The sequence below is a fragment of the Falco cherrug genome, chromosome 8 (genome assembly GCF_023634085.1).
Source record: "Falco cherrug isolate bFalChe1 chromosome 8, bFalChe1.pri, whole genome shotgun sequence".
Classification (NCBI taxonomy): domain Eukaryota; kingdom Metazoa; phylum Chordata; class Aves; order Falconiformes; family Falconidae; genus Falco; species Falco cherrug.
In genome coordinates, this window is record NC_073704.1 from 8,167,488 (window position 1) to 8,283,941 (window position 116,454).

Here is a 116,454-nt window from a genome sequence, read left to right on the forward strand (position 1 = left end):
CCTTGCCCCCACAAGTGATGATTTATGAACGGACAAGATTGATTGCCTGTTACCTGAATGCTATCAAATGCTGCCGTGGACTGTTCCCTGTGCTATTTGGACATTAAGTCTAATGCACTCGCTGCATCAAAGCACAAGACCAGCGAATCTCTGCTTCCAAGTGTCTTGGGTCCTTGTGGGCAGAAGGCATTCCTGCTACAGAGCTTCGCACTTTGCTGCTCAAGCACACAGAAAGAGCTGCTGTGTCCCCACAGGCTCCATCTGTACCCTGCTTGATGTGTGGGGTCTGAATGGGATGGGGCAGGCGTTCACCAGTGGGCTGCTTGAACGGAGCTTGAAGGACTGGCTTTAGCAGAAGCTAAAGCAGGTCTAGGTAGACTGGGTTTAACGCAGCATGAAACAACCTTTTAGAAAGCTCAGCAGGCCTAATCCAGATTGTCATTGCAGCTGCTGTTCTGTCATACATGTTTTCTTAAGTAACGGATAACGCTGCTGTTTGTGCAAACAAGGTAACTTGGCATTGTTTTCTATAGCAAAATAGGTTCTCAGGGCATCCACTGACATGAGCACCACCTGACTGCTTTACTTTTGCTTTTGTTCTGCTTATTGTTTTCTTCAAACATCACATATAAAATTTGTCCATGATAAAGCATCAAAAGGTAAAACGGTGCTGATCCTCATGCAGCTATGTAAATATTCAGCTTGTGGTTGATTGCATTAAGTGTCTTATAATCCATCCCAATTAAAAAGCAGTCTTTATAGCTGTAATAGTTTTATTGAGAACTGTAACACATTAGACCTACAGATATATAAAGCAGTTAGTTTTATAAAGCATATAGGATATTAAAGTAATGAAAGACATTAATGTGACATCAATTTTTAAGGAGAGTTACTTGCTGAAATAAATGAGTATAGCCTAAAAGTTGATGGCATGTTACAGTCCTGAGTAATGAACCCTTCTGCCCCCTAAAATCTCTTCGAATAAATAATACTTGAGCAAGTCAGTGGTCGTTAACTCTTTATCCTGTGAGAGCTACATGTCACATTGATGTCTCATCTGATTGTTTTTTTTTTTTACTTTTTAAAAATTCATTCAGAAAGGAATTCTCTTTCCTGGAATACTTAAACTTGGGGTGTGTTATTCTGATGTGTCTGCTTTCCTGATGTCTTCCCCTCTTCAGTAAAGTAGAGCTGTGACTGGTATTGCCAGATGCAAAATTCTTGAGCAAGTTACTTTTTTCCTTTTCCTTTATTTGTTTTTCCTTTTGGTACTTTCTCCTTGTCTGCAAGTGCTCTGATTCGTGCTTTACCCAGTGGTGTCTTGGCATACCAAGCCTGGAGAATCAAAAAGGATATGTACGTTTTATTAAAACTTAAAGAAAAAAAACCTTAAACTTTTTACTAGTACAATGGAGCATTCCTTAAAAACCAAACCAACAACAACAAAAAACCAACAACAAAACCCCTCCAAATCTCTTAAAATCCTGACTGGCTTGTGGAGAAGGAGAAATGAAATCCTCAGATCTCTTGAGTACATTATTATAACAAGAAGTGTAGCAATTGCTTGCTTGAACTGTGTCTCATTAACAGGGATTCTTAACTGGGCCATTTGTGTTGCTATAGTTATGGAAACGTTAGAACTTCTATGATCAACCCTATTTCCAGGGTATATAGCTCTTGTCAAAACTCCCTGTGGTCTGAAACTTGGCAATAGACAAAGCATCTACTTCTCATGGCTCTGCAAATCAATCCAGACAGTTTTTATTTCAATGAGAGAGCTTAAGAAGCAAAACAAACCCTGAACATTAAAAACCTGTTTATTGCTTTCAGATGCCTGTTCACAGTCCTGTGACTTGTAAATGATTTTGGTATAGTTGCTCTGCAAACCTGCCAAGCTCCTGGACTGTAATGTCAACAAGGCAGTTCTAGGCCATGTGAAAATAATGTAAAGTGAAGAAGGCAGTGCCTTAAAGTTAGTAGTTATGTAGGAATTAGTCTTTCCCAAGCTGTACGTACAGGAACCTTTATTAACAAAGTCCTGCCTACATCAGAGAATAAAATGCTACATGGCTGGTAAAATGCCTGCCGCCTTGACCATATTCATCCATGCGCTGACCCAGGAATGAATGTCTTTCCTCTGGCTACAGACCACTATTTCATGCCCCAGCTGTGTCTCATCTGCCCTTTGATGGGGCCCCTGTCGTCTTTAACCTTCCTACCAATGCAGCATCCCGTGAAGGTCTGCTGTTGCCATGTGATCCACCCAAAACGCTGCTTGCAGCCTGAGCCTGGAAGGGCTGCCTCTAGGAATCTGCCTCGTCCAGTTTCCCAGTATGTGTTGCAGACAGGCAGCAGCAAGAGAACTAGTTGGGAGAAGAGGTATTGGAAGTGTATAGGGGAGAAAACGCCTTCACATTCCTCTCCTGGCACCCAATGGTCCTCCTTGGTGTCATGCTTCTTACAGGCTGCTTCTGGGTTGCAGAAAGGGGCTGATGACAGGCACCCTATTTGGTTCTCTTGTCTTACAGATTAAATACTGTCAGCAGGTAAATGAAGTCTGACAGCTGTCAAATGTCCAGCTGGCTTCTGGGCAGCCCCAACACAGTGATCTCTGCTCTAATTGCCTGACTGAGCTGAGCACTCCCCATCCAAGAACCCTGACTCCACTGATTAAAACATCATGCAGCCTCTCGCGGATCCACATCTGGATGGTGACATGGGAGGTGTTTGGGAGGCTCTCGGTGCAGTGGCCTGGGCAATTGAATTTTGCTGTCTTGGGCCAAACTATTCCTGTGTCGGGGAGAACAGTCCCAAATGGGATGGGATGGGGCAGGGAGAGGTCTGGAGATGGCTGCTTCTGGCCCTTCACGTGAGGGGGATAAGAAAGACAAGGTGGTGGTTGTGACTATTGACTTGGGGAGGTCTTGACTTCCCCAGCAGTAACTAGCAACCAAGCGATGTCTCTAGCCTTCCATGAGCCACAGACCATGAGGCCATGGAAATCCTATTTTTCTCCCTGCGGTCTCCTCCTCCAGGTTTGTTGTCCTGGGTATAATGTTCCCCAGACCTTAAGTGGGAGGTGAAAAGAACAACAAACCCCTGCCAACAGCTTTCTGGGAGGTTGGTGGGGTGTAAAGCACTGTTTGGTGGGGGCGGGCTGTGGAGGTCATCCCACTGCCTGCTCAGAGTCACTGATAAAAGGACTCCGCTGCATGTGGCGGGAGGAGCTGATTGACTTGTGATGTCCCCTCTTGTTCTCCTCCTGTTTCTTCATGCATATATTTCAATGCACAAAATTAACCTGCCTGTTGGCTTGCAGTAATGGCTGCTTTTGCCTCGTTAGCTAGTGGAACTGCGATGTGTGATTAATGAAGCCAGCTCCTCAGTTACGGCTACAAGTAGATTTATCGTTAGCGCACTAGCATCTGAACTGGGGATGTTCCTGATAGTGAGCGATGGATCAAAGTTATGATGGTTGCTTGTTGGAGGAAGCAATGGATGTCCATAGCCTGTAGTAGGGGTTTTCTTGCATGTAAGTATTTTGTACCAGTCACTGCCAGGCAGAACTTGGTGTGCTAGCTGGACTGCAGTCCTTTGCTCCTCTAGGATTACTGTTATTTTTGTGCAAGGATTTGTATCAATCACACTGGTGCAATAATTTGTAATTTCAAAAATGAGGATGTATAATTGGGGCAGAAATTTGAGTAAATTGGATGAAGAAATCACATTATTACAAATTTTGCATTATTTATATTCATTTTGGAACACTGGCAGAATATAAATGTCAAACAGGGAGATTCATGTTTCCAGTGAATAGAAATCAAAGATTCATCACAGCGCTAATATTCACTTTGAATGCTGCGTTTTAGCCGCCCCACTTCAAAAAGGACAAAGCAAAGCAACAGAAAAGGTCCAACGGTGGCAATGATTAGAGGCTCAGGAAGGGGAGACTTCTGTGCGAGACGAGATGAAGACACTGGAGTTTAATTAATGCATGAGGCCATTTTGACAATCCTCTTCCCCTGTGCCGTATTACAGGTGCTGGGGCAAGGTTCCATGACATTTAAGGGAAAAAAATTTAAAACGGATAAAAGGAAATACTTTAAGGGCTGTAATTAATGCAAAGAAATGATTGCTGCGGGACGCCGAGGACAGTATCATTTTAGCAGTGTTCAAAATGAAGCGCTGCCTGCACGCTTCGTGCTGTACAAAACAGGCACATTCATAGCAAGCAGAATAATATTTTCAAGTAAAACTTGCACTAAATACTAGCTCTCATGTTTCAGGGTACAAATGGATTACTACTTGGAGCTGGGAATGATAGGTTGTTTTTTTCTTTGCTGCAACACTGAACCATTAGCCTTTCCCTGAGGAAAGATACTGGTTTAGATAGGAAGCATGAGGATAAAAAGAGTAATTTGCCAAATATCACAAATGCTGCCTGCGTTGAGTGAGCCAAATGGCTCTAGATGGAAATTGGAAAGTGTTCAACAGGGCTGGGAGAAATATGCACTATCATTAGGTTAGCAGTGGAAGAAGACTTGGACAAAGTTGTTAGAAACTGCATCCTGTTTATTTTGTGAGGTGCTGTGGGGATTCAGAGCCAGAGGGGATTCAAAGAGCAGAAGGAGAAGGAAACCTTTCAGCCAGGACAACTGGATGGTTTAAAAGTGGGTCTGGGTAGAAGCTGGGGTGGGGATAGGACTGAGAAAGTGCTTTTTGGGGTCTCTTGGCTTCAGTACAGAAGCCCTATCCCATCTGGAGCCCCAGGTGTGGGCTGCCTGCAGCATCTTGGTACACAACAGGGTTTTCTGTTCTGTGGCCAAGGCTTTCACTAGTGTTTAGTAGGCTTGGAGTGCCTCGGTCAAGTGTTGCACCATTTTTCTGGAGTGTCAGTGTTGCTAAGTTGCAGTGTTGTGCTTGACTAGCTAGTTCAAGTCCGGTTCAGCCGTCCCTAGGCTACAGTGAAGTCACTACAGTAAATACATTGTAGACCTATACTTAAGCCTGATAAACTGTTCCCATCAATAGGAAACCTAAGTGATACAGTGAAAGCAGAATTAACTGCTACATAAAGATAATCCTAGTCTAGGGAAACAAAGGCTAATTATTACTGAGCTACATCTGGAAAAAGTAGTTGTTTGCAGGGTGATCCATGTGCATTTGAGGTATGTGCAATGTGCCAGGTTTTGCCTTCAGGATTTTACAGCCCTGAGGGTGGGGAGAGGGAGGGAGCTTGAGGCAGAAACTAATTCTTATTTTAAACCAGTATTTTAAATCAAAACTCTTAGAAGAAAATTCTTGTTTGAAATGATTTAAAATAAGGACTTTAGAAATTGAGCCCTATGTGGAACACCTGCATGTCCAGGTTTTTTGTGTTCTCAACATAGCCAGGCGGGCTGAACACATCAGCTCAAAAAAACCCCCAAACAAACGATGCATTGTACTAATGACACTTGCATGATTTATCCACGCATGTGAAAGCCACTCTGTTCAGCAGGAGCAGGGTGAGGGCAGTAGGTTCAGCAAAGCTGTGTGCCAGGTGTGCTGCCCGTGTGGAGCTGCTGCCTGTAGTAATGACAGTTTGCCTGGCACGTCCAGCTGCCCAGCAGCCCGGGCTGCCAAACATCCCAAAATGGGAAGAGGTGGGTGTTTGGTGCTGTTCAGCCATACATCATCATTCAAATAGTGATGTGCCAACCCATCAGCAGAATTAGCGGGTCTCTAGATCAAATGTGCCCGGACAAGGATGTGGCAGGGGATGATGAAAGACAGCTGGTTAACATAGCTCTTAATGTCACCTTAAATGTTTCTTCCTCCTCTATGTACACTGGATCCTGCCTGGCCAGAGAAGTCACGAACTCGGCAGTCGTCAGTGGCTTCCTGGTCATCTGCAGAAGGCGTAGCTCGCTCAGGACAGCTTGTACTGCCTGGATGATGTGTCCCGGGGTGAAACCATCAGACACTTTTGCTAGGCAGCTTATGTTCAGCGAGCTGGTGATCACTCCACCGTTCTGCAGAATAATGTGCTTCCATAGCACTGTTCATCAGGATCCAGAAAAAGAGAATGGCAAAGACATGCGTTAAGGAAAGCAGGAGAAATATTTTTGCATTCTGAAACAGGAAAATAAGGGATATCAGTCAGAAAAGCCAGGATTCACATTTTTCATGTTTGCTGTTTCTTTCATCCACAGATTTGTAGCATAGAGGCCTTCAGGCACATCTGTTTTCGAACCATTAGTGATCGTTTGTTGGCTATCAGTCAGTACTTTTCCGAAAGTCATTAAGGCCACATAATGTGAGGTGGATAGGTGTGTAAAAATGGAAAGAACTACTTAAATGTGCTTAAGTACGCACAGAAAGAGAACCTGTCCAGCATGTTCCAGTCTGGGTGTGTAGACTTACGCACCTATATTAACAGCCTGCTTTTATCTCCATGACCCTGGTCACCAGTGACTCCTGCTGGGCTGAGGGCTGCTATGGGGACTCGATCCTTGGTTTGGAAGCCTTTGGCTTCCAGCTCTGCAGGCATGTGTTGCAAAGGCCAGGTATACATTTCTGTGATTGGCACTTTGCTGCTTATTTGAATGGTGAATCTGTTTGTATCTTTTAGCTGTGAACCTCTGTGATATGAAGGTTTTCTTAATTGTTTGTGAAGTGCCTGAGATTTTGCTTCCAAAGATAAATTTATAGGAGTAATAACATCTTTTGTTTTATCCTATATAAAGTAATGGTCTGTCTCAGAGAAACTTATTAAAACTTTCATGCAATCTCACCATGCTTTCCTTTAAAGTCTTATATAAAAACACTTGGGAAAAACAACAAGTATTATGTATAGAGATTAAAAAGGTTTGTGAATGAGACAGACAACTTGTGATTTGGGTGTTGTGTGTTTGAATGCTCATATGCAGTATGAAAATGTGGTTGGGGAGTTAACGGTACTGGATGTTGGGGCAGCTGTGTAATGGAGCAAACCTGCCCCATCCTTCCTTCGACTGCCGCGTCAATACTATGGACTCATGCCCATAACTATTGACAACTTTGTATTACATTTTTCACTCGGGCAAATTGCGGTCTTCCACTTGAATTATATCTATGCTCGATAATTATTGGCTGAATCACTAATTCATAAAAGAGGAATTGATGCACACAACAGTGAGCACTGCTTCTGTGCAGCCATAGACTGTGTGCCGCAGCTTCTGGTGCAGGCAGGACCTGTGTGTAATACAAGTTACCGACTTGCTGGGTGATTAATAGCAAGAAACCAGTATAGGATCGTGAATCTTCAAGTTTAATGATTTCCATTGTGTGTTTACTATTTCCATTGTGCATAGATTGGAATATTCTGGTTTGTAATGAGAGAGGGTTGTAGCAGACAGGTAACGTGCACTGTGGCTGTGAGTGTTTGTTCTGTTATGGCTTTCCTGTCAAAACAAGTTTCTCTAGTTCTCGGACTGGGTGTCAGGCATTGGAAGGTGAGGGCTCTCTGTGGTAAAGATCATATTTCCATTGAACTTCAGGGAAGGCTGGAGCTAAAGAACAAGCCAGGCAGGGTCTTAAATGGGACAATGTCAAAGAAGTAAAATTGCAAGTTTAATCTGCTTTAAAATGTCAAGAGTTAACTTTTTGGGGCATTCTTAAGTTTGCAGTTGAAATCCCTTCAGCTGGCCCTTTTGGACTCCAAATTAGTGGTGAGAATCCCAGAATGTGACAGCTCAATCTCCAGAAGTGAACACAGCTAAATTCAGCTGCTATCACCTCCTTTCTCTAGGTCTTATTCATGTCCCTTATCTGTTAGCAATTTATCAGAGCTGTAACGTAACATGAAACACATGTTAGCTTGCTTAGAGACCGTTTCCCATCCACGCTATGAAAATTATTGAACTTGGGAGAGATTTATAATGTGCTAGACAGTCAAAACCTGTCCTGAGCTTGCCCAAACGTGCATCATCTCAGTACCTTGGCTGCCTCTGTGAAAGGCAGTTAAGAAACTGGACTTTTGTGAAGTCATGCGACTGTACTGTGAGAAGGTGACTATGTGGAGCGATATTGTAGTCGGGGTACAACTGTGTAGCCAGGTCCCTGAACTGAATGTGGTTTCCTTTACTACTGTATTCTGGGATGTGATCTATCAGAAATCAGTGGCATGAAGGGAGTCTGTTGTCTTTGATGTGGTGATCAACAGGGATTTCCATGGTAGGAGTGCACCATTGAGAGTCCTAAGCTGAAGTGTTTGGTGACATTCTGAATAGCCTCAAACCTTTTTTCAATATTATCTTTAGACTGGACCTAAACAGCCCTTCTGCTTGTGAGTCACCACGTCGAGACCCCTTAGTGCCCAGAAAACTGTTCAACCACGTATCCATGATTAAACCACAGGAAAAAATTATGTATTTCTGGGAACAAAAGCCCTTCTACCAGCCACTTCTGAAGGATGCGGACAAACTTCCATTTTTCTTGTAGTAATTGATTCCCATTATTAAGCTTAATTTGGAGTGTTTCTTCCTAGCCAATGCTGAGCTATTGCAGGCTTCAAGATGATTCAAATCTGAAAACAAACTTGTATTCCTGGAAGTTTGTCTCTTTCTAGCCATGTAAATTGGTCTAATAAAATACACTGTTTTCCCGACAAGCTTTAAATCCCAATGTATGGGGTACTCGGGGAACTTGTCGGGCTTTGGGAGAGCCTGTCTGTCACTGCAGACATTTGATAGACTAGGCTTGCAAAATTGTGGATGCCTTTAAGATTTCCCTAATGATCTGTAGGTACAAAAATGGAATTTGCTAGTGACAAAACTCAGTCCTCCAGACACAGTTCTGTTTATGGAGGGACTTTGAAGTATATTGTTTAGAGTACGGAAACTGGATAGGAATAACAGAAACTTAGAATCCCTGTGTGAAAACAAACCAACCAAACAAAAAAACCCCAACAAAACAAACCCGAAAAAACCGAACAAAAACCCATCACCAAACCTAAAAGCTTGGATTAGAAAATTTGCACTGAAATAGGGTCTTACCCTTCAAACAGGGGAAAAACCAGCTTGGGCTGAACTTGCTGTGCACTAAACTAATGAAAAATTAGTAACTGCCAAACAGTATTTTAAACTCTTCTCCCAACTTCCACTTTTATTGTTTGCTCTCTGGGGTAGCCTGTACCTGTACTGCCTACACTTTCAGGAACTGAGATGTACCCGGGGTGTGAATTTAAAGTCAGTTCTGAGGATAACCAGACAATAAGCATGGATTTTAAACAGTAGGAATCAACAGGATGATTTAAATACTTGCCAAATCTTGAAGCGTAGTCAGGCCTAGGAATAAGAATGATTTTTTGGTAAACTTTGCAGAAAGGTTTAAGATTAGCATCGAAGGGACGGTTGGTAGTTCCCACCAGCAGCACTCTGTCCTGCGCTTTCAAAGCCTTAAGGAATTTGGGGAGGATCTTTTCCAGGTGTTTCAGGTTCATCTTCAGGGTGTACATGTAAATACAAGAGGAAAGAGTTGTTACTGATGCTGACAGTTTAGAGTTAACGAGGTGAAGTTGTAGATGTGCTATATACAACAGGTTTTTGTGCTTTTTTTTAGTAGTCTAGTTGCATTTAGTATGCTCATCCCAAGTAGAATGCCTCTGTCTTCTGAAAGTCAGGCAAACACTCAATTTCTGCTTATCTATTTGTGGGTTTGTGCTACTGCCTTTCTATATTGAATTTGCTGGTACTGTTATTGAAAAGCAGGAAGGAAACAACTCATGTAAAGAAGGAAATCCCGATTTCCAGTTCAAGGAGAAATATTGCTTGGACCTGTGCACCTGATGAACCTTAACAGACAGAAAAATTGCCAGGGTATGTAACCTGGTCTGGAATCCTCCCAGCTCTTGGAGGTTATGGTCTACCAACTCCTACCCATGTGAATGTGTAAATGTGAAACATATACTCCCTAATTTTTGCTATGATTTCTAGCTTGTTGAGGCTTTAACCTGAGAACGCAAGCTCTTTGAACTCAAGGTTCACTTCTTTGCAGTGATTTACCATTTGACTTTTAACAACCACTAGTTACAAAACGGATGAGTATTGAGCAAAGCCTGTTATTGTATAGCTATATTTGATAATGTTCAAGTGAATATTGGTTGGAGAAGCTTAATCAAATTGCTGTAGTGTCACTCTACTGTTAATAAAGCTATAAGTGAACAGCTAGGTTAGGATAGCATATTGGAGAAGTCCGACGACTTGAAAGCCTCTTTTCAGAAATGATTGAAGCTTAACGTTCAAGTCGCTGACACCCACTCACTTGAAAACTTTACTCTCCAGATCAACTCGTGATTTATTTTTTTTACTACACAGTAAGCAGCTCCCTGAAACTTGAGCTTTGATTTCAGATTGGCTTTCCTTAATGTCAATAAAAAAGAAACTGCCCCACAGACCTTCTCAGCTAAAAAGGTTTATTATTATAAACACCTGTGAATCTACATTGCAGGTACAATCTTTGTGATCCAATCTCTGTTGTCTGCAGTAGCAGGCAGCTGGCAGAAAGGCGACAAAGCTCTGCTTTTTGGAGGGAAAGCTACAGAGGAGGGAAAATTGGGAAATCGATAAGAAATCCCTAAAGTCTCTGGGTAGAGTCACACAGTTATTCTTCTAGCTGAACTTGTCTTAATTGTGATATGTTTGCTTTCTTATTCTTCTCATGGTCATACTATGCATCTTCCTAAGTTTGCCAGTTGCTTAATGATAATGAGCTGAGCATGTCTTAGCATTAGGGCATAGGTCCCACTTTGGAGCATGGGCATGTTGCCTGCCAGGATGATAACCCCAGCTCATTTTGTTGCTCTTGTATGAACTATTTCTATGGCCATGACACAATGCCAGCTGCCATCTTTTCATCTCCTCCTTGTTGTGCCGATGCACCCAATGCTCCCAGGAGAGCAGGATGCCTGTACTTGCTCCCAAAGAATGTGCCTTGTGAGTATAGTAGGTACACCCTGGAACAAAGGAGAAGCCTTGGCTTTTTTCTTGCTCAGAAAGAAAGGATATTGCTCTGTCAACGCCCAAACGCTGCAGTCTGAGGGCACAACCTCAAATGACAAGCTCTTATCCAAACTTTGCTATTCCGTTGCTGGGAAGCTTTTGGTAATGAGCTTTGCTTCTCTGATTAAACAAGTCGCTGTTACATAGCTGCTTTGAAAGGTTTAGCCAATCTTGCCACCTTTGCTCTGCCAGGGAGATCTGATCACAGCAATGACAGAGATATGGATTTACTTTAACATTTTATGCTGGCTGAATTACTCTGTGATTCATGTATCTGTTGCTTCTCATAGGCTTCATGCTTTCCTTCTCTTCATGTATGTTGGAAGGAAGTATAAATGCTCTCCAATGTTTTGAGACTTCAATACTGCTAGAAAAGTGAGAACTATCAAATTATTTTAGGTTTGGGGGAATGTAGAGGAATCCCATCTCACTGAAATGACTGATAGAAGATATAATTGCTTCAGGTGAGACATGGTGTTTTCTGGGCCTGTGGTATGTTTTTTGCTGGAAAAACTGACTATCAGGAGATGCAGAGAGCTGTTAAAACAATTGTTTCACCTTTTACTTGTGAAAGTAAGTCCTAATTTATCCCTAGCATTTAGAACATTTTTTTTTTTGAGTGACAAATTATATTCATGGATTCCCACTGATCCACTTGTTGGTTCCAACAAGTGTTCGTTGCTCAGCTTGTAGGAATCTTAATTTCAAAATTTTAAATGACTGAACTAGTATCAGAGACGACCTAAACACTCCACTCATGGTAAGCCTACTAAACCAGACTGGCATTTACATGTAGCAGCTCCTGTTATGCTTGTGAAACTAATGTGTGTCCATAGTGTGCGCATTTCAGGGATGTGTCCTGAAAGCTAATAATCTCTTCCACTTGGAAAGAAATGTGCCAGTAGCAAGAAGGGCTGCTGAAGAGGCAGCCTAGGATTTCGGCCATCGTGTGGACTTGGGCTGGAGAGAAGCAGAGTGAATGGTGAAGGTGACCTCGACTTCTTTAACGAGGAGGAGCTGAACTGCTCATGCGTCGTCCTTGGCAACTAGGTTTATACCACAATGTATTTGCTATTTGACTGCTTTGCATCCTTTGGGGAGGACTGGAGAAAGACTACTTTTCTAGTGGGTATTTGAAGAAGTTAAGGCTTATTTTGCACCAGGTTCTCAGTTACAGTGCTGGAAATGTTGCATTGGGATGAGCAGAGTGATTTCCCCTTGCTTCTGAGCGTAGCTCATCTCCAAAATTCTAGTGCTCCCAAGAAAGGCTCCCCAGACTGCTTCCAGTTACCACTGCCTGTCCTGCCTGTTTCATGCTCTCTGGCTCAAAATACTGGCTATGCTGTGAACTATCTTGGATGTGTGTGATGTCAAGCCTGGGGCCATCCGCTCCCACCAAGAACACGAGACCTTTTGTTAATACCTGCAGGTCTTGGGATGCAATAATGGGGGCAGAGCTGATAGCTCTGACTTTGCTGTGGGAAGGATAAGAATTTTTTCCACACTGGTGGTCATCAAAGCAAAGATTGTCAGTACTCCAGGCAGTCTTTGGCCCCTAGTCTTAATTTTAATCCCAATCTGCACTCGCTGTCAAGGTTTGAGCCCAAGAGAAAGGTTCCCTGTTGGTGTGGAGGCTACTGGAGCTCACCAGTCACTGCACACCCATGAGCTCACACTGCCCTCGCAGAGGTAACAGCCTCCTCCAAGGTGATGTTTCCTGAACCTTCCAAAACACAGGCTTGTGGCCACCCCACAGTCTAAATGCACAGGACTTGCCTTAAGAAAAAAGGTTTACTTTTTCACATGGAGCTCTAAAAGTAAAACATTTTGCAAGCAACATGAATCTAATCAGGATTTCGGGTGAGCTCTGCTCTGCTGCAGCGGTTGAGTTTCTGTGTCTGTTGGGCAGTGTTTTAATTTTCTTTCTAGTAGGGAAGCTACATGAGAGAGGCAGGAATGGAAGCAATGGCAATAGGGCTCCTGGGAGCCCAAAGAAAATAATCAGTAAACATAACTATTTAACATAGGCTCTTTGTTTTCACAGTGGAAATTTATCCTTGTTACTTTATTGTTCACTTTGGCTCCATCCAATTTCTCAAATTAATAGAGCTGAACAATTTAAGCTCATCTTAACTTTTAGTTTCTTGTCTCCTATTTTGAAATTCTCCTTTTTTCTCTTCTACTTTTCAGTGCACTGATGAGCAGTGACTGGACTATTTTTAAATAAAGCAAGTATAGGTGTAGGAGAGAAACGTGAGCTCTTGGGGGCTCTTAAGAAGTCACAAGACTCCCTTAAAAGAAAAAAATGTTAGTGAGACAAGCTATTATCAAGCAAGCTTTGGCAGGTCTGGTCATACTGGTATGTGCTAAGCTAAGAAATACACTTGTTCCTTTGTGTCTGTTGTAATGCAACAGGAGAAATTACCCGCATGGAAATAAAAAGAGAAGCTACTCACCTCTTCTTCAGCCTTCGGCACTGCTTTAGAAAATATTTTTTCTGTGTCTCCAATCCACACAACTGAAGGCTGCAATTGCTTAGCCACCTAAGAGAAAATGGAGGAGAGAAGGCAAGTAGTTGATTAAAATGGCTATAATTTCATACCTGGGAGCCTGTAATTATGCTTTTGAATCCACATTTCAGCATTTAAAATTAGCCTGGCTGCTTTTTTTTTTCCCCAGAACTGTTCAGCACTCGTAGATAGCACTGGCTTTTTTCAGCAGCCTTGGCAAATCAAACTGTTTCTAGTCAGCAATCTAACGTTAAGAACCCAACCCAAATGGGATCGTTTTGACTGCTATGCTTATCTTTCCTTTCTCAACCCTAATTCAGCGGCAGTTCTGCAGAAGGAAGCCTGGACTTGGAGCTCTGTGGCAATGGACAGACCACCGGCAGCTTGGGACTGGCTGCCCTTGCCTGTGGGATCCCTCGCTGGTTTTTCTGAGGGCGACACAGATGGGGAGACAGGCAAGACACGGCTGGTGCATGAGAAGTGAGGGTGCTAATGGTGAAGCAAAACAGGCTGATATGCATTCAGGCTTGCAAAATAGCATTTAATTTGCAGTTAGCCCAAGAATTAAAACAGAACCTGTTAATTTGAAGAGGGGTGGGTGTGTGTGTGACTGTACAAATGGGCTTTCCGGCTCCAAAGTCAGAGGCACTATACCTCAGGTTCACAGCAGGATGGCAGCAATGCTACAGGCTTTTTCACATCTTGCTCTCTCCCTATTGCTATAGAAACGCCAGTGGTTTAGACATTCCGCTGCCAAATTTTGATCACTTTCCAGTGGCTCTTGGAGCCGTGCTAGTTTGCTCAGCAACAAAAGTGATGGCTCGAGGAGTCAATGGGTAACGAGAGGGAGAGACGGCGTTCTTCTGTCCTGTTTGGTTTTTTTCCCCCAAGTTGAAACTGCAGCTTCCGGAAAGGAAGCTTATAAAATTGATAGGTTCTATATATCACAAGCCCAGTGTCTGATTGACAGCCAGTGCAGGAATAATTAAGTCATGAACATCTTTCTTCAAAGCGCTGCAGTTCATTTTAATGGACACGTTTCAAAAGCACTAAGCGTGTGTGTCTGTACAGTAAAAATGGATTGAATATAGGGGAAAAGAATAGTAGATGGCGGCTGTTACACTCGTTTGCTCTGCTGCTGATGGGGTGAAGTGGAAACAATGCCATCTTTGGCATGTGACGCTTTATTTGTGGTAACTCGTCAGTCCTATAATATGTCAAGTGGTACCTCCAAGTTCAGAACAGTTTCATTGAAGAAAGCAGAGAGCTTTTTCCCTTTGGAAGGCAGGGACTCGAATATTTAGGGTGAATAATTAAGACTGAAAAAATAAAAACATATTGTGAAAGAGAATGCATAAGTTCTGTAGAAACTGATGTGTGGACCTAGCAGTTATGTGAATGTTTATCTGCACATACAACTTAAGGGGAACTTGAGTCCAGCAGTGTATTGAGTACACAACGTGGAATGAAAGAACAGATTAAAATTGTACAGCAATAACTTCTGCCATTATAAGACCAGATGCTTTTTTAAATCTATCCTCCTATTTATCTGTGTTCATAGGTATGTTTGGCATATTCCTAAGCCTGCACGTGCTCTGCAAGGTATGTTAGAGAGGGTAAGCTTGGGGCTTTCATTGGACTGAGCTGTGCAGCAGCCTCGAACTCTGGCATTTTCTGCTGAGTAATGTGCTAGCCAAGGGCTCGGGCACCTGCAGAAAATGCAAGTCAGGCCTAGTGATTTGCACTTGCAGGTGAATTCAGTAAGCTCTTCGATGCTTGTAAACAGGCTTGGAGGCAAATAGTGAAAGAAGTGTAATGTGGTAGCATGGTCACATAGCAGAGATGGGATAACTGACGTTCTTTGTAAAATTAAGACTTTAAGAAAAACATAGGTCTAGTTTATGTTGCTAAAAAACCTACAGCTTGTTAAAGAACTGCATTTGCATTTCATGCACCTGTCACAATCTACTATGCCGTGTGGAAGCTCTGACTCGGAGAGCCTTACAGAACTCGGCACTGCTAACGAATGGGTTATTGGCTGGGGCTTTCTGATGGTGCCTTTACCTTCTGAAACATAAGAACCATTTTTTCTTTTTTGCTCCTGCTCTGTGTGCCTGGAGAGGCTATCAGGAGGGAGATGAGGCAGTGGGAGACGGTTCCCCTTGAAGCCTGCATTTCCTCCCCTTCCCCAGTGAAGTTTGGGCTGGTGGCATGCTCTCTGCTCAAGTTTACAGACTGTGCACACATGTTACCCCCCAGTAGGCTCTATCACTGTGCAATCTGCTGTTATTGTGGTGCTTTCTCCCCACTTTGCTTGTGTTTATGACCCTGTTAATGTCTCGGCTGCTGACATCCTCTAATGCGCGTGCTAATGTTAATGTAAAGAGGTGCTGTGCCTTTGCTTCCCAAGGAGAGCAGTCTCCTCCTGGTATTTTTGCTCTGTGCACGTAGTGCAGCTGTGTGATGTCTGGGGAGCTGCGTAGCTGTTCTGCAATGTGTTCTCCATACCTGTGTCTGATGCCGTGGTGTGATGTGACAGGGGAATAAGGGTGGGGGAGGTTACAGAGGCTGTAAAAGCTGTTGGCAATGGTTGAACTCTGCTTGTGTACTTCAAAGCGAGCCATGTTGTCCTTTCAGTGGGGCCGCCGCAGTCGGGGAGGTGCAGATCTTCCCCGTTTGGCTCGGAGATGACTGCTGTGGTTAGCAGCCCTCTGAAATGCAGCCTTAAGTTTTAAATTGGACTATACTTTCATTTTAACTCTTAAGGAAGAATTCTCGCTGTTGTCACACCTCTCATCTTTTTTTGTCCCCATTCTTTCCCCCACTGAGTAAGTGGAAATAACAATGAATAACCTCACTCCTGGCTCCCTCTTAAAGAGAGACTTTGCTTTCTGGTTTGAGGCAAACATCTAAATGTATAAAGTGACCTGCATATCTTTTTCTGATGTTGATACACATGAATATGACCAAATTCAACACACTTTGTTTGGGCTTGGCGGTTCCTTTTTTTTTTGAGATGGATCAGACACCCAGAATCCATTGGCATCTAATTTAAATTGTTGGCAGATACGTAGCAGACTGTATATCCCCCGTGAAAGTGCTTCATTTGAATTATCCATGGACAGTTTGAATCCATGGATAATTAAATGCACTGTACATAATTAATTTGTAATTGAAATTTTATTAGCTTTGCTGCATTTAACAATTTGTTGGAGCTGCCAGCAGATGGCTCCTTAACCCTTCTAATACCGCACCCAGACAGCAGCCGCCTACACTGGAAACTGCTCTGATCATAGAAGCAATAGTTGAGGTTGGAAAGGACCTTCAAGACCATCCAGTTCCACCCCCCTGCCACGGGCAGGGCCACCTTCCACCAGCCCAGGCTGCTCACAGCCCCATCCAGCCTGGCCTTGAACACTGCCAGGGATGGGGCAGCCTGGGCCAGCGTCTTGCAGCTAGTAAAGCAAAACGATGGGTCACAGAGGCTTGATTTGCTCTTCAGGAAAATCATTATTAAAAAAACCCCCACCTTCTCGTCCTGCTGTCTGTCAACATTCATCAAAGATCAAACAGAGCTTCTGAAAGCCTTGGGTTAAACTCTGGCTCTGGAGTTTGGAAAGTGTGACAGTTAAATTGCTGCACTTGAGAGACTCGATTCTTGCAGGGCACGTGCACAAGGCTCCTCCAGACTCAAAGGCTTTGGTGGATTTTTTTTTTTTTTTTTAAAGGCCCAAGATTAAGATTTTCTGGAAGCTTGAGTTGTTGCTGAAAACTGCTCGGTACTCTGTAGTTTAGCTGCTTTGAAGCATTTCTGCAAATATAAAGGAGCAAGATGCTGAATAGGCCTTATCTGTGGGAGCCTCACCAGGCAAATATTCCAGTGGCACGGCGATCGTGTATTTTGGCTTGTTAGACACAAAACTGATATAAAACTATATATATGTATAACTATAAATACTGTATTCCAACAGGATGCATTTAATTTTTTGACACTAGAGGAACACAAGGTAAAGCTGCCTTGTCACAGAAGTAACCCTGTATATTTGAGCATTGATGGTATTTAGCACTTCAAAGGTCTAGGCTTCTAGCAGGCTGAACTGTACCAAGAGAAAAATTATTGCTCTGGGATGCCTGGGAGAAAGGCTGTCTGTACTGTTCCCCAAACTTTCAACTGTAATGAAGAGTTTTGTGTGGCAGGGAGATGCTAAATACACAGAGTTCTGTCAATGTGCTAGGGTAAGCTGTACCTGGTTCTTCAGACTGCCAGAGAAATGACTTTTCTGAAGGGACAGTGCAGCAGTGGGTGTGAATATCATGAACCTGATTCGGTGGAAAAAACCTGGCAGGCTTCAAAATCACGTTGTCTCTAAACACCGGGTTTATATACATCCTATTCCTTTTTTGGCATAATGCTTTTATGGTTACCTCTGACTTGCTAAACAGCGTAACCAAACAGCCTGATAGCAGTCCCCTAACAGTGAGGTGTTGAAATATTTCTGCAGCTTGCAGCTCTTGCTCGGTACAGATGGCTGCACAGCAGCACACTGAGCTGTTCATACCCGTACGTGACTCCTCTGCTGGTATTTCCTCCTGGCCACCTCTCTCCCAACCTTTTAGCCTGGTCAGTGTTGCACTAATAACATTCTCCCACGTGTGGCTTTTTGTACAATGTGCTTTCTGTGTGCTGCTGCGGCCCTGGTAAAGGACCCAACAGGGGCTGTCTCACTCTGGTAGTGATTAACTTGATGGCTGCCTTATGGTTGCTAATGGAAGGCCAGTGCTTGTCATTTTTATTGCCTTGGAGTTAAGCCCTGTGAGCTACCTGCATTTTTACACTTCTGCTTCGCAGAGTCATGAATTCTACCCTCTCTCCTCAATCCTTTCTGGATATGTTTGGTTTTTTTCCTGTGCATTCTTTGCATCTTTTCTGCAGTGCAACAGCTTGTATCAGTGTTTTGTGCCTTGATGGGAATGTTAGAGAGCCAAGCCATCGGTTGGTACGAGCTGGCAGAGAGCTCCACTGAGTTCAGGCTGGCTCTGTACATGGAAAATGTGGCTTAGACAAAACATTACAGCATGTTCTAGTTCATGCTTGAAGGATGAGTTTGGTTTTGGGGACTGCTGGGAAATGCTTCTATATTGGAGACAGATCCTCTTTTTTTTTCATTCCAAAGTGCAGCTGACCTGGCAGGCTTTGCTGTGCCTTTATGGAGAACACAAGTACTTGAGCTTTTGGTGTTTGCAGCTTCTTTCAATGGCTTTCCTATTTGGTATTAATCTGTCATACATTTCCTTTGAATAGCAGATTGAAATGTTGGTGTTTTCATGTTCTGGTATGAGAAGTCATTTCCTCCACATGATATGTAAAATGCCTGCTTTGAGGAATACGCAAGCCTCACGTTAGATCAGGGCTGGTATGTCTCTCACAAGTCTCCTCCCCAAAATAAAAGAACTTGGCTTTTCCATCTGAAATAAATTAGGGTTTCATTTTTCCCAGTGCTATTCACTTGTTTAGGGTGTCTCCCATGAAACAACTGCCAGCAGCCATAACTACAACTGAGTGTAGTTATGGATCGAAAGTTTCCTGACGGTCATTTTATGCTCTCCAGTGTTTCCTTTCATTACAGAAACTCTGTTGTTTGCAGATGTGATAGATAATCAAAAGTGCAAGGTTACTTCACCTTTATCACAGAGCACCATTAATTCATATTTAGTAAATCTTGGTGTTGAACAATGGTTACATGGATTGTAAGATAAAAGAAAAAGAAATGTCATGCTTCCTGTCATTCACTTAAAACTATAAGTGGTAGGTCTGTATTCTGCTTGGCTAACTCTATAGAAAGACACTTCTGAAAAGCTGGAGTAGAAAGCTTGCTTGACAACAGTCACAGCTGCTGTTTGGAAAAAAAAAAAAAAACCAAACCCAAAAAACCCCAAAACCCCCCAAACAAAAAATTAAAAAAAAAAATCAACAGAAGTGTCTGATTATGGAGAGGAGGCAAACTTTTTCCCCTGCATGCAAGATGCTTTACCAAGGTGGACTATGTCTCAGTAGATTGAGAGCTGTGAATACAAGATACCACTTGCTTTCATGGCTTGTCTGCTATATGTACCACCATATATTGTAGTCTTAAAATAATCCAAATATGTTTACACCAGACTTTTTTTTTTACCATGGTGAAAAATAAGCTGTTTTGGGGGGTGCAAATACCAATACTCAGCTTCCTCTTGTCAAGGAATTTTTCAGTATGTGTTGCTCTTGTGTTTTGCTTCAGCTTGGGTAACAGTAGATTCCCGCAAACGGGGCTGTAAAAGATTCCTTACCCTTTGATTCCTTGTGAAACTTGTTCCTGAACATATAAACAATTTCCCTTGCTGCAATTTGTGTCCGTTGCTGTGCACGTCTGGGAAAAGTCTGACTCGTTTCTCTGCATTATCCCACGAAGCCCATGAAAACAGTAGTTGGACCTCCTCTTACTCCAGCCTTCCCTTAGGCTGGAACAACTGGGTTTGCTCAGCTTACCTCACACACTCTAGCCCCCTTACCTTCCCGGCTCTCCACTGGACCTGCTGGTTTGTCAGTGCCTGTCTTGTAACAGGCTAGCCCAACAGTGGACGCAGTTGTGGTCTCTTAATTATCCCCTGCTATTTGGCACTTAATTGCTTTGAGAAGTTGGCTATACTCTTGATGATATAGGCCAGAATTTGTCTGACTTTTTGCTCTATGGACACCCTGTTAAATTGTGTTCAGCTTGCTGTCGTTGAGAACACCCAGTCCTCCCCTGCAAAGCTGCTGCCTACTTGGTGGGCTACACCTTGGACCTCCTTGTGCTGTTGGATGGAGTTACTCCATCCCAGGTGTGTGTGTGGGACCGCTGGGTGTTGTAAAGAAATAGCAACTGATGGCAGGACAAATGGAGCAGACAGCTGTGGCAGGGACTTGAGAGTTCCCAGAGACAGGGAAATCCAGACACATTTGGCATTGTCGAGGAAACAAAAAAAAAAAAAGAGGGATTCTAACAGCAGAGGTGAGAGCCTATGTAGATGGAGGACTGCTTCCAGCCTGGCTCTGAGAACCTACAGAATCTGAGTCGAAGTATTCAGCAGATTGACAAATTAGTGACTCTGCCACAGGGACAGAAGGTGGCAGGGAGAGGTGAAACAACTGAAGGGATTAGGGATGGAAACTGAACATAATTGATTTGAATGATGCTAAGACGTAGCTGGTGCTATGTCGATATAAGTCTGCACAGAAATGAGCATGCAGATGATACGTTCCTTTAGAGATACTCTGTGGTATTTGCTCGGTGGTGAAAGGAGGAGAGTTTGAAGCAGTACTGCTGTTGCAGTTGGAACAAGTCACCTTTTGATAAGCAAGTGCCTGGACAGTCCTTATTTCATGTGATTGACTGCAAGCTACTTCGATCCTGGTAACTCATGAAGGTTCACCCAAGTGTTGTTGCTTCTTCTGTGACAGCTATGGTAGAGAAGTAAGCTTGGACTGCTCACTGTAATTTTGGGGGAGGTGTTGGCTAATGTTCCCGTTTGGTCTTGATGTGGAAAAAGGTAAATTTTTCTATACCTATATTTAGACTTTACCTAATGTATGTATATATACTTGCATATATAATGTATACAGATATGCAAACAATTTTATGTATGTGCCAGTTAGTGTACATATTATATGGATGCATGTATACAAAAAAAAAATATCTTAATATCTTCAGCTGGAACCTTCTATAGGAGTGAAAAGGCTGCCTTTCTCCTGTGTTTTTAAAGGCCTTGTGCTCTAGCAGAGTCTAAATGATGGCAAGGGTGGTCTGTGCTGTGCCTGCAGCCAGCCGTGTGCTTTGCAATTGATGAGGGCAGAGAAACCCAGAAGGGTGAAATGTGCAGAGCGGAAGCAGGAGAGGGAGGGTTAGCTCAGCCTAACGGCACTAGCTTGTGTCGGGGGGGGGGTGCCAGACCCAGTGTTAGTGTTATGGCATCAAGGGTGCGTGGTCCCAGCACCAGTTGCTTTTCCTTAGGCGCTGCTCTGACCAGCAAGGAGTGGGGTCCTTGGGGATTGCTTTAGTTTTAACGGTGAAACCAGTCCTTTCTGGGGTTGGTGGCACCTGTCACAAAGCCTGCTATAATACTGGATTTAATAACATACATCTGATAAATCCTAGGGAAAGCCAATTTGAATTCAGTCCTTTAGTAGGCCTCTGGCACTGGAAAAATATTGTATTTGGCTTTTTCTAGTGTACACGGTGTGCTTTTTCTTTCTATGAGTATTTCGTCTGGAAATGTTTACCGGCTTCCTTCCTTAGCAGAAATGCTGAGGACTTAGAATGTGGAAGAAATTCTGCCAGGATAGTCTTTCTTTTTTTTTTTTTTTTTCTGAAGAGGATTTGGGAAATGTTCTTCACAGCTCATATGCCTTCTTTAATTTCCAGACTTCTCATACATTTCTGTTAATGTAATCCTGAACCAGGATCCCCTCTTTTGAAAAGCTTGCTGATAGGTAAACAGAGAGCAGTAGAGGGGAGAGCTGTTTTAGAACAGCCCCAGAGAGGAAATTTTTGACCACCCCCAGCCTAGCATCTGATTAAATGCTGCGTGGCAAACATTCCTGACTGATGTGCATATAAACAAAGAACAGAATTTTCTTTATCTATGATGCTTTTAACATTCAAGGTAATGCAAAGCTTGCACAAATGTTAATGTGAAAAATATGGCTACTATGAGTGATTTCTCAAGGGGCATTAAATCCTCTGCAGTGGTGCACACACTGGCTGTCAGCAAGTGGTTTTGAAAACTCAAAAGCAGGGAGGGAGTTTCAAATTAGGCTGGCCATCCTTTGGACCTTGGGCAGCTTTGGTCTCGCATGATTAGTGTGTATGTTCCTTGGTATGGAGGAACTACAAGTCCCTATTTGTTCCACCAAAGATATGATTAACTGAACCAGCTTTGTAGAGAAGTACACGAAGCACAGTACCTTGAGAACCTTGTGAAGCATCATTTGCAAGCCACTCTTGCCTGGATACTTCCTGGCAATGTTGGAAGCAGATAAGTTGAAGAGGTTGGCTCCTGTTTCAGTGCAGATGGCATGGACCAACATTTTCTTTCCAACCCCAGCGGGTCCAGCTAGTAATAAGGCTTTCACCAAAGGAGCCTTCTCGTGGACTGTCTGGGAACCTGTAAAAAGTCATGTGGCACTATTATTGCTTTCATTTAAGTCTGCTATAAAGGTTACAGAATGATTCTTCCTTCTTTTTTCTTCACTGTAAATAATATATGTGAATTAATCGTTTCCTTAATATGACACAAGTGCTCTTGAGTTCCATACTGTAAAACCAGAGGTATGCCCCTGGCACGTTTGAGTTAACATCCCTGTCTGCAGCAAAACTCAGCCACCTTTATTTGTACCTTCTGCTGGGCAAACTTCAACTCCACACCTAGGTGAGCTGAAAGAATGGTAATTCCTTGGTAAATCTTTGAGGACTGATACGAGCTAAGCATCTCGAAGTAGAACTGCTGCTGGTGGCTGTGTGCACGGCTGAGCCTGGTGCCCTGCACAAGGACGCTTGCCTTCAGTCACGCAGCAGCTGTCAGCTCCCCCAGCTGTCAGTTACAGATGTACCTGTGGCTTCAGGTTTGGCATTAGTTGTCGGAGCAGGCTGTCACTTTCCGCCACTGGACAAGGGCATAGGCTCCTGCTGCATGTAAGGCTAGCAGAATGCCTTCCTCCTGCTGTCTGAAATGACAACTTCCAGCTTCCCCATCTTTAAAGAAAACAAACTAATGGGACTATCTGTTGGAGCTGTTTGTCAGTGATTTTGAAAGCAGATGTTACCAGATGTGGTGTTTTCTCTCCTTTAACCTCTGCCTACCCTTCCCTTCTTGGGGTAATTTTTCCTCTTAAATGTTATTGTTTTTCAGTGAGCAGTGAAGACTCTGGCTGTCTGTCACTCAGGCTAGCTGTACACCAAAATCCTCCGCTGCTGATATTCCCTCCAAGCCCAGCTGCCAAGTGTGGTTTTAGCTCATCTGCGGAGGAGCTGGTGTCGTTCCCCAGTCCTGAACATGGCAGCTGCACGTTGCAGAGCAGGTATGAGATATCTGCTAGCAGGAGGAGGATCCTATTCTGTTCGCTTCATTTTATTCAGGTGAGCAAATGCCAGGGTTGCTATGCTTCACTTGCTCTGCCAGCAGCAATGACTGCTCAGCATTTCTAAATCTGTCTCGATGGCTGCTCCAGGTAAATTCATTCTGGGCTGCAAGAAATATGATCCATCACCTGGGAAAGCCTAGCAGAAACGCCTGCGTTGTGAAAACAGAACCACACACAGATTCAGGTGGTTGATGGTGATAGAACTTGTCTTCCCTGCAGCTCTGTCACTGTATGAATTAGGTACAGGTGAAGCTCCAGAGGTGGAAGTAGCAGGAAATGTCAAACGCTTTATCCGTATCCGCTGCTAAGTGCAGTAACATCACTGCCTCAATGCCTGAAAATGTCTTGTGTCAGTAGTGGTAGCTGTTAGGAAGCCAGACTTGAAAATCTGTGAGAGCATCCTGTTACTTCTGACGGTCTCAGAGACCAGTGTCTACCAGCCTATGGGACCAGCTGGGGGAAACTGGCCCTGAAGGTGACAGGCTGCCGAGGTGCCTGTGGCTTAGCCTGGAAAAGTTCTCTTATTTAAGGGGACAGCTAGGTAAGAATGGTATTTAAAAACAAATCTAATCAGGCTGCCTACCTGTGTCCTAATGGTTTAATGTCCCAAATAAATGACAATGAACCGAGTGTGAAGATGAATGCCATTATTTCAGCACTGTGCAGGATGTAGTGAAGTTGTCAGCCACCCAGGCTTTATTAATATTTGGTCGTTCCATACCAATTTATTACTATTACACATAGATTTATTATGAGGGGAGCAGCAGACTCCTCTGTGGTTAAAGATGAAGTATATCTTCTACTATTATTTCTCCTTTCAGCTGCTTATAATTTCCTCGATGCCATTTAAGCTGGAGCTTTCCTTACCATCAGGTGACTATTTTGAGAAAAACTTTCACTCCTATGCATACACAATAACATAATGATTAACTGTTTTGAGACCAATTAAGTAAAATAAGTAAATTAAGTAAACCAATTAAGTAAAAATAATGTATTACCCAAAAGGTGAAACTGTTCCTGTGCCTTTTTTGTGGTTCGTGTAATATTTCTTTTTTTACTCAAAGGCATTTTTCAAACTGCTACTGCAAATGCTTTTTGTTTGTTCAGCTAGTCAAGGGTCTCTTCTCCCTAGAATTTTTGCCAATTGTATAAATGGCAGAAAATTTATGGGTCCTCTTTCCCCCTGCCTTGGGGGTGTGTCTTGGGGCTCAATTTCACTGGATTAGGTGGTGTTAAAACATAACTTTGGAGGAGCTATCCAATATGTGAAATATCCCTGCCTGCACTGACTGCAACATGGTAACTGCTGAGCTTTCTCAGGTGATTGCGGGCAGACTTGCAATCCTCCGGTGAGGGTTTATCCAAAACTACCTTGAGCGTGGTTTAGATGGGAAGAGCCCCATCTAGGCTGAAGGCAGGGGTGCTGCTAGCATCCTCTTTGTTAACCTGACTGCAGACTGAGCTATAGGGCAGCAGGAGCACTCTTCTCCACCCAAAACCTGAACGCAGCAGACTTGTGCATGAGCACACTGAGCTCTCTACAGTGTATCGAGCCTGCTTTGGGGACAGAGGAGGCAGGAGGTGCACGGAGACAGCCACAGAGTGTGTACGTACAGAGCAGCCTGAGCACCGGTCTTTCTGGAAGGCTCGCAAAGGGGAGGAAAAAGCAGCAGCTCTGTGTCAGCTTTGCTCCATTTGCCAGAGAGGGAGGCTGGGAGCTGTCAGCTATTTTGCCCTGTAAAGGGGATCAGCAGACAACGACAGAGCCTGGGGGAGCATGTGCCTAGTTAAAATCTCCCCCAAATCCAATCAGGAATGGAAAAGGATGCAAGCGAAGTATGAGTAGAGGCCCTCGAGACAGGCATTTCTTGCAATCACCACAGTTTGGCTCAATGCCATTCCCAAGTAAAATATGGGATAGATTTTTACATTAAAAGCAAACAACCCGACCCAGCACAGCCTTGTTAGATATTGGTTAAGTCTGGCATTAAAGCTGCAAGGGCGTTTAAAAATGTTCTCTCTGATGTACAAAATGTATTCAGACTAATTCCTTAAACGATTGCATTGTTTAGTACTGAGTAACATTAGCCAGCTTGTAAAAGGTAAATTGCAACCTTAGCCCTTCCCTTAACTTGATTAATTTTGATCACTGGAGCTTGTTTTAGCTATTATCTTTCCCAAGTGATTTCCTTTTATGTGCTGCCATTCACAAACTGTTAACATGCAAACAGAGATGGTATGGAAACGCAATACCTGACAATAGTATGTGCAAGCTCCTTTATGCACTATTAAAATGATATGGTCTTCACTCAGAAGACTTAATTGAAAAACAATTATACTGCAAAATGCTTTAGATTACGATTAATCAAGCCCTGTCAAAGCCAGTAAAAGCGCATGTTACTGACAGGAAGCAAAGCAGTCGTATTCTGCCCTCTAGTAATTTTTGCTGTGCTCTTACCTAATGGCAATATTCCATACAGCGCTATTAGCTGTCTGACATCTGCGAGAGAGGGCATTGGCTCTATATCTACCTGACGAAGTGTGGTCCCCAGGTAGCTGTACTCGCCTGTAGGGAGGAAGCGTAGGCTTAATAAATGTGACACGGCATTGTTATAAAATGCATAACTCAAATACTGAAAAACTACCATAGAATACCAATATTACATGCTCTCCGCAAACCCAGTACTGTCGAGGGACAGGGACTCAAGCGGGGCAATATTGTTGTGGAATGTGGCCCTGAGAAATCTGAAAGGTGAACTGCAAAGGAAAATGAAGTTAAACACGTTGTGGGCTTTCCCCTCCAGACGGCAGAAGGCGTTCAGCAGAGCAGTCTGTCTCCAGTAACCTTTTAAAGAAACTTTGTGGAGAAGAATCATTAGTAGCACCATAAATCACGCTGCTGGCAAAGGATTTCTAGATTTGGGATTTTGCAGGGCTGGAATCCCAGTGAACGATGCTCTATCAGAAGAATTTCAAAAAGGGGGGAAAAGAGATTTTAACAACCTTTCCCCTGGCTGCATCACATCTCAGCTTCTTGCTATGTTAAGACGTTTGCGTCAGCTAATTTTGGGGGGGGTCTTTGCTTTGCAGTTTGCTCTTTCGTGCAAAAAGCTTCCACGAAACAACTCAAGAAAACAAAAAATCCCTGACACGAACTGACACAATCTAATCTTGTCTTAGCTCTTGTTGCAGAGCCATAATCACATTGCCTGCCCTGTCGAAGTCCGTGCACTAGGCGTGCTGGAGAAGAAAGAACCAGAAGGATGGGCCACAAGCTGGAAAACTAGTTGTGATGATGTAGTCAACGATTATTTTTTAGCATAAACTACATGCTGTTATGGTGAATACTATTGAAAAATAATAGTATATTATGTTTTATTGGAGAGAAAAAAAGGGAAAGCAGTAAAGATCTCTGGAGCAGAGGTAAATTAGCAATGGTTAAGAGAGAAAGTGGTGTTGTGATGTGGGGGCAAAAAGACAGACAAGCTCTCATGCAACTGCCCCCTCCCCTCTGAAGGATAAAATTCATTTCAGGTTTTATCTTTTATTTAAGGAGAAATCAAAAGAACTGGATAGGAATTAATCTTCACAGATTTAATTAGAAGGCATCAAAGGGTTTAATTGCAACTGAACATAAATCACAGTGGATATTCTCTGACTAATTTAGATAAGGTCACCAAGAAAATTAGTTCAGTGATGTCGGTTTGTCATAGAGGGGGGACGTTTCAGTGCCTTTACTCGCTGTGTAGCACAATTCCACTCTTTGTCCTTTTCCCAGGAACTGGGAGTAAGTGACCTTCCTCAGGCTTCAGCCCTGTAAGAGCTGAGCAGATGAGCACTTGTTTTTCTGCAGGCTTTGACTGTGTCCTTGGACCCTTGAAGGGAATTTTTGTGGATTAAAAAAAAAAACCCAAAACCCAACAAAAGGTTAGGTCCAGATCCTAGGCCATCTTTAAATACCTACTGTATCTTGTTTGGCAGCCCAAGAAGCATGATGGTTCTGAGTGGGAAAGAGCTGGCCTTGACAGTCTGGGCCACTGCCTGGTCTGTATGGGCCAGCAATCCGTGCTGGGACCTGCCGGTGACCTGGCAGGGGTGTAGGCAGCCAGGTGTGTATTGCCAGGCTCTGCATTTCTGTGCCCAGCATCTTCTGCTGCTGGGAAGTGAGTATTGCTGGTGCAGCTTGGAGCAGCCCTGGCGTGGCTCTGTGCTGCAGAGGAGTCAAGGCTTCAAACCTTGGGTCAAGGGAAGATGGCCCAAAGCCATCTCAGCCTGTTTCCAAGTTTGATGTTACCAGCTGTTAACTATTAGCCACTGGCTAATGTGTGCTTTAAAAGCATCTGTGCTGTGGAATGTCTGTGGGACAAAAGTGACCTTGATGGTACTGGCTGGGTAAATGAAGGAATAATGAAAATCTTCCATTACCTCATGATTTTTTTGAGCATAAAATTAGTGGAATACTTGTTAATTCAGTCTTCAACAGAGTGGGAAGAGACTCTGAAGGCAGTAACTGGTGCACCTAAGAGTTTATATAAACGTGGCATTTAGAGGTCATGTACAAGAATCCAGCTTTTCTGGCTTGGATACATACTGCACCAACAGTCGGTGGCATTGTGGCCTCTGGATGTCTGCAAATTCAAACGGTGGAGGCCTTTGAAACAACTGAATCTTGAGGGTTTTGCTGCTAAGGTTGCTGGGGTTTTACTGTATGTCACCAAATGCTTTTGGAGGTGGTGGCAGACCCCTGTGGAGCCTGCAAGTGGGGTGAGTTTGGGGTTTTTTAATGTGTAGAGCATGGGCAAGCGTGTCTGACTGCAGCTGCAGGCTAACAGGAACTAGGCGAGAGGACTGCCAAATGCAGAACTAGACAGACACATCCTACTCAAACCAAGGGCTGGCTATGCCTCAAAGCACTGCTCAAGTTCACGGGCGGTCAGGGAGGTGGAGGTAAGGGGGTGAGTCTTCTCTGCTGAATAAACAAATGCTAAAGGCATGACTTTTACTGTTCTCTGGGAAATATTCTAGGCTGATTATGACCCAGTGTCTGATAGACTTGCACTGCCTGGTCAGTGCTCCTTAAAGGATGTCCTGGTCCCACCTCAGGCTGACTTGTGATGTCCAGAAACATTCAAGGCTTCCAGGTGTTAGCGCTTGGAGCTAAGCGCCAGCTTTACAAACAGGCCCTGGTTTCGGTACCAGAAGTGGAAAGTACTAAGCACGCTGCAGAAACAGACTTTATTTGCATGTGTGGCTCTAGATATTCAATTTTGAAAGTCCTGAACGTGTAATTACTCTTGAACTTGCTCTTGACTGGAAATAGGGGTCAGCGAACACTGAATGGCTGGAGGTTTGGTTAGATTAAACACCATAGTAGCTGTAAAACATGTACTTTACCAACATAATCGGAGAGATTCACGGACTTGGCTTTTATTAGTAATCCTTCTTCCACTAGTTCCCTGTACAGAGAATCGATGGTCCTATGGACGAGAGAAATCATTCAGAAATTCTAGGGCATTTTAAGCAAAAGCTCAGTCCTTCAGTAACTGAACTAGCTTGAGTGTTATTTATGTCTTCTCAGCTTTATAAATGTATTTTGCAGCTCAGAGGTAAAGGTGATTAGTGCCATCAATATGAAATCAATAAGTACAGCTTTCTGCGTTACAGCAAGGAATGTCTTTCACTGCCTCACACGGTGCGTGGCTCCCTCTCACACGGATTCCATTACCCATTGCCAGGTGATGCAAGATCAGTTATGACTTGTGTAATAGACTCATTCATTAATATCAATTACTGGGAAATTATTTTTAAATTATACAATAATAGCAATCCTAACACTACTATACCTATTCATTTAGCTCTCCAATTAGTAGTAATTAATTAATTCTTCTTGGAATTTATTCTGTTTGCAATAGACAGCCTCATCTCATCAGGAACATACTGGGAATGACTTGATCAGAGCAACCAGTGGCCTGCCTCCTGCAGTGCTAGGGTCGTGCTGGCCAAAGGACTGGGATAAAAATGTACAGTGGAAATGGGTGTAATTTCTCCAGTGGAATGTTTTCTTCCTATCTCCATTAGTGGCTGGAAATAGTCCCCAGTAACTGAGGATTTAACATGCTTACACTTCTACTGGGCTTTCTATCGGTGTGGATGTTCTCCACACTCTCTCTTTTGGAGTTCTATCCAAGTATTACTTTTAATGACATTTTTGGTTTGATGCTGCTTCAAGGATTACACAAAATGAATAAGCCTGTTGGATGTTCCTGTTGTGTAGTTCGTGGAAACAATACTGATTCAAATCTTTCTAGGTCCTTCACCATTTGCACTGTTCACATTCTCTTCCTTCAATACCCGAGCTTTTCTTGTCTTTGTCACCTGTCTTAAATGGGATATTCTGGTACGGCTACAGTAAAAAAATTTAATAGTGACTCTCAGTTGACTAATAAAACTACATGTATAACTTGAGGTCTGCAGCATTTTTCCATTTCAGCTGGGAAGTTTTATGTTTAAGCAGTGCTAGTGGCACAATTAATATAGGAGTAGTAATAAGCAAATACAAAATTTAATGCACCTTCAACAATGTTGATTTTGCCACTCTGACTCTTGCTTTTATTCTCGGTGGTTTTCATGTTGAGTATGCATCATAAAGCAAGCAGAAGGTAGAATGGGAGTAACCTGACAGTTCTGTTGGGAGCATGACTTCTACTTTTCCAGTCTTACTTTTACTGTGCAAGCTTAATGATGCATGCCCTGAGTTCTCCTCCAAGTAAGTGTGATATGATCAGTCTTTGTTGACTAAGGCCCCCTGTGCCCCTTCCACCATGCCAAAACAGAGAGGAACCTGAGCTTCTCTTGGTTATTTCTGAAATGCTTTCTCCTTCCCTGCTCAGCAGGGAAGAGCAAAGCATGGAGCCAAAATGCCACGTAAACTCTGATTTAAAAGCCAGCTATTAAAAAGCTTGTGTCTTAAATGGCTGTGTTTTATATTGAGTTTATATATAAAGCAGGTATGTGCAAAGGTAATTTTAATAGCACAGAATATATGCATTCTTGTTAGACTTTGGCATGCTGCTCTTGTAAGAGAGGTCATGTTCTGTTATAATCCCTGACACTTATTTTAAATATTTGCTTGGAGAGGTTTTTTTTAAAGTGGGTAAAGAGATCACTGACTGATAGTGTAGTGCTGGCACCCAAATGATCTAGTCCAGGTCTTGCCGTGCATGTCTTGTACAAAATGGATTTGTGGGGTGATTCCCATGTGCTTCCCCCCCGCAGTGATTGAGCGTGATTCTTGTCATGCTGTTCTCCAGCCCTGCTCTCTTGGGAGCTGGGTCTGCTCCGGCCCTGCACCGCTGCTGGGTCAGCAGGTCCCAGTGGTGATTATCTCTGCGTAGGTGTTTGTTATGTGTACAGGTGAAAAATGGCTGGATTATCAGTGAATACATCATGAGCTTGCTAAAAATGTAATATCGAAAGAAGAAATCCTTTCAAATCCTCCAAATAAGGGTACTTAAAAGAGCAAGGGTACACAAGAAATTGCCAGGTCTGCCAGAACTCTTATTGATAGATAAGACTGATTTACGATATGTACGTTATACCTCAGGCATGAAGGGTGATTTATAGGGTACAGGGGCCTGTCTGCAGCCTCCCTTATCAGGCTTCAGCTGGGATGGAAAATCTGATAGTCAACAAAACTGTCAGGTGCTTCTGCACCTGCAGAAAGGATGGGAAAGAGGCAAACGGGGCCAATATCCTGCTAAATGTTACATGTGCTTATCTTTGCATACTGGAATTAACCTGACTAAAGTTAACAGAGACTGGCCCTAGTGGTGCCGTGCTGCAGAATGGGGATCCTTAATTTGTACGTGGTGTTGAAGATGGGAGGAAAAACAAGGTCTGTGCTGTGTGCTGTTAAAGCCGTGTTTTGTTGCCCTACTATCTGTGGTGCTGCGAAGCCATCAGTCGGGGGGGTGCAGTGAGAAGGTTGTAGTGATCACTGGGAATGCAAAACAGGTTTTGGATAAAATGTATGTGCTGCGAGTTTGTAAAAGACTTTTTTTTTATCATCTAAGCTTTTTATGGATATCTATAGTTCTTAGCAAAGAGGTTTTATGTCTTGTAGGGCTCCTGATCCTGGTAAGAGTAGCAGCATTGAGATGCTTCTTGTTTAATCAAAACCTAAAAGGGTTGATAACATATCTAATGCAAAAAGAACGCTGTCTCATTGAATATCGGGTAAGCAGGTCCTCTCTTTACCTGTCAGGAGTTAGATCTTCTTCCATCTCTGTTATCTTTTTCCTCGTGGTTGTCTTTTTTTTCTAAGGACCATAAAAACAGGCAGGAATTAGTGATCTGAGCACAGAGATACATATATATCTATATATATGAATGTATTGAAGTATAAAGGGAGGGCCAGAACAGCAAGCATTTCAATGTTTGTGTGGCCATTGTTCCTGAAGGAATCTAAAGGGAGAAATCTTATCTTTGAATGTCCTGAGGGAAAGGGAGTCTTGCTCCCATTTCTAAAAGCACAGGAGATGTTCCGGTTTGTAAGTACCTCACCAAGGCATGGGAGAGGTGAAGCACCCCTGGGCTGAGAAGCTGTGTCCAACCTACAAGTCTCATGCAGATCCTGTGGCAAGTGCTCTTGAACCGGACTCTGCGTGAAGTGACCTGGTGGCTGCTGCTTCTTTCTAGAATGCAGCTGCTCAGGAGTCTGCATACCTGACTGGGACAGTTGCACACAACCCCCCCCCCCCCACCTCCCCCGAGTGCCCAAGAGCACCGTACTTTAAAGCGATCGGCCCCGCTCCTCCCAGGGAAGGGTGCATCCAATAGAATTCCAGGGTTATGTGCTCCAAGAGAAAACTTGGGCCTCTCCTTCCTTTTGGAGCATGACTGTGGTTGAGGGGATGTGGCCCTTACCCAAGAAAGAAGCAGGAAGGAAAAGGGTGTGGGGTCCAAGTGACTGCTCCAGAGACTGTTCATGCTTCCCTCCCCACCCTCTATTTGGGATAAAATATATAAGCAGCTTCCCTGAGGGTCATGCAGGGTGCTTATAGCTGGACCAGGACCTGAACCCCATGCTCCGGAGCCTGCAGCTAGCCTCCTAACCATTAGGTATCTATCCTTCTGCCTCCTCTTTCCTAATGCCTTGGGGAAGAAGTCTGAAGAGGTCAGAGAAACGCAACCTGCTCTTCTCTGGGTATTTTTATCACACTTTCACTATGGGAAGATTTTTGGCTTGTGTGGCTAGTTTTCTTACGTACTGTGAAAAAACAATGGAAAACATAGATAAGAAAGATGTGAATCAGTAAAGTCAGGGCTCTCCATTAGCGGCAACTCACAAGCCATACATACGGTTAGGGATAATTAGTAGTGCAGAGGGCATCATTATCCATATTAGTGCCCACCACTGGTGTCCATAATTCAGTCCTGCAAAGCACTTTAGAATTACTTCAGTGCAACTATTTACACAGGGACATTTGTGCACCGTAGGTTTTTTCAATGGCTTAAATCTAAGCATGTGCTTAAATGCTTAGTTGATCAAGACAGTTTATTATTTCCAAAAGTTTATGTTCACTTTCCTGGGAATACAGTTGTTTACTTTATCTTTTTAATAGTTAATATTTCTACAGAGCTCTAGAGGCTATGTTGTTGAGTTTAAAAATGTTAAATCATCTGGAAAACACTGTGGGTTGTTTTATTTCTTTTTTCCTAGAATGGATCAGCAGTGTTTGGAAATGTATCAATTTTAAGTTTTCAATGACAGTTGCAATGTTGATCACATGTTACTATTTTCAATGCAAGAAAGATAATCTACATGAAAATGTAAACTAAACCCAGAACTATATGGATAAGTTAACTGGAAAGAGGTGATGTTTTGAAGTTTTGGATTAAGTAGTGCAAACAATTCTGTTTCTGCAAAATTACACCTCAGGTTTCTTTACATAAACAAGCTTGGCAGCAAATACGTGTTAGAATGTGCCAGTGGGGTTTTCTTTTAAAGAGGAGGAATGGGAAGAACAAAGCATGTGCCATGCTGTTTTAACAACTGAGGACACATTGAGAATGTCAGTGGTTTATTTCTGCTGTTCCTCCAGCTTTGCCTTTATCCTTTCTTCCAACAAGCTAGAAATTACATGTCATGGGGTCTGACTGGGAAGAAAAGTTCATTCCTACCTATGTAAAGATGCTAAGCATATGTTGAATTTATTGGCCAACTGGTACTGTTCTCAAGGCAGCTTCACCAATAAAGTAACTCGAGAGCAAAACAAAAATGAACTATGTGGGGGGAAAATGTGTTTTCCTAATTAACATCAGCATTTATGGGAAATTTGGCAAACACTGAGATGCAATAAGGGGAAATATGAATTGTAGACAATGGCTTCTCTCCAAAATGTCTTATTTGGAACTGCTTGTGTTTAGGAAATGATAATGTTTAATGAATGTGAACATGCTCATCATTTGTAATGGAAATCTCCTTGTTTCTATCTCTGAATTTTCAGTCTAGCTTCTGTGTAGCCATCCATTTACTTGGTTATTTTCTGCTTTGATAAGTCACATGCAGTAAACGGCATTGGTTATTAGCTGGCAGATGACAGAAGACTCTTCTGTGCTCAGTGTGGTATCTTGTCTTACTGTGTGGGCTCAGGAAAATGTTTTAAGTAGCTCAGAGGTTGCTATGAGCAAACATGGACCTGATTTCAGACCAGATTCCAGAGCAGAGTGTGTCTGGCACCAGAAGAGGGAAAGCAGCCAAAACGTCTCATTGAGGGAACTGTTCTGTGTCGGAACTGCAGGATCTGTGTCACCCTTTGGCTGTCACCGTGCAAGTCCTGCAGCCATCAGCTGTCTGCAGCTACTGCCACTAAGCATGTGGAAAAGTAACGAGAGGAAAGTACTCCTGTGGCTGAAGGGAAATGACAGTGTATAAACAGCAGCCTATGAAGCATTTGAGTGGATTCCTTGGATCACGTATGATGCTTGGATGGGAGGCTGAGCAAGTGCAGATTTGCACAGTGTGTGCGTCTGCTCTGGGTTGAGAAGTCTTTTCTGGCAATGCCAAGATATACAGAGCAGCTTCTGATATTTTACTGAAAAAGTCCTTAGATAAAGATGTTCCCGCTGATTGCTAAACTCTTGCTAAATGAGGAGCTCTGATCTGTAATCCCTACTGGCTTTAGCTGCAGCCTCCACAGCTGTCTGTCAGCTCCGGGTGCTGATCTCCATCGGCCACAGAAAAGCCAACAGAGGGTGTGAATTGCTGTCCTTAAATCCAGTCTTTCCTCGGTTCTGACCCAGCCTGTCTTCAGGCCTTATTCCCTATGGCTTTGCTTTTGATAGACTTTGATAGTCATTAGACTGACATCAATATTCTGTCACAGCTATGGTTAACCTCTTGTGGTTTTCTTTGCTTCTGCCCTGCTGCATAAAAAAGGGACATCCAAAGCTGTGCTGAGATGCTAGCAAGGCCTGTTTCAGAAGTAACTTTTACATGCTTAAGTTCCAATGTCCCCTCTTTGTTTTTTGCTGAATTTTGGCCATGCCTTTGTGTATGTGCGGGTGTGTTCATTTGCAACGGGTCACTTTACCTGCAGTTGGATCAGAAACAAATCCTTGGGGGAGCAGAGCAGGAAAAGCAGCACAATAGGTTTGATAAAAAGCATTCTGATAAGCACTTAAATGTAACTTCCAGGTCAGTAACTGCAGAGAGCTGATCTGTCAGCTCTTATGCTGGGTGGAAAACCAGTTTAAAGAAGCTAGGTCTGTGCTGGTTTACTTGGCTGCAAATTCCCAAGAGAGATGCCCTTGGCTGCCAAGCCCTCTGGGTACATGGCATCCATCTAGAAGAAATACTTGTAAAGCTGGTGGGTTGTGTTGAGCCACCCAAATCAGAAGCTTGAGCTGTCAGCAGAAAGGGGTGGGACTCAGGACAACAACATTCCCATAAAGTTTGTGCCGGCATAGATGCCACCAACATTTTAGAAGGCAAATGCTTTGGAAAGTGCTAGCCTTTTCTCTTTCGTTTCAGGTGTCTTATAACAGGCTCCTTTAGGCTGGGTGGGGACTTAGACCTTCTGAAACCTCTTTGCCAAGCCTTCCCAGACATCAGTGCCATATCCTACACTAGGAGGCAATCTCCCTTCGGATCTTTCCTCAGCCTGCTTTTACACAGGTGCTTACAATCCCAGCTTGCTGATCCATGGCTGAGATGATGACAAGCTGCCACTGTGCTTAGTGAAGAAAAATGCAATTTGCAGCAGAGCTGAACCGCATTCCTTTCTGTTGTCTCCCCTGCTCCTCTCCTGTGACAGTCATCAGATCAGGAGCTATCTGGAGCAATCGAGAGTCCAGCACAGTGTATCTTTTAATGAAGACGCTTGTGCTCTATAGCCTAACAATGCTGGACCATAAGGACAAATAACAGCAGGATGGTCTGTGGGGTGAGATGCTTCCAACATGGATAGAGGCATTGGATCTGTGCCTCGAATGATCACAGTGTGGCTTGTTGCAGTTTAGATGCACTCTAATTAGTTTAGGTATTTCCAGACCATCCTACTGGTCTGGAGACCCACTTGCAGTGAGAAGAGCAATTTGCCTTCCATCCTGACCCCCAAGATGATTCTTCCACAAAGGTGGCAAATGGGCTTTTTATCTTCAGGGGCAATAAGAGCAATTCCTGGCAGGGTTAAGTGTCAGCTTTCAGCAGTAAGTGGTATTTGAAGGTTTGGGAGTTGGTGATAAAGTTCAGCCTAGGAAGTACAGCACACGGATATAAAGGAGTGGCCTACCGATATGCTTGGAGCTGTTAAATTTTGTTTATCTAAGACCTGAGCCATCTGAAACGCAGACCAGAAGGGAGCAGTTGGCTTCCTTATGCTTTCCCTTTGGAGTCTAATTCTAAAATGCCCTTGCTGAATTCCCCGCGAAAGGGACTGCCAAACAGGATTTCAAACTCAAATTATTCCCTGTGGGTCAGGCAGATATTTCTAAAATGCACTAGACAGAATTTCTTAGAGTTGTAAATTACATCCTAAGGTGCCCTTGAAAAGGCAGAGGACATTACCCCTGGGCAGGGACTATCCCCTGACAACAGAAAAGACCCTGGCTCTGTGCTGTCTGCCTGCAAAGAAAGTAGAAGAAATCTGCCCTGGCAGCAGAAGGGATGGCCAAATGTGGCACCGAATTTGGAGTAGCTGCCCTAGCCAGAAAATTCTGCTTGTAAGGGTTCACTTAAAGAAATCACCCTTACTGCCTGTTCCCCATTGACAGAGTGCAGGAAAAAGGTTGATTTCTCTGAAAAACGTTGAATCCTCCTGGGAATGCTGATCTTTGCAGAATATCCCTCTTTGGGGGGAAAAAAAAATAAATGTTTTGCATCCTGCTTCGTATGTGTTCCTGGCTACAATAAGAATCCAAACCCACTGTTATTTCATGTTGCATAGTTGCAGGGGAGACATATGGGACCTAGGATGTGGTAACACACACCTTTAAAAACCAGAGGATTTTTGCTGAATAACAAATTATTAATAAGCTGCTTCCAAAACTTTCCAGCTCATATTATTCTTGTTATATAGGCCAGATTTTCATAAAGCAGTTCTGAAGTCTGTGTACACAGGTATGCATACACTCTGCTGGTTTACGGACCGAGATATTTATGGAAATGCTAATTAGAAAAATGCCGACTGGATATTTCAAATGGTTTTGTGCAGGGAAGATGTGTTTTGATTAAAACTGGATACCTCCTTCCATTCCCCACCTCTAAAATAAAACTGTTGGTGTGGTGTGTTTGTGTTCCACACACACACCCCCCCCCCCCCCCCCCCCCCCCCGATAAAATCTTTCGGGAACTTGTATTATTTAATTAGTACTTCTTTCCTGCTTCCCCCACTTCGTTCTCTCAGCCTACTGGCACAACTGTGTGTGTGTTAAATAACCTCCCTCCACCCAAAGCCATTCCAACACTATATTAAAGGAAAAATAAAACCAAACCAACCCCTAACATAAAGCTTTACAATTTCAGTGTGACATTTTGAAGCAGTTTTGACCAGCTGATCTAAATGCATCTGCCTATGACAACTTTGGGAAGATTGTTGCCATATTTTGTCTGCATGCCTTAAGCCTCCCTATTTTTGAAACAGATTGAGGAATCCAATGGGTATCAGTTTTCAGTCGCTCCAGTCTTGCATTATTAAACTGCCCCTGGATGTTTGTTGGGTGAAAGAGCATTTTTAAAGATAATTTGAGTAGAAGTTCAGCAACAGCAAGTATTTGCATGTTAAAAGGATTATAGAAATAAAATAAAACATGAGACTAGGTTTGGCTATTTGCCCTGAGGATTTTAAGTGGACCTGCTGATTGAATGGTAGGGTCTGTAAGCTTTGAGTTATTTTGCACTGACATGATCTATAGTTTAAATGCTTGGGTAAGGAATTCAGGGAACCACAAGCTGTGGAATTTTGCATATGGTAATGCTGTGAAACTAGATGTGAACATGGCGTGTGCTGTCTTTCAGTGGGTAATGCACATTAAAAATCACGTATGTCTTCAACTTATTTTATATGCTTAAATAAGCTTGACTTAATTGCAAGTTCCCAAACCCTTCCATAGTAAGTAGCAAAATAATCAGTGTGTACCTGGCTGTATGTGATCTATGTGGTGTTATAGACAAATGAAAGGTTACACCGAAATGTTCAAAGCGAATTTTTCTTTTGGGTGTACAGTTTTGAACCAGTCCTCATTTAGGAGGAAAACAGCCGGCAGCTGGAAAACTTAATGGTACCCAGGTCTGTGCCGCCTTTGGAAGGCTGTATTAACCTGAACCTGTCACCTTAGGAAGAGGGATTGCTTGGTTTTTCCTGTTTGACTGGATCAGAGGATTTCAAGAGGGTATGTATCCCTCTTGAAAATCTGATTTATCCTGTAATGATTTATCTCTGAAGTAGTTCCATTTGTCCTAAGTAATATTTACAAAGGTTAAGGAATAATAACAGTTAAAGCCAAAGGCCCTGCCAAAAAGCTATAGGTGAATAATATATTTTTTTAAATGCTTCTGGCTTGAGATTCAGTAACTGTTTAGGGTGGACATTTTGCTATTGGCGTCTGTGAGGCTAGGGTTTGCACTGAATAGAATGGAGATTTACCCTGAATTGTCCCAGCTTGCTGTTCTTACCTTTTCCCTTTTTCTTCCTTTTTTCTGTTTCTCACTCTTCTCTCCATCCACAGCCAGTCTGAGCTTCTCCAGTTTCTGTTGCATCAATTGATCAACCTATCCAGACACACACAGTTGAATCTAAGTTTTCTGTTCTGCCACTACACCTTAGACAAATGTTGAGCTAAACAAGCGTTAAAGCAAAGAACAGACAGTGGGGACTCTAGAAGGAGGTAAGGTCTATGCTAGGTCCGGTTCTTAGAGCCGTAGAGAAATATACACAGGCAATGCACGTTATTAGTGTCCTCTTACTATTGTAAGCACACCTGCACTCTGATCTCTTCCTCCACTTCTTCCCGTTTCTCTTCTTTGATCAGCTCCGGGTCATGATCCTGGAGAAAATCCCGTCCCTCTTCTCTGTTCTGCCAAACGGCTGTTATCCAAAAGAAAGAAAAAAAAAAATAAAATAAAAGGGGGGGGGAAGTTACAGAAGCTATTGGTTTCTCCAACTGCTTCTGGAGGCAAAAAATAGGCAGTTGTAGGCAGTTTTTATTAAATTATTAGCTGTATGAAAGTAGCTGGCTCTAGGGACCCTTACCAAGTTCAGAGCCCTGTTGTGCTAGGATCTGTATATCTCCAGGTTAACTTTTCTTGCCTTGGCCTGTAAATTGGTATCAGACTTCAGGAGGATAATGCGATTTGGAGGTTGTAAAGCTGGATGCCTGGAGTGTTGCTCATCTTCAAGAGCAGGTAGCACAGTATCAGCCGAACCACATCGTGCCTGGCATTGGCATTCTTTCTCTCTGTTTAATAGCAGATAGTGCTTAAATCTTTACCACAAAAAGTCACAAGGATGACTCCTGTCCCGAGGAGCGTGCTCTTTGTGCACATCTTGTGGCTGGTATAATGCAGGCTTGGGGACCAAAGGAAGGTGTTTAATTTAAACCAGGAAGTTCCCTTCTTCTCTCCTGCTCAGTTACCTAATGCTAAGCTAAAGCAGCTGCAACTTGGAGAGTTGGTCTTTGTAGTAATTCACATGAGGCTGAAATATGGACCAGGAGCGCTGGAAAAGGCATAAAAGCTTGCACCGAGCACGTGGAGATGGCAGCGAGAGCAGACAGTGAGACCGACGGAGCAGTAACTTGCCTCCAACCTCCAAGTGACGTACAGCCACGCAGAGTTTTAACATTGTCTGGGGAGCTTGAAGCTGGATGCAGTAATTGAGAGGCAGCAGAGTCTTTTTCAGAAAGAGACGAGGCACCTGATACAGCACCTGTGTTTCTTAGTGTTGCGCAAAGGCTAAGTGATAAGGAGACCTAACTCCAGGAACAAGGCAAGCTTGTGCAAACTGGTGATCAAAAAAAACCCCAACCCCACCCCGTTCCTGATAAAGTAGCTAATGATCCTGAGGTGCAGTTCTTTATTTTTGTTGGGACCAACTGCAATTTGCTCTTTAGAAAGAAATCTAAATGTAGTCTGGCAAGCCAGGTGTATATTTGAATTCTATGTTATTAGCAAAATGTACCTTTTTAAATAGAAGCACTTCTGTTCTTTCTACGTTTCTTAAGCTAATTTGAAAAGGAAGACAATTAGTATCTTGCATTTCCTTGCATTTCAAGCCCTGATAGAACCTTTATAAATGACAGCTAACCTCTAGCAGTAGGTGCTAATTCAATCTCCACATGATTTAAACATGACAGCTTTCCGCTTTAAGACACTGGCTCCTTTATGAATCTGTTTTGTGCAGGATCCTCTGTCCTGTACCCACTGCCATTTCTAAGGCACTATAAATTCAGGAAGGTTTTCACAGTACCCATAGGAGATCATTCAAGTTTTAGTCCAGTTAATATAAAGCTAGCTGCTACTTCCATGCCCTACGAATTTTCAGAGTCCAATTACATGCGGAGTATTTGTGGCTTTGCACATAGGGAATAGTTTTTGCAGGTGAGTAGTCTTAATTTCATAAGGGAAAATGACAGAGATTGAGAAGGACAGTGGATTTTTTGGTAATGAGGAAAGAAACTCAAAGGTATAGACATTAATTTTTTTAAATTACTGGTGGCTCATCAGGTGGCATGACAGATGTCACGTAATATTTCAGGAGGGAAAGCTGATTTGCCCTAGTTAAAAGGTACCTTCTCTAGGGTTACCAGCCTGGAATTTCAGCCTTGGGGAAAGGGGATATTACATGGGAGTTCTGTGAGTTTTTAAATGCTTTCCTGACTAGGTCAACAGGTTGCAAATGCTGTGTTTTCACAGGAGTACTAGGGTTTAGATATTTATTTTTTCACAGAGGGATCCATAGATTTTTTTATTCTGTTGTTTTTTTTTTTCACCCATAATTGTTTATTGTCATTGTGTAAATTGATTAGTGATTAATATCTACTGCAGGCAAACCAGTGATAGTCCCCAAAGATTAGGCAGCTGCCTCTGATGTTACCTGGTAAGAAGTTGTTTTCAGAGTGCTATGTTAGCCGCTAGGTTAGAGGTCCCTAAGTTTAGAAAAGAGATCAATAACTCATATAGGTGTTAGATGCTATGTTGTTCTTTTATAGATCAACAAAATGTTTCAAAGTTATTTTTAAAGTAAGGTCAGGAGGCTAAGGATGTTATGTTTTCACTGGCTGGTCAAAAGAGCTTGGTATTTTGTTACAGACGGGGTCATTCAGCTATGGGAGCTATTTTTGTGCATGTGTGTATGCAGTGCAATTTATACCACCTCTTTTAAAATAGTGCATGCTTTTCTTTGGATTGTTTTATATGCGTACCTCTCTAGCTCAGGACTCAAAAGCACCGTCTCAGCAGCATTAGTTTTCATTCTGCAGACTAGTAGGTAACTCCAATACCCCCGAATTTCTGAGAACACCTTGTGACTAATAATTGAAACGTATTTGTCTGAAGCGTGAAGGTTTTCTTAAAATGCCTACTTTGAACCTCCTGGTAAAAGGATTGGATTTTTGATGCCTGGTTAAAAATATGTAATAGCACCACACCTTAAAGTCTTGGCTGTGGAGTATTTGGGTTGAACTCAAATATCCTCTACAACAAGAAGCAAGTCATAAATATCAGCTGGCTGTCTGTATAAGGGGGGGAAGAGCATGCTGCTGACTCGCAGCACAGTGGACTGCAAATATAAAGCCCAGGAAGACAGGAGTAATGATTCAGACTGCTTACATTTGCTCCACATCAACTCTTGCTATTCCAGTGTAAAAGCAGATGTCACACAAATGGGCTGTTTCCACCAACAGTATATAAAACAACTGTTTTAGATGGAGCTTGACCAATGTAGTTTTGCAACTAGCAAAACTGCCAAGTAAAGTTCCAGAAGACTAAAAGTCTTCATGGACTCCAGTGAAGTTTAGGTAGTAGTTCTAGCCTGGGGAAGGGGGTGGTAAAGTCTGTAACTGAAATGCTTAGATCTTTATGAAAACTGATCTACGTCTTTTAAAACATTTAAGCAATCTAAGAACAAAGTGCCCAGCTTAAGGGGATGGGAAGCCTTTCATAATTGTAAGTGTGGAGGGTGTGTGCATGTGATAAAACAGAAACGTTTGTTACTTGGTCAGCTATCATTTAGGTAAACTTTAGACATGCTCATAAGGGTCTTTAAATGATTGCACTGTAGGCATCTGATGTAAACCTTTCTTAACCAAGCTTCTTTACTTCAATGATGTTTTCAAGATTTAGGCACTAATACATTTGAACTTGTGTGACCTGTGATAGTAACTGACCTATTTCTACATAGGTAGCAAAAAAGTTCCCAATGTAGAAAGACCACATTCAAATGTCGTCTTTTTTTTTTTTTTTTCTCTGAACAGTTCTGCTACTGAAATGAAACCAGGCTAAAATTAAAAATACAAGAAACTGCTTACACTGTCCTGGTCACAAGTTGTTCTAGATTTTATTCTGGAGGCCTTGGAAAAAGGAACATTCTCCACAGCCAGATTATAAGTAAAATTATTCTGAACAACCACCAGGCAGTATTGTGATAAAAGAGTATCCTGCAATAAAAAGCACTAAGTGCTTGTGAATGAGGAATGTGCTGCAAGGAGGGATTAACAGCTGTTTACTAAAAGTAAGTATGGTGTTGAACAGGCTTGGTTCACTAGGAGGGAAAAAACCCCACCAAAATACCTGAAGCTTACCTGAATAGCTATAAATTCTTATTGTACATAAGCCAGAACTGAAGCTATTTGAGGCTTGCAAGAGAGCTCTTTCCACCCTGAGTGTTTCTGGTTGTGCTCTGGTTCCTTCTTCTGTGCCTTCAGAGCCAGAGGAATAGCTGTCAGCTCTGGCAGGATGGACTGGAGGGTGAGCATCAGTGTTTACCTGAGTCTTTATGTACCACAAAAAGATTCTGCCTGTGCCTGACCCACCTGAGCATGTCACGGCAGTGTACCTGCAAGTGCTGCCAGTACGTAATGGGAAGGCAAAGATACTCTGACTGGCTTTAGGTATCCAATTCAGGTGCCTGAACAGGCTCCATAGACAGTTATTAGGCTGCTGAGTTGTCCTTGGGAGGTCTGGTGAGATATACAGGATCACAACACCTCTAATCCAGCACTCATTTTTCATGTAAAAAGTTAGTGTGAGTAACTCCAAAAAGTTATGTACTTGCAGAACTCAAAGCAGGGGTCTTGTTAAGAATGGTAGTGCTGGTATTCAGATACAGTTTGGGTGACAAACGTGTCCTCCATCCTCTCATAAACCCTCTGCCTTGTTATTACTTGACTAGTTGCAAAACTTGGGAGTCTCTACTCCTACTAAACTAACCTACTGACCTGTGTGGTGGTGTTGGAATAACACTGGTATCCACAGCCATGTTGGGAAGCACTGTTGAAACCTGTGTTGAGGTTACCGCCAAACCTGTTTTCTACAACCTGGAGAGCTGTTTGCACAAACGCAAGGAGTTCATGAATTTACAGTTCAGCATTGTGTTGAAGCCTGTTAGACTGTAAGGGCTCAGCAGGGGATCCAAGCAGCACCGTGGGAGCAGAGGGAAGCACCGCTGCGATACCACCTACTCATTAGCAGAGTGCTAGATGAGCATATTGCCGAGCCTATGTAGCAATGCAAAACCCTCTTGCCTCCTTTGTGCTACTTTGCAACAGGTAGGGCTTCTACACTGCTCCTTCATTGCTCTTGAGACTTGCTGGGTGGGAACAGTGGTCTTGTTATTGCTGGTTTCGAGCTGCAAGGTGCCGCTTTGTCCCGAGTGCATAGAAAAGCAGAAGTAATGTTCCTGGTCAGTTAATGAAAGGAGCATAGATGGATTTGATCCTTATCTAAAACCCCTGCTGACTTCCATGGGATTCTGATGCAGCATTCAAGAGCAGAATATGGGACAAAGAACTCCACTTTAGCCATAAAACTGTGTCATGATTTACAATGTATAAGAAGATCCTAATTGTTGAAAGTCAGAGGTCAGGCAAAACTGTACTGATGTATATTTAGCAAGTAAGCTGCATCCTTCTTTCTCTCCAACCAACACAAACCAGGCAGAAAACTTGATGCCAGTAACTTGTCTTTGGGAGGGAACAATGGAGACTTTTCATATGAGGAATTTTAGCAAGCCACTAACTCTGCAGAGTGGGAAGCAGAAAAAGGTATTTTTGATAACTCTGAGAATAGAATCTGCGTGAAATACAGCAAAAATAACCCTGAAACCTTTGATCAGGCACACTGTACAACCAAGGACTTCGATTTGGCTTGTCTGACCTCTGGAGTCCTATCGTGCTGTTCGCTTTTAGCTCATGGGACAGATGCTCCTTTCCATTGCAGCCAAGTGCATGGCTTCCAGGCCCAGCAAAAGTGACTGCTCTCTCACTGGTGTATCTAGGGCGCACACCGAAGATGAGTTTTAGAGAGACAAAGACATCAAGCGTAGAGGAGAGAGAGAGAGAGAAGAGATCTGGAAAAGAACAAGACATCTTTTCGTGAAAGTATTTTTTTCATTAGAGAACCCCCTAGTTTTGGATGCTTTCTCAAAGTGAAAACCCAGCCAGTCTCCTAGCTGTGAGTCTGCGTTACGTTTAAGTTGCACACGCTTTGCATGGAGCAAGTATATTTATAGTCCAGCAGCATTTTTCACGCCTTTGCTTGAAAAGATGATCCTCCTATTAAAACATGTGATCAAAAATAAATTTGACTGGCTGTAGATTTGTGTAGGTGAATGAATCCATGGACTTTTTCCATGTGTAAGAGGAAGACAGCTGAAGAGTTAGAGGAGCACGAAAACGTTAATGCTGAAGCCTGACCTACAGTGTAGTGCTTTTGAATTATTTGCTATTCAGAAGTCACTTCTGTTGCCCTCAAAATCCACAAAAGCCCTTGTACATACATTAAACCACTCTGGTTTCTAGTTTGGTCACTTTCACTCATAGAGATGTACCTTTCTGTGTGGTTAGCTTAATGATTTTGAGAGACTCCTAGGAAGACTTGAGGTAGTGAAAGATTCCCTTCCTTAAATACCTTTTCTTAATTTTTTTTTCCCCTTTAATGTCCTCATTTCTATAATGTTACATAGTTTGGGCAGCTGCCCAGCTTGACCTTATAGGAGTGACATTCAGATTAAGCTGAATTAGAAGAACATTCCAGCTGTAGTTGTTATCTTTTTCTACTGACCTTTGTATTGACTGTTTCCTTCTTCCATTATTGAAAGGAAATTACTCGGAGCCATTTTCCAGCCTTCCTCCTCTTTCTAGATGGGGGGTGGTGAAAAGAAAAATCAAAATATTAATATGTAGCAACTTCACAACTACGAAAGTGTCACAATTTTAATTGGATTTTTAAAGGTTTGCTTTAATCTGAGGAATAACACAGTATTGTTTCACAGAATTATAGAATGCTTTGGGCTGGAAGGGACCTTAAAGATGACCAAGTTCCTATTGCCCTGCCAGGGACAGGGCTACCTTCCACCAGCCCAGGTTGCTCCCAGCCCCGTCCAGCCTGGCCTTGAAGACTGCCAGGGATGGGGCAGCCACAGCTGCTCGGGGCAGCCTGGGCCAGCGTCTTGCTGCTAGTAAAGCAAAACGATGGGTCACGGAGGTTTGATTTGCTCTTCAGGAAGGAAGGAGGGGGCCCTGGGGCCCCTCATTTCTCCAGGGCTTCATTCCATGGTACGCTACCAAGCAGATCCCTGAAGAGGCCAAAGTCTGCTCTCCTCAAGCCCAGGGCAGTGAGCCTGCTGTGCCCCCTCCTCGCTGCCCTAGGGATCTTGAATGCCACCATTTCGTGGTCACTGCAGGCAAGGCTGCCCTTGAGCCTCCCATCCCCCACCAGCCCCTCCTTGTTGGGGAGAACAAGGTCCAGTGCAGCACCCCCTCCTCCTTGGCTCCTCTACCACTTGAAGGAAGTTGTTATCAATGCGTCTCGGAAACCTCCTGGGTTGCTCATGCCCTGCTGAGTTGTCCCTCCACCAGACAGCGGGGTGATTGCCGTCCCCTGTGGGGACCAGTTTCATCAACTAAATTTTTTCCTGGCAAGCTATAAGGAAGTTTTATCCCCTTGAAAGAAGAGAGGGGTGTGTGTCAGTGCATCAGTTGACCTGCTAAGCTCACAAGAATTAAACTTAGGCTTGTCTGAACGTGTAATATAGGTAGGAGACTTGCAACATGTAAATGAAATTACCTTACTATTTTTTACTCTTATTTTAGTGTTTCTCCCTTACCCCACCCCAGGAATTCCCAACTTGTGGGTAATTCCAAGATGTTGAAACCTCATTTTAATCTGTAATCACAAAGAAAAATAGTTACCTTGGAGTATCTTGCAAAACAAAATATTTTGTTTCAACAAATCAAAACATTCTGACCTTTTCTTGTCTAAGGTAAACAATATTGACATGATCTTTAAATAGTTTAATTGCTTTGAACCAGCATTTCTAATGGAAAAACTTGCCAAAAAATTATCAAAGTTTCTTCATATTTTATCAGTCATAAGTCTTAATGCTAGTAAGGTGATAGTTATTAGCGGGGAAATTAGAGCACTCTCTTGGGAGGAGGTTAGTGTGGATTTATGCAAAAAAGCACAAGCTGGATCAGGCTTTGCTAACCAATATGCAGTTTGTAAGCCACTGGTTATCAGCAACATAGAAAGTGCAGCTCCTGGAATAGCTAAAACTAATCAACTCCCCTAAATATGCCTCTGTAATTAGGCGCCATTGCATACCTGCTATCAGCGGGTACAGTTGCAGCCAGGTCATGTGAATTATTAAATATCTGTTTTTAATTGAAGTGTTATTACAGTAATTAAAGTTTGGGCCCAGAAGGACATGCAAAATCTAAATACATTTATCACTTCTACCCTGAGCTTTATAGACACGTTTGAAAGGGATTCAGGAGTCTCTAGACTAAACGTCAAGGACTGTTTGGTAAAGTCTAAGCAAGAGTTTGAGGAGCTGACATCCAGAGCTCCAATTCCCAGTTACTCTAATGTACTCTCAACTTTTGCAAGGTGTGGCATTTTAAGATTCATCCTTGGATTTTTTTTCGGTAGGCAGAATCCATTCTTTTAACACTTTTTCCATGATATTTTATGGAAAATGATTAAAACTTGATGGTCTAAGAGGAAATACTGCTAACTATTTAAAAAACCTCCAACAATTTCCCCCCTAAAACAGCCTAAAAATGGGTTATTCATTTTTAGCCTCTTAACAGCACAGGACAGGTTACTGTGGGGTTTTTTTATTGTTACAAATAAGGCAATAAATCATTTTAATTACTAGCTTCAATGATTTTATACACTCGTGTAAATAATATTGTTGTGTCAATTTCATTGATTTTAATCAAAAGCACTGTGTGTCTAAAGGACACTTGCGGAATGCTGTTCTGTATTCCCTTTTGCCTCTATTAACGGTGGAAGAGTTAATCTAATATAAAAAAACTTCTTTTCCTTTGAAGTCAGTTCGTGTGTTTTTCTATGTTCGGTTGATTGATTCCATGCTTGTTCGGTGTGCTCATGCACCTTGAACCAGCAATATGTGCTTCACCCTAAGCAGAGATATGGAAATAACAGGCTGAATATATTTCTGAAGCTCTCCACAGCCTAGCCCACACCAGGTGATTCTCATTCAACAGCAGGGAAAATTTTGAATTGACTCCATTGTGCACTTTTGCTATGGAGATTTTGCTAATGAGTTTCACGAAGGACAAAATGTGTCTCGCTGTTAAACGTTCCTGGATGAAATCTAGGCAGGCGCAGCCTTGCTGGTGTTCGGTCAGACAGGCTGCAGCGTGTTACTGGGTGAGGCAGCCCGGACTGGTCTAATGTGTGTTCTGCTATTGAAAAGAGGGATCACACAGCCCTGTCTGCCCCATGCCCGATGGGAAATCAAATCAGCACCTTACTGAGAAAATGAAGTTACTTTGATATCAAATACACTTTTTTTTAAAGATTGCTATCAGGCTTTTCAGAAATACTTAAATTTCCTTCTGGGATCAAACTGTTGTTTTCTTTAAGAGCTGAAGTTATGAGCGGGGCTTTTTTTTCTGCCTGCATTGCTATGACTTATAGTCTATACTTATTTTAATAAGAGTCCTGCTGTTAGAACTTTTCCAAATACTTCTCAACTGGTCTTAGATACTATTTTTTCCCCTGTCAGCATTATAACCTTGGAGAGAATGTTCCCTTTGTTCTTTCTCAATGAACCATAGAGAGCCTTCTATAATGGCTCAGAATTTTACTTGACAGGAGTTGTGATGGCTGAAGAGACGAGAACGATGTGAAGTTATAAAGCCCCAGAGCTCTATATTGTTGTTTCACCCTATTTCAAAACAACCCTGTAGAGGCTGTGAGGGGGTTGAGATTCATTTCTGGTGGTGTTGGTTCTTATCTAGTGAAATGTGCAGAACTAACAAGGAATCAAATCTACCCTGTGAGAGTCGGGTTTTTAAGCAGCTGAGTATGTTGCCATGCGGTTTCAGAAGCTTGGGTTGGGTTTGGTGTTTTCAGCCTGAACGTTACTGTCTCGCTCGGACTGAAGTGTCTGGAGCAGCCCTTTTCATTGCCTGTGTGAGACCAGAGGCATCACAGGAGCTTGTTCTGGGCCAGCTGAGTTGGGAAGGAGCGAGGACAAGGGCAAAGCTGCAGTAAGCCATTAGAGGACACCCTCGTGAATGCTTCCAAAAGGAACTGGGCTGTCTGAGATGCTACAGGGTTCTACAGCTGTGAATGACAATGGTCTTTAAAGTCTCTAATTTCAAAAGCTTTTCTAAGCTATTGCCTTCATACATGTGCTTTTATCTGCTCTTTCCCATTGAGTTCTGCAGTGCACGTGTGATTTAAGGGGTTACACCGCGAAGTGGTCCCACAGAGCTGAACTCGGCACTAGTACAAATCATCAGAAGTCTTACGGACAATAAACAACTTGGTATCTGTATTATTTGGCTGAGGTCTGCAGGCATTACCCTCCTTTCTCCTCTGCTGCTCCCCTGGGCTGGCTCTGCTCTGCCGCCAAGATACAGCGAAGTGGGTACCAGTAATCACCTTCCACTGCTGGGAGTGTGGTGCCTTCGCTGGTGACACTAGCACTAGTGTCTGAATGTCACAAATGACTGTCTGAAGACATATGTGACCAGACCTTTAAAAACAGACTGTCTGCACAGGAGCAGCCACTACCCTTCCTAGTTAGCCATGCAAGACCAGGCTTAAAGAGCTATGAAAACACGTTTATGTATGCTGCTCCTTCAGCCTGCTGTGCGTTTTCACTTAGAAAAGGAAGAAAACCCAACCCCAAAACGCAAATGTTGTTTTGTATGACCCAAATAGTGTTTTCAACTGGCAAAGTTGATCTATCTACGTTACGCTTTGGTATCTACCTCCCAATTAGACAGGCTGATGCTCCCTAAGTTCAGTTAGTTTAGGTTCCTGGCTAGTTGTTATCAGAGCTTTGGCCAGACTAATGGATGTTGTCCAAGAAAAGCATCTTTGTGTTGTGGTTGTTCTAGGGTTAGGACTTAAAATTAATTTGTGTAAAGCTTGCACTGAAGAGTAAGCTCTGCCCCAGAAAACTCAACCTTCTCCTCCACATACTTGGTGAGAGATTAATGACCCTTATTAAAAATCTATATATATTGTTTCAACTTTGTTTATAGTATAAAGTAAATGAGAAACCAGAGTTCCTGCTTCAGCAAAAGCCTACAATTTTTGTGTCATAGCTTGCCTTTGAAGATGCCCTTTGGTCACTGCACTGTTTCACAGGTGTCTTTCTCAGTGAGGTTGCTCCTGAAATAATTCAGCAGGCTTTCTGTGAAACCAGCCCTTAGTATGTGAAAGATTCCAGGGAGTAATCATACACTGATGGTGTCCGCTGTGACTTGAAGCAAAAAAACCAGTTCATGCCCTAAGAATGTGGACTGAGAATGCATAGCTGCTATTTACAGGCTTACAAAATACTTGCAGTACGAAGGTGCAGCTGGCCTACACGGAACTGTACTTATAAATCAGTTTGAAACCCACACAAACTGAGGTGGGTATTTGGGGGAGACTAAGATTCTGGTTTCCCAGCTGTGCAAGGGAGCAGGAGTAATTAATTTCTCTGTATGCCACACTGAAAGTGGAAGTGTTTGCTTGGTTAGCTGGGCACCGTTTTGTTATCTGCGCATGCAAAAAAGCAACAGCGCTTTGAAAAGCGTGCGCACGCTGTCCTGGTAATGATTTCAAAACCCTAAAGTGTATTTTTTCCCTCATCTACGTCTCCGGCAGCCTGCACCCATATCAGCTCTTCCCACTGAGCTGAGTCATGGCTGTGCAAATGGCTGTTCCTAAAACACGAGAGGTAAAATTCAGTTCCCTGGAATCATCAAGCTAATTGAAAGGTTAAGAGGGACTGGCCTCAGCCAGTTTCTGGCTTCTGAACCCAAGCCTGAAGCCTTGGTGACCAGTCTGATGGAAATTAATAGCCTCTGCCCACATATGGCTGAATAATGTGGACTTTGGCTACCTTTTTACTGCAGGATGCCTTACCTTCTTTCCAGTTTTCAGTGGCTTTTCCCCCTTGGTTTTGTCTTTCCTTTCTTCCTTTTCTTTTTTCCCCTTTTGGTCTTGTTTCTGCAAAGCCATCTCCTTTTTGGCAGCCAGTTCCGCAGCAACCTGAAAGAGACAGAAGGGAATGTGAAGAGCTGGTCAAACATTTTCATGTGCAAGGTGTGTTAGAGGTGCTGTAGGAACCAGTGTGTGTTTTTCCTTCCTCACTTTCAGCTTTCCAGTATTGGGGAAACACGATATCCAACACGTTGCTTGGTAGCCCCCTATGAATTCCAGAGTGGCTGACCCTTCCGTTACCAAGAAGCCCTTTTAATTTATGCTGAGGGCACTCCTACCTGCAAACTTTAGAATAGGTGCTGACTATCCCAATATATCACCGGGAAAGAGGCAGTTTCAATGTCCCAGATTGCAAGGGTTTTTATGAAGTAAGACCAATTCCTGAAACCACCCAGAAGCACAATATTCTAATGACATACAACTTAAAGTTCCCTCTGGACTTGGACTCAGATTATGAATTTGTCCTAGTGTTTCTAAGGCAGATTGATTTTATAGAGATGGATTTTGAGAGGCTGCCCTGAGGCATGTCTAATTTCAATATGTGGCTAAAGACTGAAATTGTTCTAGTGAGCAAGAGAGATTGGATAGAGATATTGTGACAGACCCTGACAGATACACATGGATAGCCCAGCACCTTTATCCCTGCAAGCTAGTAGTCAGCCGGTAACTGGGTACAGCTGTATCCATTTCCATAACTATAGTTCCTGGCCATTTATACTTTATTATCTGGAAAAAGGCAGAGGGTAAAATTTGCTTTTTCTACTGTTCTTTTGTTCCCAGGCACCTTTCATTGTCCCTGAGAGGAATTCTAAGATCATCTACTGATGAGTGTAAATCAGAAAATCTGTGACCATTGGAGTTTATTAATGGGCCATTAATATTGGCAGTACCCTGAAAGAGTAGAAGTTAAAACATTTCCAATTGTAAGATGTTTCCTGTAACGGTAAAAATATTTGTTTTCTAAAGAATGTCTTTTAATGTATTGAAGATTGGACAGCGGGAAGGGACAATGACAAGGGCTGTGCTTTGCAGCCAGTGAAATTTCATTAGTGGATTTCCCCAAGCATTTCAGTATCTTACATTTAATTAAATATGGTAATTTAAACCCCGAGCACCATTCAGTCATATCTTGTGGTGATAAGCAGTGAAGCATTTCATTCCCTAGGATAGATTAACAGATTGACTAGAGTTCAAAATAGGTTTTTAGTGTCCCAGCAGGCCTGCTGTATCCAAAACCAACAGAGCTACTCCAAGTGTATCCTTTATTGTAGTACCCTGCCAGAAATCCAGCCTTGTCACCTCCACCCTCTGCTCTGACTGCCTACCAAAGGGTAACCGTCACAGTTTCCAGCATCTCAGGGGTGGGTTTATCCAGCACGGTACCTGTAAGCACACATGCAATTGACAGAAGGTTTTAATTTTAAGCAGCGTTTTTGAGTTCTACTGGTGATGTTTGAAGTATATCCAGACCCTGATTGGAACGGTTTGCTTTCGTGTTTTTATACAGATGAATGATACTGAAAGGGGCTATATAGGGCTTCTGTTTTCATGAACCTGCTATAACAGGACTAAATTGTTGAACTGTCCTTACCCTTCTGTCTTGCCTTCATCCGTTTGATAAGGTGGCAAGAAAAAAGGTCTGTCTCTACTATTTTCGGAAATGCAGTACAAGCTATGGTGCAAAGTCTTGAACTAACTTCCCTCATACAGGGAACAGAAAAACGGTGCTTGCAGTTAGCGCTGCATGAAATGTGCAGGAACACAGGGAGCCACCTCCAGCAGCACGTACAGTGACTGCGGGCAGAGGCTGTGTGCATCCAAATAGCGCTGGTACAGTCTCTGTCCTACATGCCTTGGTACTGTTTATGTAGTCTGAGATGCCAAATAATTCTGGCGAAATGCTACAAAGCCATGCAGCTGGCAATGCCGTCGTCACGTGGAGTCTGACTTTTCTGAAGTGCCTCTCTGCTTCCCAAAAGAAAATGACAGAGCAAATATTTTTTTTCCTTTTCCGTGGCCGATACACCTTTACCTCTACGCTCCTTCGGTGCAGCTCCTCCAGCTCTGCTTTCACCTCTGCTCTGAACAGCTCCATAATTGCAGAGAAGTGGGAGCTGGGGTGAAATGGTTGTGTACCTAACCTCGAATGGCTTGTACTCTTTTATACAGAGCTATTTTCCCTCCAGCTACAGGGGGATGCCTGAAGAATCTGACAAAAGAGTAGGAAAGAAAGGGAAGGGCAAGCAAATGTTAGTTTGAGATACTGAGCATTCACCCACATTATAATAGAGGGATTTTTGCCCTGAAGAAAACTTCATGGTGGAAATAAAAGCAGACATCTTCCTAAATTATTTCAGACTGCCCTTTTCTTTGCTAGGTTGCCTCTTTTTGAAATGATGCTGAAAGCACTTAGAAAACTCTTAATATTGAGGAAGAAATGTGCTTCACTAAGAGCAGATGAATTTTAGTCGCATTTTTCTTTCCAGCCTTGTTGTAGGACTCCTGTTGTGCTAGTGATGACTTTTTCTCCAGTAATATTTTCTTCTGAGGCTGAAAAGATATTTTCCTTTAAACTGATATCCCATAGAAGTCAAACTGTCTTTTCTATTTATAAATCCATTCAAGTGTTTCCAAACTCTTGCAGTGCAAATCCCCCTTTTTTTGGGGAAAGGGAAGGGCTCTAAAACAGAGTGCAGCCTACGAATGGGAATGCCTGATGTTGGTTTATATGAGCCAGGTATATGAAAATCTTCACCTGCCAGTAGGGCTCGCGTTCTGCTGTCCTCAGCCACAGAAAGCTTAGTATTGGCTCGGGTAAGCTGACATTTGAGGTAAATGTTCTTCCTCAAGAATAAGCCCTTCCCTCATCCCTTGAAAGAAGACCTTACTTGAACTTCTTCCCTTTTAGTGCTGTGGACGTAAATGAAAAGCAGGGGTAGAGTGAGTTTGGGAATTATGGATCTCCAGCTGCGGCAGGTGAGAGCCACCTCGCACCCTGGTTCTAAAACCACTTTGAACAGGGTTTATACGCACACAGTCTAGCATTCCTGGAAAGAAAATTTGCTCTCTTTGAGTATTAACTGTGCAGGAAGAAGCTATTCTGAAATCTAAGAAAATAAACGCTTTTTCATCAAGAAAATGGGGCTGTGTGAGGTGGGAAGAGATGCCATCCCCACAGTAGCGTGCCGAACATCAGGCTGCCCGTTTGCATCATTTGTACATAACACACAGCGGGCTGCAAATGTGCTTCCCCGTATCCTGCCCCCTTAGCTTGAGGATGTTTAATTGCAACTTTTCCTACAGGCTGATTATTCCTGTAAGGTGGTATTATTTTTCTGACAGTTGGGGGAGATGCAATTTTCATCATGATAGGCCTGGGACTATCTTGTTCCGTCTTCCAGGCAAATCCATTTGTGCAGCTTTTAATAATGTAGCATTCTCCTGGCAAGGCATTTCTGAGCCTTGTTTACTTTTGGGTGTGCACCTGCAAGCAAGGCTTAAGCTGTTAAAAACAACCCCAGTGATTTGTTTCTCGCAGGAATGAATTCAAAACGTTGGGAGGGATTTCATAGCTTTATGGGATCTTGCAAAATGTTACGGTTGGCTTCAAGAGACTGTCATGCATTTCAGTCCATGACTGATATGCGCTCTAGGGTTGGGGTTTTTTTCTATCTGGCAGATGTTGCCCAAATGCAGTTTAACTCACCAGTTAAACTCCCTGTCTCTTCCATTTATTTTCTGGCAAACACTTCAAAACGTTTGTCTCCATTTAATGTGCTTACGAAAAATCTGTTAGCTTTGCTTGGTGTAGGTTGGTTGGTTTGTTTGTTGTGGGTTTTGGGGTTTTTTTTTTTTGGTTTTTGTTTAAGGTAAGGTGCATGGTAGAGGTGAAAAGGGGTTGTTGATACTGCCTGGCTTTAAGCAGTCTGATCTATAGACTACTGACTTCAGCCAACAGAGATCATGATCATGGGTAGCGGAGAGCTGCTGGACTAGGATCCTACTTGCTGAATGGCTTTGTTGCAGTGAATTGTTGTCTGGAGGTGAATGCCTCTGCCTGTTGCGCACCTTAACAGAGACTGAGTACCATTTCTGTCCTCCTGCATGGTCAACTTGAAATAATCAGAATATTTTAAGCCTGTGAGGTGCCCAGCCCCAGCTGATGGCACCGTGTGTTTAGCACTTGCAAAACCCCAGCCACCTCTGAAAGGAGCATCCAGGATAGTGTGGAACAGAGGGAATAAAGGCGGGCGTAACGGCAGGTATCTGCTTCTGGTACTGAAAAGTATGCTTGGTGTATTTACTGTCAGGATAAAAGCATGCTTGCAAAATGCTGGGTACAAAAAAGTGTAACTTCACAGAGTCTCTTGAGTTCTTCTCTGATGCTTTAAAGCTACTTGTGATACGTGAATTTGGTAAAAATGAGTAAGATGATGTATTTGGGGTGGGTGTGTGACTATTGCAGTACTTGACTGCATAACACCATTTCACTGTCCCCACCTGGGAAATAGTCAGGGTTACTAATTAAATATTAACCAACTACTGGGGATCTCTTGCACTGCCATTACCAATCAAACTGATTACTGGGATTCGCGGGGATCTTTAACCATTGGTAATAACGAGTACTAATGAACAGCATAGCACTCCCCAGTGTGCCAAGCAAGGATCAGGAGTACAAGTTCGTGCAGCAGCTAACACACAGTTTTTCTCACCCCTTCTCCAGATGCTGCTGAATCAGATGCTGCAATTATAGTAATGTGGAAATGAGTTTGTCCTCCATGCAGCAATTTAATGTACAACCAGAATCTAAGGAAGCATCTTTTTTTTGTCTCCCTCCCCCCCCCCCCCCAGTAATTTAATATTGGAGATGAGGGGGAGTTGGGGAATGTGCCTGCTATATGGCAACACTTTTGGCTTATTTTCATGGTGATAAGACTTAATGAACTACAAGAAGAGATCATAATTTTGTTGGCAGCAGGGTAAGGGCAAAGCTAAAAATTGTCACATCTGATGATTATCTTAGGAGCAAAACGTAAAAACCCATTAGGGGTAGACATCTGGAACAGATGCAGGGAGACTACACTGATGTCTCAGAACCTTAAATTTCTCTTGAAGAGTATGTGAAGTAGAGAAAAACTTCATTTTAGTCCAGAGACAGTACATATTTTTCTGACTAAAGAACCAAGTGCTTTGCATTGGGATCTCTTTGGCATACCTGTTTGAAAGGTATTTGTAAAATGTCATGGAAGCAGTTTGTGCAGAGGGCCAGCTACATTACAAAGTCAAGTAAGGTCAGAGTTGTCAAAGGATAAAGAAATATAGAATGTATAATAATGCAGCAATGGTTCGTGAAGTGATTAATTTGTATTTTATTTTCCCCAAAGTGTCTTTACCCAAGTCTTATAAAATGCTCACTTTTTAAATACAGTTCGGTCTTGACTTTTCATGGAGTTTAACTTGGGAGTAACCAACCCATTCACAGAAGCTAATATATACAAAAGGTGAAATCTTGTCTCCCCTGAAGTCAAGGACAAAACGCCAATTAACTTCAATGGGGCCAGGATTTCATTTACTATGTTGCCCAGTAGACCAGTGTGGAACAAAACCAGTTGCCTTAGGGATTTTTAATATGCAGCTGACTCAGTTGAACAAAAAACGTTTTACTTGTCTGACATTCAGGTAAAATCACAATTGTACTGAACTTCCTTTTGCCAACTGCATTCTGGATATCTGTGAAGGTTATGTGATTGCATGTTCTGTTCTTGGTTGTGCTGGCTAAAAAAGGGAGATAAAACGGGCCCCAAAATCTTTGAAAATCAGGTAATTGCCAGTGAAAATTTGTTGGGAAAATAGATGCAGGGTTTTTTCTTCCAGATATTTAAAAAAAAAAAAATGCAGGAAAAACAGGCAGTAAAACAATCTCTCTAGACTTCTGGTTTCCTTTATATATTTTTTTTGTGCAAAGAGAAAGCAGATGCCCAGGAAAGACAGCAAAACAGCTGAAGGTGGGAATTCAAAACTGGGAGTAGGATAGGAAGAATGTATTTCTGCAGAATTTACTGCCATATCCAGTCTTGCTCAGTGTGATTTCTTGTAATGTCTTCTCTCTGAGCTGTGTTTATCCTTGTTGGTAGCAGGTCTAATTAGCATAATGTTCCCCAAAGCCTCCTCCAGCAGTAAGCCCTGTTTGCTGGGTGCCTCCCCTGCTGCCCAGAGCAGGCAACAAAGCCTTCCTGACTCTAGCATGTGTTTCTACTTTAGCAGCTGAAAACTTAACCGGCAGGTCTCCTTCACTCTCTCTGGGGCTGAACAACAGAGTGGCTTAGATACAGAGGCCAGCAGGGGTGACCTTAGCATACTTTGAACTTGGCTAAAACCAGGAGCACGCCCTGAGCTCAGTTTTAGTGAGGCACAGAGAGCTGTTTTCTAGCAGTTTTCTTGCCCGTTTTGGTAAGCCAAGTAACTAATGGTTAAAGTACTGGGCTTTTATGCTGGGCTAGTCTGTATTTACATTCCCTCAAACCACACAGAGACTGCTAGTATGTCTTTTCCCCGTGATTCCAGGAAAGACTGAATCCAAAATACTGTTTTATCATACCTGTGTTAGTCCATCACTTGCAGGCAGCTGATGAACACAACAGCCTGTCTCAGCAGGGGAGCTTTAAGGACCACAGTGGTCAGGTTTTGACCATTTAGTTTTCCTAGCCCGCTAGTAGCCGTCACGCCTGGTTCACGCAGGGGCCAAATCCTGCTCCTGTGTGCAGGGCTTCCTGTTTATCATCTGCCTCCACAGGCTCCTCATCCTGCTCCAGCCACGGTGGTGGGTGGAAATGGCTCGGCGTGCCAACCCCTGCCTTCATTGCCTCAGCTAGTCTTAATTCTCTGTGTGACACCCAGATGATCAGAGGAAGAGATTATCGGCCACTTCTATTAACCAAAGCGGTCAGAAGAGGGACTTTATCAGGAAAAACAACTGAGTTTATTACAAGGATATGCAAGATAAACTAAGACGCTTCCTTCACTTGAATGTTCAACCCTGCTTTAATGATCCTTGGCGCTAAACCAAGGCTCAAGCCTGCCTGCATAAAAAGCTCTTCTCTGCTTAAACTGAGCTACTTCTTACTAGACTGTGCTGATACTGAATGCAAACACTGGAACCAGTTTCAGCCTCTGGGGTAGCTGTGGAGGTCTATTTTAAATCAAGGCTCTTTAAGCTGTTTCATATGTATTTCTACTAGCACGGGTCTATGTGGATTTTGCCACAGGAAAGCAACTCTTAGTAGCTGAGCCCTTTCCTCTTAGCTCCCTCAGACACTTATCTGTCCGTAACTTGCATAAACTGAGCACCTTCTCCCATGACTAAGTGGCCGCACATCCTGAAATGGAACAGATTTTGGTATGTGACTTCTGTGGTTTACCCTGGAAGAAAACAATTCTTGCAGCAAAAAGCTTTTTAACTACAGGGTTTCTGGAGTGCTAGAGGCCATTGTTACCGAACATTGCTACTTGAATAAACAGACACATTTTGTGGCAATTCCTTCCCCAATCCTGTTAGCCTTTTTCATTAAAAACAGTGATGGTACCTGCTCTGGAGTTTTTTGAGAAAGAATAGCCATTGAACCTCCTGCTTCTTCAGTAGGATAGTCAGGAAACTTGCCTATGATATGCCTGTGTGAGAAACAGAAGTTGAAAAGGAATTAAAATCTGTAATTTTTCATCTTGCTGACAAAGGTGTTAGGTGGTGGGGAAGCACACCCTCCCTCATCTCTACTCAAAACCATCTGAATTGCTTCTTGTGATAGTGGCTTTCTGTCTGGTAAATTCATTAAAAGTTACCAACTCATGTCTCTTGTATCATGACCCATCAAACACTGAAGGTTCTTAGGGAATCTCGTAGGACCATACATCACTTCATATCTACAAATTCCCAATTGTATTTCCATGTGAGGATCTCCACCCTCAAAAATTTCCAGTGTACTTGCACAATGAGGTGGTGATGGAAGCTAGTGCGGGGCCAATAAGTGACTTTGTGGTAAGGTTGCATGGATGCCATGCCTAACACAGAGCGCTTCCAGACCTTTCAGAAAGAGACTAAAAGATGGAAATAATAATTACAGTTCAAAGGTCATTTCTATTGATAAGACTCTTTAACTGCTTTCACTTTTGTAGCTTTTTGGATTGTACCAGGAAGATTTTCTGTTTGTTAATATCAGGAAGATTTTCTGTTCCAAAGAAAATTCTGACACTTCAGAAAGATTCTTGTGTTACTTTCAAACAGAATGGTAACGTTTCCTCTAAATGAGATTTCCCTTGAGAAGAAAAGAGCTCAGAAAAGTCAATGTGATTCATAAAAATTGCTTTCATTTTTTCAAAAACAACTGGTACCATAAGGGACCTTCCTAGTCCACTGTTAAGCAGATTCAATTTTAACCTGAGATCCTTGGAACAGAGCATCTGTTTTGTTTCTATAGTACCACGTGTAGGGTTTGGATCCCTAGCTCTAGTACTAACGTAATACCAATTACAAAAGAATAAACACACATTCATCTGTGATTGTAAGCTCTGATTTGCATGTTCAACAATTACTAGTTCTATATGCAAACAGATGCAAAACTTTAGTCATTGCATTCCCGGAGACCAGCCTGTGCAAACAAAGGGGTGTCATTGTTAGTGTATTTTTTAAGAAAAATCTGGTAAGAATGGAATTTTTGGCCTCAAAAACCTGCATAATCTAGTTTGTTTAATGTTAGATCATGTTTCATTTTTTACAAACAGCCAGAAAATAGCTCAATTTCATGTTAAATGCAGTCTTGTTTTAAGTGCTGCTGCAAGTCTGGCTTACAGTAACAAATTTCTCAATATCTGATATTAAGGCTGTTGCTACTTTCCAAATGCCAGCTGGGAGGGAGGAAAGGCAATATGTACTGTGGGTGAGGAATCAGTTTGGAGTCTGCTGGCCACTGAATGTGCTATCAGTGCCAGCTTTCAATATTTATGAGTGTTACATTTGGTATTTGTATTAGCTTTTTTTTTTATATACTTTTAAATCATTTACAGTTCTTGGAGACAGAAATATTTACCCTTTGGCTACGTATGATGCGTGTGTTTCTGAGTGCTGTAGGAATTCTATCAAATTCTGAAATTTGGAAGGGGGTTCCAGTTTGTAGGTAGTATTTTCTGCGTGTTTCTTCTGTCCACAGCTGGTGCAGCTGTTTGGGATGACATGGTTTATCTCATCCTTTTGTAGCAGCTACAGCAAGCGCTTATGTTGAAAAATAACTTGAGCTGAGGAGAAGGCAATGCCAGTCTTTTCACGTGAGTGGAAGAAGTGTGTCAGACATTTATCAACCAGTCAGCTGCCCAAGGACCGGGTTTTCAGTTGAGGGCAATGCAGAATGGAAGTTCCCATGGTCATCAGTGACCCTGGGAGCAGACAGCTACCGTACATTTTGGTCATGCTAATTCTTCAGGGACATCTGTGTTTTCTTTCTGGACTTCATCCTCTCCTGTGTACTGCTGTTTAGCATATCAATTGCTGTCCACTGGACAGGGAGCAGTATTCTTGAGTCTCATTTCCATATCTGACCTCTTGTGGGTTTTCCTCTTTCTCATCTAGGTTTAAATGACTACAACTGCACTTGTAATGCCTGGAAAGCATGCACATGCATGACCCTTCTGGCCAAATTCCTCTCTTTATGAAACCCTCTGAGTTCAGAGGTTAAACCAGGGATTCATTTGGCCTGTAAATCTGCCCAGAAAAATGCAGTCGTTGATCTTTCTGGTCAAAAGTCCATTTTAAATGTAATGAATCTCAATTTTTATTCTCCATGCACTTTTTGGCAGCGTTCTACTCAGAACCATCACAATGGCTTGTCTTACGCATTTGTCCTAAGATGCTAATTTGAATTCAACTGGACCTAAGCTGTTTCATGTAAGTGTGTTTTACAGTTGCTGATAACGACAAAACACCAGGGCAAAATGAGCAGCCAGCATGCACTCCACGAACAGCCAAGGATATTCCTATATCTCTGTTCCATCAGATAAGCTGCATGTCATCTACGGCTGGAGAGCCCCACCAGGCATGTCCCACGTTGAACGGCTCTTGAATTAGGAGGATCTCCCAAACGTGTAGAATGATTTTGAGCTTGCTCTACAGTGATAATTGTTCAAATAATTTTGAACTGCCCTCCCCTTTTGAAACTTCCTAGATACAATGAAGTATTAATGATTAGAGCCAGTTCTAAGGCAATACTACTGAAAGATTAATCCAGATGATGTAAAAGCTTGCTCCTAGCTCGAGCCTAGCATTGCATTCTGTTTTCCTGGAAGCGCAGAGGAGAGGTTGATGGTAGAAATCCTTCTTGGTTCCACCTAGGGCACAACTACGCTGTAAATCAAGATTTACAGAAGGTGGAGCTGCAGAGGTTCCCATAGTCAGCAACTAGCCTGAAAACTGAACTGGGGAGTAGCAGAGCGTTATACCTGCCCCTGCATTGCTCACTGACTCCAAAAGCTGGGTTGCAACTGCAGTCACTGTAAGGCTTTGTCTCACTGGAGATCACAGAGTGTGAATTTCAGACCAGTGTTTGTTATTTAGATTGCTCTATTGGCCGAGTAGAAAAAAAAACCCTACTCAGTCTGTATTTCCTCTAATCTGCACCTATTTTTGATACTCACAGTGCCTTGACATTTTCTTTGAGTGTCAGGTGCTGTATCTAGCTGACAGATTCCCTACAAAGTTCACACACCCTGATGCTTTCTCTGTATGTCACTGAAAAGGGAGCACTGCGTAAAAACTAAACTGGTGGCCAGGAAAGTCTGAAAGTCTTGTTGCATGTTGATGGGGAGAGGAGAATGTAAAAAGCCCAAGCTCTTGATAAGAACAGTACTGGAGTGTGTAATATATTTGAGAGACATGGTACATGTCTGAAACACCTGGTTCCGAGGCAAGTCAAACCTCAATGAATCTGTTGCTTATTATTGCCTCAACGTTTGCAAGGGGAAAAAAAAAAATACAATTTTACTTATTCCAGCATCTCATAAAAACGTGCAAATGCCAGAATTGGAAGAAGCATCTCTTATTTTCAACACAACTGCTTCAGCAGGAGTGCTGACAACGTGTTAAGGACTGAAAGCAAAAGCAGAAGTAAATTCTACTGGATTTCATATGTAGGATGCAGTTCTAATGAAACTTTGCCTAGAAGAATGAATTAAATTTGTAAAACATATGGCTGCTTGGTAGGGCTGGGCTTGGTGGCTGCACAGAAGCAAGTGAGGTGAGATGGAAGGGTAGGGCTAGGAAGAAGCCTCCACCTTGTGAGGCAAAACTCAACAGTAGCCTGGGGGAAGCCTTTACAGACTAAGGACCCCGAAGTCTGCTGCTTCCCAGTCTGCGGGCAAGGAGCTGAGGATGGTTCCTGTTGGGTGACCTGCTCCCTGTTGTGTATTCACAGGCCATCGAACAGAAACTTGTGTTTGGGAGCTCTGCTCACACTGCTACAAATCAAGCTGATGGGTGCCAGGGTTCACAGCAGGCAGAATGTCTCCTTGGGTCGGAGCCACCGCTTTAACAGAACTACCAAACGTCTCTGTGCTGCGGAGGACACTGCGGAAGAAGGGACCTTTAGAAACTGTGCGATGTGAGAAATCCATTACTTTTCTGGAAAGCAGTGAAATCCTGTCAACGGGAGCATAGCCTGGCTTTGGTAAATAGCTTCACAGAAAGCCATCTAATTGGAATGAATGGGAGCCCTAAATCTGCATCCGACCAGCTCAGCCGGAAAAGTGAAGGGATGAACAAAGATGGAGGAGTGAAAAGAGATCATCTCCCACTCCCAGCTAAAACAGAAAAGGATCCCATGAGATTTTTGTGCTCTTTCTTGAGTTACTTTCTGTCCTCTGGTTCACTGTTACTGCTCTCCCCCTTTCCAGACCTATTCCTCCTACAATAACTTAGATCTGTCAACTGTAATTGAAAAAGAATGATCTCTTCTGGTCTGCAATGCAAACCCTTTTGTCTCTGATCGTGTAACAGAGAGTTCTGGCTCTTCTGGGCTCAATTTTGTTTTAGAGCACAACCCAACCCACATAAATGTCCAAGTTTTAACTAGGTTCAAATGGTTCTTTAACATCTCCAAATCACCGCCAGGCTCAGTGTGAGTCAGTCTGACTGGCAGGCTCTGCTCAGCCCTGGATGCTGTGGCACCACAATTCTGACCTACAAAATACATCCCGTGCCTGGGAGATGACCCTGTGCTGTGCTTGTTTCATCTGCTGCTTCCTCCCCTCCTCATTTCAGGAGCATCACCATTTTTTTTTTTTTTTTCTTCTGTGTTTTCTCTCTGTCCCACACTGCTCAGGGATGGTTATAGTTAAGGCTAAATATGGCTGGTGATTTATGAGAACACACCATTGATTTAAGCATTTTGTCTGGTAATAGACTCAACAAGTTACTACCTACTCTGTTCTCTGGCATGATTTTACATGTGTTATTCTTTCTTTTTGGCCATGGCTTCTCTAGCTAATTGCATAAAAGACCTTGTCAGGAAAAATAAAAAATTGTTCTTTGGAGGCAAAAGAGCGTTTAACTCTTTTCAGGGTAAGAAAGGACGTGGGCTGTGTGCAGAAGAAAAGGCGTGACTGATGGCTGTGTGCTCTGGGTGGAGGGAAAGGAGAGTGTTCTATGCAGAAAAGGAACAAAACCAAAAGGCTGGGGGGGGACCCTTTAAGGAAATGAACCCCTCGTCGTTTTGTAGTTCTTGCCTATTTCTGTAATCCCACCTGATGTGGGTTCTCTCAATCTACTTGCGTAGCTGTGTTGGTTTATTTTAGGTGTCTTTGCTGTGGCATTTTCTTTCCTTTTGTGTTGTCCTTTCTTCAGCTCTTTGAAAATCACTTCCAGGAAAAATAACCTATGCAAGTACAGAATTACTTATAAAGCAAGATTAATTTCCACAAGCCTCTTGTCATTTTTAATGGGTTTGGACAGAGATATGTTACAACTGATGCTTTATCTAAGGTCCTGATCCTCCAAGCATTTGCTTGTATGTGTGATTGTTATGCGTGGAAGTAATTCAGCAGAGTGACTTGCAGGGAGATGTGTTTGGAGGATTGGAAAGTTTATTGTTCTGAATAAATACTTGGCTTTAAAAATTTAACATCAAATGTTGAGGCCAACAATGTGCAAGAAGAAACATGCCCATGGAGGAATGAGTGTGAAAGGTTTGCGGGGAAAGGTGATATTCTTTCTTACGTTAACTATCGTAATTAGAAACAATTGATGGTCTTTTGGGTCCCCAATGCCTGCCTTAGATCTGAAATGGGAGAAGGCAGCTTCAAAGCCAGGTTATAGTTGGGAACAGTTGTTGGAGGGGACAGACTTAAATGTGGAATGTGGTAATTCTCTCTGATAGTTTTATAACATGTAGTGTTATTGGCCAGGAAAGGTAGACCTTTGGCTGACCTAGTACAGTTGTTCTTAAGATTCTTGAGCTCTTACAGTGAAATAGTCTGTTTTGCTTTGTCATGAAGTTATTTCACCTTTTCAAGGATCCTCCTGGTCCTTTAAGGATAGCAATAGATAATTAGTGTACTGGGGGAAAAAGGAATCTCTGTTCCCTTTCAGGCTTGGGGATGAGTTTTCTCTGCCAGGACTCCTGGTTATCCTGCTTTACCCCCTGTAAACCATACGGAAGAAAGAGGGAAAAGGATTTTTTGACCTACCTATCGGTGCCCTCAAAATTCTGACAAATTATTCCTGGTTTAAAATGGCAGTAGGTTTTTCTCCTTGAAATGAGTTGGAGTCATGGGAAGGTAGCACTGCAAATTACTGCTAAGATTTTGAATGAAAATTGAAGGCAATATGGGCACGAATAACAGCAAGGAGAAACAGATTTACAGTTACAATATTAGCTTAAATAAAAAAAAAAATCAGAAAAATCAGACAAATTTGGCAATATTAATACTCACAAAACATTCTGGTGTTCTTGATTTTTGCATGTCCCTCCCTACCAGCAAAAAATACTGCCACATATTTTTCTCAGAGCTCAAGTCTGAATTAACTCGGGATTGGGAGAAATCACATCCTGATCTACATAACTGAATTATTCTGCAAGAGCTAATAACATCCAGCCCATACTGGAAGCTTAGACAACCTAGAGAAGATGACTATTACATTTGCCCGCCATGGCATGGAAAGAGAAGTAAGACTGAAGGGACTGGAAAGCAGCTTCCTGTAAGGTTACTTAAGGGATTTTGGTGCCATTTCTGCAGTGCAGAACATCTTGGGCAGAGGTGCTGGTACGCCTGGTGTGAGGCACTCTGCAGTAACAGTGGGAGCATCTCCTGGTGGGCCCAAGGACACCTGGATGTCCCCTCCCTGCTCCAGGAGAGAATGGTTTCAGAGCGAGGAGCAGGGCACCTCGTGGTGTCACACGGCCACCTCTAGCCCGCAGGGTTTCTGCCACTGGCCTCGCCAGGGCTGCCAGTAACTGCTGGTTAGTGAGGAATCCATCAAACCAACTGCACGTACTGGCATGGAGGTAAAATCTTGCTTATTGGAAGTGAGCCTGACAGAACCAGAAACCCCATGGTTTTGCCTCTCTGAAAGCTGCAGAACAGATACTGACAGCCAACACCGCACTCGTGTTTTGTTTTCTAGGTCTACACCTCTTTTAGTGCCTGTCCTTCTCTTTTGGACTTGCTCATCATCTCACGTTTACAGAGCCGGGAAGCAGGCTATCTTCCTCCAGGGGCTGTCTCAAAAAGTGAAGGGCTGCTCCCCCTCGTCCACAGCCAGACTGTCCCCAGGCTTCTTTCCAGTGTCAGCTTCCTGTTGACTGTCTACAGCCTTTTGAGGAATGCGATCCCCCCTGAGCCGGCTGGAAGGAGGGTGGGTCGAGCAACCCTTCCTGCTGAGGAAGAACCCCCCTCAGGGCCCAGCACCAGGCTGGGGGATTTGGCTGATGGAGTAATGAGGACTCTGCAGTACACAACTCTCATTAAACTCTCATCTGTTTTGATTTTCTTACATCTTTCCATTCTCTTTAAAGCGAGGTCAAAAATACAGAAGCTGGCTCAAAGAAACACCGGGTCAAATTCCCCTTGCATTTACTGAATTCCTTACCTTTGGTCAGCTTATCCCGCCTTCACAGAATGCCAAATCCTGACTCAAATTGGCAGTATGTCCTGTGCTTAGTATTAAACTTAAGAGACTGAAACAATTATGGCCAGTTTTAAGCAAGATTACTTTAACTCGGACTAGGAGCTTTGTGAGAATAGCTTTCCTGCAGAGTCAGCCAGAGGGAATCAACAGTACTTTATTAACACAATATGAATTCTGTAAAGAGGAAAATAAAGCATGCGATTTTTGTATCAAGGCCAGCCAAAAGAAATAACTTGCCCTCCAACATCACAAGTTTCTTTGGGATTTGGAGTGAAATGGAATATAGAGAGCATTTTGTCTTATGGGATTTGTTTATGAGAAATTTGAGCAATTGCTTTTGCTCCTTAGAAGTCAAGGTGTTAGGCAAACAAAATGCATCACTATAGGGAAGGGAAGGAAGGCTGTAACTTGGGCATGGCTGCTTTAAATTGTTTTGCTATGGCTCATCACATTAACCTGAAGATAATGCTTTGGGAAAGGTTGAGAAATGGTGCCCTGGACAGGTCGCCCACCAGGAACAGAGCCACTTGCACCCAGGCTCTGTCTTGGCTCTCTCAGGACTTTGCCCTCCTCCTTGTTCTGAAATGTTTTTGCATACGCTGTGTTTCTTCTGCCTCCACCTGACCGAACGGTACTTGAAGTATTTCAAGGGTATTAGTGGTATTAGCTGATTTTAAAATGCTCTGAAATGACTGGACTCTCCCTGAACCTATTGCTTGTATGCTGGATGGATAGTTGTGTGCATGCATAATAAATTCAGTGCACCTGGGGAACGTCAAACTCCCTGCACGTGCTATGCAGCATATGCACGCTTTATATCTGTCTAGAAAACTGGGGACTAAGAGCCTGAAAAGGAACAGAGAAGTTTTTGTGCTTTGATCTACCCTTATTTAAATACTGGAATAAATACGGCACAGCACGTAAGACTAATACATAGCCTTTTGTGTCGGTGGGTAAAGCAACCCAGCCTACCCGGTGCAAGCGTGGTAAAACGATGGCACTTTTGTCTGGTTTGTAACAGCTTGCATCATTTCACAGTGTGATGAAGATGGGTAAATCTGAGGCCATACTGAAGGTGGCATTAGACACATTTCAGCAGCTAGATCTCCAAGCCTGCCTTACGTCTATGGTATCGATGCAGTAATACAGTCCAGTCTGGCACAACTCTAACTTGCCTCGTTTTTATCCTCTCTGGAATAAGATGATCTGTATGTGCATACTGTCCTCTTCAACCACTCTATCATGGCTGTCCCATTCATGGATCACTGTGCCGCTGACCTGCTGCCTGCCCATGATTTGAATTTACGCGTTTGTAAAGGACAATGTGTAATCAGCATCTGTCAGGCACCACATTACTGCTTGGGAGAGTGGCTCACTACTTCGTTTAAGACCTATATTGTAGTGCTGTGCTAACGGCACTACTTGTAGCTAAGGCTGCGCTTCCTCGAAAAATACTTGTGATGCAGAAGAAAAACTTGAGTGGGGAATGGGAAGATGAAAATGGTGCGTAGTATATTCTGAAGTTTTAGAGAAGGCAACCAAATATGCTGCGCTCCCTTTCGCTGCTGCCATGCTTGTCCACTTCAAGGGATCTGGTTCTCTGTGGTTTGCGTGAGTGTTTAAATGAACTATTTAATGATAAATCTGAAGCAATTTCATGCATATGAAAGCAGTCACAGTGCTTGACTTTTCGATGTTCGTCCCAATTGGCTTGTGCAGCCTTATTTGAATAAATCACAATCAGGTGTACACAGAGTGTTAAACCAGGAAAAAACTGAGATGGATATTGAAGAATGTTGCAAAGGATCTGTATATAAAGTTAGAGATGTTTGCAGATTCCTGGTCGATGCTAGTAGCCAAATAGCTCTGTAGCAAGAAAAATAATTTAGAATCTCTGCTTTGGCAATTTAAAAAAGTGTGAGAAAAGACAAGGAGAAACATTCCAGGTGAGCTTAATTAGAAGTCAGTGTCAAGATGCTATTAAGAAGACCATCCGTTTATCAACAGCGTTAACAGGGGAAACCCAGTCACCTCTGCAGTCTAAGGAACACATGGTGATGCCTTGAGATGCCAGGTTCATTAACCCTCACCTTTTAGTTTTGTGAAAGTAAAATTGGAGTGCTGTATTTCTATACGTTCAGCATATATCTGATGTGCGATCTATAGTCTCCTTAAATTGACTGAAAATGCGGGCAATCTTAGAGACAAAGAATCAAATGCTCTTTGTATGATCTTGGCGTTGCCTCTCCAAATGACTGAACTCTTCTGCATATGCTACTTACACTGGGATGCACTCAAATTTAATAAGTATAAGCACAAAATGGAGCTTTTTTTATTATTGTTCATTTACGTGATGGCTTAATAATGTGCTTTTTAGGCATCTCTTTGGTAGATGGGGCCAGTGCTGCAGAGAGTGGCTGGCAATGTGGTGGAAGAGGCTGACACCTGGCTGGAGACCCAGGGACAGGCATGGGGTTGTCCTCTAGGAATTTGGAACTGGTCCTGCAGCCCACCCTTGGTAGAAGCAAAATGCCCAAGCATCAGTAATGTCCTTCTGCCGATGTGGTGGAGCAGGTAGGGTGGTGTGGGAAGTGCAATGGGAAGGTGGGGAGACTTGAAGGGCAGGTTTGCTCACTTGCTACATCTTAGGGCTCTTGTGGATTTTTTTCAGTACTGGAGACCTAAATGTCTTGCTTCACAGGCCTGTATAGAGGATCAGTTGTCTGGAATGGCTGCCTTATAGGATAGCAGAGCTCCCCCGGGCAAAGCATGTAAAGATTAGGTTTGGATGGGAATGAAATACAGGCACATACGTGGGAGAGGCTACAATCAGCTGCTCCCACCTTCGCTCCCACGAGTTCCCAGGCCTCCCACAACTGCAGACCTTGCAATACATAAAGATAAACGCATGTATTACACATGATTTCCCAGAAGAGAATGAGGGTGAAATGATATTTTGGGCGTAGCGTTACCCCCTCTGTAGCAGCTATGAGAGCTCAGCCAATGATGGGAAGCACATGTATGCAATACGAAAGATGGCAGAGCTCCGGCTCTGGAATTTGCTCCCTTGGAGCAATTGTATTTTGACTTGGAATACTTTGAGGACTCCTGCAGCTACACAGACTGCAGCCTTTAACTTATAGCTATACTTTAAACCACTGTCTTCAAAATTGGTTGCTGGATTAGATGCTTTCCAAAAAAATCTGCAGGAAAAAGCCAGTCTCCCTGTGTGATGAGGAATATAAAACAAGAGAGTAAACTTCCTTCCAAGCCATCAAAGGATTACTGAGTCAGTAAGACACTCTAAGAAGAGAGAGGGGACTTAGTTAAGGGTAATGCAGTTTTCTGGTATTACATAAATATCTTGGTAAACACTGAGCGTGTTAGCTCTTCTATGGTTCTACACCCCTTGCCCAAGTCAAACAATACTGTATTTGGTACAGTACCTTATTGAATGGTACTATGTGAATATAGTTATTTTGCCCAAGTGGAGCCCAGGGACAACTAGCGACTCCCCTTACATATGCTGGTAAACGTCTCTTCTTCAGCCTAGGATAGTAACTCTTAATACTGCTCTTGTGTAAGTCCTAAGGAAGCCTGACACAGCAGACAAAACGCATCTAGTCTGTGATGCTAATAGCTGGGTGCGTTTAAAGTATATTACTATAAATAATTAGATTTTCTGTTGTATCTGCACAGGACTGAAATATAGCATGACTTTAAAGCCCTGGACTCTGACCTGGATAACAAAAACAACCTGCTTGATGGAGTCTGATTAATCTCCCCTGTGCTGAAATTCACTGTAAAACTGAAACATATTGACTCTGGAAGGAATGGATGAGACTCAGGTTTCAGGCAAGTTCTTGTTCTGGCCACAGAAATACTATCTTCCAACCTCTTCAGCACTAAGTTGAGATTCAATCCAAGTATAGGATTTGAATAGACCAACTTTAATGCTAACTTTGCGCTGAGAAGAGTTTGCCTAGACGCTTACCAAACTATGCAGCATGCTGCCCACCTAACAAAGGGGTAGTGTCGAGATCTCAAGGGAAATAATCAGCTCAAAGAAAACAAATATGCCTTGCCTCGTGTGCCCTTGACATGCTTGCCAACCCTGGGATTGCAGTGTGCTGCTGTTACCTGCAGCCTGTACCAGCTAATCCGCTATGGAGATCTAGAAGCTGATGCGATAACTCGTTTCTGCTGCCTGTGTCCTTCTGCTCCCTCGACTGCCCATCATTTCTGCGTAACCCTACTGGAATTTGACTTAAGCCCCAAAGTGAAGGGCATAAACTCATCCTATTCTAAATGCCTCTGGATGTTTTATTAACCACCTAAGAACCTACTTGCAATGAAGTTGGGCTGTCAGCCTTTGTGGTACCTTATGGAAGCTGAGTTTGAGTCTAATTGCATATTTGACATTTGACTCAAAAAGAGATGAGCTGGTACAGGTGATGGAGGGCAAGGAGGAATGAGACCGGAGGGGAAGCACTCTCAGCGGTGTGGTAGATGTTACACCAATTTCCAGTGTAAGCCTGGATTTTCTATGCTAGACGAGACAAGTCTCCTGGGCGTAGAATTCACTTGAAATTCAGCACTTCAGTAACTTGTCAATAGTTTGTTAAATAAACATGAATACACAATACCCTGCATCAGCCTTATATTCCATCAGACACTCTTCTGTTATGGTCCCCAGTATGTAAACTCTGAAAACCCTACTGCCAGTGAAAACAGTGAAACAACTGTATTCCAGAATTAAATATATCCCTCTTCTCTTGTGAGAAAGAATAACAGGCTGTCGTTCACAGCCATACTCCCGGCATAACTTGCATGCCTTCATCCCTACCATAGTTAAGCAGGACTCCCTGACAATCAAGCCTTTCTTCATATACCCACCTGAGCTTGCTTGCTGGCATACACATTTGGGGACTGCTCTTTTATCTTTGCCTTGGACACGTTAATGCTCTCTATAAGTCTTTGGTCCTAACTGTCCCTGTTTTTCAAATTGGTAACTTATAGGGTGGTTTGTTTGGGTTTTTTTCCTCTCCAGTTATACGTGTCTTTTATCCCTCCTCTTCTGATTCTGCCTCTCCAGCTCCTCGTGACTGTTTCTGCTACTCCTTTGCTCTGCTTGTGTCAGTCCACGCCACGTTTCTTTTTTTCCCCACTTGCCTCCTTTCTTCTTTGCGTTTTACAGAGCTGAGGCTGAAAATGTCTTTTCTACCTCCTCTGCTTGCTTCTCCAAAGAGATCGTTCTGTGGAGCAAGGGCTGTAGCTTGGGAGCCACTGCTCTAAGCTTCGTGCTCATTTTTATTCTCCTTACTTCTAAGCTTTTCCTTAGTCTTTCTCTTCCCAGAATACCCCTCAAACACCTCTCCTCTGCCAGCCACTGGCTCTTCAGTGCCTCTGTGTCCTTCTACCAGGCACCAGTGGGACTCCTGATTCTTTTTTTCTCTGCCCGTTTCTTGTTCCTGTATCCCAGCAGATCTTCATTCACCTTTCTTGTTGGAAATGGGGAAGTGGGGAAAATTGGTTCTTCCATCGGCTCTGTGTTAAATCGCTGGAGAAGATACCTCTCCCCATCACAGTGTGGAGTGGAAAAAAAAAATAGCTGGGCCGGGTCTTTTCCTGTTCCCCTTGGGATTCATTCCCTTCTTCCTTTCTCATTGATTAGGACTATGCTATGCTGGTCAAACTAAGAGTAGATCAGATAGTAGAGCAGGTCCCTCTGGGCCAAGCATAGGAGGTATTTAGCTGGATTACCGGAACAGAAACCAGCTCTGAGGTGAAAATCAGGCCCCAGTTATCAGTGTTAAACACCCCATTTGACTGTTTCTGCCCTCAGAAATCCCGTCTGCTGCGTTAAGACTCTGCTTGAGAGAGGAATACAGAAAGTGAGAGAACTGCAATGCAACGTATCTATTGAACCAGGCGCACTGCTGCAGCGTTTTCCAGAAAAAGCCCAATCCGGTCTTCAAAACATGTAGAGCTGTATTATAACAAGCTGCTGGCAAGTGTGAGTCCCTGAATGTAGCTGATATTTGTGTCTGTGTGAGTATCTATGACAACAAATAAATCTAACGTTTGGGAAGTGTCCTTGAGAAGATCAGCAGGAGGTTTTGCATTATGTCGGTAACACTTAGCATTTTTAGACTTCTAATTCCGAAGTATTACTATAGATGGGTATGAGTACTTCAGGAAAATGGACTAATTAGTTACAAGATTATTTTTTTCTTGTTTGCAAATGAGACCAACTCAGAGTAATGCTATTTACTTTAGCTGATCCCAGACTTTCAGACATAAAGGAGTGAATATTTTTAGGAGCTTTAATGCTAAGTGGGAGGCTTAGACTCAAGGTCAGCGGACTCGTGGGTATCTGTGGGTCACTTCAGCCATTTGAAGGAGAAAAGGGGATCTAACCTAGATTTGTTGTAACGGCCAGCGTTGCTTCTGTAGTGCTACGAATCAAAAAGTAAGAAGCAAAGGAAGTCAGGAATTTGCCCTACGGAACAGTGCTGGGGATGGGCATATCTGTAAGCACAGGGCTAGAGGTGACTAGCAGGACAGGACACAACAGCTTGCCCTTGCACTAAAACTGTGGGTTTGGTCCTCTGATTTCTTCTGCCTGAACAGCAGCTGTACCATCAAATATGTGTGCTGAGGTTTATTGCTTTGGCTTTACTCATTGCATCCGTTTTACTCCCATGTCCCGTACTGTGCTCGCAGGAATCCGAGAGTGAGAATGAAGAGGCACGCCCTCTTTGTATAAGCAAAACTACACTTATGGATGTCTCCGCACAACTTGCTGGAACTGGGCCTGTAATGGGGAGACTGCGGATCCTCGTAAAATATCTGGAAAAGCTACACACCAAAAGCAGAGCTCGAAAAGCCCAGTCATTGTCAGCATTGCAGGGGAATGTGGTGCAAGACCTGCTTCCTCTCCTCTGTCTTTTCTGAGGTTTCACAGGGGATGTCTCTCCTGTGCTCAAGTATCTGACTGCTTTTGTCCCTCTTGCATTCTAACCTCTAATGATTAACCTTATCTTGGTTCTCATCTTGCGTGAACAGCTGTGCGCTCTCTGCAGTGCACTGGGCAGCAACTGACAGCACCAAAACAGCTGTACTAATTTTCCACTTCTGGTTTTAGCACTTCCCCTGTGTCGCTGCCTGACACTATCCATTACAAAGCTCTATTTTTCAGCTGATCACAGATTTGTCAAGCTATTAACTATTTGGACTGAAAATTTAGATGTTGAGCATTCAATTTAAAATATATAGGCCTGAAAATACTGGCTCCAATGATTCAGGTTTTTCCAAGATGGAGCCTAGTTAAAGACGCTGTTTTGCTTATGCTAAATAAATGAAAATGTCTGATTGGACCCATCCTTCTGCTCCCAAGATTTAGACCAAGGAGCTCCATCTTGCTCTTTGAAACAGAAATCTCTCTGCCATCCCCGTAAAAATCCTGTGTCCACAGGCTGTGAGCTAGTAGGCTCTGGACAATTCTGCCTTTGGTCTACAGTCACCAGCGTGTTTAGAACTTCAAAGTTGCAAACTGTAGACAAAGATACTGGGACTGAAACGGGGTGGGGAAAAGGTTAAGTCTTTCTGGGCAGAGTGATTTAGAGGCAAGTAGGTTGAGAAGAAAAGAGGAGGAGGAGAGACCGGTCTGAAGAAGAACCACACTCATTATGGCTTTGCTAATGTGTGACTGTTCAGATCTGAATGAGCTTTTAATGTCGCTAATGCATAATTTACATGCAAGCACGGCAAGAGGTGTGCAATGCAAATCATGCCTGATGAAAAGATGAATATGTGCTTTCAGATGCTGAAGTTCTGAGCATTCCTGTTAGATGCTGAGGAAAAGCCCCATTACAGGTAGAAAGCCCATGACTGAGCTCTTCAGCAGAAAAGCCCCAAGCGCCTCGGCACTCAGACAGTTTTCCCTGATCTTGCACTGGTGGTGAACTGCTTGGGGAGCAAGAGTACGTGCTTCTGCCTGTCTGTGACACCCTTGAAAAAGCTGATATTGATAAACTTGCTCAGAAACAACAGTGTCTTATTCTACGAATCCCCTTGGAAGCTGATGGGAGTCTGCTTAGAATGACTTAGCTCTGTTAAATAATATCAGGACCTGACCCTATTTTCAGTAACAAAGTCAGCAAGCAAACTATCAGGGAAAGGAGAGATCGTTCCGGGAAGACCACTAATGACTTTGATTTAAGGTATCTGAATGCCTGTCTGGAGGGGAATCGTAATGTTTGGAAAGCTGGTGGAGATGTGCTTATGTGCAGTGTTGGCACACTTGGTGATTAAATCATAGTTCATGAGGATGACTTGTTATGTTGAAACCCCCTTGGGAAGCTTGATTTGCACCTGCAATATTTTCCAAATCTTCTTTTTGTTCCTTAATTATTTCAAACTTTTGATAGTTCAATGAGAAAAAAATTAAGGCTCGTCAGCAGAGTCCTTTGCATATGTTTTTAATCACTGTATAGAGGCGGCAATCATAAATTGAAGTGTAAAGTCTAACGGAACTGGAAAGGCAACATATTTCAGAGTTTGTGATGATTTAGAAAGCAGAGCTAGTGATGTTACCAATGCCTCTCTGGAGGCATGACACCAGGGTTCAACTGGTCTTACTGTTTCGGATACACGCCACCAAGATTTATCTGTGTTTCACCAAGTATGAGAAATATATGAACCCAGGGGCTTCTGGCTGATCCCCCCCCAAAAGCCATCAAGCTGCCTCCATTAATGTCAGCACACTCGTAAATTTTTAGCATGCACTGAAGTAGGCAACTTCTGCCACTGCACAGAAGCTTCCAGAGGTGTGTCCCCTGCCTCCTGTAAATCCATGGACACCCAATAAAGTAGATTAACTGCAGATGGACTTAATAACAGTTGTCCCTCCTTTGAAATTAGAGGGGTTCACACTTTTTAAAAGAGGACGATGTAGTGTTCCCATAAGCAAGGAAGAAGGACTAAAGGTTTTAATTATTTTTTTTTTTTTTTAAAATGGCTGTTAAAGCTAGATAGTTGATTCCAATCAGTGGGAAAACAGGTTGCAGAACCGTGGGCTCCACACTCTCTCACCATGCGCAAACAATCCTCTCATTTATGATAACTTATTTTCCCTCTGTTCAAAGAAGCCTGGTGGGCTATTTGCTCTGGTACTCCTCTGGTAAGCCAGCGATGCATTTGCATTCCATTCCTTTGCTCCCTCCAGCCCCAGAGATGTCTGCCAAAATTAGTCAATAGATAACTACTCAGTGGAAGCTTTAAGAATGCGTTAGGAAAGGCTTGAACATTATCCATTAATGTTTACAGCTCCTAATTATGTTAATTAATCAGTCTTAGAGGTTGTCTCACCCGGGAGCCCAAAGGCAGGATTTTAGTTCCCACAGATGTACTCTAACACAGCGGCACGGCTGCTTGCAGCGAGGAGCTCAGCACGATCTAGCTGCCAGAATATTTCTGCAGGGTCCTGGACAGGTTTTGCTGCCAGAGCTGTGTGCTGTCACGGCTGTGTTGTTCCTGATGGATTTTGAAACTAGCGTTGACTGTCTACACGAGGTACAGTCCAACATCTGGGAGGGGGCTGAGCCACGTTTGGGAAGGCTGGTGTTAAATGTAAGCTGTTCCTGCAGAAAGGCCTTTTGGCATGGGAGAAAGGTGTCCAGAGAACGCTTTGTAGCAGCACTAATTGTTGTGATACAGAGATTACTGCCTTTACAAAATCTGAAGTTATTAGGTCTGTCAGAAAACGGTGGTGAACTAATCGATAGAGAAAACTTTTTCTCTCTATTAACGTTTCCATAGTTTTGCAGGAAGACAAAGTATTCTGGCAGAGGTGGACACCCAAGCCTGTGCCATCCTCTTTCAGAGCTTCACAATTCTGAGCTTGTCTTCACTTACTTGAGGAAGATGAGAAGACTCAGAGGAGAGAGACACAACTCAGACTGGCTGCAGAGTGGTTAAGGAGGAGCTTCTTGTTTTGTGCTGTTCCCTAAAGAATTCGGTTTGTGTAGGCTCTCTGTGCACAAAGTACAAGAGAGTAGGAGATGTAGTCAACTACAGTGAACAGGTAAGGACAGGAGAAAACTGCAGTGCAGATATCAACCTCTTTGTAATTTAGTTCAGCTCATCTTCATCTGGAGGAAAGAGCAGGCAACCACTTATTTACCCCCATCTGCAGAATATCCTGATTTTCATGTTGAGCTCGCAGCTGCTTCTGGCTGGTAATTTTTGCTCCGGAGTGGAATGTTGCATACGAGTAGCTTTGAATGTGTGTCAATCCTTTAATGATGACAAGGAAAACAAGCAATGACAATCTGGACTAGGTGAAAGAGAGCAGTTCATCACCCATCCTGTGGGCAGTAACTCCTGCCTGCATTGAATATGAAGTATCAGATACCAGAGAGGCATTTTTCCGTAGGTTCCTACCTTGCAGGGGCAGCAGAGAAGAAGGGAATGCATTTGCCAGAGTAACACGGAGTTGTATGGAAAGAGGACTGTGAGTAAGGGGCTGGTGGCGTCTCTGGTTGTGTGCCAAGGATTTCCAGACTGGAGCTTGCTCTTTAAGAGCACAGTCTGCCATGGTGGTTCACTGCACTAAAACCAGTTATTAAGCAATTTTCCTATCAGCTGTTTTGTGAACTGTTGCCATATTGTGTAGAGACCACAATCCATGCTCCTTGGTTACTTGGAAAGCACTTCTGGCAGGCTGAGGGCATGTATGATGAGCCAGACAGGTCTGAAAACCAGCACGGGTCTGGATGAACTCGGAGCAACAATTCCTCCGAACCAGGGCTGAGGGGGGTGTGGGGATGCCACTGCTTGGCGCTGCCGAGGGGTCATCTGTCTCTGTCCTTTTGGCAAGGCTTCAGCTGCTGATGGATTGCCTGGCAACTTTCATGCATGTTAACATTAACTTCATAAAAAGCAGTGTGTACGGAGTGTGAAATGCGATACGGGCAGTGCCTGACACAAATGAATACGCTCCCTATTCTGCGGAGTTTCAGTGCAAAACCTCTCTCTCCATTCATCTTCCCCCCACCGCCTCCTTCCCCACCCCCTGCTACCTAGGGAGCCCCGTGAACAGGCGTATTGGCAGTAAACTCAGCTCAACAAAACAGTCTTGTGAAAAAGGGAAATATAACACGATCACTTCCTATTTCTTTCCCCTTTCCTCTGCATCAAAGCCTGGGCTGGCTGTCAGGAATGTTCAAAATGAATAAATAAAGCGCAGGAACCCCCCACTTCAGAATGAGTCTCATCCACTCACTATGAAGCTTGCCCAATTCTTTTCCTGACAGTACTCGAGTCAGCAGGCAGAGCAAGAAGATCATTCAAAGCTAATCAGTAAAGTGTAAACCTATTATGAAAGCACATTTACCCCTCGCCTCCTCCTTCCTCCAGAAAAGCAATCCCCAAATCCGTGGGAATAACACATAACGTACATAAAAGTTGCTATTACTTAGATCCCCTGTTATTAGGTCAGCAATGCCACTGATGAAATACTCCCCAGAGCACCGAGCAGCGGCATATAAATCCTCCAAGAAATTCACAGCGTAATTTGTTACAGCTAGAGGGCATAAGACACATTACAGCAAAGCCTGTGTATTAGGCTCTCCCCTGTGATTCTTGAGGCTATCTCTGGTAATAAAAACCTCATCTTGATTTCTTATCCTTTGTATTGATTTCTGTCAGAGAAGACTTTTCTTAGGCAAAGATGCTACTATATTTCTCCGCATAATAAGTGGGTCCTGCTCCCTGCTCCCCTTTTCTTCTCACCCCTTCTTAGTTTAGGGATGACTCCAAGGAAGATTCATAATTTGGGAATTGTTGGTGCGTACAGTGGGTACGGAGTGGAGAAGATGATGATGGCTGGTTTTGCACATGCAATGCAAAACCCTAAATGTGAAATTAGAGAAAAATGGGTTTGGTCTGGAATGGTACAGGACATTGGAACTAAAACCCCAGCTATGCAATTGCTGTATTTTAATACGAAACTCTGTTATTAAAGTAATGGATGAAACTTCTAGGAGTCAAGTGATTAAAATCCAGACTCAGATGTATATAATCATTGCGACTATTAATTTTGGAACATTTGTACTTCTGCTCTATGAATCATATAGCTATCTCAGAAAAAAAAGGGAGGCCTGTAGGTATACTGCATGATGCTTTTTAAAAGGGCTTTCAAAAAAATAATTATCCATCTTTCCTAGTGTGGTGCAGAGGGACAAGGCCAAATAGAAATCTAGAAAGCTTTAAGTGAATAATTTGCAAGCCAAATAAGAACAGCTCCACAGAACTCAATACAGATAAACAGAACGATGGATGATAAGGCTGTGAAATGCACAGTGTTATATGAAAAATATTTTGTCTTCTCTGCAGTGGGATTGCTATAAGCAACTGGGACATTTTCATGTAATCTGTTCCTTTGGGTTTGACTTTCTTTTGCTTTTTTTAAAACCTATCTGCATAAGAAGCTGTTTTGGGTCTCGAAATGACTGAAGATACGCCTATTCCCTTGTGCGCAGAAAGTGGTAAATATTTATAGCAGTTCTTACAAGTGGAGAAGTTTAATAAATGCTTATTGCTTTTGTAATCTAAGAGCAGCTGTGCTGAAAGACAATACCTGCTAATTGTATTTCCTATCACATCCTTTCCCAATTCAAGGATAAAATATGGAAGTTTGGGTTTATTTTTTTAGTATGTACTGCAAAATTTATTCAAAAGAATCTTTGTTCCCCTTTAACTCTCTGTTTGTTTCATAGACTATGGGAAATGGTAAACTCTGTCAAAAAGCCTAGTTAAAGAATAATTTATAAGCTCTGTTTAGCTGTTGATCTCATAGATTGGCTTAGTGGAGAGCCAAAATATATCCTGGCAGGTAATAATTAATGTAAAGCTTGACACTTCAGATCTGGTCCACTGTTCAGCAGGCCAGGCAGGAGCAGGACACAAATCCTGCTAGTTCTGCAGCGTCTCTGGCAGGCACCACACAGCAAGCTTGGCTCTGCATGGCACACGTGCTCCCCATGTGTAGAAACTTGCTGGGGTTTTGTTTCCATTTTTTTTTTTTTTCATTTTATTTTAAAACACCTATTTTGGATGCAAGTGAATGTGTCTGTGGAGAAAATTATTTTGGTCACTTAGAGGCCTCCTGTTAACAGCAGGATGGCAGGCAGCTCCCTCTGACTCCTCTCAACCCCATAAATCACTGCATCACTCAGCCAGATTCAAATGAACTAAAATATTGGGTGATGTCCAGCCTTTGCTGAAGCTGATGGCAGCTCTCCCACTGGCTTCACTGGGGACAGAATTTTATCTGCCACACTGCTAAATCCTCAGAATAGTTTTTATCAATAAGACCTGTCCAGTCTTGGCTGAAACATGCTTTAGTGACTTCTAGAGATCATGATGGACAGTTAATTTAAAAGAGTAACAGGGAGTATGATCAAACATGCTGCTTTGACTGCAGCAAGTCTGTCACTGCCCCGCTGCCATCAGAGGTGACCCTGCACTCAAGCAGACCACACAACTGCACGTGCAGCATCTCTGTGACTGTATGACACCAAAATGCTTTAAACTGCTCTTTGTTAATTTTTTTTGGTATCTGATCGTTTCAGGTGGGTGGGTAGAAAGTTACCTCTGTCTGTGGTTATTTTACAAGGTTGGAGGGGAGCCGTTCTCAGCCTGTTTCAGCTGAAAGAGTGAAACAGACACAACGTGTCTGATTAAAGGCTTATCTATAAGCAGCGGTATCATTGATTGATTAACTCTCTGTGTGTGTATATCTTAGTCCCATTTAATATAATCACTTGCTCGGGAAAAGCATATCCATAAAGCTATCCAAGATCAGTTAATGTGGTGCTTATATTCAAACATCTGCTTTATTCTTTGTTAATTTTCAAGTCTAGATGGGATTCAAGATTACTGAACCCGACTAGATCAGACCAGACAACTTAAAGGTTAGCTAAAGAACTTCTTATAACTTGTTTAATCACGTATTTATATGCTGTGATACTGACTATGTCTGCCTATAGCCTTGAAGCCTCACCTAAAGTTGGGCCCCTGGGCACATCTGGGATATAAATGTAGCCATGAGGTCCCATTTCACTTGTAAGGGCTGCTGAATAAGAAAGCTCAGCATTTACACTCCACCTTACATCTTTAGAGTATTTCATAGGTGCGTGAGACTGAGGTCGCTTACACATTAGGTAGCAAGAGTTTTGATGAACTGCTCATTCAGCCATCCCTCTCCACCTCCCTTGATTGAACGATGGCTTTGGCTTCCTCCAAATGAACCTTTGGATTGGTTAGGCTCTTGGTTGGCTCTGCTGTTAAATGTCTCCGTGGAATGGATTTTACTTTTAATAATGTCTCATAACTGTCTTAAAAAAGGTTTATGGCTCAGGCTTATTCTCTGGGAGATCGGCTGTTCTCTGCTAATCTCCTATAGAAACATTGTTATTGGTTCACACAGTATTTCAGTTAGTTCTCCTCGAGCTCTAGAGTCAAGTTAATTGGACACGATTGACCTATGTTAGAGAATTACTATTAGATGAGTAATATTAAGCAAAGGAAATAAGATCTTTCTGTAGCTCAGAACATGCTGGGAGTTGTGGGGAGCAGCAGGAACTGGCAGTTCCAGAAGTGTGCAGCACAGACCCCAGGAACGGGGTTGATTTAGAGAACAGGGAAGTGCTTTGTAATAACCGAGGTTTGTAAAACCAGCAGTTCTTCCTAAAGGAGCGCTAGATGGGGCAAAGCTATTCTCGAGTCTCGAGTGCCCGTAAGATGCAAAAGTACAAGAATGAAGAGAAATAGGTTGTGGCAGACTTGTGAGTGTTATTTTTGATTGCTGCTTTTTTTTTTTTTTTTTTTTTTTTTAAACTAACCCTACACTGTCATATAGCTACCAAAACCTGTTTAAAGTACTTAAAGAATAAATAGAGCATGATTTATCAGAAAGCATTTGTGTTTCCAACTGGGAACTGCATGCTGAAAGCAGGTCCAGCACACTCTTAAAAATGCTGAGTGATTAATGGACATGACATTAGTCCACCAGACCAACGTAACATCACCAAGCAGCTCAAGACACAAAAACACGGCAAGTGTTTTTGCAGAGCAGTTTTATGCAGAGCAGCTGGAACCTTGCTGTTAAATCCTGGAACTTTTGGGCTCTGCTTCCCAATTTACTTTTACATACTAACCCACTGGATGGCGTAAATCCCAGAAAAAATTATCATAAATCCAGGCTATATTCCCTAGTACAAGGCTTTACAGTATTGCCATATTAAAATTGCCAGTCTCAAAACTTCTTCAGCTAAAGTAAACTTCCTGAGAGAACTATAGGTGTCAGCATGCAGTTTAAAAATGTGTAAGTATGTGCTTAACTCTACTGAGACGTGAAGTTTCACTGAGATCAGCAGCACTACTTAAGTAAAGTTACATTTGGAGGAGTGTCTTGAAGGTCAAGCGTCAAGTACGAAAGTACTTCAGATTCACGTCGGCTGCTGGATAATACCAGTAGCAGGTACCTGGATGGCGGTACCAGTGACGTGATGTGATTTGCTATGGCAAATAATTATATTTCTATCTCATGGAAGACTGCGTTCTCTCTCTTAAACCTTATGTATTCAGACAGGGAAAAAAAGTCAGTGCTCCTGAACTTTAAGTATGGCTCTTATAATGACAAAGCTGGAGCCCAAGCTGAACGTGCTGCCACTTCAATGTCTGGGGACCTGACCCTGATGTCAGTCTTTCAAGGTGCACCTCTGATCCCTGCTGGACTGTGCAAGGAGTTGTATTACTCCTTGTAGTAACAGTCTGGTTTCCCCAGTTAGGAGCCCTGCCGCTCAGGAACTCAGCTCCACAGCTGGTGCAGAACTAGGTCTTCAGGTAGGACTGGGATCCACCACCTTAAGATGGATTTCGCAATTTGTAAGAACTGCAAAATCAGGCCGTTTGGGACAAATGGACTTACTAAGGGGCAAGTGTTTATCTCTGCTCACCGGCATTCGATGAAACACTGGCTGATCTGATCCTGGAGCGTTTCTTTGATGTCGAGTCCCTCCATTTCTCTCAGCTTGTCCTTGATGAATACCTCCTCATGTGTCTTCTGGACCTCACCTTGCAGGGAATCTACTTGCCCAGCAGGCATCTGCAACATACTCATCGCCTGTAAGTGAGGAGGTAGGCTCTGAAAAATGACAAGAGGAGAAAACAGAAGGTATGACTTAAAAGAAACTTAATATAAACTGGAATACCAGGTTGACAGCGAATCCAAGCTTAAGCATTAATTTATTTGTGGGAAGCCAGGAAAAAACCCTGTGCTCGTAAAAAGTGCCTGGATGCACACAATGGTCTATTGTTAGTGTTTCAGCATTAATTAACAACATTGCAATGTACAAAAACAACTCTTCCAGCGTGGGATCCTGGGATCTCAATGAGACAGGTGAGAAAGCTGCTGTTCTGCAAATGCCAACTTTATCCATGTCAGAAGGGTGCCAGAGATTTTTTTAATTGAATTTTCAAATGTTTGGACTTCCCATTGGTACTTTTTAATTAGCCAGTATTGTTTTTAATTTGTTCACTTAAATTTTTATATGCACTGCTTGGTCAGTGGTTTCCTGGTATTTTGTTGCAGCTGGTCATGTTCCTTTAGGAAATCAACTTCCCCTGAGGAACAACAACAACAAAAGAATAAACAACCCCCCAAACACTGTAATAAAAATTAAGCTCCCCAAGTTTCCCATGATTTGATAACCTTGGCAAGAAGGGCTTCTAGGCCAGTTTAAAGTCGTACAATAATTTCTCCTTTGTGATTGATTTTACATGTGTAGGTTGGGAGAGAAAAAATGAAAGTCTTTCTGGTATGCAAATACAGAAGCATGAAAAATACCATCTGTGTGGGTGGTCTGAAACTTTGCATTTTTCAGTTTGCGATGGTTGATAAAGTTGAGATGTTCCCAGTATCTTATGAGCTATTACTACCTTGTAAGTGTAGAGAAAAAAATATTTTACAAATTGTGAACTAGTAAATGAACTTGTAAATTAGCTGTAGTTTTTTGCAGTTCTAGAACAAAGTATTTTCCACATGCTGGGGAAGTACTAACCACTTTGATAGTGTATGTCAAATTTAAGAATGGGAAAGAGCAGAAAATAAGATAATCTGGCTTTGTAATAGCGTGCGGTTTGCTCTTCAAAGTTAGCGTCTGTCTGACATACAGGTGGCAGCATATGTGAACAAAAGCCTGGGAGTGCTGGTTTGCATGAAAAAACCCTACACAGTTCTGCTCTGGCCTTCCACCTTCAGAATGTGTAGGAAGTGTCCTTAATCAGCACATCTCAGACTCACTTAGTAACGCATTCTCCTTGCTCCGGTGATGTATTTTCTAGCGTGCTCCAAGTCCTAATTCCAGAGGTCTGCCACAAAGACAAAGCTTCTATCAGAAGTTTGGCCAGCTTATATTTAAGATCTGGTTTTCGGTGTTTTTCCATGCTTCAACCAGGTTCCAAAAATCACTAACAAGTGCCAAGCAAATTTGGTTTCAGAAAGTCCGCAGCAGGACTGCACACCATCCAAAGTAAGCACAGAGGCCCCGTTCAGGAAAGCAATTTACTGCCTTCCCTGCATCTGCAATGTGTGACTCGTGCTATGCAAAAGGAATTGGTCAGGGCCACCAGTGAGAAAATACTGAGGAGGAAACAAGAAGAGCAGCATGCTTTTGAAAGGGTGGCTGCACACGTTCTCTTCCTGAATATACGACCTCAAATGTTGCCTTCCACCCCGAGATGTTACTTTCTCTCAGTTCTCGGTTTCCATGGAAGTCAAGTGTTTCTAATCTTCACCTTCACCAGCGCCTATTTTTAAGTACAGCACAACGAATATTTACACTATTTATTTGCATTTCACCATTGCCTGCCTTCCTAATATTAAATGCACCTCAGAACAGCCAGATGTGATGATGCTTTCTCAGGGCTTGTTTGGAAACCAGAAGAGGACCCACGAGGCTTGCTTCCCAGATTGAGATCTAGAAACAAGATCCGCTTCCCTCGGGCGGTTTCTCACTCAACTATTTGCTTCACTACAGCAATACTCAAGGGACTGCTTTTCTGAGAAGTTCCCATCAGAGCTTTACTGCTCAGAGGTACCGGTAGCAGGGCTGATCCCAGAGAGATGAGCCAGCTAGAGCCAACGCAGCTCCTCCATGCCTTTGTTTACTGCCATAGCACAGTCTGAACAGAGGACACCCTACGAGATTTCCTAACCAGATGCTTGCCAGGGGAAGCCGGGGAAGGGCTGTTTCATTTAGAAATAAGTTTTCCAGCAGAAGATGTGTGAGAAGAAAACTGAAAGAAGTCTGGGAGCACACGGAAGGGACGGAATGAATAGTTCCGTGATCAAAGGTAGCTGTGGTGAATGCTGAAGATGTCCTGCTTGGGTGGGCAGAATGCCCCCCGTCCTGTCTCCCTTGGCAAGCGACAGAATCAACGTTCACGCCCAGGCGACTCAGTGCGAGGGGTGCAAGGGTATCTCTGGCTTTAGGAAGGCTGACCTACAGCCGATGGAAGAAGACAGGCTCCTCAGATGTTTAGATGTGTTCTGTGAAGGGTGAACCATCGTGACATGGCTCCCCAGATGAGCAGCTTATTGGTGCTGGGAAGGGGCAGTTCCCCTTCCACCCTAACTGCTGGATGTGTGGTCCCTTCCTTCTCCTGCACGGGTTCTGGCACCCACCTGGCCCCGCAGTGAACCAGTTGAGTGCTCTAAGAACGGGGAAATAATCCCTTTTTGTCTTTACACACACAGAGCCCTCCTCAGGTTAATTGTCTCCTGGTGTAATGAGGTGAATCAGCTAGCTAAGGAGGCATCTGAGGGCTGGAGCCATAGCAAGGCAAGTGGTGGGTGAGCATAGGACCAGACCAACGTGGAGAGCAGGTTGGCCCACGCAGCAGCACAGAGCTCCCCTCTGCCATCTCTGAACCTTTCCTCTGCCCAGCTTCTCCTCCGAACTGCTCTCCACTGAGTCCTGAGAGCCTTTGATGATCAGCTACTCGTCACTGTGAATTTACTTCCAGCTTATCTTTCATCAGTACTAAAGCCAGATGAGGCAAGAACTGTTTGAACTGGCAAGAACATGCCCACATGAACAAGGTCAGAAGTAGGAGATTCTTATCTTTAAGCGAATTAATCCAGACCAGATCTACACTTGAGTCCAGGTTGTGAAGCTGGTGCGGATGCAGTCCAGGTAGCTCTAACCCAGATGGCTCATATGCTGATAGCTGCAGAACATGCTCTGGTTGGCAAAATCCAGCCAATCTCTGAGTAAATATTCGCGCAGCTACCTATCTGAGCACCACACGGTTACCAATATATCTGCTGGTACCAGCTTACGAGCGGCACTCAAAGCCCCAAGGCTGAAGTACAGCTTATGAAAAGAGCTCTGTTGTATTTGCTCTTCATTTTTTTTTTCATTTTCTTTTGCAAAGACTGTTTTACTACAAGAAAGCAAAAGAAACAGGAGCCATTCCTACCGACAAGAGTCCAGCTACTCACCTTTGATAGCTCGCTAAAGGAAGGAATGAAAGAGAACAGGGAAAGCTAAGGCTGTATTTGCATTCAACCATCTTTTTTCCCCAATCCTATTAATTTTTTGTTATTAGTATTTTCTAAATTTAGATATACGGAAAAGGGTGTATTCACGTAGAGGAAAAGGCCATTGCTGATGTGAAATACGCTGTTGCTTGATTGCTTCCATTGCTGGGAAAGGGGAGCTGGCTCAGACCTCGATGGCCAGATAAGCTGGGGAGGAAGGTAAGTGTTGGAGAGGAATCAGCCAGGTAGGATGACATGGCAGGTATGAGAAGACAGTTGATCTGAGAGGGAGTGGGCACTGCCAGGCGAGTTGTTTCCATGTGTAGCAGGGAGATATGTTAATAACAAGATGCTCTTTGACATTGGCCTAGTGGTGCACAGACAGTTGCCAAACCTGGGGCTTGTCCTAAAGTGCAGAAGCTTTGGCAGTAACATACTCCAGCTTGGATGGGTGAGGGAGAGCATGAAGAGCAGAGCTGGCTGTGATAAATGAGTCCTGATGGATCTGTGGTCGTCTAATGTGGCACAGACGCAGCGTGCCCTATTTATGAGTGAAGATCAGGAGAGGCTGATGAGTGTCAGGAACTGAATTCCTGGTCTGGGGCAGGAGGAGGCAGCCAGCGCTGAACAGCAGTGAGGAAACCGTGCCGCAGTTACTTGATTTTTAAGTAAAGCATTACAGGTGAACGTACAACTGGCCTGACTTTCTATTCTCTTATTTCGAAATCGATGTGGAAAAAAAAAAAAAATTGGACTCAAGGAAAACAAGGATGCAGAAACATCAGAAGAACATGTATGTGTACATGGGCTAACAAGTCAAATGGAGGCTACCTCAGGACTGCTTCCCTGGCCTATAAGAACTGATGCAAGTATACTTCAGGGTGTGAACGATCAAGGTAAAGTATAGGTAGGGAATAAGAAGATGAACTAGGTAGAAGTTGAGCGTGGAAGTGAATTTAGCAACATAACCTAAAAATAGACATTTCAGCCACAGGAGCTGCTGGAGAGATATAACGAGATGTCCAGAGGATGTAATTGCACCATTGTTTTAGCTGTCAGTTCTCTGTTGTTTATGCGCATTTGTGATGCGCTTTCATAGAAAACACTTTTCTTTTGTCAAGTAAAAGACAAACTGAGGAAAGAAAACCGAGTCCTCAGGCACCTAATGGATGGTATGAAATGCTTTAGACTATTACAGCACCTTAAAAAAAAGTAAACTATAAATAGTATGGGTGATATGAATTAGAGAACACTGCTTCTGCCTCCTTGTTTTACACTTGAAGAAAGCTGCCATGTTAAGCTTGCTTGCTCTTGTCTGCAGCGTTCTTGTCCTAATCACAAAAGCATTTGTCATCCTAAACCTGACCAGTTTCAGTTTAACGCGTTCCTAACCTTGCCTCGGTAATGAGGAGACAACTGAAAAATCTGGGACCTTATATTCATCTTCAGGCACTCCTGGGTCTTCAGAAACAGTGTCTATATGACAGCCCTGCTGGAGTTTGTCTTCTCTTGGCAAGGAGCAGACCTCAGAAGAAAGTATATCCAAGAAAGCTTTGGCCATCTGAGGATGCAAGAGCGAAGAGGCAGTGAAATGGCAGAAGGAGTGCCAAGACAGACAGACAGTGTGAGAGGATGCTGGCCAGTGTTACCTGTGATCAGGATCAACTTTCCATGTGGGCATGAGCTTGTTCTGGAGCTCTATAAAGAGTTATACTGAGACAATATGATGAGTGCTGCTTTTATAGCCCTCTATACTTAATGTGCATGCTAAGGAAGACGAGCCAATTTATTTCTAACATCGCTTCTCTCGGCCCCTCTAATGTCTCTGCTTCTGAATCCAAGGGAGGCATTCTACAGTAAGGCACTAATAAATAGCTTTTCCTTGGGGGAAGAACCATTTTCCCATCTTGAAGAAATTTCTTTGGCCATGTGAAATTCAAATTTGTTAACTTGCCCTACAAACAGCAACTCATTTAGAAACAAATTACAAATATTAGATGGAGACAGTGAACTTGATAATGCAACGCTGCCACATCAGTTGTAGAATAATGCATCTTAATGAAGGCTTCCCATGTGAATAAACCATTATATTTACAAGCTTTTCACAGTTAATGACCCAGAACTGGATAACGAAACTCACATTTTTAGTGTGGTCCTCTGTCAGCAAAAGTATACATATTAATAATTGATGTTGCTGTAAAAATAGGACATAATATGAAGATTCCTGAGTTTGTGGGAAAATAGGAGTACATGGTCCATTAACTTAAAATGCTTATCTAATGTTTGATGGGCTTTGTCTTTAAAATCCTTGTTTAAATTAATAAGGCAAAATGGACATTCGTCTAAAAGAGAATTTTATTCCAACTCATCAGTCACAAGTATGCTGGTGAGAGCGCTGTTAGATTCTTCCCTTTACTCCTCCTCCCCAAAGAGAATTTAGGCTTTATGGAAGTGGAAGACCCACCAGCAGAAGGCAGGACCAAGTTCGCCATGCCTTCCAGGTAAGCCAGTGTGATGAAAGCCTCTCGACGTTTTCCCTTTTCAACTTAGGAACTCAGTTGCACAGATTGCTCTTTCCTAGCCTGAAAAGCTTGCCTTTCTGCTTAGTCAGCTCAACAGCTCTTTCCAAGGCAGACTGCTTTATTGTTCATTATAAAACACTTAGAGGTGTGCAGGCTGGCTGAACATGCTTAAGGCTACAGTTCTACATCTAGGAGGCCTCATGCTGTGGAACTAACTGCTCTTCAATTGTTCCATTACGACTACACTTCCAAGGAAAGATAGTCTTCATTTCAATGAAATAAATACATTTCATTTTACTTCACGTTATAAGGCTAACATTCATGTTATGCCTGAAAGGTAGATTTACTGCAGCTTTTATTACTGGGTACTTAATTTAGGACAGCTTCTTTTCTTAGACCTGAAACGGCAGAGCTGAAACGCACACTGCACGGTTTTATGGGACTTCTTCAGTAAATGTTCAGCTACAGACAGTATTGTCCATAACTGTAATCTTTTGAAAGATGTACTAGTTGTATAGCGTTTTGCTGTAGATTGCTTATTTTCAGTATTAGTATAGTTTGCTTCTCTGGAGGACTTGATTCCCTAAGCAAAGTAAGTATTTTAAAAGCAGTTTAAATGGTCGCTTATTTTCACCAGTAGCAAAAGTGAGATTTATTTACATTTGGACTACTCAGGCAAGTAACTCCTTACTAGCAGACTAAAAGAATTTACTACCTAAGCAATTGGGGTCCTGTTCTTTACTTATGAGTGTTATTCTACTGAATTTTAAATGTGATCCGAATTATATCTAGTAGTTTGATATAGGAGTTAGCTATGTTCTTGCTTTCTCGTTTCCTCGATGCATTTTCTTTGGCTGTGGGAAGAACGTATTTTAAAGAGTTCTCTTGTCTTATGAAGATTATTCATATAGGTTCCATGGTATGCAAATGGTGATAGCCGCATCAATTATATGGCTGAATTCCTAAATTAGGCACAAAAAGGGAACAACTAAGCAAAATATATTGCATTCATTAAAGCTCCCCTACTATATGATTCACTTCAATGGCTTTGCCAATTAAAATAATAGTCATACGCATTCAAACAAAGCATTTGTAGTAAGAGGTCTTCTTAGAAAAATATTGAAAATGGCTGTTTTATAGATTTATATAGTATATATTTCACTAAAAATATTGACATGTAACACTTTTTAGTAAGATAAAAGAAAGAAAATTTGACGTGGAGAAAATATTTGTATTCATGACCGTACAAGTTCATGTAATTTTGGTTATGTTTACTTCTCATGTTTCCCTCGGCATGCTGTTAAACTTCAAGGAATGGCAGGTACGTTTTGCTCTTTGCAAGGCAGTGATTTCATTGTTAATGTGACTGCAGCAATGAAAGCCAAATTGTTCGCGGGCTTCTTGCTTTCCAGCGTCTTTCTATTGCAAAAATAAGCAGGTTTAAAATTTCTCTTGAAAACAGGACAGATCAGTTATCGCTGTTTAGATGTATATGCCTGTCTGGTGAAATAACAAATGACTTTGTGCTGACATCTAAACGTCACCTAGGCTGTGAGTAAAACAGGAGTCATTTTAATCTTACGCTTGATAAAAACAGGCCTGGTGTGTACCACTAATGTCACTGCCCACTTTCAAGAGATGAAGAAATATTTTAAATTTCATGTGCTTATGGAGTTTGTGGTTCGTAAAATCTCATATAATATTTATTTAGCCATAGCCTATGATGTTTACACAGAAGGCTATTCTGGGAAATGCTATTATTTCTTTTTTTCTTCTGACTGGATGAAATGAATTATATTTATCAGGAATTCAAAGAACAAGGAATGTTTGGCAGACTGTTTTCTCAGATATAAATAAAAGCATTACCCAAGTCAACATGCCTAAATTAGGGTATGTTTAAAAGAGGTAAGGAGGAGGGAACATTTTTTAATTTAAGACCACAAAGACTCTTTTATGCGAAAAGGATATAGAGGAAGGAAGACAGAATAGTGGCAATACTATGAGAAAATCATAGATCAGCATGTACTGTGCCACTGACTCTTTGGTAAGGGCTGAAATTACGGAACAGACCGGTGTGAGAGCTGCATAATTGTACATCAGTGGATCTATCTGTGAGACAAGGAGTTCACACGTGTGCGTGTCCAAAGCATGCAGGGCTTGGTCCTAGAAATTGTTTAAGCATGTAGAGCACTTGACTCCAATGGAATTGATTACCTGGGCTCATTAAGTGAAAACATGACCAAAACTCTGGAGTACTCGTGCCTTAAAGTTGCAACAGTAGGCTGAGCCCCTAAATTGGGAAGGATTCTGTCTCATCTATTTTTGTATTCCTTGTTTCTCATCTCCACCTACCAATCCATGAATCAGTCTGATTGCAAACTGTTTATCCTAACGTTCTATGTTAAAACCAGCTTTTCCTCTTTCCAGTAGCATGTATTCTGAGATGATAACTCCTGCAGGGTCTGCCCTGTTAGGAAAGTCAGTCGGGGAGAGCGCTGAGTGTAGATCCATTATTAGGCTTGGGCTGTTTCACACCACCCTGAGACAAAACTGTTGCCAAAAACCAGTTTGCACATCCAGTTCTGCTGAGCTGATAGCTAGCGTGCACTGCAGCAAAATGAAACAATCACGGCAGCCTCTGGGGTGTTTAACGACAGAGAATTTGTAAATGCCAGAAACAGGCAAGTGGCAGTATGCACCAGTTTAAAACTCGCAAAACTGGTGGATTATAATTGAGCTGTAACAGTGAAATAGAGCGAGGAAATACAGGTTGGTTTGGACAGCACGTAGGTGTTTTCATAGTCGATGTGTCCTCTGGCAACATCAGTGTGGTCAGTGTGGCTTTAACAGACCTATGCCTGGAACATTGCTTACGGTGGTCATGCTGGAGCTGGAAGTAAACAGCACTGTGGCAGCGACGTGAGGAAGACCAGGAAACAGGTCAGGATACAGTTATCAAGATATATGTGCTCTTAGTGAGGCTTGCTTCTCTTTACAAATTAAACCAGTATTGCAAATTGTGATTTATCGAAGATTTAGAAAAACATGTGCTGAGGGAATCATGCTGTTTCTGCAATTAAGCTTTAATAAATAATAGTAATAATGAGACTTTACTTTTGAGCCAAGAAAAATCTCTGGAACATAGGATTCTACTCTGTCATCGAGCAAAAGACAAAATAGGATCAAATTCCAGAAAAGATACATAATTTTTTCTGAAGCAAGTAGACAGTAAAGAAAATAATACTGAATTAAGTAAAAGACTGGACAATTCTTGGTCTTTGCACATATTTCCGTATCTTTTAGGCCAACACAACTGAATTTTTCCTAAAATCATTATTTGGAACTTCAAATGGGCTAGCTCTTTTTGCAAATCAGTCTTTCTATGAAAGTAACATAGACATTTTTAAAACAGCTATAATTATAAGAGAAATTATATTTATTGCAGTAAGTTGAGTCTCCTTTGGGATGGACTTGGAGTAATGGATGGCTAGGTCTCCTAATTTATCTAAGTCGTGCAGCATTAGAAAAGCAAATTCAACATATTTACACATGAAGATCTGTGGTCATTTTTTAGAGGGCTGACGTGATCATACATCAAAGGGACTTGACCTTTGGAGCTCACTGCCTATCTATCAGTGTGAACCAATGTCTGCTTGTACTCGCTTCCTTTGGAGACCACAGAAAGGGAATGTACATGAAAAGTAAAGGGAAACATAAATGGGGAATATCAAAACACTAGAAGGATGAACAGATTATTTTTTTTTATTTAGAGGTATCAATTTTTTCCCCTACATGCTTTGATTATATTCTTGACAGAGTGTAATGAGTCTGAGTGCAGAGCTGCAAACATCAATTTTCTTGCTCCTAAATGGAGGTCAGGATATAAATATGCTGTTATGTGTTTGGTTTTAATTCCCTTCATCCCTATGATCATATAGATTTCCTCCCCGTAAACTAGGCTTTTTACATCTTAGTGATCAGTTACTCCTACCATCGGCCACCATGAAAAGAGTGCTGGGCTGTGAACCCTCCAATAACTGATACTAGGTTTAGAGCTCCTTCCTAGGACTCTGGTGTTAAGACTTGACAGAAACTGTCAGGGGATTTGACAGGAAACGACTGCTTGCTTTGCAAAAAGTGTAATTTCTAATTAATTTTCAGTACAACCCAAATACTCACCATTTTACGTCTACACTAGTTAAAATCTCTGGGAATTCTTTTTGTCTTAACACAGGCAGAACTTGTACCCAAAGCTCTGTTTAGATATGCTGGCCACATCTACTGCTAGTGACCAGCAGATATTAAAGGCAATAATCCATGAGGTGTTATCTGTATTTAACATGGCAAAGCTTAGGTAAACGTACATGTTGCTTCCTAGAGGTAAGATTGTAAGGTCATTCGTAACTGATGATACATGTTTCGGATGTATGTTATAGGCACAACTAATTTTCTTAAACCTATAACATAGCTAAGGGCAGTTCCATTGCTGGGCAAGAAAATCATCAAAGCTGTCTGGGAGAAGCAGAAAGCATGTTTTAATTCAAAATTAAATTATTTGTTGATAAATCGATTATTTAAGGTCTGTAGAACATGGAGGTATAAATAAAACTATTAAACATGAAGCAGTGATGAATGTTTCTGTAATGTGGCACTGTGAAGCAGCTTCACTAGATCTTGGTGCAAGGGCTGTGCTGTTACTTGAGCTGGAATTGGAGAACTGTGGGGCTCTCCTAACAAAGGCACCCGCAGAATTGGTGGTGGCCAAAGAAAATGTCAACTGTAAAGACTTTATCCTTTTCATCAGGTACTTGCTAGGAAGGAAGACGGTAGGAGGTGGAGGTGTACCTTCTCTAATTGTGGGAGGAAGAGCATCCTTCTAGAAAGGGTGCTTTCACTTTTTTCTTTCACCCTATACATTCTAACTGGTCATGAATAGCCATTCGCTTCCCTGTGCTTTTGCAGTATGACGTGAGGAATATTTTGATTATTTCTGTATGGACTTACGGAAATACTGATGTATTAACATGGCAGTTCTAATGCCCCGTTTTCCTACTCTTGACATACACACGCAGTGGTTTGCAAAGGGGTGGGAGAAGACAGCTTTGCTGCTTTAACGCTACTCCAGAAATAAGGCAGCCCCAAGTGTCTTGGAATTATGAATTAAAAATCAGTTAATAGAATGTCCTTGCTCTGTCATGCCTGGGTCGAATTCCCTAGAACCTGGGGCAAGTTCTACGCTGTCCGTTTCCATATCTGCCATGTACGTTGAACTACGTATATACAGCACAAAAGCATGCAGCATAAGACAAACCATGCTATTTCTGTCCCATCGACCGTTTCAGTTCTGTATTCCTTAAAGAATCCTTTTAAAATAGGAAGAATCTTAAAAACTAATTTCTCATTTACTGCTAAATTACAAAAGTCTGAAAAACAACAGACTGTGGCATTTTATATTCTCTAGGCAGGACTACTTACCATCCCCAGAAATATCATTTCCTCTTCTCTCATTTTCTCTGTTTTCTTGCGCTGGATATACCCATGCCAAACCTGAATTGTAAACAAAACTCTAATGAGATAAATGGGCCTTGTTACAGCTTCCTTTACTGTGGCAGACACAGGAAAAAACAAATAGAGGAAGGAAAGGCACAATATACAATTGAAACTATTAGTCTTTAACAGGTTGCCATCTGCTATTTTTTTTTTTAAAGCAAATTCTGGAGCTCTTTATCCCCTTACACTGGTATATCTGGCTTCTAGACACAACAATATCAGGGTTTCAAAAAGTATTTAGACTTCAGATTTAGATGGAGCTTATGTTCTCATCAGGCTGAACTGCCTGAATTATTCATGTCTAAGGACATTTTCTGGAATTTAGCAGTGATCTCCCTTTGTCATCTTTTCAAGATATGGAGTGAACTCTTTCCCCAGAGATCACAGAAAAAGACATGAATTCTTTGAGATGCACTGGATTCCAAGGGGATGCCAGAGAAAGAGCAACTGAGGTCAGAAAAATCAGAATGGAAAAACAACATGTAGGTTATAAAGTCATCCTGCGCTGCTGGTGCAGGGCTGTTTCCATGGATCTCACATCTAGGGTCCTGTCTCATTTTGTTAAGTGGTTTAAATTACGTGTTTCACCTTGTTAGACACCCTGAAAGCTATCCTTTCAGAACATTTCTCATCCTATGAGCTGTATTTCTGTCTACTGCTGCTCTTCTGAACAAAACACTGCCACTTGGTTCTGCCAGAACTGTTGTTAAATCAGAGATTTCACCTTTTGAATGCAAGTGGCAGCAGCATCTGGACTTGGACCCATCTGGACCTGATGCTTAGTTTGTCTTTTTCTCTTCTCTTCGAGGTAGATTTGCTTCATGAACGCTGCTCGACAACGGCCTTGGCGAGCCCTTTCTGCAACCTGGATCATTCTAATGGCTTCTTCAAATGCCATGGCCTTGACGGGTTTCTTCAACAGCACAGCCAAAAAGAAATGGACAAAGAAAAGCATTAGTGTCATGTGTTTTGCTAATTGCTTACCTCAGCTAATGAAACAACAAATGATCTTCTTGCGGAAACTTCCCAAGACAGACAAATAACTGTCATGAACAGCAGAGTCCTGTCTCAGTGCTATCTTGCAATATCTTGGAAGTTTGGTATCTTGAGACGTGGTTTTTTGAGGACCTTCAGGAAAAAGGGAACCTGATGTGTGACAAGGACAGCCTGGTGCTATAGTGGCAAACAAGAATGGCTCTGTATGGCTTGTCTATCCTGCTGACCTTTATCCCTTTGAGAAAAAAGACATGAAGAGCCGTAGGGCTTTGTCCTGTTCAAAGGAGAATTTCTTAGGCTATGGAATGTCTTCCTTTTACTTTTCTGAAGGGATGGGTTTCTGGATGTGCTGCTGGGACCCTAGCTCTCTTGCTGAATGGAAGGACAGGCTGTTCTGAGCAAGCCCAGCCCAAGCGGAAGCAGCCTGGGGAAAAATATATCGGAACAGTGCAGCTGGAGAAAGGGACTCCCCCTTCTCGCTCCTGAGAACCGTTGTTAGCCCCTCATGCTTTCCACGGAAACGCTGAATTATTGTCCTTTCTTGACGTTAATCCCCCAACTGGAGACAGTTCACATTTAAAGCTTCTATATATATTGTGTGGAGCTTGCTATACTACGCTTTCAGCAGGGCTTTCTATAAAAGAATTACATAGGACAAATGATCTGCAGAGCAGGCTCCTCTGATGAACTCTGCTGTTTTTTGATTTAGATTAGACTGCTTGGAATAGCACTGCCACGGACGCTGAAGAATACAGCGGGCTGCTACACAGCAGTTAGGATTTTCTGAGTGCACATGACTTGCTACGATGCATGCAGAAGTGCGGACAACCCTCTAGCAATTCCAGCGGTGACTGAACTGGAAGTGCAGCACAGGGCACTGGGCTCACACTGTGTGAGGTTATTTCACCCGTGTTTACGGAATCCTGTGCCTCTCTTGGGAGACCCGGACCCTGCCAGAGCGCAAAGTGTGAGAGCCTGGTGCTGCCAGGTGAGCTGGCTGCACGCTGGATTGTCTTATCTGTGCCAGGCTGAATGGGCGTGGGAGCAGAACTGTGGGAAACAAAAAGGCCTCAAGATGTAATGTGCCGAAACAGGATCTCCACAGACCTATATCCGACAACTAGAAGAGCAGAGCATTTACCCAGAGGTTTACTGTGGGGGCCAAGAGGGCTGCAGCTGCCCATTAAAGTAATCTAGCAGAAAGCCTGTGCTCTGTCTCTGCAGATTGCCCCTGTCTGACTAGCGCTGTTCCTTTCCCTGGGAACCTTCCCGCTGTTGCTTTGTGGGATCAAGGCGCAGGCTTCCCCCACCAGCACAAATACTGGTGGAGAATTCAACGGCTGGGGCAGTGCAGCCGTTTGACTAAGTATTCCGATCAGGACTGTCTCTTATGGCTATAGCATCCATGCATCTAAGTCACCCTGACATGTAGGCACGGTTGTTTATTTCAAGGGGTTAGCAACGACTGCTTGTAGGCACTGCGCCATTTCCAAAAGGTCAAAAGTATATCAAATCCAGAACAGTTTTCGCTGGAGTGCTCGTGTACTTCTCCGTAATGACTTTTGCTCTGCCAAAACTCAATTTTCTACTCCTCCGAGCAGCTGCAGCTCTGTAGCTGTACAGAAGAGACTGCAGTCATTGTTCCGAGGTTATAAACAACTGAATGCTAACAGTTGTGCTGACCTGAACTTTGAGTTTTGCCCGTTCCGGTTAGGAATTCTGGTTCAGTAAAACTTAAGGCCAACTTGATTTCAGTAGGACTAATAAAGTGATGAGAGTTAGCTAGACACGTAAAGCACCCACTAAACTTGTCCAAAGGGCTGCCCTTTCTCTGACACTCACACATGTAAAGCAGAGTTGATTCATTTCAGTCTTCACCACACTCAAGATGTGACTGGATATTGTTAGACAGGAAAAATTAACGTTACTTTCTATTTGTGCCTTATCTGTAAACAGACTTTTACTTTCTAACTGCTATAAAAGTACTTTTCACTTCAGTGGCTCATGTGTCCAGGCACGTGTGGCTGTAAATTAAAAAAGTCAAGCATGTTATTACGGAGGTATGTAGCATCCTCACCTGTGTTTGCAGTCCAGCATTAAGCAAAATCTGATCAAGGATTTTCTCCCGCTGCTGCAGGACTTCCAGATTTTCTTTAATGAAATACCTTGGGATAGGTACTTCTAAGTCTTCCTAGACGAAGAAATAGTCATGAGATGCTTTTTAGAACTGCATGAAAATCACATTACTTATTAATTGGACACCTTTGCAAAGCAATTAAATTGGACTGAGATTGTTGAATATTGTGGAGTGCTGGGGAATTTGACCTCTGTAGCAGCTGCTGAGCTGTTACTTTGCAATTACTTAAGGCCTAATTCAACAAAAACAAATAAATCAACCCAGTTTCTGAGCCATGGGAGCCCAGAAATCTTTCATTTTATAATGGCTCGATTATATTTTCAAACTGTTAAAATATTTGGCAGGGTTGCTGGAAATTTAAACATGATTTCCACTGAATTGAATACCTCTGGTTGTATGATCATCACACTTTTTTTTTTTTTAATCAACATGAAAAATAGATCTGTTCTCTTGCGTTTTTTCCAGCCTTTACAAGGAACCAAAGCACAATTCTGTTTGTCTGCAGCTATTTCTACCTGTAGACAAGCTGCCACTGTTTGTGACTGATATCTCAGTCACTTCTCAAAATCAGGCATAATTGGAAGTGGCTGTTTTCACTCACTTCTGTCATTAAAAAGATGTAACTGATTTATGTTTCTACAGATTCTTCTCCTGTAGAATTTCACTTTCGTGAGAACTGAAAAAAAGACGCGGTCAGACAGAAAAACTCCCCAAAAGCTCAGATGCTGTGGAGTGACGTAACTTGTTCTTTGTATCATATTGAAGACTGGAGCGGGGGGGTGATGTGTCTTCATAGGTTTGGTTTGTCCTGGTACCATGTTCTCTATATACTGTTTCAGGAACATCTAGAGTCTCCCTTCAAAAAAAAAAAATGATTTACCCAGAAGTATAGAAGCAAGGATGGGAGGGACAGGCAGTAGTTACCCTGTTGTGCTACTCAGGGGTTTTACAGTCAAGTTATGCAATAATATGTATATATGGTATATGTGGATGCTTGGTCCTTTTGCCCAAGGAGCCTAAGACAGGTACAAGACTTCATGCTGCACTGTCAGTGCTCTATTCTGTCTGCTGTGGCAACCGCTGTGCTTTGACCTGCTCAGGGAGACCTTTGACTTGACCCTTTGCAGCCTCAATCCTAGCTCTGGCGTGGACTGATGCAGAAGAGAAAAGTGCTGGCTGTAAAAAGCCAAGCACCACTCCTGCCTTGACACAGGCACATGGTAAGTGTGCTGCTTGTGAGCTCTAAGGCCTTCCAATTTGGAAAGCAAAAATTTCCAGGGAAGGCTGTGGCCAGTGAAATCAGTCCCTATGAAGATTTCATTACTAATTCCTTCAGCTGCACACTGTGCAGACGGGACATCCCTCTTATAGCAGCATAAAAAAGCCTCCAAGCAGGACTGTGTTTACCCCTCTTGATTTTATCAATGTAGAGGTCTGGTACGCTGAAGTTTCTAAATAGTTGTCTCATTAAGCTCCCTGTTTGCACCTTCCAACATCCTTGATTGTTGATGGAAATGATTATATGTTGTGCTTTCGGAGCGCCAGTTGCTCTAGGATGGATTACAAACCTGGCTGTCTTTAGGTATAAGAAATCATACGGTTTGCCTGGATGCCCTCGCACGCGTTGAGAGGGTTTTTCTGCTGTCAGGTAGCTGTGAGAATCGGTGTAGGGATGATGAGTATCTCTGGTGTCTAACCTGGGCTTTAATTACAAGTGATTCTGGACGGTGACTTTTACTGACTGTAAAGGTGAGATCAAAGCCATAACATAATGCTGGGGCTGGAGGGGGTGGGGAGCAGGGAGCCTGCTTCTCTTCAGTATCTCTTTTTGGGGCCCAGCATTGAAAAATTAGCTTGAGATGTTTATCCTCAAGTCAAATTTGCAGCTTTTTTGCCACTCCCAGCTCCACATGGGATTTGCGTATCCAAATACCTTTACAATTACCCTAGGAAACGGAGTGACTGAGTGCTGGAAGCAACCGTACAAAAACATGAGGCACAGAACTAAAGAAAGATGAAGTTTGGCCTTAAAGTGACATAGTAAAAAGTATGCAATGTCATCGCATAAGATGTAAAATAAGACTACTCTGTTGTGTTCTCTGTCTACGATCATGCTGGCTCTTAGCCCACGATAATACAGTGAAAGGAAGGAGTACAGATATCCTTTCTGGGTAGATTCTTTAAGAAACAGAAGTTATTTGTCAAGTACTGGCCAAGAATTTTGTTTTGTAACCAAGAATTTGTGATTATTTGATAGAAAAAAACCCACAAATCTGTATTCCTATCTATCATGGAAAACAATGTTTTCTTTGAAAAAGCCTGAAAACTTTTCAGTGACTTTTTTTTTTTTTTTGTAGTAGGTAGGTACATCATACCATCTTAAAATTAAGGTGTAATACAGGAATTTGGATTTCTGCTTGGTTTTTTTAATAGATGTCAAGTATGGCTTTTTGGACTTGCCAACTTTTTTACTGCAGGTGAGCTTACTGGTAAAGTCATGGAAACAGCAGTGCTTAATGATTTCAAAATATGATGCGAAGGATCGGTTTCCCTGGAGGTGTATTTATACTCCCTAGTGTGCCTTCTCATAGTTTACAATAGTTCTCTACTGCGATTAATGTAGAAGGTAAAGAACTAGTGAAAGTTCACAGTGATTACCATCCTAAATTTGCAGTGAAATATAGCTGTGCAATTGCAAACAGAAACATGCTGGCAAATCTCAAAATGATGCTATAAGGATATTAGGCAATTTATCTTACGTTATAACTGGGATCCTGGAAAAAAAAAAAAAAAAAAAAAAGTAGTAATTTAGCTCTAACTTCCCCCCCCCCCACGGCCGCAGATAAGCCGCGGTACCTGAATGTGACGATAGGTGGGGCTGTCTGCGAGAGAAGGAACCGTCCCTGTGCGGGCAGGGGCTGCTCGCGGACCAGCCGCTCTGCAGCCCTGCGCTCCAACACCCCCCGCTCCTGCCTCTTGCACAAGCAGCGGCTTGGCTCACATTTCTCGTTTTAGTAGTCCATTGTACAACAAACCACCAGACCAGACGATGCAACTTCTAAGCGTTACCTGCTCCCTGCTGCAGAAGCCTGGAGCCTGGCTGATTCCAGTGACACAAAGGGCAGACTGGAGGGGACTGTACCTTAGTTATCAGTTGCCCATCTTCTACCTAATCCTGCATTAGAATCAGGCAGAGTCAAGCTGCTGACATTAATAGTGGAGTTGTCTTAAGTTAATACGACTTCATGTTGGGACGCGTGCAAGGGAAAGATCCACAGAGCCTGGGTTGTTACGGAGAAGCAGAAGTGCAACGTATCGATCAAGCAGATTAGCTTTTAAAATCTTGCTCCAATATATAATGCTCATCATAGATCAAATATACTCCCATCTTTAAAAAAAAATACCATAATCACTGATCATCCAGTACACCAGCGAACATGCAAGAAGCTAAATCACTTGATGGAACATCACAGACCACAAGTAAACGTGACTGTCCTTAAAATGCAGGATAGGCAAAGTTCATATGGATTTGCTCATAATAGAGGTAAGCTTACCGGGAGAAGCTTTAGATCTTCCAGGATATTATCAACGTAATGAAATTCTGAGTTCTCCAGGTCCACCATCTCTTTTTTTATCTCCAGGATCCGGCCCATCACGCCATCCAGCACTTGCCGAATCACTGTTCGCTTCTGCTGGTGAATGAGCCGGTCATGGGCCGTCCCCAAGTTACGGGAGATTTGTATGTATTTGATGTAGGAAGCAGCTAACATCTTGAATGCTTTCACGTGGTCCTTCTCTGGCTCAAGGAACTCTTCTCTTTCTCTCCAGAGCTGAATGTCGAGGTCTTTCTGGGCATCTGTCCACATCTTATTGTAAGTACTAATTGAAAAGAGAAGACTATGTTAACCTGACATGAAAGCAAGAGTTAGCGTTCATTGATGCCAGGGTTCTATGTGTGTGGGTTTCTCAAAAAAAGTGAGCCTAGAAATGTGAGCTATTACATTTATAAAGAGATTTTAACTAAAATGTATTTTTAAAAAAATTAGCAAAAGTTTATCTTTTTGATTGTTTTAAAAAATAGGCATCTTAAAATGTTTTATTAATGAAAGCTTCAACGTTAAATACGTTTCAACTTCATCCTTGACATGCCTGAAGCATCCTTTAAATGCTTGAAGCTACAGCCCCCAACAGTGCCACGAGTGTCAGTCAGTTCTGCTGAGACGATGATTTAATAGAAAATGTGTCTCCCCTCAAAGCCCTTATGATGGGGGAAGGTCCATTTTGGGTCTCTGCATGTTTGGGATGAGGACCAATTGAGATTTCTAAACCATGTGTTGCTTTTCTGCCTTTCTGAAGTGGTTGCTCAGAGCTAATTGTAGCGTCAGGGCTGTATCGGTGCCAATGCCAGAGCGTAGCTGTGGGCGCTACTGCAAATGCGAAGTGAGAAAAATAAATTACTTCTATGATAGCAACTGCTGCGCTCCAAGCAATTGCTAAATGTCTGGTCCAGTGGCTAGAGGACTATCTGATGTGGAAGATGTCATCTAAGGCCAGCTTAACTCCGAGAAGTCATAATGCTGTTTACTTGCTAGTTCTGGCAGGAAAAGGTGGACTCTGATGTGGGCAGGGGCTGGGTGTCGGTGGCTTTTCGTGGTGAAAGCAGGTCAGTGCAGAACATCATGGGAAATCGGCCTAAAGGAGCAAGAAACGGTCTCTGGGCGATGAGGCTTTTACCCAGAGAAGAGCTCAAACAGCAGGTTTGTCACTGAAAGGTGCTAACATCTGTGGTAGTGACAGACACTTCTAGGTCCTGTTTTACTTTGTAACCTCTCTTTGCCAGATGGAGACTCTCTCTTGGGAGTGACAGGCATCAAAAAAACTTACGTCCCTGAAAATGCTTCTCTACTAGCAGAGCTAAGAAATTTCTTCTCCACCGAGACTCAGTTTTGCTGGGAGGAAAACAGTTGATTCATATTGTCAGGGGAAAACAGTGGGTTAAGTTAACAAGGAAAGCTGACTTTTGTTTCTTAGACCTAGAAATAAAGGCCATTTATTTAGTGCAATCTAGACCCATCCACGAGCTTAACCAAGCTATTGCTTACTGTTCCTAGAGCCTCTCAGAGAAGGATGAGGACAGTAAAAGGCCTCATCTCCATCAGATGAGCTTTCAGAGCTGACCTCTCGCTGGTCTGAGCAGCACTGAGGGAGTGCTTGTGTATTAATTCTGACAAGAAAGCTGGGTGGCTGTTCGCATTGCCTGTGCTTGACAATAAATGCCTAAATTGGAGCTCTGTCAGCTGATTTTATCAGAGTACAGAACAGAATGACCCCAGGCTTGTGCTGCAAGAGGGACGAGTGGGGTGGAGAGGACAAACTCCAGCCCACAAAGTGCCCCAAGCGTGGGGCGTGCACTGCACATCCAGGATGCTGATGGGGCTGCTGGGACTCCCCAGAGCAGTCAGCGAAAACACCAACAATCTGAACCATGCTATTGAATTTGCACCATTAACTTTTTAAAGTGCATATTATACTTTTCAGCTGACCTGGGGTTCTGCAGGATGCAGCTGGTTCTTGCTTTTCCTAATGCCTCTGCAGCCCACCCAGGTCTTTCCCCTTCCTCTTTTCCTACTTCATTTACATCCCGCTGCACTACCCAAATCACTCAATTGCGGCAATTAACCCAGGTGCAGCAGATAAACAAAATAAAACCAGCAGAGTTTTTCTCTCAAAGCCAGAAGGCTGGCCCAAACAAGACCAGAATTAGCTTTGACCTAACAGCTCTGCCTGTTGATCAGTGGGAGTTTTGTACACGTCGTCTGAAGCTGGGACACGGAAGAACACGCGCTGCTGTGAGGTTCACCAGGTTTTCCAGCACAGAAGGAAACAACGTGGTATTGTACTTAGCTAGCTGTGCCTACTCACAGACCGTTTGGTAGCAGGGAGGTTATAAATCCTGGAGGAAGCCTAGCCCTGCAGGTTGTCCCTACACCCATACCGCTGATTTATGAACAGGGGGTATCCTCGGGCCAGAGCGTTTTGAATGCAGGTTATTGCGCGGAGACAACAGGTTGTGCCGCAAGGAGAACCCACTCCACGATTGTCTGCTCCAATTTACAATAATCTCCCTTTCTGCCTCCTCTGACTGAGGAATGTCAAGTGGTTCCTCCTGCTGAGCCAGCTAATATCCAGTTTCTTTTTGTATTTTGAATGACTTTTTGAGGGAGGAGGGGGACGGAGTGCTCTAGCCCTTCAGACTACGTTAACCTAATACAATATCGATAGAACCTAATTGCTTCCATAAAGCATTAGCTTATCAGATAGGCAGGAAGATGATCGCAAGCATGCTACTCTGGGTCACATGTTAAAACTATGGACATTAGGGTACGTTTGCAGCTTTTGTAGCAGTGATGCTTCATGTAAACGAGGGCAAAAGAAGGGACAGGCCCACTGGAAAATGAAGTATTGAAGGAAAAGATTGATGTGGAACTGCTAAATTCTCAGCTGTGATAAGCTGATAGCTCCTGTGTACCTGCTGCGGTCAGGGCGACTGACACCTGGGGGGGACCTGGCCCTCATGCTTCAGTTTGTTAGGCACGTGATGGGGAACAGCAGATACTTGCTAACGGGACTGTGCGAGCAGAAATGTGATCTGAGTGTTTCTTCAGTGTACCCCGATTAAAAACTAGCAGACACATGCACAGGCATTTGTTTCCCCTCCCCGAAACAGAATTAAAATAATTATTTCACGTTTTACTAGTGTCCAAATGGGAGCCCTTCTGGACTAGTTTGAAGGATCAGATGTGCTTGGTGTTTATAGCCCTTTCTGGTGGGCTTCGCAGAGCTGCTGTCATCCTAAGGAGCCCTTCCGCTTTGGAGACAAATATGCTCAAGGGCAGCCAGGAGTACTGCGTGTCTTTGAGGTTACGTGTTAAAAGCAAAGGATGAGACTGACTCTCCCTGCCTGTTAATCAGGCAGCATGTGACCCCTAAGTCCCTATGTGAATTTTTGCCTATCTGCTCAGTCTCCCCTTGCATTAAGTGGGAAATTCCCTCAAAATTGCTTCCATGCGCTGAAGGGGGAGTATTACACAGCCTTGAGTGTGCTGGCTTTATTTACTGTGACCTGTTCATCGCATAGGCGTGCTCCTGTTCTGTAACGGCCAGGCTGTGAGCTGTATCCATGCTGAGGGTGATACTGCATCAGAATTAGACTGGATTACAGTATCTAACTAGACTACTAGTGCGGGTAACCAGCAGGACAAAACATAATTCTCCTACTCAAGGCGTAACGTTATTAAATCCTGAAAAAGCAAGAAGTCTGTCTCAATCTCTGCACGTGTGTAGCAGTATAAGTAATGCTGCAAATTGTCATAGCAACTACAAAATAGGAGCGTTATGGGGAAAATAAGCAACACTGTAATGGAATGAGGAAAAAACACATAGTGACTTAATTCCAGGCCCCCGCGACCACTTTTTTGGCAGCTTACAGCTTGGAGGGAAGGTCAAGACTTCACCTCCTAACTGATATCCCTGCTCTTCACTCCCACAAAGTAGAAACAGAATCTAAAGCAAGGGCTTAAGATGACTCTCTTGCTATAGCATGATTTCTAGTTTGAATCTTGCTTTCATTGCTCAAAATAAAGCCTGATCTGCTTATTTAGAGTGAAGCTTCGAAATATGTTTTTTCTGTCCAAGTTATAAAGAGATGTTTAAAATCCTGCCAAATTATGCATTGCCTCACTTTAACATTGCAGGGCCCTCTAACTCTGTGTGTTTGCTTGACCCATCTCTTCTTAAGGCGTAGAAAAATACGTTGGTTTTGAGTACAGCTGAGGTTAGCCTGCTCATTGCACTGAACTGGTTTTGAGACTTAAGCATGTCCTTCTTGGAAGGATTTGTGCTGAGCACACAAACAGATCACTGCTGAGCCAGTCATGGAAACGGGCATCAGAGGGGCTACCTTTGTGAGTGTGTGGGGGTTCTTTTTTTTTTTCTCCCCAAAGTATCTCAGTGTTTTTACTTAGCTGCTGAAGGGAACACTATTTCTGTTCTTCCAGGACATGGCACGGTTTGCACTCCAAGCTGTGTCTGCCTCTGGGGTGGTGTATGGGCTGAAGGCTGGCTGCTTTGATGACTGTTTTTTCTGGGCTGTCCTCTGAGGACAGAAATATCTCACATTTTGACACGCCAGCCATGTGAAGGCAGAGTGTGGTACTGTATCAGTCCTACTGTTTTTTCTGACATGGGCACATGTAAAGAGATGGAAGGGAAAACACTGGACTCTGACCTAGCCCGCTGACTACATCTAATATGGAAACTTCATCTAATATGGAAATTTGATTAAATGAGCACTAAATTGTGTGGTTTAAAACCTTTCTGAAGCATCTAAACTGCCCCTGCAAACTACCCGCATTTCTCCTTTCTCAGAAGGTGAGACTGGGCTGTGTTGGGCCATCTGAGAGGGACCGGAGAAAGCACTGGTGGGGTTTGGGAGAGCGAGGGGGTGGGCAGGTGGGCTGCAGGGGGATCTGTGCGTGGGAACCGGGCTCCCGTGGGCACAAGGAGCCCAGCACGTATGCAGCACTGCACAGGACAAGGCAGCGGTCACGGCGCGGAGGAGAGGTGACCGAGACGGGGGTTAGCCACAAGGAAGTGCGCGCAGGGGCCAGTCCTCAGGGTCTCTTCTAAAGAGACTCGGGGCTTGACAGGTCAGCCATTGTGCTGAGCCCTGGGCAAACACAGGGGAGGGAAACCCTGCCCTGCAGCCTCAGTAAAATAAAGAAACAAGAGACAAAGGTTGGGAGGGGAAAGTGAGGCCCTGGGAGGAAAAGGGGCTTGCACAAGTGCCGCTGCTTTTCTTTTTCCTTCTCTCTTTCTAAAAATCACCAGACTTAAAATGACTGCTGGCTTATCCCGGTCAGCAGAGTTACCTGCTCCCTCATGACAGCCTGCTCAGGTATTGCATGGTGATTGCTGGGCTGAATATATTACGGCAGTAGCCCCCTCTTTTCCTTTTTCTTTTGTCTTATTATAGACAACATGTTTTTGGGGATGGAGAGGTGCAGACAGAGATCAGTGTGGCCCTGTGACACAACCAAATTCAATAAAAGGTGGTCTGAATCAATGCCTGTTTTAAAAGCCTGCAGCCTGGAGCAGTGGAGAGTCACAGTTCCGAGCTTGGCCAGGCTTGCCTTGCTCCCAAAATAATATTAGGCTTACAATTATGCCAACAAACTTCTTAGCTGGTGGTGAACATAACGTTGCCAGATGACTACTTTTAAGCATTGCTCTAGCCATGATGTTTTACAGAGATTGAAGCATTTGGGGAAAATAAAGTATAAATCCAAACAGGCTTTGGTTGGGATGGGAAGAAAGCATACAGCCTGCTGGCTTTGTTAATGTGAACAGCTCTGTGCTTCTGTCATCTCCAATTTCAGTCCTTGGTACTACAGCTGAAAGCAAATAGAGGATAAAAGATTTTCATGGCATAAATGTAACGGGAAACTGCAGGGAAGGTGGGGAAGCCTGCTTTGCTAAGCAGCGGTGGCAACGCCGCACCTCAGCAGGATTCAAGCACACCTGCTCTGGCTAAACTCATAAGGCTGATTCGAAAAAAACAGCTGTTTTCTTACAGGACATTGCAAAGCGATTAAGGTAGGGGAGACAATATTCAGGGCTGAGCTTTGCGGTAGCATGCTCTGAGGGCCATCATCTGTCTGTCTGTCAGGCTGCAGCTCCTGCCTGGGCTGGAGGCTGCGCTCCCCTAGGAGGTAAGGAGAAGAGCAGCCTGCTCTCCTTTGCAAGCGCTAGTTCTCCTGGCCAGGGAAACGTGAAAGGATGGGGAAGGAGAGCTTTGGTAACTCACACCCCGTCACTGTGCAGCAGTGCCTCAGCAGATGCTGTAGTGAGCTCGTTGTTGGGATGGACAGCCAGAAACCAGCTGGAGCTGAGGACACCCTACCTACCCAAGGCCCGAGCAGCATTTGCCTATACCACTCTTGACTGTGTGCGGCAATGTTTATTTCAGCATTAACCATTCTAATTATGTAATTTACTTTTTTTTTTTTTCCTTTGTTTTTCTTCCTTAGAAAAGGAAAGAGTGATCGCCCATCCAGCTGCCTACAGCTGCATGCATAAAGGGCAGACACCGTGTCTGGGTGCTGCTCTACCTCTGCCAGGGTCAGAAGGCTTTAAGCTAACACAGTCCGCTTGGTTTCTTAAAAACTGTAGCCTCTTCTTTCACTGTTTTCTAGCACAAGTGTTGCTGGGATATTTCCGCTGACAGTGCTTTTTCCCAAAGGAGAAAACATACGAGTAACGCACAAGATGCTTCCCTACCTCATTAGGGATGAAGGCAGGCGCGGAAGGGAGTTGCAGCTTTGAGTCTTAGTTGTGATCATTTTGATTCTGTCTCTGTTTTCCTGCTTTAACGTGACAAGCAAGATGACACACTAACGCTCACCAGGGGTGGAAAGAAGGGCAAAGATGAATCCGTGACTGCTTGGGAGATGTATGAGAGAGAACATGCTAGGAATGCCCAGGAGGAAGCTAATAATTGTGCCGTTTAGATGGAATTTGAAGAATATGGCCTGGGGCCACAGGCTGAATGAGGGGATAAAAAGAAATATTCAACAACAGCCCAATCGCTGAATGAGGCTGGGGCCCCGTGGGAAGAAAATAGGATGTGATCACAACATAAGAAACTGCATCGTAATGCAGCCATGTAAAGGGGGGGAGAGAAAAGTGGCTTAAAAGCTGCGCTGACGTTTTCTTACATTTTCGTTTTGCAACCCAAATTTTCTTTGAGTTTTAGGGGCTGTAATATAAAATACGTAGTTTTCCTTTGGTTCTTCAGTCAGAAACTGAAAGGAAGATGCTAAAGATCTTCTCTTAGCTCAATATTTAAGCACTGAATTAATGTAAGTTCTATTTGTGACATGAGATTAAACTTTAAAGCCCTTTGATTGTTTAAAGCTCCTTGGTGGCAGTGGCAAATGTCTTGTAGCTGATTAAAACCTGCTACAAATGGTAGCAGTGCCAAGACTCAGCTTTGAACGTGTCTGGACTAGGACTGTTAGGGCAAGTTAAGAAATTGCTGGTCAAGATACCCTACAGGTCAAGTAAATGGTAAACAAATGCATAAAAGAGGAGGAAACGCAGCAGGAAAACATAAATGCAAAAGCGTTTATGTAAATCTCCTGTTCAATGTCTGGAACAGAATGTACATCTGTATGCAAATGCTGGGGTTTGAGTACTTTAGGAAGTGCGACACGTCCAGCACTTCTTAATCAACCCTACAGCAAACGTAATGGGTATGCCGTGCCTCTTGTGAGCACTACAACTGTCCTTAGAAAATGTCAAGCATGTCTGGACATGCTGACTTTTCTTTTGGCTGGCTGGTGGAGCTTACTGACCCTAAGAGAATATAGCTGAGCATTTACTGAGTGTCCTGGCTCTATCTTGATACAAAACTGACTAAAGCAGCGGAATAACACGCCACTGTGATCTTTAGACCACACATCTGTTGAAATCACAGGGCCTTGAGGATGGCAAACATGCCTCATAAACCGATTGGAAATACTGAAATCCCAGCCACGTAAATTGTGTGCAGCGTGACTCAGTGCTGCAAAAGTTGCCAGTCTGACCACTGTGACTTCAGTGCCTGTGAGACAACAGTCCTGCACTCAGCTTATGTCTAGCATGTCCCACTGGCTGCACGAGGCGTGTGCGACTTCTCTGTCTGCGGCAGCTGTTCTTCCAGATGTCTAAAAAGCAGCTGTTTACCTCAAGCTCAAAAAAAGTCATGTGCTGGGTAGCATTTCTGTACAGCACACAGGATGTGACTGGACAGCACTGAAAAACCAGCATTAAAGGCTTGGCTGTGACTTACCGACGTGCCTACCCTTTTGTAGGATGGGAGTCTGTCTTCCATGTGACATGGCAAGATCGGCAGCCATCCCTATTCCCAGCCAAATAAGGTGGTGTCCCCTAAAATATTTTTGCCTGAAGTACCAAAGTTCTTTCTCATAAACCCCATGTGTTAGTAGCTCTTAGCTTCACTGCCTTCAAGTAAGGCAGTCCGTTTTAAAACATCTTTGTCACGTGGCTTTTAAAATACTTTTAATTTAGCATGATTTATGGTACACAGCCAGGATAACCTCACTACGTGATCATGTAACGGTAGCTGCGGTAACTTACTTGAGAACCAACTCAGCTGTACCTTGCAAAACCAGATAGCCTAGGATGAAAGGAAAGTGTGCTATTGCGTGACTACTGGCATCGATTACAACTCAGGGGGAGAAATGCACAAGGCTGTGAACAGGAAACATCAGGATAAATTTTTTATGGATTTGCTAGCACTGTCAGCTCCAACCATTTAAAAATCATGAAATGCAACCTTTAAGGCTTCATATATTTCAGTAAGAATTTAATACTTTTTGTTTTTCTGATAGTTTGGGAGCATTTTTGCTTCACATTTTTTCTGGTGTTTTGTTTTCTTTTTTTAAATAATTATTTTTTTAAAGGAATGCTGAGATTCTCGGGTGATACTGAATCCCGTTACTGGTGCAATAAAGAAAAGCACAAACTGTGCAGAAGGCTTGGTATGCTGACTGAGGTGTAGAACACAGTAAACAAAACTATCCAGCCCGCTGCTTAGCTCGAGCTCTATAGATGCAGCGGCTGATGAACTGGTGTCTATTCAAGACTCGTGTTTATGAAGGACTGGATTAGCGTAGCTATAAATGCTGTGCTCTGCACAGTTATAGAGTGATTATAGTTAAGTGAGCCAAGTAGCATCAATGTCAAATTGGAGTCCCTCACCAGCATCACTACCTCATTTGGAAACAGCACTGTATATATTTTTGTCATGTGATGTGGAGATGCGTATCACATTTATATGGATTTGCTGTTCAATGCTGGCAACGCTATAGGAAATGCTAAAGAGCCCTGTCTCTATTAAAATTAAACTGAGCTAAGCCAAACAGTTGAAGCACAAGCATTTTCCAACTATATTCAATTCCTTTGGTGTTGATCTGGCTCACGTAACAGCAGCCGTGATTCAGACCGTAAGAATGACAGGTTATGAAGGAACTCTCTCAGGAAGAGGTCAATCACTACTTTTGTGGCAGGATTTTTTGTGGTTGTTTTTTCTTTTAAACAACACAATTTAGATAACTATCCATTCATTTGAGAGCTTCCCTTAGCTGAGCCACCGCGCCAGTGCAAGGCGTGATTAGCGCCGTTGCAAGCCAAGCCCTGCACTGCATTAGCCACCGGTCTCCAGCTTTGGGCTGCAGGAGGCTGCGTGGGGTCTGTGTCCTCGGACAGAGCCCCCATGCCAGCTCTGCTGTGCCCTTGGTGGTGTTTCTTTTTATTCCTCTCAGCTCACCCTTCTCTCCTGAGCCAAGGAGCAAGGAAAAGGCAGCAGCCTGGCTGGAAAGCAGTGGGGTTGGCAGCGGTACCCGGCTGGGACTGCAAATGCACTGAGGCTGGGTTAGGGGAAGCCCAACATGGAGGCAACAAGGAGAGCTGCTCTGCTTTGGGGGCTAAAAGGGTGATTTAGAGATGGAGGGTTTTTATCTGGCAAAGAGCTGGCATTGGGAAAGATGATACTGAGCAAAAGAGGGGCTTTGAAGCCGGTACCGCTAAAGCCAGAGGAGACCACCTCAGGTAAGAAGCTGGCAGAGGCTTCAACCCGCTGGGGCAGTGGTTTGACTATGGTCGGGTTTGGCTATGGTCGGGTTTGGCTATGGTAAGCTTTGCCCATGGTCAGCTTTGGCTATGGTCAGCTTTGACTATGGTCGGTTTGGCTATGGTCAATTTGGCTGTGGTCAGGTTAGGCCGTGGTCAGGTTTGGCTATGGTCAATTTGGCTGTGGTCAGCTTTGGCTGTGGTCAGGTTAGGCCATGGTCAGGTTTGGCTATGGTCAATTTGGCTGTGGTCAGCTTTGGCTATGGTCGGTTTGGCTATGGTCAGGTATGGCTGTGGTCAATTTGGCTATGGTCAGGTTTGGCCGTGGTCAGGTTAGGCCATGGTCAGGTTTGGCTGTGGTCAGGTTTGGCTGTGGTCGGTTTGGCTATGGTCAGGTATGGCTGTGGTCAATTTGGCTGTGGTCAGGTTTGGCTGTGGTCAGGTTTGGCTATGGTCAATTTGGCTGTGGTCAGCTTTGGCTGTGGTCAGGTTAGGCCATGGTCAGGTTTGGCTATGGTCAATTTGGCTGTGGTCAGCTTTGGCTGTGGTCAGGTTAGGCCATGGTCAGGTTTGGCTATGGTCAATTTGGCTGTGGTCAGGTTAGGCCATGGTCAGGTTTGGCTATGGTCAATTTGGCTGTGGTCAGGTTAGGCCATGGTCAGGTTTGGCTATGGTCAATTTGGCTGTGGTCAGCTTTGGCTGTGGTCAGGTTAGGCCATGGTCAGGTTTGGCTATGGTCAATTTGGCTGTGGTCAGGTTAGGCCATGGTCAGGTTTGGCTATGGTCAGGTTTGGCTGTGGTCAGCTTTGGCTATGGTCAGTTTGGCTATGGTCAGGTTTGGCTGTGGTCAATTTGGCTATGGTCAGGTTAGGCCATGGTCAGGTTTGGCTGTGGTCGGTTTGGCTATGGTCAGGTATGGCTGTGGTCAATTTGGCTATGGTCAGGTTTGGCTGTGGTCAGGTTTGGCTGTGGTCGGTTTGGCCGTGGTCAGGTTTGGCTGTGGTCGGTTTGGCCGTGGTCAGGTTAGGCCGTGGTCGGGTTTGGCTATGGTCGGTTTGGCCATGGTCAGCTTTGGCCATGGTCAGCTTTGGCTATGGTCAGGTTTGGCCATGCAGGGCAGCAGCAGGCAGCAAGTACTGCCCCAGGGGGTGTTTTTATTTTTTCCTCTAACATATTATTATTATTTACTCAACTTGAGCAAGCCCCATCCAGCTCAGAACTGGGCACAAGAGCTGCCGCAAACTGGACTGTGCCCAAGGTTTCACATCGCTGGACCTGGCGGCAGCAAACAGCAGATCACCGAGGGGATAACGGCTTGGAAGCCGCCCACACCGGCAGGCTCCCAGCTGCGTAGTGCAGCAGTAGTAACGCCACCTTAATGTAGGAGCTTGCTATCTTAGTAGTGGTTCTGGAGTAATGAGTATGGCTCCTTGCAGGCACTTTGATCCAATGCCATCAGCAGTGTCTGGTGATTGCAAATAAACTTTTAAAGCTTTGTATTGTGCTGACAGCATGAGGAGTTCATTAGGGGGGAAAAAACCCACCAAACCCAACAGGATGTGCCAATTTTGGTCTGTAGAGAGGAAAAAGTTGGGGTTTTTTTGCAAGCGGCGAAGGGCCTGGTGTCTGAGGAGGGGGAATATCAGCGTTGGGCTGAAGGCTGCTGAGGCGATGGGTTTGCAGAGGGGGGATCCCCCTGCCCAGGGCACCCCCTGCTGCCGGGCCCGGTGGCCCCGGTTACACCGCGTGTGCCCCGTTACACCGCGTGTGCCCCGTTACACCGCATGTGCGCCCGGTTACACCGCGTGTGTGCCCGGTTACACCGCGTGTGCACCGGTTACATTGCGTGTGTGCCGGTTACACCGCGTATGCCCCGTTACACCGTGTGTGTGCCGGTTACACTGCGTGTGTCCCGTTACACCGCGTGTGCGCCGGTTACATCGCGTGTGTGCCGGTTACACCGCGTGTGTCCCGTTACACCGCGTGTGCGCCGGTTACACCGCGTGTGTGCCGGTTACACCGCGTGTGGCCGGTTACACCGCGTGTGCCCCGTTACACCGCGTGTGTGCCCCGTTACACCGCGTGTGCGCCGGTTACATCGCGTGTGCCCCGGCAGGTGCCGCGCTCTGCCGGTAGGTGCGGCGCTGGGTTTTTAATTTTTTTTTTTCTTTCTTTCTTTAAGGAAGCTTACGGGGGGGGGGGGGGGGGGGGGGGAGCTGAGCAAATCCTGCTCGGAGTGAGGAGGCAGCAGCAGCCGGGACGGAGGCAGATGCCCCCAGCCCCGGCGGTCGCTGCCCAGCCGCCCCTGCCTGACAGGTGTGCCGGGTTCGGGGTGCAACGGCCGGAGGAAGCACGGCGGGTGGGCTCAGCCCGTTACACCGGGAGCCCCCCGCCCCCGCAACCGCGCTACTCACGCCTGAGACATGCCGGGGCTGCTCCTCCGCCGCGGGGCTGGCCCCGGGCACAGCGCCCGTGCGGCCGGTAACCGTGCGGCCCGGTAACTGTGCGGCCCGGTAACCGTGCGGCCCGGTAACCGTGCGGCCCGCGCCGCCCCGCCGTCACCGCGGAGACGGGGCGGGGGGGGGGGGCGCTCCCCGGTGCTGCTGCAGGGCCGGCCGTGGAAGAAGGGGAGGGTTAGTGTTTATCGCTGTCTGTTTCGCTCTATTTCATGTTTATTTTTCTCCATTTAATCTGTGTTTTTGTCTTTCATGTTTATTTTTCTCCCTGTCATCTGTATTTCTGTCTATTTCGTGTTTATTTTTCTCTCTTTCATCTTTATTTCACTTTATTTCAACGCTGTTTCTATCTTTTCCTCCCAAGGGGTTATCCCAGTTGCATTTTTCCTCTACTCCTCCCTCCTCAAGTACATATTGAGGCAAGTTTCTAGTGCTTTTTCCATTCCCTTACCACTTAAAAACCAGTTTATTATTATTTTTTCCTCGCAGCAGCTGGAAACCTGCCTGGTGTTTGCATTTCCTCCATCCATCACACCCCTGAACCCTGCACATCTGTCAGGCAGGGGCGGCTGGGCAAGGACCGCCGGGGCTGGGGGCATCTGCCTCCATCCCGACTAGTCCTGCATCCCCACGCCTTGCAGGATTTTCTCTGCTTCCCCCCTCCTGCTTCCTTTAAAAAAAAAAAAAAATAGCAACGGGGGAAATATGAGCGTGTCGTGATGCTGCCTGTAAAATCCCATCTGTAGTTTCTGAGCCCTGCTTTGGTAGGAGGCTGGCTTCGAGGGCAAGACAGCTGTTTTGCCTCCGTGTAAACTCCAGCAGTGAAGCTGGAGTTTTTAAAAATAATTGTTCTAACTTATTGCTTGTGTGCAGGGTGAGAAGCATCGGTCACAGAACATTAAAAGGCTTCTTTAAGAGGGGCAAAATCAAAGCTAGCAAGGCAGCATTACAGCACATGACAATTTTTGGGGAAAAAATACACTCCTTCACAGAGTGGGGGGGGAGGAGAAAAAGCAAGAAGTTTGGGACAATGAGCGTTTTGCCAGCAATTGCATTTTTTGCCATAAATCTCTAGGTGTCTGCATTCCTTTGCCTTCCCCCCTGCCCCCCCCCCCCCCTTGAAGCCTTGAAGCTCCAGCTTGTATAATTAGGTGAGACTCTTGGCTATCATGTTTTTGAAATAAAGTTCCTAGCCCCCCCATGGTTTTGGAGAAAAAGCTTGAAAATGTGAACCCTGAAGAATCAAGACCATAATAAAAAGCATCTAAGTCATATTGTTTTTTGAGGCATACGATGGTTATGCCCATTGCATAATTTCTTTTGGAGCATTGGATTGGTGGGGTGTTCTTCGGAGTAAGCGAGCTTGAGTACTTGTTGCTTTTTCTTTGCAGGGGTTGGAAAATCATGTAAATCCAGCTTGTAATTCGCTGTGTTAATATGAAAGTGGTTCTTCATGCTGGTGCGGCTTGCATCAGAAATTTGTCTGCTTCCTTTCAGTGCTTGATTCTCATCCATCTGCAGGTCAAGGGGGTCTGAAAAGCAGTAAGTATCTTCTCTTTTGTTCTTATTTAATACTTAAACTGAGTCTCTGCATTCAGAACCTCACTTTTTTTTTTTCCCCATTAACGCGAGCATTTGTATATCGCTTTTTTTGCCAAACTTTTTTTTTTTTTTTTCAGCCAAGAGTTTTACCCACAGAGCCCCAGCAGTACTGTCTCTTTAAGTGCACGTGGTTTTAAGGACTGGTTTGGCCATAACCCCTAAGCAATATACTTTTTCCTGTAGACTTCAAGATACCATTCCCAAATCTCCAAGAGAAAGAGAGTAATGCTTGTGATTCAATAAGTAAAGTCAGGAATTGGAATCAGAATAGAAAATTGCTTTAGTTCTTTTGTTCTGTAATACATCACTCAAAAATAGCTTCTAAAATTAATAGCTGAGAAACCTATTGCATATGTTTGCCACAAAAAAGTAGGCAACTTTCGGAAGCAATTTGAATGAGAGCCACAAGATTGCTTGATACGATGTGGATGTTAATTATTAATCTGAATTTATTGCCCTCTGTTAGCACCTCGGTGTCACAGTGCAAAGGATGGTCTTTATTGTACTGGAAACTGTATTAAAGATGAAGTAATGCCCCCTTCTCACTTCCCCCGGGTCTTCTCCACCACCACCACCCTCCACCACCCCCAAAGAAAAGAAAAAAGTAGGAGGAAAGCAAACATCTTCCTTTTAAAACTGAGAAATTAAGCCACAAAAAAAGTGCTGTGTGTGAGAGCATACAGGGAGTGTGTGCATGAGCCGAGGAGCTTTTTATTTTCATCAGTTTATAGCGAACTTGGAAAAAAATAATGAATTGCATTGCTGGGAAAATTCATGCAGTAAAATTAAGTATGAAATAAGCAGAGTTGATATTTTTTTTCCATGGGAAAGGAGCCTGCTTTGTAGCTGAGAAGGGAGTAGCATACGACCAAGAATAAGCAATTGGTTTAGCCTAAGAAAATAGACATAAACACAAACTGGGGGGTGTGAGATGTTCTGGTTTGCTGCGGGTTTCCAGTTGAATTGCTTGAGCTTTCGAATAATTTGAAGTGAGAGGATGCGGGTTTACCTGGGCTGTTCAGCCAGTGCTGTCCTCAGAGGACTTCCCTGTGATCTATTTTCTGCTGTGGCTGCATCTACGCTTTGAGTTAGTCACAGCCACTCTCTGTCCCCATCTCTAGCTGCTGCCTTTTCTTTCCTTTATCTCCCTTCTTGTCTCTTCCCCTGGAGCACTGCAGCCTGAATTGCAACTGAGATCCAGCAAACCACTGGTGGCCATTCAACACCGTGAAGTATCTCAGCCTTTCCAGCCTGGGATCATGCATGTTTGATAAGCCGTACAGGCACCAAAACATCTGAGGTCTGTAGGTACCACCAGAGATTAAAGGGATTTGTAGCTGTTATTCCATACATCATATATTTTTTGTGTAGCATTGATAGCAACTTCTTCATCTAGATCACGTTGTGTTAAAAAATAAAGCTGTTATTTAATTTATCCAGCAGGAATAGGTGATGGGTTTTATACAGCGTGTTCCTTCTGGCATCTGTAATTCCCTAGGCTCTTGCAAACACAAGCTTAAAAGTTCTGCTGCCTTGGAAACTAGGTGCCATCATTTTTCAAAAAAGTCTTTTATTACGAGCTTAAGAGGCGACTAGTGAGCTTACAAGGGGATAACATATAAAACTGGAGGGCCTTGTTCCTCTAAACACAGGTCCCTGGCAAAGAGCTTAGTGCACCTGTCTCTTATTGAGTAGGAGCTTAAGTAAAGCAAGGAACATAATAGGAAAAATGTTCTGCCTTTGCAACTCGTATTTCAAAGCACTTACAAAGGTCTGGGCTGTCCCTGGAGGCGCAGGATGGAAGATGTAGTGAGCTGGGGTTTTTTTGGCGTGTTGCTAGCCCA

At 43.4% G+C, this 116,454-nt stretch overlaps 1 protein-coding gene across 1 annotated transcript; it reads right to left on the reverse strand.

The window, feature by feature from the left end:
* Nucleotides 1–773: 773 nt before the first annotated feature.
* IQCA1 (IQ motif containing with AAA domain 1) lies at nt 774–113,070 on the reverse strand. The gene is made up of 19 exons (XM_055719502.1): nt 112,967–113,070; nt 100,415–100,739; nt 96,801–96,914; nt 94,452–94,640; nt 93,653–93,724; nt 82,069–82,256; nt 58,464–58,548; nt 50,803–50,928; nt 45,466–45,541; nt 39,168–39,274; nt 38,863–38,958; nt 31,944–32,005; nt 29,082–29,164; nt 26,146–26,253; nt 22,512–22,711; nt 13,478–13,564; nt 9,286–9,463; nt 5,802–6,040; nt 774–1,335 (listed from the first exon to the last, which is right to left on the reverse strand). Exons 1-19 carry the CDS (start codon nt 112,975–112,977, stop codon nt 1,231–1,233), a joined length of 2,451 nt encoding a protein of 816 aa, XP_055575477.1. The 5' UTR covers nt 112,978–113,070; the 3' UTR covers nt 774–1,230.
* Nucleotides 113,071–116,454: the final 3,384 nt, after the last annotated feature.

What these genes read in the sequence shown, in the direction of transcription:
- IQCA1 (XM_055719502.1), bottom strand. An exon ending in GTATGGAATATTGCCATTAG is followed by an intron (nt 22,712 to 26,145) that starts GTAAGAGCACAG and finishes GACTTTTTACAG; the next exon opens with GTTCCCAGACAGTCCACGAG. An exon ending in TGACTACGCTTCAAGATTTG is followed by an intron (nt 6,041 to 9,285) that starts GCAAGTATTTAA and finishes CCTGATGAACAG; the next exon opens with TGCTATGGAAGCACATTATT.